A 121,255-nucleotide genomic window follows, 5' to 3' on the forward strand; every position below is an offset into this window, starting at 1 on the left:
TATCTATAGTCAAATTTTCTCAATCCAACATCCAATCATCTGGAAAATCTGATAATCTGGTTTAGTGATAACCTATGATCGCCTATTACAGGGGCATCGAGTATCTGCAAGCCCTGTGTCTGTGTTACTGGATATAGCTCATTATTGGATCCCATTGAGTTGAATAGATCCATAGGAGGTCCATCATTTCCATCTATGTTACAATACAATAATTTGTCATCAAATCCTAGAAGGAGACAGCGGTGACCCCCGTGTTTGCATTAGAATTGGGGGTAATACTGAAGGGTGTTGCCCATAGCCAATACACATGTGGTAAGGAGGGAGCCGGAACTATACGTATGGTAAAGGGGTTTCTGGTGTTTTATGTAAAAACCGGCTTCTATTCCAGCGGATCTGCTGCTCTCACTGATTTCTACTACACTATATATACTATATATAATCTTATAATCTAGTATCAGAATCCAACCTTCTTTTTATTTATGTTAATACCAGCAGGGGTCAGATTTTTCCATAGTTCTGCACATTACAACAAAGCAGAGATGGGGAACCTTTGGCGGAGTAGAAAGGCAGCGGGGAGCAAGGAAGGTAATTATAGGTTTATCTTAAAGGGGTAGTTCACAAAAAAATTCTTTCAGATCAGATCTTTCAGTACTTATTAGCTACTGTATGTCCTGCATGAAGCGGTGTATTCTTTCCAGTGTGACACAGTGCTCTCTGCTGCCACCTCTGTCCATGTCAGGAACTGTCCAGAGCAGGAACAAATCCCCATAGAAAACCTTCCCTGCATTCTGTTAGATAAGGATCTAGGTTTATGGACGATTATCTACCTAGTAACTAGATTTTTGTCTATTGTAATACTTTTCTTTCCTTCTGTTCGATTCGTATGTTGTACTGTTTAAAATTTTACAATTGTTATTAATTGAAAAACCTTGTTAAAACCCAACAAATATATTGAAACAGAAAACCTCCCCTGCTATCCAAACTGGAAAGAATACACCACTTTCTGCAGGACATACAGCAGCTGATAAGTACTGGAAGACTTGATATTTTTTAATAGAAGTAAATGATAAATCTCTGGCATCTCTTGGCACCAGTTGATTTGAAAGAAAAAAATTTTTGTGAACTACCCCTTTAACTGTTACCACCTACCTGAACTTAATTATTAAAAGCAATGGTCCCTGGAACACCCCTTTAGAGTCTGAAGGTACCTATACACCTTCCAGAATTGGTGTGCTGATAGTTGTGACTCTCACTTCAGCAGTGTTCCCTATGGGGAGGGGTAAGCTGCTACAGGATTGCTCTGTTGACGGCTTGTCCATCTGAGAACAAAAGGGTCGGGCAGTGAAAATCCATCGCGCTTGACCCATATCACCACCAGCATCATGTGTGGGTGAAGAGAAGGGAGGCCCCCATAACCTTATCCTGCCAGTGGTGGATCAGACTTTATTACAAAGTGTATGGGATCCTTTACTCCGCTCTTAGAACAACTTTATGGGTCCAGGAAGCTGAGATATAAGTGTCTGGTCTTACATTATCTGCCAGTACATGGAGTCCATAAGTAAGTAAGAGTCCATATCTTATGGTCACAGCAAATAGAAGACACTCAATTGAAAATGGCCGTGAATGAGTCGTCCCTGATTCACGTCATCATTCTAGGTGCAAATTAAGACGCCTCACTTCATCCAAGTAAACAATTGTCATTTGCACATGTATGACCCGGCCGAGGGCAGCATTAGCACTCCGGTGTGGTGACAACAAGCGCTGCTCACACACAATGGAGACCCGGGAAATCTCTTCCTACTGGGTTGTTGATACAACACGATATGATAAAGAACCAATGTCCCATAGCGGTCCCACCCGGCACAGGATACCTGCTAGGACTACAGCTCTCACTTTCCATTGTACTGTAAAATCCACTCTACACTTTGCCAATAAAATTGTAACCTGCAGCATTTTAACCGAAAAATTGACATCGTATTCAGTGGTCGACAAATTTGACAAGTGGGAGGAGTGATTGTGGAATTGAGACTATGTTGACACAGTTCATATTTTTTCATCTGACTAAAGCAGGGATGGGGAAACTGTGGCCCTCCAGCTGTTGCAAAACTACAATACCCATCATGTCTGGACAGCCAAAGGACTCCCTGTCCCTGGAGTCTGTGGGGCCACTGGTCTACACCAGTGGCAGGATGGAATTTCTGCAGCAGGAAACCCCTAGGTCACTACCCCTGGTTTGGTTATACAGCAGTGGTGGCTGAGGTGCAACAAGGACAGGAACAGGCAGTCAGGTGTGGGAAGATGGCGGGCAATGGGACAAGAGAAAGCGACAACTCTCAGTTAACCGGCAGGAATAATTAGACAACGCTATACAGCAGCCTAGGGGCACAAATAGAGTCAGCAAAGGGTTCGAGGAAGGGGCAGGCTTTATATGTGTGTGCTTGGCAGCTGTTACATATTAAAGGGGTTGTCCAGCAAAAATCTTTTTCTTTCAAATCAACTGGTGTCAGAAAGTTATATAGATTTGTAATTTACTTCTATTTAAAAATCTCAAGTCTTCCCATACTTATTAGCTGCTGTATGTCATGCAGGAAATGTTTTATTATCAGTCTGACACAGTGCTCTCTGCTGACATCTCTGGCCGAGACAGAAACTGCCCAGAGCAGGAGAGGTTTTCTATGGAGAGGTTTCTGTCTCGGCCAGAGATGTCAGCAGAGAGCACTGTGTCAGAGTGAAAATAAAACAACATTTCCTGCATGACATACAGCAGCTAATAAGTATGGGAAGACTTGAGATTTTTTAATAGAAGTAAATTACAAATCTATATAACTTTCTGATATCAGTTGATTTGAAAGAAAAAGATTTTCGCTGGACAACCCCTTGAAGGCGCACTGGCCCTTTAAATCTCACAGAGACTGTGCCAGTACATCATAGGAGGTGGTAGCACGTGTACCGGCGAAGAGGGCACCTATTAGGACAGGGGGCAGGTAATCTAGTCACTGTGCAGGCAGACCCATGCCCCGATGTGAGCCGTCGCCATGACAATGACTCAGGAAAATAATAACAAAATGCATCCGTAATCATGAGGTAAAAATACGGCCGTATAAATAATGAACATGCTCATTATTTACCACCTGCTTTCACGAAATACCGCCATTTTCTTCACATATTTGTTTTCTTTTTAGTCGTGCTTAGCTCGTATTTTACTGTGTGAGAACATAGCCTTATGCTGAACAATAACAGGCTCCATTATCACAGTCATACTGGATAGGCTTCCCAGAGTCCCGCAGGCCCTGATTCATCAATATGGAGAGATCTATGACTCCAGCCCCGGTGATCCTGAGTTCGGCTCCGGCCCATAGAGGAGTCACAGTTATAGTGTTGCTGTATTTATTACCTCTGTGTCGTGTTCCATCTTTGTTACCTGTTTAATATAACTGTAATCATATTCATATTACACATTGTAGTGTGGATTATAATTCCACTAAATGTCCTGTCTCTGTGCAGATCCGCTGTAAATGTCCTGTGGCTTTCCTGTCCTGTAGGTGGTATATAGCCCATCTCTTTATCTACCTCACTGGTGACACAGGTTATCTCTCATCCCTGCCACTAGGGGGAGCCTTTGTTTTTATACCATCCATGATTTATAGCCCTTAGGGCTCGTTCCCACTGAGGAAAGGTAGCGGAATTCCGCGACGGAATTGTCCGCCGCGGAATGCCGTTAGCCTCCCGCTCATAATGGGAGTCTATGGGAGGCGCGCGCTCCTGCCCTGTCCGCGCTGAAGAATGAACATGTTCATTCTTCAGCGCGGACAGGGCAGGAGCGCGCGCCTCCCATAGACTCCCATTATGAGCGGGAGGCTAACGGCATTCCGCGGCGGACAATTCCGTCGCGGAATTCCGCTACCTTTCCTCAGTGGGAACGAGCCCTTAGTGATTATTAGCAATGAATACTCAGAGGGTTAGGAGCTCTGTATGGGAGCTGAGGGCTTATGTATTAGCTGTTTATTGTTTCTCTGTTCTGCTGTATATTGTCCTGGTGCTGTATCATGCTGTAACTATGTACATTGTTCTTATACCTAACAGATACATAGATTCATGGCATAAAAAGAAGACCACATGGTCTATTCTAGTCCCTTAGCAATTTGTTAGATGGTGGTATTATGTTTATTACTAGAGATGAGCAAACCTGGAGCATGCTCGAGTCCATCTGAACCCAAGCGTTCGCCATGTGATTAGCGGTGGCTGCTGAACTTGGATAAAGCCCTAAGGCTATGTGGAAATCATGGATATAGTCATTGGCTGTATCCATGTTTTCCAGACAACCTTAGAGCTTTATCCAAGTTCAGCAGCCACCGCTAATCAAATGCCGAATGTTCGGGTTCAGATTACCCCTGCACTGTGATGTCATTATATGTATTACCCCTGAACTGTTATGTCATTGTGTGCAGTATATCAGTACTGTGATGTCACTGAGTTCATTATCCCTGCTCTGTGATGTCACTGTGTACATTATTCCTGCACTGTGATGTCATTATGTGTATTACCCCTGCACTGTGATGTCATTTTTTTGTATTACCCCTGCACTGTGATGTCACTGTGTACATTATCCCTGCACTGTGATGTCATTGTGTGCACTATATCAGTACTATGATGTTATCTCATTTTAATAGATGATGTCATTATGTGTATTATCCCTTTACCGTGATGTCATTATGTGCAGTATATCAGTACTATGATGTTGTGCACATTATCTCTGTAAAGTGATGTCACTGTGCATTGTCCCTGTACTATGACGTCATTGTATACATTATTCCTATATTATATCCCTACATTATAGAGTATTGTGATGTCATTGTATGCATTTTCCCTGTACTGTAATTATGCATTATCCCTGCACTGTGACATCATTATATGCAGTATATAGCTCTACTGTGACATCATTATGTGCAGTATATAGCTCTACTGTGACATCATTATGTGCAGTATATAGCTCTACTGTGATATTATTATGTGGAGGATCCCTGTATTATGATGTCCTTGTAAGCGATATCCCTGTATTGCAATGTCAATGTATTTTTCGTCCCTGTACTGTAAAGTTATTATATGTGTTATCCCTGCACTATGACATAATTATGTGCAGTATATAGCTCTACTGTGACATCATTATGTGCAGTATATAGCTCTACTGTGACATCATTATGTGCAGTATATAGCTCTACTGTGATATTATTATGTGCAGTATATAGCTCTACTGTGATATCATTATGTGCAGTATATAGCTCTATTGTGATATCATTATGTGCAGTATATAGCTCTACTGTGACACCATTATGTGCAGTATATAGCTCTACTGTGACATCATTATATGCAGTATATAGCTCTACTGTGACATCATTATGTGCAGTATATAGCTCTACTGTGACATCATTATATGCAGTATATATAGCTCTACTGTGACATCATTATGTGCAGTATATAGCTCTACTGTGACACCATTATGTGCAGTATATAGCTATACTGTGATATCATTATGTGCAGTATATAGCTCTACTGTGACATCATTATATGCAGTATATAGCTCTACTGTGACATCATTATATGCAGTATATAGCTCTACTGTGACATCATTATGGGGATTACCCCTGTACAGTAATGTCAGTGGATGTGACCTATAGATCAGAAGTGAAGCCTGAACATCAATAAAGATAAATAATAAAATAAAGCAGAAATCCCAGAGTTTTGGAGCTTTTCCCTCTAATAATCGCTCTGCCCCATCAATAACACATCAGCTGTAATAAAGCTGTAGAAAAGCTTTGTGTCTCTCCCTGTATCCCATAGGGAAAGTATTTGGCCAGGCGATGAGTTCAGACCATTACATGTGTACAGGTAGATTTTCGTTTTCCCATCACAAATAGGCGTCCCTCCTGACCATATTATTTGTTGTATGATTTATCTATCTGCTCAGTGTATACCAGTGACTATCACAGATACAGGGAAATAATAACCACAATCCATCACGCCTGTCTAGACCTCCAGCAGCTGTTACTATTAGTGGAGAATATATGGATGTATATATATATGTATATGTCCAGGAGGCAGCAGCCATCTAACACCTTCCTGGTCGAGCAGAGGACGTTTATCTTGTGTTTGTCCTCTTTGTCGGCTTTTTACCAGTTATACTCAGTCCTGGAGATTAACGTTTTATGTTTCTGATGGAAACCAAAGTGACCTCTAGCAGAGGACATATACTCTATGGATACAAGTATTGGAAGCCTAGACATTGTGCAGGAGCTTCTAGGACATCCCATACTACATCTATAGACAGTGATATGATATGGTATATAACAGCCGCCCCTTTTCTGGGAGACTTTCTGTAAGGTTTTGGAGGTGTCTCTGGGATTTTCACCCCTATGTGAGGTCAGACACTGATGTCAGGGAGAGCCTGGTCATGGTGGATGGGGTCAGAGCTCTATGCAATCATGTTCTTCCCCTCCATGTCTTTATGTAAAGGAGATTAATGCAAGATAAGCATACGGCACTACCAATTGGAGGGGACAACCGCACTGTGTGGCCACGTACTCAGACCCGGTTCAGCTGGTGGTGCTCAATTGACCCAACAGTCTTCCAAATATATAGTCCACAGAAACATGAATGTCAAGGCACTCACCACAGCTTCTTTTTCCAATACGCTTGCTTTATTCACATATATCACGGATACATAGATGCAGACAGGTGAACGGGCGACAGCCTGTTTCACGTGCTTAACTCGCACGCTTCCTCTCGGCCCTGACGTCACTACGTTACACAGTCCTTTTAAAGACGTACTAATTGCAACACAATACACACCTCTAAAAAATATACACAACTTATTTAAAAGAACATAGAACGTTACATAATTTACAGCAATGATACCCCTTAATAGTAACCATGTAGATCGGAGCGATCATTCAGACCAAGTGGTCCGAGTGCTTCCGTCTTTAAAATCAACTCAGTTTCCTTTTTAATCAACCTATTATCCCTACCACCCCCTGCTGGGGAGTTCTTAACCTGCAATAAGCCCATAAAGCGCAGTTCAGACGGGTTGCCCCCATGAACTGTGCGCATATGAGAGATTACTCTCGGGCAACCTCTACCTGTTTTCAGAGAGCGTACGTGTTCAGCAAATCGTTGATACAGTGGGCGGGTGGTCTTACCAATGTAATGTTGGTAAGACCACCCGCCCACTGTATCAACGATTTGCTGAACACGTACGCTCTCTGAAAACAGGTAGAGGTTGCCCGAGAGTAATCTCTCATATGCGCACAGTTCATGGGGGCAACCCGTCTGAACTGCGCTTTATGGGCTTATTGCAAGTTAAGAACTCCCCAGCAGGGGGTGGTAGGGATAATAGGTTGATTAAAAAGGAAACTGAGTTGATTTTAAAGACGGAAGCACTCGGACCACTTGGTCTGAATGATCGCTCCGATCTACATGGTTACTATTAAGGGGTATCATTGCTGTAAATTATGTAACGTTCTATGTTCTTTTAAATAAGTTGTGTATATTTTTTAGAGGTGTGTATTGTGTTGCAATTAGTACGTCTTTAAAAGGACTGTGTAACGTAGTGACGTCAGGGCCGAGAGGAAGCGTGCGAGTTAAGCACGTGAAACAGGCTGTCGCCCGTTCACCTGTCTGCATCTATGTATCCGTGATATATGTGAATAAAGCAAGCGTATTGGAAAAAGAAGCTGTGGTGAGTGCCTTGACATTCATGTTTCTGTGGACTATATCTTTATGTAAAGGACCAAACCCAAACGGTTCCCTCAAAGCTGGAAGTGATAATTATCCACGATGTCTTACAATGACAATGACATTTCCCTTCATTGGAACTAAAGGGCTAAGGCCAAGTCCTGACAGACGACCCCACTGTATTATCCCTCCTCCACCAGACATTGCAGCTGGCATAATGCAGTCAGGCCGGTAACGTTTTGGCATCCAATGGACTCATCCATCAGATGCGGATAAGAAAGTGTGATCCATCACTTCATAGAATGTTTCCTCTGCGCCGGAGTCCAGTGGTTAAAGGAGAACTCCGGACAAAAACAATTTTTAATATGTTATTTCATAAGTAAAGTTAGACAAATTCCTAATGTACATAAGGTTCTATTTCCCTCAATTTACTAGATCAGGCAGGCTTCAATTTGTCTAAAAAAAAAAAAAAAAAATGTGACGTCACGACTCCCGAGTCTATACCTGCAGGATCCAGCAGGGGGCACAGTATATGTAGAAATAGCCATTCCTGTGCTTTTCTGCTTAAAATTCAGCTACCTGGGCTGAAAAGCACAGGAATGCCCATATGTAATTTCTATATATACTGCGCCCCCTGCTGGATCCTGCAGGAATAGACTGGGGAGTAGTGATGTCACTTTTTTGTTGTTGTTGAGAAATTGAAGCCTGTCTGAGCTAGTAAATTGAGGGAAATAGCACTATATCTGCATTTCACATAATAAGTTTACATTAGGAATTTGTCTAACTTTCCTTATGAAAAAAAAAACACATATTAAAAAAATGTTTTGGCTGCTGGAGTTGTCCTTTAAGGCTTTACACCTGACTCTTGGCATTGGCATTGTGCTGGTGATGTAAGGTTGGCCTGCAGCTGCTAAGATATTGATATTGGATATTGAACTCCCAACTATAAAGTGACATTATAACCTAGTAATTATTATATTAAATGGGAATGTCCCTTTAAAAGCAACAGGACATACAGCAGCTGATAAGTACTGGAAAACCTGAGATTTTTAAACAGAAGTAAATTACAAATATGTATAACCTTCTGACACCAAAAATTATAACTTTTCTTCAGACTACTCCTTTAAGGTGACCGTCCAAGATATATGGGGCCCTACTGTCTCTCCACTGATGATGTTAGACTTGCACACTGAATGACCACATTATCCCCTAGGTGCTGAAATTGATCTGCAGGAATACTTGGTCCAGATGGAATCACTACAGGACAGAATCACTACTTGCATTTTCCGCACACTAGATGAAGGTCCTGACATGCTCAGTCATGCTGCAGAGTCTGTTCATCCTTGTCCCAGAGACGTCTATATGATTAAAGGTGTTGTCCAGTGAAGTTTTTTTTTTTTCAAATCAACTGGTGTCAGAAAGTTATATAGATTTGTAATTTACTTCTATTTAAAAATCTCAAGTATTCCCATACTTATTAGCTGCTGTATGTCCTGCAGGAAGTGTTGTTTTATTGACATTCAGACACAGTGCTCTCTGCTGACTTCGCTGGCCGAGACAGGAACTGTCCAGAGCAGGAAAGGTGTTCTATGGGGATTTGCTACTTCTCTGGACAGTTCCTGTCTCGGCTAGAGATGTCAGCAGAGAGCACTGTGTCTGACTGGAGAGAATACACCACTTCCTGCAGGACATACAGCGGCTAATAAGTATGGGAAGACTTGATATTTTTAAATAGAAGTAAATTACAAATCTGTATAACTTTCTGACTTCAGTTGTTTGAAAGAAAGACATTTCCACTGGACAACCCCTTTAAGCTTTAGAGACTGTGATGACCCGGTAGGCAACAAAAGTCACTGTTATGTTTCTTAATGCAGTCCATGACCATAAGACCCTTGTGGCTTGGTACATTATCCTGCTGAAAGTCCCATAGAGTAAATAGCTACTTGGTCAGCCACAATGCTTAGATAGGCCCAACTGTCCGAACATTCATCCATAGATATCAGATCTGATATTTGTGCTTTGTCCATTGGAGTCTAAGGGCCCTATTCCACGGGACGATTATCGTTCAGATTATCGTTAAATCGTTCGAATCTGAACGATAATCGTTCGGTTGAAATGCAGTTAACGATTAACGACCGAACGAGAAATCGTTGATCGTTTAATAAGACCTGGACCTATTTTTATCTTTGCTCGTTCGCAAATCGTTCGCATTGAATAAGACATCGTTCGGTTGTTCTCAATAGATACGAACGCAATAGCGAATAAATAGCGAAGAGAAACGATCGCAATTACGATCATAAGTAACGATTATCGTTCCATGGAAATGAGTGAACGTTTTCAGGTCTTTCGCAATAGCGGTCGTTTGAGATCGTTAATCGTTAACGATTATCCAAACGATAATCGTCCCGTGGAATAGGGCCCTAAGGGCCCCATTACACAGGACGATTATCGTGCAAAAAATCGTTAAATCGTTCGAATTTAAACGATAATCGTTTTGTGTAATTGCAGGCAACGATCGAAAAATCGTTTGTATGTCGTTGATCGTTGATTTAGATCTAAACCTAAAATTATCGTTAATCGTTCGCTAATCGTTCGCTGTAATTTCACATTCGTTCGCTTTAGTTCCGCATTTGTTCACTAATCGTTCAGTGTAATTGCACATTGTTCATTGTTTTTCTGGGATCAGAAGGAGTAACCGATCATAGTAACGATCGCAATAACGATTATCGTTCTGTGTAATATGGTGAACCATTTCAGGTAAACGATAAACAATCTCGTTTGCGACCGTTGATCGTTAATCGTTAAAAATTGCTACGACCCTAAGGGCCCTATTACATAGACAGATGAAGGCCCAGTCAATACTGTAAAGAAGTGCTACTCTGCTAAATTGGCGCCCGTTTACTGGGCCTATTACACGGGCCAATAATCGTTAGTGATGTTTCACTAAGAGATTGACAGTATATGAAATCCTGCCCCTGGCTGATCTAGGATCAGTGACACCAGGCCTGGTTCCAGGACGCTTAGATCACTCCCATCCAGTGTGCAGACCCATCCATAAGTTATATGCTGCATTCTGGGGGGATGGGTGTAATCTCCAGGGAGACATTATGGGAGGCCACAACTGTAGTCCTCTTAGCTTCTCATACACCGCACATCCTGCCCCTAGGAAATACAGCGCGGGTACTTGTGGCTTGTAGCCAATATCCCAGGAGGCCTTTGATTCAGAAATAGCCGATCAGTGTATAGAGAAGAGCCATTACTCAGCCCCTTATGTGTATAAATAGAGGCTGCCCCGGGACTCAGCAGAAGGAGCCATCACTTATACAGGATACAGGGCGGCTGAGGACTCTGAGGGGTCAGGATGTGAGGGAAGCAAGAAAATCTACCTATTTATCTATCGTCCGTCCATCCGTCCATCTATCTATCTCTTATCTATCTGTCTATCTTTATCTATCTCCTATCTATCTATCTATCTATCTATCTCCTATCTATCTATCTCCTATCTATCTCCTATCTATCTATCTATCTATCTATCTATCTATCTATCTATCTATCTATCTATCTATCTCCTATCCATCTATCTATCTCCTATCTATCTCCTATCTATCTATCTATCTATCTATCTATCTATCTCCTATCTATCTCCTATCTATCTATCTATCTATCTATCTCCTATCTATCTATCTATCTCCTATCTATCTATCTATCTATCTATCTATCTATCTATCTATCTATCTATCTCCTTTCTATCTCCTATCTATCTATCTCCTATCTATCTATCTATCTATCTATCTATCTATCTATCTATCTCCTATCTATCTATCTATCTATCTATCTATCTATCTATCTATCTATCTATCTCTCTATCATCTATCTATCTAATATCTATCTATCTATCTATCTCCTTTCTATCTCCTATCTATCTATCTCCTATCTATCTATCTATCTATCTATCTATCTATCTATCTATCTCCTATCTCCTATCTATCTATCTATCTATCTATCTATCTATCTATCTATCTATCTATCTATCTCCTGCCTCTCTCTCTCACAGCTGTCACTCTCTACCTCACATCTCTCTATGATAAGTATATAACAGCTGTGCACCAGGAATGGTCAAAATTAAAAAGCTAATAAAAAGTTTTTTTACCACCACCGCCCCTAGTCCCCCCACACTGACTCCCCCCCCCCCCCCCCCCCCCCCCCGATACAGTCACTAGCCCCCCTCCCTAGTATTAGATCAGTGTTCACATAGTCCAGGCTGAGTAGCCTATCTGCTGCACTGAACATCTACAGGAAATGCAGGGAGGGACCGGCAGAGAGACCGTCACTCAGTGTGTGACACACCATGTCATCCTGTGTGTGGCTGCAGGGCGGCATTGGTGACACTGTGTGCTCGGGTGTCACTAACGTTGGTAAATAATGCCGCACACACCGACTGAGGAGCAGGATGCGGAGGTACTGGGGTGTGTGTGTAGCCTGCAGGTCGCTCCTATGTCTGACAGGGCTCTGCACTTCTCACATTTCTATATAAGATCATGTCTGGTTGATAACTATATTTGGCTGTTTTGTTCCTAGTGAGTTTTTTATGTGAGTTTGTTACTTGGCGAGACTCGTCGTGATATCACAATGTGTTGTGTGTGGTTTTACATAGGACTGCAGCTTTTCTATTGTATTATGTTATGTTTTACCATTAAACTTTCCCTCTACAGCTTCTCTTCAAAAAGTCTAAAAAGTTTTCAGCCCCGTTGTCTACGTCATTCTGTATCAATGTCTTTAGTAAGTTACATCTGACCGTGACCGGCCATATGGAGTCCATTGCGTCACTCATCATTTTTTTATTACATTATTATTATTTAGAGGGAAAATAAGTGAACTTACGCCTAAGACGTATACAGATGTTTCCTAAGACAGTGACGTAGACCACCGGGATATCCCCAGCAAACGATGGGGGGGGTTGGGGGTCACTTAGTGTTTATATCACAATATCACTTCCTCTGTAGAGATGAACATCACCGGAAGCAGGACAGGTGGCTAGGGAGGGGTGACTGTGCCACCCAGGAGGTGTGTGCCGCCGCCGGTGAGATGCGCTGTATGTGCTTTGATGGGGTAGGTGTACTGACCCCTCGTTGGGTCATGTTGCAATGGTCTTGGGCAGGTGCAAGAGAGGAATTCCCGCAACATCGTCTAAGATCTTAGATCTTGGACAGGATCCAGAAGGGGTTAATGAAACAGCACTGCTGGTTAGGGTCAGGAAGTCAGCCATTACGGAAGTCAGGAGGTGCTAGACCAAATGCATTAACTATTCATGTCTATGTGACCTAAAGGATCTATAGGCTGTTCGATGCTGCCCTAAATGTTTTCAGTGACTACTTCTCTATCGTGTTACGAGATCCCCCCCATAAATATTGGAGGGGAGAGGGTTAAATGTACAGTAAGTGAGTCCATGCTCTTTTCTCTTTGCCGGTAGGTTTTGTCCCTATACAGTATAACATAGTGTGTTCTCCTTTGGGGTACGTTCACACATACAGTGTGTGCCGCAGCTTAATATGGTAGATTTGATGCTGTATAAGGGCCCTTGTACACGACACGGCACCGATGTGCTAACAACCGGCAATGCGCAGGATCGGGGCACGTCTGCACTTTACTCTATTCACACAATCGGGACAATTGACCTCTGTTCTCATGATGGGCGAGGGTGCCAGCAGTTGGATCCCCAGTGATCTGCTATATATCCCATCTCCTGTCTAGGCTATGTTCACATGACATATAACACCGGCCGTTCTGTGACCCGGCCGGGTCACAGAACGGCCGGTGTTTCTGAAGATCATCCCGGCCGGTACTGTAGTACCGGCCAGGGATCTTCATTTCGGGTGAATTTGGATGCGGACACACTCATGTGCGCCCGCATCCCAATTCACTGCTGCACACAATGGAATGTGCGGCCAGAGCCACACACTCTATTGTGTGAACGGACAGGTTCTGTGAAGCCACTATTCATTGAATAGCAGCCGCAGAAAACTGCCGTCAATTTTTTCATGTAGCAGGATGGAATTCAGGCCGGAGCGTATACTGTGTGTATACGCTCCTGCCAGGATACCATTCATTCCTATACAAATTACAACAATGGCTGTGATTTATGCTTAACATACGTTGTGTGAACATGGCCCTATAGGGCATAATTTTTAATCTTCGAGTAACCCCTTTAACAGGAGAACTTCTCTGTTACCTAATAATAATGGTGTAATAGGATGGGTTTTTTTTAACTGGAAGATTCATTGGTTAGGATGAGATAATGGGAGCTATATGGCTGGTTGTGTTGAAATAGGGTCACCCTGCAAAACTGCTCCTCTTAAAGGGACATTCCCATTTCATAAAATAATTACTAGGTTATGATGTCACTTAATAGTTGGGAGTTCAATATCCAAAACTCCTTCTGATCCTTGGGCTGGAAACACAGGGCCTCACACAGGGACTTACAAATCCAGTGCCTCTACACACATGCTTACTTAAAGGGGTACTCCAGCAATTTTTTTTCTTTTAAGTCAAGAAAGTGTCAGAAAGTTATACAGAATTGTAATTTACTCCTATTTAAAAATCCAGAGCCTTGCAACTCTTATCAGCTGCTGTATGTCCTGCAGGAAGAGGTGTATTCTTTCCAGTCTGACACAGCGCTCTCTGCTGCCACCTCTGTCCATGTCAGGAATGGTCCAGAGCAGAAGAGGTTTTCTATGGGGATTTGCTACTGTTTTGGACAGTTCCTGACATGGACAGAGGTGGCAGCAGAGAGCATTGTGTCAGACTGGAAAGAATACACCACTTTCTGCAGGACATACAGCAGCTTATAAATATTTGAAGACTTCATATTTTTAAATAGAACTAGATTACACATCTGTCCAACTTTCTGACACAAGTGGATTTGAAAGAAAAATGTTTTCACCAGAGTATCCCTTTAAAGATTACCACAGAGACAAGTAAAAAGTTTTTATTGGTCGAGGTCTAAGCGTTTAGACCGTTACTGATTAGTAGAGAGGGTGGGGAGTGGCCCCTCTCCCCGCTCTGTGTCTTTGAGACCTGGTGATTCCTATAGACTAAGGACCTTATTACACTAAGCGATAATCAGACGAATCAGGGCGACTTGGACCATTATCGCTATAGAGACAACTATCAGCTGATGAAACGATCATCGGCTAATTGTTGTTTTATGGTGCGTTTACACGAAACAATAATTGGCCCGATCATACAATTAACAATGTCGGAGTAACGATTTTTTTTCATAACGATCAGCGTTTATACAGTACGATATATCGTACGGAAAATTCGTTTTGCGATCGCTTAAGCCTATCTCACACATTGGTTAAATTGGCGAACGACTGTTCACACGGATCGATCTGCGATTTTTTTGCGAACAACGAACGACGATTTGATAACATGTTGAAAGATCAAAATGAACGATTTCTCGTTCGTCGTTTGATCGTTTGCTGCGTTTACACGTACGATTATCGTTCGAATTCGATCGTTATCGCGCAAATTTGCACGATAATCGTTACGTGTAAACGCACCTTTAGGTTTGGACCTAAAATCTATGTGTAATAGCAATGCGCGGCCGGTGGCTGACGATTGCCCAAACACCTGATACCTTACCTGTTTGGGTAAGGGTTGCATGGACTTCGCTTATGATGTCCATGCAGCCCTTTCTGCAAGATTATCGGGCCACCTAATAGGTCCAGTAAACGAGCGCACTTGTTTACTACATTGATTGTCGGCCTCTGTAATAGTACCCTAAGGGCCTGATATGTGGCCATGTACCATCCCAAAGGAGTACCGATCAGTGAGATTGGCGCTTGCTCGCAGTGTCTTTACACACCATGATTATCTAAAGACTTTTAATATGTCTCTATAACTGTTGTGCAGTATATATAGTGGTGCTGACATGGAGGTGAGGGTGGCCGGCAGACAGCAGACTTCCTGTCAGTAATCTAATTGAACAGTCATTGTATTTCACTTCTTAAGGGGACATGAAACCTAAAGCCATCTTATCTCCATGTGCTGAGATGATGAAAGGAATCTATTGTCTCTGCAATCAGCTACTTCTGGCTGAATCTTCCTTTTCCCCCTGGGCGCATTTTGCTTTTTTCACCCATATGCCTAAATACCCTGGGACAGGCTGGTTGCTATGGACATGGTGCCTGACAACTCCACATACCTTACTGTCACCATACACAGAGAGATTTATCTGACAGATTTATGAAGCCAAAGCCAGGAATAGATGGTTGTGCCCAGTGGTCCATCATGTCAGGGGTTGTAATGTCTTATGTGTGGCTTATACTGGGAGTGTTTTAAACATAGACCATAATAGAATTATATTATCGTCAGGTCCAGTGGTCGGTCAGGTGTGGGTTTTTATGTATAGAATATAACAAAATTGTATTATAACCATACCTAGTTGTCATGGTTATGTTGAGATTGTAGTTTTATTTTTTTAGATGGTTTTCTTTAATATAGCGATAATATAGAGAGTCTTTTTCTCTGGAGGACCTGTCATGTCCTGCATTACCAAGACAGTCCATTAATATTGACAAGAACAATGCAATTTCTTTTTTGTCCTGTGGGGGTGCTATAGGGAAACTGAATACTTGTTCCCCCAAAAGTTATACTGTGTCTGATTTCTAGGATTTTCAGCAGCAATAACACGTGCTTATCTTGGGATACAATACCCTTATGGTATACTGTATGTTGGCCAAATGATGAAACAGACCACAGCGTTCACCCACTGGATCTATTCATTTCAATAAACTGAACATAGCCTGAAAGTTTCTATGTTTGGGAGCCGATACAGTTTATGTGGGCCTAGCCTTAAAATAGTCTCTGATACTTTCTATAGTCTTTTATTGTTTTGTAGTCAGTATTAGTGATGTTTCTTATGCTGCGTTTACACGGAACCATTATCGTTCATATTTTCGCAATAAAGTTCGCATTTGAGCGATAATTGTTCCGTGTAAACACAGCAAACGATCAAGCGACGAGCAAGAAATCGTTATTTTGATTTTTCAGCATGTTCTCAAATCGGCGTTTGCTAAAAATTCGGAGATCTCTTTGTGTAAACTTTCAAAGATTCACCCTATGTGAAAGATGGGCTTAAGCGATCTTAAAAACAAATGCAATAACGATTTTTATTTTAAATTTTCTAATGATTTTTCTAATGATTTATTCATCTAAATGCTGATTGTTATAAAAACCAAATCGTTGCTTCAAAATCATTAAACGATTGATTGGGCGAATTATCGGTTCGTGTAAACGCAGCATTAGGTTAGGTGGTAACCCTATGCTTATGGTATATACATTAGCAAACACGATACCTCCCAACATAACTTCTTCTTGTTTTATAGGTTACATTAGTGATGTCAAAGTAAACATTTGCTATGTAGAATAAGCCGAATACAATAAAGAAAAATCCACACAAAGACTGTTTGCTTAGGCTGGGTTCACACTGCATTTTTGCAATCCGTTTAACGGATCAGTTTTTTTTAACGGACAAAAAAAATAGTGTCAGCAAAGTTTTTGTGTCCGTCAAAAAAAAAACTGATCTGTTTTGATCCGTTTTTTTTTTTTATAATGGAAGTCAATGGAAAAATGGATCAAAACGGATGCACACAACTGCATCCGTTTTTGCAATCCGTTTTTCATCCGTTTAAAAAAAAAAAAAAAAAAACGGATGAAAAAAAACGGATTGCAAAAACGCAGTGTGAACCAAGCCTTAGACGTGTAGGGCTGCAAACAGGATATAAAATATATAAGTATATTAGGACCTGTAACTACGGCTATCCTCCATAATCTCTCCTATCAGGGGTGTTTCCTCCTCTCATCTTCTACTTTCTTCCTATTAGCATAGGAAGCTGTGAGTGTGAGATACAATTATGTGGCATTATTCTCTGTAGATCATACACTTACTGAAATAACATTTCCAGTGTAGGGGTAACAATAGTCCTCGCAGCTGACATGGCTTCTTCTGCAACACAGGAAATCTTATTGTGTAAATTTATGAGACAGATTATAAACCCACCTAAACTGTGAAGGCGAGGAAGATTTTATTTAAAGGGGTATTCCTCTCATACAGAGAGTATACCACTAGGATATGTCATCTCTTTGGGTTCTTCTACACCAGCCGATTATCGTCAGGTAGGAACCTTCACTCCCGATAATTGATCTGTATGAAAGGGCCAACGATCAGCCCATAACTGAGAAATCTCTTGGTCATCAGCTGATCATATCGTCTTTGCAGGCGTTAAAATAATTGGTAGTCGCCCACACATCTACTCATGTAAATGGGAATGTGTCAGTGACCATCATGAAGTTAATAGGCCACATTGGTCCGTGATTATTTGTGGTGTTGTGTCAGCCCATGATCGCGAGTTGCCAACATTTAGGACCCCCCCCCCCATTGAGCAGCTCCTTCTGCCAGCTGTCTCTGCAGGGCCTTCATTTAAATGGGCCAACAATGCAGTTCCTTGCACTCTGATGCACGTTCAGAAGGACATGGACCCCTTTTTTCTGGCACTGTTCACCTAGGTTGTAACTGATACTGAAGCCAGCGCCATTAAAGGGCTCAGCTACAACATATCCGAGTGTGGTGCTGTTATTGTAAGAAAACCTCCCTGTTGTCTTCTGAGCAACTACTTAAAAGATTAGGTAGCCATTTGTATTGACCTTCCATGAACTTATACAGAGAGGGTTTCTTTAAAGAATACGCACCTTAGAAAGTCCTACAGACACGGGTAGATCTTGAGTATGCACCTTAAAAAGTCCTACGGATACTGGTAGATCTCGATTAGCCTGAATATACTGACCTCAATGGCCTACAAGTACAGGTGTTGACAGACGGACGGACGGATGTAGATGCCACCATCTGTCCTGGGGTCCATTCAGCAGGTGATGCAGTTATTGTCCTAAAAAACAACGTTTAAACTTGCAGCCCTGTGTCAGATTAGTGTGGCCTAGAATACCCATGCCTTAGGATTGCAACACCCCTCCGTCCCTCCTCCCCACCCTCCTCATCATTATTTTTTCTGTTCATCACTTGTCTAAACACTGCACATGGGCCTTACCGATTCAGCTCATGTGCAGTGTTCACACAGGGGATGAATAGCAGAAATTGTTCTAGGGGCATCCCTAATGATGAGGAGGGCGGGGAGGAGCCCATTTGCCGAACGGACCCCAGGATGGATCTTGGATTAAAAGCAGCTATCCGAAGGTACAAGTGGTTTGGGGGGGTCAGATTGTGGGTACAGAGTCGTTTTAACAGCAATAGAAGGAACCTTATAACATGAGGAACCCTATAATAGTCGTACACCTGCTTGCCTGGTATCTTACTTCTACATTTCTCCATAGTCTTGCTCCTACTGATCAGTGTTACAGACAATGGGGGAGATTTATCAAACATGGTGTAAAGTGAAACTGGCTCAGTTGCCCCTAGCAACCAATCAGATTCCACCTTTCATTCCTCACAGACTTTTGGAAAATAAAAGGTGGAATCTAATTGGTTGCTAGGAGCAACTGAGCCAGCCACCATGTTTAATAAATCTCCCCCAGTGACTATTCCCACAAGGTCGATGGTACAGTCTGTTTTTGGTTTCCAGTAGGGATTGGACAGCTGGTCTCTGGGTGACCATTGTGATTTTCTGGATTAAAACCGACCATACATATTAGATACATGTCGGCCTAACCCACCAATTTTGGCAGGATCAACCACCATTTGATGTGCATGGTGACCATATGACTCTTCTCCAACGTTGACTGGTAATAATCAGGCTGTTGAATTTACTTCATCTTCTCATTGTTTTAGAGAATCTCTGGAGCTTACAACTCCTCTATTGAGAATGATTTTTGATGCAGACATGTCTAACATTTTGATTGGTCAGGGTCTGGATGTTCAGACCCCCAATGATCATTGAAGAGAGTCAATAGAGCGGCTAAGCACTTCTCTCCCTGAGTCACTGCGTCTCCACAGGAGATGGTCTCTGCTGTAAGGGTCCTACTACACAGGCCGATGAAGGCCCAGTCAATATTTTAAACGAGTGCCGATCTGCTAGATTTACTGGGCCTATTACACGGCTCGATAATCGTTTAGCAAGGGCTGCACGGACATCATTGCAACAAGGGTTGCACGGACATTGTTAGAGATGTCCGTGCAGCCTCTGCCAAAACAGTTAATACTTTACCTATCTACGCTCCTGGACTTCCCCTGCACTCTGTATACGTCCTAACATTGCGCAGTCCTGGCCAGTGAGTGGCCGAGCGGCCTATCGGCTCAGACAGGCCGCCCTGAAGCTGCAGCGCATGGTGCCGGGACGCATACAGAGGGCAGGAGAAGACCGGGAGCGCTGACAGGTAAAGTATTAACTTTTTGGGCAACATGTATTACAATAAGGAGGGATGGCCAATGATTTTAGGTCTAGGCCTAAAGAAACGATCAGCTGATGATCGTTTCACCGGCTGATTGTTGTCTCTATTAGGGTCCATTTATGCTGCGTTTACACGGAACGATTATCGTGCGAATTTGCGCGATAACGGTTGAATTCGAACGATAATCGTAAGTGTAAACGCTGCGTACGATCGATAAATCGTTCATTTTGATCTTTGAACAAGTTCTCAAATCGTCGTTGATCGTTTGCAAAAAATTTGCAGATCTTTCCATGTAAACAGTCGTTCACCGATTTAACCAATGTGTCGGATAGGCTTAAGCGATCGCAAAACGAATTTTCCGTATGATATATCGTACCGTCTAAACGCCGATCGTTATGGAAAAAAAAAACCTTACTCCAAAATCGTTAATCGTACGATCGGGCGAATTATCGCTCCGTGTAAACGCAGCATTAGGGCCCTATTACACGGAGCGATAATTGGCCTAATTGGCCCGATTCGGCCATCATCGCTCCATCTAAGGGTCCATTTACACAGAAAGATTATCTGACAGATTATCTGCCAAAGATTTGAAGCCAAAGCCAGAAACAGACTATAAACAGAGATCAAGTCATGAAGGGAAGCCTGAGATTTCTCCTCTTTATATATCCATTCCTGGCTTTGGCTTTAAATCTTTGACAGATAATGTCAGATAATCTTTCTGTGTAAATGGACCCTTAGATGGAGCGATGATGGCCGAATCGGGCCAATTAGGCCAATTATCGCTCCGTGTAATAGGGCCCTAATGCTGCGTTTACACGGAGCGATAATTCGCCCGATCGTACGATTAACGATTTTGAAATAACGTTTTTTTTTAATAACGATCAGTGTTTAGACGGAACGATATATCGTACGGAAAAATCGTTTTGCGATCGCTTAAGCCTATCTCACACATAGGTTAAATCGGTGAACGACTGTTTACACAGAACGATTTGTGAACTTTTTGCGAACGATGAACGACGATTTAAGATCAAAATGAACGATTTCTCGTTCGTCGTTTGATCGTTCACTGAGTTTACACGTACGATAATCATTCGAATTCGATTGTTATTGTGCAAATTCGAACGATGATCGTTCCGTGTAAACGCAGCATTAGACCTTTAGTGAGATGGAGGTCACAGTCAGATGGAGAGTAAGGGGGTATAAAAACTTCTGTGTCAAAAGTTTTTTTTTTTAAATGACAGGAACGCTTTAAGTAGTCTCAGAGTTTGGGAATTACTGTGATAAACTGTGATATTCCTTTAATTCTTTGCCAAGGTGCTCATAGCAGTCATCAGTCATCCATGGATTCTCGAGTGTCCTCCACACTGAATATGGCCGTGCATTCCCTGTCCCTTATTCTTTAGTTAGGGGTCGCTGGCTGTTCAGTGAGTGAATGAGGCATGTCAGATATGCACAGAATGTTCATGTATGGTTATGTATAGAGTAGTCAGATTCTGGAATTCCAAGCTGATTAGGCTCAAAGCAAGACGTAAGAACAAAGAAAGAGGAAATAGGAAAATATTAGTTCATGTAATATTGATGGGGATATCAGGATATCTGACATCTAAATGACACCCGCCCCTTATACAATAGAATTCTCTCAGAACCCTGGAATGTGGATGCGGTTATATCGGGTGAGTTGAGGACAGAGATGTTAGAATTTCTCCCTCATGCCTTTACATAATCCTTTATCTTCACAGAAAAGTGTTCTTAAAGGAGAACTCTGGTCCTAATTTAAAAATCCAGGGAAGTTGGGGATGGTAAGAACATAAAAGAGAAGCTATACTTACCCATCCTGGTGCCTCCACATTGCACCGCCGTCGCCCATGGACCCCTGCCGCCCTTCTGTAGCTTCCAGTCCTGCGACATTGTGACCCAGTTTAGAAATGCCCGCTCAGCCCATCAGTGAGTGAGGCTGGGCACCTCTGCAGTCACTGACTGGCTGAGCCGAGAGATCCTGCATGGTCATAAGCCGGAAGAAAATAGAGACTAGCGAGGGTCCATGAGCGGTGGCGTTGCAGCTGCAGCGTCATCAGGATGGGTAAATATGGCATCTATTTTATGATCCCGCCACCCCATGCCAGTCCTGGATTTTTTATTTTCCTTAAAGGGGCGTTCACACGTAATGGATCCGCAGTGGATTTCTCGCTGCGAATTTGCAGCGAGATTCGCTGCGAATCCCTGCCCTGTACACTTATGGGCAGACAAACTCGCTGCGGGATGATCATCTAGCTGTGAGTATGTCCGCAGCTATATTCTGTAGTGATATTAAAGGGGTATTTCACTCAAACATAACGTTTCATATGTTGCTGCCCATGGTGAGACTATAATGAGAAAGAGAGAGACAGGGGGCACTTCCTCGTGTGATAAAAGATAACCAGGTAAATGGTAGCAGGGTCTTACAGGGATCCACTCACCTGGATAGGTTGTGCAAAATTTAGGCACAACTCTATATGCAGCATAAAGGGGTGTACTTCACAGCTGTTGCAATAAAGAGTATATGTTTACTATGCCATTTACCTCTGGATGATCCCTGGTTGCACCGCTGTGTGCAAATCTGAATACTCCTGCGCTTATTATACCTGGTGTGGATTCGACTCTTGGTCCTGTAATCGGCTGATTACACATCTGCATGGTGAGACTAACAATTCCTTCCAAACATGTTATTATCTATTCAGTCTCCTTCCCCCAGTTCTGAGCTGCTGCTTTTTAAAGACAAAAAATTGCGTGAGCTTTTCTCCCTGTCTGGCCCTCCCCCTCCTGATGTAAACAAGTCCCTATCTGCAATTTTGTAGCAACTTTGCAATGCCGGGAGGGATAATCACTATGAGGGAAATTTATCAAAGGGTGTAGAATATACACTGGTGTAAACTGCCCCCAGCAACCAATCACAGCTCAGCTTTCAGCTCTTATAAAATGAAATCTGAGCTGTGATTGGTTACTGTGGGCAGTTTACACCAGTGTATATCCTACTCTTTGATAAATCTGGGCCTATGAGTTCATCAGCAACCTAACCTTAGATTAACTCTCCCAGCATTACATAGAAGCTAGAAAGTTACAGATAAAGCCTGTCAGTTTACATTTGCCATCTCTGAAGGGAGGGGGAGACAGAAAGAAAAGCTTACACACAGTTTTTGTGTCTTTAGCAGACTCAGAACCGGGGGTAAGGAGACTGAATAGATAATACCATGTTTGGAAGGAATTGTTAGTCTCCCTTGGGCAGCAACATATGAAAAGGTATGTTTGTGTGGAATAACCCTTTAAGTAAATGTGATGATTCAGATTATTTGGTGTTTTTATACATATCATAAGATGTTATACAACCACAAGTTCACTTTCAAGGTCACTGTTTCGCTGCAGCTTCTAATGAATTTGTGTGACATATAGCTCGTTTTTTTTTTTGTGCATGAAAGGTCATGTGTAGGAGTACTGTAGCCATGCATTACTTGTACACTCTATGATATGAGACGGTCTTCTTCTGCACACACAGATTTTGACAAAAACCCACAGGTATAGTTATTTACAGCATCAGACAGAAGTTATGCAAAGTCGTGACCAAACGTTTTGGGACTGACTATAGATGAGCGAATCTTGAGCACGCTCGGCATTTGATTATCGGTGGCTGCAGAAGTTGGATGCAGCCCTAGGGAGCCCTGGAAAACATGGATACAGTCATAGGCCTATGGCTGTATCCATGTTTTCCAGACAGCCTTAGGGCAGCATCCAACTTCTTCAGCCACCGGTAATCAAATGCAGAGTATTCGGGTTCAGATGATCCCAAGCATTTTGTCGATTCGCTTATCTCTAGGACTGACAAATCTGACAAAGTTTGCTGCTTCACTTTCTATAGTGTTTGGGTGGGTTCACACTGAGCAATTCTCGAGGAATTGTAGAGGAATTGTAGAGGAAAGTTTTCTTTTTGAAATTCCTCGCCTATTCAGCTCTGGCAGAATAGGAGCAGAATTTGAGCGGAATTCAAGGGGAATGTAAGGGCCGGTTCACACTGAGCAAACACGGCGCAATTCCCGCCGTGCTCAGTGACCTGCTGTTAAGTGAATGGAGAGGGCGGGCGCTCGTCCGCTGCCACCGCTCTCCGCTCAAAGAATGGACATGTTCATTCTTTGAGCGGAGTGGAGAGGGAGCGGACAGGCGCGCGCTCTCCCATTTGCTCAAAGCAGCACACTGAGCACGGCGGGATTCCACGGCGGAGAGCTCCATCGCGGAATTGCGCCGTGTTTGCTCAGTGTGAACCGGCCCTAAGCTAAATTCGAGCAGAATTTCAAGCAGAATTAAAGCCCCATTGACTCCTATAGGATTCCTCTAGCAGAATCCGCCCAAAGAATTGACATGTCAATTCTTCAGACGGAAAGCGGATCCGCGGCGGAATTTTCAGCGCGGAAATTCTGCTGTGTGAACAAATAAGCGGAAAGCCCATTAAAGCCAATGTGCATTCGCAATGTTCATTCTTTACGGGCGGAATTCCGTGCGGATTCCACGCGCATTTTGACGCGGAATCCGCCTGAAAATCCACGAGAATTCCTCAGTGTGAACTTACCTTTACTGTGCATTACCTCTACATTGTGAGGGAGTGTTTCCACATATGCATCTGGATTGCGATCTGAACACTGTGGATATCACGGCCCCCATTCTCCCCCCAATAGCCATGCGATGTAGCTGGGATTTATAGGACCACAATCCATGCCTTCATAAGCACACCTTTATAATGTGTAAGCAGATGAGTTGCAATAAATTGCTAAGTCAATTGCTTGTCATGAAAATTACAAATGAGAGAATTTACAGTAATAATTAAGCAAATCGCTTTGTAAGCTCGGCAGTCGGCTCATCAGCCTCAGGGCTGCTTCTCCCTGAGTGTCGGTAAAACCTAGATCCAATCCTGGGAAACTTTTCCCAATTTCCCAGGACTGGATCCATCTTTTCCCGGCACCCAGAACGGAGCGGCACTGAGTTAAAAGCCAGCGGGCTGATGAGCCGACTGCTGAGCTTACAAAGCGATTTGCTTTGTTATTACTGTAAATTTGCTATTCTGTAATGAAAATAATGAGCGTCTAACATCATTTATGTGATCTTCTCAATAGCTCATTTCAGCTGATGGGACTCCTGCTGATTGAATTAGATTATAGCAGTAGACTGATTGCTTTCAGTGAAATCATTGCCTCTTCTGTTAACCAAGGAACACGAGCAGTCATCATTACTTCCATAGAGCTTTACAGGCAAGGGCATTGCTGCTTAGAAGATTGCCCCGAAATCACCCATCATCAGATCATTAAACACTCCTTCTCTCCAAGAAAAATTTCAAGGACAGACTAACACTCTGTAGGAAATACAGGAATTGGTGCCCTATGGCCCGATATTTAAGGAGAAGTACGACGAAAATTTTTATTAAATTATTGTATTGCCCTCAAAAGTTATTCAAATTTGCTGCAGGGGTCCGGGCGGCCCATTAAAGAGAGCGGCGGTCTCCTGCTGTCGCTTCTATTACACAAGGCGATGGGTAGCAGACCGTCACTATCAATATCGTTTTGATAGGTCATGTTTATGGTGCGTTTACACAGAGAGATTTATCTGACAGATCTTTAAAGCCAAAGCCAGGACCAGACTATGAGGCTATGTTCACACTAAGTATATTTCCGGCCGTAGTGCGAACCGCGAATATACGCCCGTAGTTTTGAGGTTGATGCGTACGCTTGAAAGTATACGATATATGGCCGCACACTGCACACTATGTATGAGCTTACGGCCGGATCGTATACGGCGCAGTGAAAAATGAACAAGACTATTGTTTGCGGCCGGAACTGTTCCAACTCACGGCCGTGGATTTCAATGCGGTCCCGTATGTTTTCACACGGCTGTAGTTTCAGCCGCACATGTCCGGCTGCGTACGAAATACGGCCGGACATATACGTAATGTAATGTGACCTGAACAGAGAACAGGTCATAAACAAATGACTTCTCCTCTTTTCAAACCAATTCCTGGCTTTGGCTTCAAAAATCTGTCAGATAAATCTCTCTGTGTAAACACACCATTAAAGACAACGACTAGCCAACATGGTGTATGTCTGCTGATTAAAATGACCTGTTACACCAAACGATTATTGGTCGAAATGCCCGATAATCGGCCAAATACGACTGATAATCGCTTGGTGTAATAGGACCCTTACAAAAGATGTCTGGCAGATTATTTTACAGATTTTTTCAGCCAAAGCCAGGAATGGATTTGAAAAGAGGAGAAATCTCTGTCTTATCTTACGACCTGTTCTCTGTTTATAGTGCGTTCCTGATAATCTGTCAGACATCTTTTGGTGTAATAGGGCCCTTAGACTGCAGAGGACTGGGGTAAAGTTATTTTCTATGATGAAGTTCCCTAAGGGCCCTAGACAATGGCCCTTTGGCTGAACGTTGTCTTTGATATACAGAGCGATATCGGCCTAATTCGGCTCTGTGTAATAAAGCCAATGTTCAGCTGAAAAGCCAATCATTGGCTGATCATTTTCTTTTGGCAAGTTAAAAAATTATCAGCCGCCGTTCGTGCATTGCTGTATGCAATAGGTAGCATGGCTGATGACTGTGTGTATAAAATAATAAAGCTATTACTTACCTGATCAGGTTCCCTGGTTTCCTCAGGCCTTGTCTGGGAGGCTCTCTGCAGCTGCAGCTCTCACTTCTGGTCCTGTCTCTGAAGTGACAGGCCGCTCAGCCAATCACTGGCCACGGTGCTATCCCCTCTCAGCTAATTGGCTAAGCGGCCATAAACTTTAGAATGGGGATCAGAAGTGAGAGCTGCCGCTGTGGAGAAAGGGGAATGCTATTTCCATGGCCAGGAGACTCCCCAGATGTCAGGCCCATTGAGAACCTCTGGTCAATACTCAAAAAGTGGGTGGACAAAGAAAAACACAGAAATTGTGATAAACTTGGCAGTGATTAGGCAAGAATTGGAAGCTATCAGTCAGGATTTGGCCTGGAAGTTGATATCCAGTATGAATTGCAGAAGTCTTGAAAAAGAAGAAGGGTCAACACTGTAAATATACCATAGAAACATCTGACAAAAAGATCTAAAAACACTGAAGCAGCAAACTCTGTTTGTGTCACTGTGAAAACTTTTGGCCACGACTGAAGCTTGTGAGTTAGATAGTGGACCCTTATGCAGTAACCCAGCTAGGGCAGATGTTGTGTACCACTTAAGCACTCGTCACAGTGGCCAGGAGTGGTATGTGCCCATACCTGGATATACCATCACATGCCCATCGATAGGTTGGTGTAGGCGCAAGTAACCATAGAGTCCCAGGTAGACATAAACAGGAATAATCTTTTACTGAACTTCTTCTTAAATGCACAGTACATGCTATAACAGGTCTCTTTGGCAAGACTGCAGATAATACACAAAATATATTACTAACTGAGATCCCTTGATGAGCTGGGGGCTTGAAGTACTTTGGATATACTTTTGGACAAAGCAAGTATACTGACTTAGGATATACTTGTGGACGTTAAAGTATCTGGTTATCTAAACCCTTGGGTTCCTAACTGGAGGGGCTCTGACTACCTTGTGTGAGTGGTGATGAAACAGTACCTGCATCCAAGGGTATGACCTTCTGCCTCTTGCTGTCTGTGGGAACTGAGTGACATGAGCTCAGGAACGCAGGCCCTACCTCTGGGTAAGCTAGCTGTCGGCATGACCCCTTAGTAGTCCTAGTGCTTTGCAGCAGAGTCCTTGGCTTGAATTGTGCTTATCTGACTGCTGACTGTATATTCCTGTGAAGTTTTCAGGGTATTCTTGCAGAACTGGAAAAAAGAATAGCCCCTCAGTGTGGATAGGTTTATACCCTATCTCTTGTAGCTGCACTGATTGTTTTCTAGCCAGACATGGATAGCTCTGGAAAGCTTTTAATATAGAAACTTTCTACCTCACTCTCTGGAACCTCACTGACCTACTCTACAACACTCTCAGTGAACTGATCACATGGCCTGCTTCCCCATTATATATGGGCCTCAGCGAGCTGGCAGATGATTGAAGGAAAGGGACACCAGGGACTGTCAGTCCATCTGATAGGTTAGCTGGATAAAGAAGGAAAATGGTACCCAGCTTCTTTGTCTTCTGTGCAGTCTAGCAGAGTCTCTTCACCTCTCTAGTCTCTATCTGCAGAACAACAGACTACTTACTGACTTTTCCTTTTATACTGTTTGCGAAAAAACTAGAACCTTCTAGAGGTGGGTGAAGTGGAGAAGCACAGCCTTAACAGATATAATGTTTCAACTTTAATCTGCTATAAACTTGTATTGAGTTCCATACAGGTCTATGGGAATGACACAACAGTTTCTTTCTAGACATAAACAACATTAAAAAAAGTCAACATGTATGTTTTTTTTCTCTCCAAAAACTCAGCTGCAATAATGGAAAACTACCAGCTTCTAAGCTTCTTGTGTCATAGCTTGGCTTTTTATTAACCCCCTCAGAGTATGGTGCAGATAGGGTCGGTTCACACTACGGAATTCTCGTGGATAAACCCCACGGAATTCCGCCGGCTGTATGCGCTCATGGACGCGGGCCTTTCCGACGGCTCCATAGACACCATTCTATGGGCCGGCTGATTCCGCATTCCGCCGAAAGAACTGACATGTCAATTCTTTCGGCGGAATGTGGAATCAGCCGGCCCATAGAATGGGGTCTATGGAGCTGGCAGAAAGGCCCACGTCCGTGAGCGCATACAGCCGGCGGAATTCCGCGGAGTTTATCCGTGAGAATTCCTCAATGTGAACCCACCCATACAGTGCAATTACAGTGAACATAACAAAAACACACATACCAAACAAAGTTCAATACTACAACACAGCAGAAGTGTGCACAACAGAACAACACAGTGCAAGTTAAACCTTGAAAGTACAATAAAGTGAGATAGTAATGGCCTTCCATTATAGCGAATACACTTACTCCTGGGCACTATACCAGTCAGACCTCTTTTTTATTAATTATGTGATGATAACTACTGGATCAGTGTGGCCTATCTATTTGGATGGAGTAGCGTCCAAGCTTATGTGCTACCGCTGCATTAATGTCTATGGGACTCACAAAGTAAGTTTTGACTCTTTCTATCGGTCCTTTAGACTTTGGAGCAGCTGTAGATATGCTTAACCACTGCCTAATGTAGACCAGGGACAAGGACCCCTGTTCTAGTGATTGAGTCCCCCGTGATCTATCGCCTATCCAGTGGATGCTGGACCAGAAAACCTTTTTAAAATAAAAAATAGATAGGCCATTGTGGTGCTTGACCGGTCAACTGCTAAGTTGTTCCTGGTGACGCCACTCCTGTGCTGGTTGGTCGGTGGTGTAGTACAGCCTAGCCAGTGATGGAACTGTCATGACACCAGTGCTCGTTGAGCACACAGGTGTGGTGGTATACCTGCTTTGTTGTAAGGGCTGGCTGTACTGTTCCTCAATGGTCAGTGACCTGCCAGGCTGTGATTGGTCCCTTGGGCTCCTATTACGGTGGTCCTGAGTGGAGACTGGCCCACCCAGACTATCAGTACCCACCCACAAGAAAGGGTAAAATGACCCAAGGTGTGTAGCAGAGGTGTATAGGTGCTGATGCAAGGATAACTGAGTCCCAGTAGAATAAATATAATGGCTTTACTGAACAGTCTCCTAGAATACAAGACACTTTGGCAGCAGAGGATTTGACTAGATACAGGCTTGTGTTCACTGGATCTGTGCTGGGAGATACTTGAAAGTGCTGATACAATAGAGGTAGATGTAGCAGTGCTGGTGTGACTTAGAGTTGAGCAGTGAAGAGAAGAGGAGAGGAGTTTGTCAAGAGAGTCCCAACCCAAGGTAGTTATGTGCTCTGGCGGAACTTTAAAGAGAATACTTGTGAAATACTTGAGAGTACATGTGCCTGTGTTTTGACTATGCTATCACAGCTGGACTGTCCTCGACAGGAGTCCTGGAAGAGCCAGGCTCTGGCTAACTTCAGCATGGTAGCCTACTCTGTGTGTCTTCCTCCCACGAGAATCAGAGGGAAACTTCTCCTACCTTTCCTCCAAACAAGTGACTACTTCCTACAAGGGTGTGTAAAAGCCCCTATGAGTGGTGGAGAAGAGTGTGCAGAGAGGGAGAAGAATAGGGATAGGCAGAAGAGAAGGAGGTATCTCCATTGGACAACAAATCAATACAGAAAGAGCAGTAACCCTTTGTTCACTACAGCTGTGCAACATATACAGGTTCACACACAAAATATTGACATCTGGTAGTAAAACCAGTAAATACCTTCATCACCACCTTACATTTGAGTGGAGGGCTTTTGTGAAAGGTATAGTACAAGAAACACCCGTGTTGGAACACCACACCATCGGTGCGTATGTGATCTCAGTCTGACCCCTAGGACCCTCAGTTACTTTGTTGTATGTACAGTTGTCCTGATACTACAGCTCAGTCCTATTCAGTGCCAATAGTAGGGAAAACAGTGCCCAGTGTACCATTATTAACTCATGGTATAGATGGTACAGGGTAATTTTCTTACATTGAATGGCATTGCAGTTATCTGCTGTATGTACGTATTCCTGTTCACCTAGACAGTTTTTTTTTCTGCAGCTTAATGTCTGTACTCCATGCAGTAACAATATGGAACAGGGGCCCCGAGACAGAAGTGGGATGCAAGCAGCGAGAGAAGGAAGGTCCAGTGTTGGAGATCAAAGTGAGGAACTCCAGGGTATAGATGGCACGGAGTGTGACAAAGGGGATCAGCAGGGGCTGGAGGATGAGAGAGAACGCCTGCGGAGGGAGATCTGCAGGGAGCTGAAGATTAAAGAAGGAGCAGAGAGGCTGCTGAGAGCCACCACAGAACGCAAGAACCTGGGACATGTAGAGACCATGCTTAGGACATGTGAGATACGACTGGATAGCTTGAAACAGGAACTGGAGGGCCTTGATGCCGTGCCTACATCCCCAAACCAGAAGTCAGGTAATGCCATCCTTTAAGCTGAGAAGATGGATATGCAGAGTATTGCTCTGGTGCCACATTTTGGTCCCAAGACACATGACTCTATGTACACTAGCCAGCACCCTGCTCTGTGCTGAAGAGGGGCAACAACCCCAAAACAGCTGTCTGCAGATGGGGGCTTTCCCTTCCTCATATTCTAAGGCTTTTTAAAAGAAACCCGTCACCATGAAAATGCTATGTAAGCTATTGGCATCATGTTATATAGCAGAAGGTGCTGAGTGGATTGATATATATCTTTATAGGAAAATATTCAGTATAACTTGTAATTTATTAATTGAAATCTCTGATGTTTCCATGCTAAGGAGTCTATTGAGTGACACCGCCCACTGGACTCCTTATCACAGAATGAGGAGGGATTTTAATCAACAAGTTACAAGTTATACTTAATCTTTTCCCATAAAGATATATATCAAACTGCTCAGCTCTTCCTGCTCTATAACATGATGGCAATAGATTAGATAGCATTGTCATGGTGACAGGTTCCCTTTTAAGATGCCAAGCATTGACTTAGGAAGCTATCTCCAAAAGTTGGCCCCAGAGAACTGCTTTTCATATCCGTTTCAGAATTCCCATTAAAGCACATATGGCCTGTAAGTATCCTCACACCTTTTGGTGCACCCCTCAAAGAGAAACATTACCCCTTTTATTCTTTAAGCTGGGTGCACATATAGTGTAATAAGTATATGAAAACATAAATAAAATAAGCCAGATTTACTAATGTGTTAGACTTTGTCGTAAAATGTGCCAAAATTTGGATCTAAGTATACACTTTTTAGTAAATCTGGTAATTCTGCCCAATGTGTCCTGTGTCCATTTTATTTTAAGAGAAGATAAATGGCCATCCAACCAATCTTGTGCTGCTTATCTCTTTGGAGAACCAATGAACAGATGGGTTATTCTCTGTCCTCTTTTCTTTCAGCTAACCCACTCTCTCCGGGGGTCCTCAGCCAGGCCCAGCAAATCCACGTATCCAAATTGGAGCGCAAGTTGGGTATTGAGATGCGAGTGAGACAAGGGGCAGAAAATATGATCCAGATGTACAGTAATGGCTCAGTCAAGGTAAGAGCAGAGTAGACCACTATGCGATTTCCAGGGACCACACTTGGCAACAGTTGTTGCTAGAGGGGTAATACTGTATTGGAGTGAATAGTGGAATAAGAGATTGTGCTCCCTGGCGATCTCCAGATCAGCCCTGGTGTCCTTTATTTTGAATAGAGATGTGGGTGGACACATGACCTGCGGTTCTATTGATTCTCTATGGAGTTGCCAGAGCCAGGGGCCAATCTGGCGATCACTGGGGGGCACAGAGGTTGGACACCCCCCACAATCTCTAACTTGTCCCCTATCCTTTGTTTTTTCCTCTTCATTAAAGGCCATAGTGCTTGCATTTTCTTTTACCTAAAAACCCATATGAGGTCTTATTTTTGCAACACCAATTGTACTTTGTAATGTCACACTACTTTTTTCCATAAAATATGCAGCAAAATCGGAAAAAAAAATGATTTGCAGGGTGAAATTCGAAAAAAAAAGGCTATTTTCTTAAAGCTTGAGGGGGTTTCGTCTTTACGCTGCTCACCACATGGTAATCTATGTTCGTCAAGTCGGTACGATAACAACGATATCCAATTGGGCAGGCTTTTGCGCTTACGCCATTTATCATGCAAGATAAGGAGATCAGGCAACGCTAAACATGTTTATTATTTGTTTATTTATGTATTTTATTTTAAAAAATGGGAAAAAGTGGGTGATTTAAACTTCTCATATTTAAAATAAATAACTTTTATATATTAAAAAGCTTTTTCTATACTTATTTGGGGACTTCTTTGAGCAATACTATGATTGCCTATAGAGATCAATGAAGGACAACAGTACTGCATTGATTGATCTTATCTTCACTTGTTTGCTGCAGGCCTGAAGCATCCCAAAGCCACGGCAGCCTGGGCAGACTAGCAGAGACCTGGGCTGTCTGTGGACCAGATCGATTTCCCGTGATCGCAGCATGGGAAGCGATTTCCCTTGTTGGATCACCAATAAAGGCCTTTACAGGTCATTTGTCAGTCTCGAATGGTTATATACCTGTCAGGGAGGAGACAGGTGTAGATTTCTCCATCCACCATGCGGCAGGTTTGGGTCAGGTCAATTTTACTAAGAAGTGTGCGCAGTAGCGGATTATAATAAGTCCGTTTTAGGTGTTGCTTTTTACCAAGTGTGAGAACCCCTGTTATTTACAATTTTGGTGTATAAGGGTAAAAAAGATTTTATTTGTGGCCCATAAGACCACTTCTTCTATTTATGTAAGTAAAGCTCCTAGGAGTTACATAGTTACACAAGGTTGAAAATATATGCAAGTCCATCAGTTTCAAACATATTGATAAAGAGAATGACAGCATGAAGTAGAAGCCAATTGTCCAATAAATAAGGGACTCTAAAGGGGTCATAAAGGGGTTCACCGTATGCCACACTGTAGCCAGCCATTATTGGCTGCCACATAGAGTTTCAATGGACACAGTAGTGGGCATGCTCAACCACTCCATCCAAACAGCAGCACTCAAGTCTGACCACTAGACCCCCACCGATCACACACTTGTGACTCATCCAGTGTAGAGGTAGTACATTGCCATCTTGGAACAGAATTCACAAAAATATTCTTCTCCGATGGTACACTGAGATTGTGACAAAATGAGGAAATGAAACAGAAAGCTTTTTCTAAAAAAATTACTTATATTTTTTGGAAAATTCCTTTAAAGTCATGCTGCGGTATTATACCCACAAGCAGTATTTAATGGTCACTTGATGTCAGGAAAGCCACTTAAATAAACCACGAGGGGAACATTTTTAGTATTGGTTCCAGTACACTTGTGTCTGATATGTGATATGGAAGCCTCTGGGGATGCCCCGTTGTTCAGTAGGCCACTTCTTACCCCTGTTGGGGGATTTAGACAGAACAGTACAGTTCTGGGCATGGGCTTCACTCCATTTTTGATTTGATTGTATCTGGAAATACAGCTGAAGAAATGGCTGCAGGGCCGCAGAGTGATTTGCAGGGCCGACGCACAATGCAGAATGGTGACCTATGGGCACATTACAGGATGAATAGCTCAATTCAGGCCGCACTGAGCTTTCATTTTTAGGCAGCATAAAAGGGAAGGTTATAGTGTGACATGAGGAAACAGACGGGAAATGCCTGTGATTGGGCAGGTTCAGGGCTCTAGAGAGATGGCTGGAGGGTGGGGGTGCAGCACACATTGCTGCAATACAGATGGAGGAAGTTGTGGCATTTTCGTTTACATCAGATGACTTTAGTATTGAGCGGTCAGGAAAATCTGAACATAATAAAAGACACGGAGAAGCAAATGAAACAACAAGAAATCATTAGCAGTCCCTGGAAACTTATATATATATATATATATATATATAGAGAGAGAGAGAGAGAGAGAGAGAGAGAGAGAGAGAGAGAGAGATAGGGGATAGATAGATAGATAGATAGATAGATAGATAGATAGATAGATAGGAGATAGATAGATAGATAGATAGATAGATAGGAGATAGATAGATAGATAGATAGATAGATAGGAGATAGATAGATAGATAGATAGATAGATAGATAGATAGATAGATAGGAGATAGATAGATAGATAGATAGATAGATAGATAGATAGGAGATAGGAGATAGATAGATAGAGAGATAGATAGATAGATAGATAGATAGATAGATAGGAGATAGATAGATAGATAGATAGATAGATAGATAGATAGATAGATAGGAGATAGATAGATAGATAGATAGATAGATAGATAGATAGATAGGAGATAGATAGGAGATAGATAGATAGATAGATAGATACTGTAGATAGATAGATAGATAGATAGATGGATAGGAGATAGATAGATAGATAGATAGATAGATAGATAGATAGATAGATAGATAGATAGATAGATACTGTAGATAGATAGATAGATAGATAGATAGATAGATAGATAGATAGATACTGTAGATAGATAGATAGATAGATAGATAGATAGATGGATAGGAGATAGATAGATAGATAGATAGATACTGTAGATAGATAGATAGATAGATAGATAGATAGATAGATAGATAGATAGATAGAGATAGAGAGAGAGATAGATAGATAGATAGATAGATAGATAGATAGGAGATAGATAGATAGGAGATAGATAGAGAGATAGATAGATAGATAGATAGATGATACAGGGTCGGCTCCAGGTTTGTGCAGGCCCTTGGGCGACAGAGCCTCAGTGGGCCCCTCATCCTTCCACACACTATGCACAATCACTTGAGACATCACTAACATTACACAAACACACATTGTTGACACAGACACTGACTGACTCACACTGACTGACACAGACACTGACTGTTTGACAGTGACACACTCAGACACTAATACACAGGACTTAAAGCTCAGTCTTCTCCCTCTTCCTCTCTGTCAGGCTGCTCTCCACACTGTATAGTTGAGGACCTTCAGGTCATGTGATCAGGTCCTTCACCCTGTTCTCTCTCTGTGCAGTTCCTGCTCCATCTCCTGTGTCTTCTGATGTTCAGGCTGCTCACCTTGCACTACAGTGAGTGGGCTGAACATTAGAACACCAAGCCCCTCTCCCTCTCTGGGCCCCCAGAGGCGCTGTGACCCCTGGCATATGGCCGGGTAAGCCCTGTACTGGTGCCAGCCCTAATCACAGTCAGGAGACCAGTGACAGGTGACGCCAGTATATAGATAACAGAATAGAGATAGGCTTTCTGTGCCCATCTATAGACCATTCCCTCCTTAGGAGTCTTATCAGTATCTGAGAAGGTGACAGCTAATATGGCTGCACTGTCTACTATCACATAAATCACTGCCCCATCTCAATAGAAAAACACTAATATCTCTAACAGAATATCATAATGACCTGCTGTAATCTCACTGTATTACAGGATAAGAAGCTGCTTTCCGCTGCCCAACAGATGTTATCCGAAAGTGACACCAAGATCCATATTCTACGCACTCAGATCCGAAGGGCGGCCCAGGAGACATCGGGGGGAGGGTCAGGTAAAGATTATTATATAGGCATCTATCCCTTTCTGCATGCCGACACAGTATCTATGGAAGGACGTTCCACAGCTTGATTACTCTTACAGTAGAGAATCCCTTCCTATATTAATATCTGTATCACCTTTCCTACACACATAAAAGAAATGTCATCTGGTTCTTGTAATGTTCTTTCAGTTAAAGGGGTATTCTGCTCAGAATGATCTTCTAATATGTCACTGCCTAGTTGCACAACATAACAAACAGACATGAACAAAACTGACTCATCTGGCAGTGACAGCATGCTCAGCCAATCACTCATTGAGACAGGCCAGTGCCGTGGTCAGTGATTGGCTGAGCAAGCTGTCACTGCCAGATGAGTCAGTCTCCCAATGGAGGTGTGATCGTTCAGCCAGGGACCGAGGATGACATAGGTCATGGGGGGATTGTGGAAAGGTAAGAATAGGCTGTTTGTTATGTTCTGCGCCTGGGCGGAATACCCCTTTAATAAATAGTAATAACTACACATACTGTATATAATATACCTCTCTTAAGTAACCTTAAAGGGAGGGGGAATTGGTTCTTTTTATATACACCATAAAATGAAATGCCCTTTTGCAGCTGCTGTCTGACATTGAGGCATTACTTGTACTTTATTTCATTTTATGTATATATAGAAGTGATAATCTAAAACTAGGACAGACAGGACAGGGTATGATGACATGTTGATTTGTCCAGTCTTGGGAAACATCACTGTACGAAATAAGAAGGATCATGGTTCTCATAGTCCTCTCGTTTTTCTATGCATTAAGAATGGCCTCATATACCATGAGTCAGACCCCCATGGGACAGGGTCCCCATCCTGTACTATAGTATATAGTAACATGCAGTAGCGATCTACGTTAAGAGGGTTGTTTTTCCAGACAAGACTGAGAAGGTAGAAAGTAAGTGAGAGGAAATCTGCTTCCCTGATAAGAAACCTATTTTGTAATGAGCGAACCTTCATGGTCGGCAGCGTCTTGAGTGTCTTGCTAAATTCTTAGTGTTCTTGTGAAGTTGAGCAACGTAATGAATATCTATTTTTAGATATTCTGGCTTCTTCCTTAGTCAGTTTTGCAAAAATTGTCATTTAAAGGGAATCTGTAAGCTGTAATTCATGTCCCAAACTGCTGACACTGTTGGATAGCTGTTAGGGCAAAGAGACACATGGTACCTTTTGTATATCTGTCTAGGAAGTGCTGTAAGACCTCCTTAGTCCCACTCCCATCACTCTCCCTGCATCGTCAGATGGAAGGCGATCCCTGCTTCCAAATCTTACACCAATTCAGATGCACAACAAAGGAACAAGATTTGGAGGCTGAGGCTCACCTGTCAATCAAACAAACAGGGATAGGGGGAGCGAGCTACAGCTACGACGTTACAGCCTTCAGCACTTTAGGGGTTTGGGAACACCTCCTTGACTCTCTTCACCAGGAAATATTTTTCTACATTTTGAAAGTACAGCTGGATATATGAAAGGTATCATGTGTCTCCTTGACCTAACAGTTATCTAACAATGTCAGGAGTTGAGAACATGAATTATAGCTGACAGATTCCCTTAAAGGAGAAGTCTATTAAAGTATTGTATTGCCCCCCAAAAGTTATACAAATCCCCAATATACACTTATTACAGGAAATGCTTATAAGGTGCTTTTTTCCCTGCACTTACTACTACATCAAGGCTTCACTTCCTGGATAACATGGTGATGTCACTTCCTGGATAACATGGTGATGTCACTTCCTGGATAACATGGTGATGTCACTTACTGGATAAACATGGTGATGTCACTTCCTGGATATCATGGTGATGTCACTTCCTGGATAACATGGTGATTTTACTTCCTGGATTACATGGTGATGTCACTTCCTGGATAACATGGTGATGTCACGACCTGACTCCCAGAGCTGTGCGGGCTGTGGCTGCTGGAGAGGATGATGGCAGGGGGATGCTCAGTGTCCTTCCAGTGCCCTGTGTCCCTCAGTGCAGTGCAGGGAAAAAAGCACTTTATAAGCATTTCCCGTAATAAGTGTATATTGGTGATTTGGGCAATACAATGCTTTAATAAAAAATTTTGCTGAACTTTTCCTTTAAGTATCTGAATCTAAAGATGTCTACACACCCTCAACAGCTGACAGACTATAGCTCATTTCACTGACAGGTGTCATGTCAGAGATTTGTGATAGATATGGCTATTTATCATTGGGCTCATGAATAACACTGGACGGTTGTCTGCTGTTCTTTCATGTAATATAAGCAACATAGGAGTTTTAAAGGGGAACCATCAGCAGGTTAGAGGAATGGAACCTGCCGATATTTGGGGTAAACTTCGCTCCGGAGCACCCTTAGGAGCACTGCCGCGTCATCCGGCCCGCCCCCTCCATTGATTATAATTAGAAGGGCTGGGCCTAGTGGTGCTCCGGAGCGGAGTTTACCCCGACTAACAGAGCGGGACCAAGGAGGAAGGTGAGACACAAACCTTTCTCCTCAGCCTCCCCGACGCTATAGGGGGCTATCAGCAGGCTAGATTAATCTAAACTGCTGATAGTTCCCCTTTAGGAGCCTGGAGGAGATGACTATATGTGCACCCTGTATAGCTATACCACTGATCTTGGGCCTTCGGAAGGTGTCACCAGACAAATATCTATGGTTTAAATCGGGTTTTTAGGGTAAACATATTTTTTTAAAGAATTTTTAATGATTTTTTTTTCTCTAAATTTCCATTCTGCAATTTATATTATACAATAATCCTGAAATCTTTCTATTTTTATTCTGAGCACTAAGCCTAAAACTAAGCTGAGACTTCCTGTTCTGTACAGATTAGTTTTGAGCAGTGCCTTCCTTATCATCACAGACAGTGAAAGGTGAAGCTAGTATATAGATAACACAATAGCTGAAGCTCACACCTCAGTCTTCCCCTCCCTCTCCAATGATCCGCTCCTCCAAGAGGAGGAGGTATACTTACCACGCTATGATCTCCTCCAAAAGGAAGAGTCACCAATTGGGAGTCTTGCCCCAGGATAATGGTTGGCCACAAAGATGCCATACATCTGCCCTACATGAGGGAGTGCTGATTCTTCCCATAGCCCGTATTATATACATTGTGTGTGAATTCTAATATATTGTCTTCCCAGGCACATCTGAACTATCACACACTGAAATGCACATCGAGGAGCTGAGACACCACTATCGGATAGAGCGGGCCGTGTCTGAGGGAGCTGAGAATGCCCTGAGGATGCTGGGAGGTGTCAAGGCCCAGGACAAGAGTGCGGTCAATGAGGTGGGTATAATAGACTTTTTATTGAAATGGTCCATGTGAGCAGCTGAATGGTTGACCACATAAGTAGTTTCCAGTGAGTTCAATGCGATTGCTGTGGCCCATGTTAATGAGCCATGATGGAGCAATTACCGCTCATGTGGTTTCTCCCTCCCAATCTCTGGTCTCTGCTGTTTCTGCCCTTTGCTGCCGTAATACGGTGAGAAAACCTCACATCTTCAGTCTACAAACCACATGGAATAGGGATGAAAGGAAATTATAGCCTCCCTAAAGTCATAGGCAGACACATTATAGACTTTACATGGTATCAGTGACTCCCTTACTAGAGGTTACTTCAAGTAAAGACAGCCCCCATGTATTGTACATCTCAAAAACTCTTTTAGGCCTCATTCACACTTTCTGTAAATTTCTCCATAATTGCGAATCCACAATTATGGACGCACATTGATTTCTACTGTGCTATTCGCACTGTCCGCAGTCCGTGCAGTAATAAAAATAGGACGTGTCCTAGTAAGGGCCATAATTGCGGATTCACCCATGGAAGTCTATGGTAGCGTCCATTATGTTTGCGAATCTGTAATTTATACGTAAAGTAACAGCCGTAAAATATACGGATCACCTTAATTTAACTATCACCCATTAATTTTCCTGATCCGCAATAAATATGGATTACTGATCCACTATGGACATATTTTTAGGAGATTGCGGAATTCGATTGTGGACATAATATACTGCCCTGAAAAACTACTGAACGTGTGAATGAGGCCTTAATGCAAAAAGAAGGCCTAAAGTTACGTCACTCTTATTGGGGGACATTTATTAAACATGGTGTAAAGTAAAAACTGTCTCAGTTGCCTCTAGCAACCAATCAGATTCCACCTTTCATTTTCCAAAGAGTCTGTGAGGAATGAAAGGTGGAATCTGATTGGTTGCTAGGGGCAACTGAGCCAGTTTCACTTTACACCATGTTTAATAAATCTCCCCCATTGTCCTATCCTTTTTTTTCCCCAAAAAATAGAGATGACAGGGCATCCTCCTGCTGAGAACCCGGCAATCATTTGTAATCTGCTGGAAAGCTTAGCAGCAAGTGTTTAATCCCCCTACAGCGCCACCACATAGGAGATTGAGCATTGCACAATTCTCATTAAAAACAATGAGCTGCCTGGACATTCTGGGTCCTCCAGGGCAAGAGACTCTCTTGGAGCCAGTTTCTTCTATGGTGTATTGATGAAGGTTCTAAATGGGGGGCCTCTTATATTAATATTATTTTTGTTTTAAATAAATTCTTTTATTTAGAAGGGGTGCAAAGCATTTCTAGAAAAGGGGTATAGGGAGGAGAACTGGAACTCCACCTTAAAAACTGAGTTATGGAACAGAACCCAGATAAAACCAAAAATTAGGAGGAACATCCTATATCAAGTTCCTCAATATTTTATTTGCAAATGTCCTATGGCCTCTATAGTGTCTTAGGCTATGTTCACACAATGTAAGTTCCACAGTGATTTCTGCGGTACTTACGTTGTGCTGCAGGCTGAGGAAATCCCGGCCAGAGTGTATACACATGATATACAGTCATGGCCAAAAGTTTTGAGAATGATACAAATATTAATTTTTACAAAGTCTACTGCTTCAGTTTTTTAAAATGGCAATTTGCATATACTCCAGAATGTTATAAAGAGTGATCAACTTAACAGCAATTACTTGCAAAGACAATATTTGCCTAGAAAAGGAACTTTATCCCTTAAAACACATTTAAACATCATTGCAGCCCTGCCTTAAAAGGACCAGCTAATATCGTTTCAGTGATTGTTCCATTAACACAGGTGTGGGTGTTGATGAGGACAGTGCTGGAGATCAATCTCCATGATTAAGTAAGAATGACACCACTGGACACTTTAAAAGGAGGCTGGTGCTTGGCATCATTGTTTCTCTTCTGTTAACCATGGTTATCTCTAAAGAAACACAAGCAGTCATCATTGCACTGCACAAAAATGGCCTAACAGGGAAGAGTATCGCAGCTAGAAAGATTGCACCTCAGTCAACAATGTATCGCATCATGAAGAACTTCAAGGAGAGAGGTTCCATTGTTGCTAAAAAGGTTCCAGGGCGCCCAAGAAAGACCACAAGCGCCAGGACCGTCTCTTAAAAGTGTTTCAGCTGCGGGATCGGGCTACCAGCAGTGCAGAGCTTGCTCAGGAATGGCAGCAGGCAGGTGTGAGTGCATCTGCACCCACTGTGAGGCGGAGACTCTTGGGGAAAGGCCTGGTCTCAAGGAGGGCAGCAAAGAAGCCACTTCTCTCCAGAAAAAACATCAGGGACAGACTGATATTCTGCAAAAGGTACAGGGAGTGGACTGCTGAGGACTGGGGTAAAGTCATTTTCTCTGATGAATCCCCTTTCCGATTGTTTGAGACATCTGGAAAACAGCTTATTGGAAGAAGACGAGGTGAGCGCTACCACCAGTCTTGTCTCATGCCAACTGTAAAGCAACCGGAAACCATTCATGTGTGGAGTTGCTTCTCAGCCAAGGGAATCGTCTCTCACAGTCTTGCCTAAAAACACAGCCATAAATAAAGAATGGTACCAGAATGTCCTCCAAGAGCAACTTCTCCCAACCGTCCAAGAGCAGTTTGGCGATCAACAATGCCTTTTCCAGCATGATGGAGCACCTTGCCATAAAGCAAAGGTGATAACTAAATGGCCCAGGAACAAAACATAGAGATTTTGGGTCCATTGCCTGGAAACTCCCCAGATCTTAATCCTATTGAGAACTTGTGGTCAATCATCAAGAGACGGGTGGACAAACAAAAAACAATAAATTCTGAGAAAATGCAAGCATTGATTGTGCAAGAATGGACTGATATCAGTCAGGATTTGGTCCAGAAGTTAATTGAGAGCAGCCAGGGAGAATTGCAGAGGTCCTGAAGAAGAAGGGTCAACACTACAAATATTGACTTGCTGCAGTAACTAATTCTAACTGTCTATATAAGCTTTTGTTACTCATAATATGATTGCAATTATATTTCTGTATGTGATAAAAACATCTGACAAAGACATAAAAACCAGAGGGCAGCAGATCATGTGAAAATATAATATTTGTGTCATTCTCAAAACTTTTGGCCATGACTGTACACTCTGGCCGGGATCCCTAGCGGCACCGCGAGAAACTGACATGTCAGTTTTCTGTACCCGCTATTCAGTGAACAGCGGCCGCAGAAAACCCTGTCAGTGCACATTATCGAGCGAGCGGCTCTGGCCGCACGCTCCATTGTGTGCAGTGGAGAGTTCTGATGCTCAGCGGTGCTAAAGATCATCTGGCCAGTACTGCAGTATCGGCCGGGATGATCTTTTCATAGACCAGACGTTCCGTGACCCGGCCATTCTCTTACTAAATGTGAACATAGCCTTATATTTTGAAGCGGCTTTCCTACTGCAGTATACGGCTGAATTCAGATGAACAGGACTTCGGAGACTGCAGTGCTTGTCCCTTCAATCAGCCAATAGGTTGGTACCAGGAGTCAGATTCAATTGATCTGATTTAGATGGACTAGCCTAAGGTAGAGCCATTAAAGCGACTTTGTACTCACAATCTGACCCTCCCAAACCACTTAGCTGCTTTTAATCCGAGATCTGTCCTGGGGTCCGTTCGGCAGGTGATGCAGTTATTGTCTTAAAAAACAACTTTTAAACTTGCAGCCCTGTGTCAAATTGGCGTGGCCTAGAGTACCCAATGCCCAACAGCCTCTCCGTCCCTCCTCCCTGCCCTTCTTATCATCAAGAATGCCCCAGGCAGGATTTTTCCTATTTATCAACTGCACAGGTGCCTTAACGATCTAGCACATGTGCAGTGTTAAGACAGATGGTGAATAGGAGAAATTGTTCTAGTGGCATTCCTAATGAAGAGGGCGGGGATGAGGGGCGGGGGGGGGGGGGTGTCGCAATCCTAGGGCACAGACACTGTAGGCCACACCAATTTGACACAGGGCTGCAAGTTTAAAAGTTGTTTTTTAGGACAATAACTGCATCACCTGCCGAACGGACCCCAGGACAGATCTTGGATTAAAAGCAGCTATCCGAACGAACAGGCGGTTTAGGGGGGGGCAAGATTGTGGGTACAGGGTCTTCAGGTTGTGTGTTCTATTATAATTCAGCTCCATTGACTTCAATGAAACTGAGCTGTAGTACCACAAACATACTGAGGACAGTAGTGGTGCTGTTTCTTGAAAAAACTATGCTACATCTTTCTAATCCAGATTAACCCTTTTAAGTCCCAGAAAAACCCTTTAAACATCAGTTTACTACAGTATTAAATTTCCATATAATATAGACAATTTTTATACTTTACAAGCATTAAAATAATTTTATGAATTATTTATGAATTAATTATGAAAGTTATGAATTATATCCATTTTCCTCAGTCATATTTACATTGAGATTTTCTCTGACTACTGTACAGTGACTGGAGTATACACTGCACCATACATAAAGCACTACAGCTGGGCATATTCCGTTTACAGACGGTGGCCCCCCTTCACACCTCCTTGGCCGTTTTTACGGTCATCGGGAAGCCTTTCAGGAGGCTTTCAGTGATCACCTCCAACCAAAAGAGTGATTGACAGGATCGGGAGCAAATTGCTCCCAGCCCTGTCAAACACAGCGCCACATTTGACTGTATGTGTTCCTAATTAGGTACGTGCCCAGGTGCTGGTGCTGGCAAGCCAAGAAGAAGGTTCTATGGGGCATCCGTGTTGGAATTCCGAACAATTATAGGACATGTTGTATCATTTCAGGGCCTCTTTTTCCGCACAGACGGCCTTCAGGAAAAATCCTGAAGGGTATCTGTGCCCAATAGAGCCCTATGGGTCAGGAAATCCTTCTTGATTTTCTGATAAGAAGGCTGGGTAGATTTTCTTGAAGTGTGAATGGGACTAAACCAGCAGGGGATGCGTAGTGATATAATGGGATTAAACCTGAGAATTTACAGGAAACCAGTCGGATATTACTGGCATATATATAAGTATAATGTATGATGTACTCATATCCAGAGCAGAGAAGTAAACTATTTGTACAAGTTCCCTACAGTATATACAGTATATGCGCTATGTATAGCATGTGTTTATCATTGACCATCATGTAGGGAATAGCTGGCATACAATGTTAAATGACTGTGTAAATTCATTGCTTTACTTGTCTTGCACTGATCCTGAGTTACAGCCTGTATTATAATCCAGAGCTGTATTCACAATCCTTCTGCTTACCACTGGAACCAATTGTATTTAGACAGACACATGCCTGGCAGCTTAGCTGAGCTCGTACAATGTAATGCGCTGTCCTGCATTCCCCCGGAGTTAGCTTTTATTCCCTTTTACATTACATTATTGTACAGTGTTTGATGTAAAAGGTTCGATCCTAAGAGAACAGATCACCAGAAAGGCTCGGTGCAGACACTGAACATGTAGGGGCTGCTGGGAGCAAGTTACCTTGCCTGACATTTAGTGTAATTATAAAATATTCTGGAAGCTTAAAGGGGTACTCCAGAATTTTTTTTTTTATTTAAATTTTTTTCAAATCGACTGGCGTCAGGAATTTATACAGATTTGTAATTTACTTCTATTTAAAAATCTCAAACCTTTCAGTACTTATCAGCTTCTGTGTGTCCTGCAGGAAGTGGTGTATTGTTTCCAGTCTGACACAGTGCTCTTTGCAGTCCATGAGAGAAGAAGCAAACCACCATGGAAAATCTCTGCTGTTCTGGACAGTTCCTGAGGTGGACAGAGGTGGCAGCAGAGAGCACTGTGTCAGACGAGAAAGAATATACAACTTCCTGAAGGACATACAGCAGCTGATAAGTACTGGAAGACTGTAGATTTTGTAGAATAAAAGTAAATTACAAATCTGTATAACTTTCAGACAACCAGCCAATTTGGAAGAAATTTTTTTTGCCGGAGTACCCCTTTTAAGTGCGTCTTATGAGAAGAGGGCGGCAAAGAGATTTCCAGTGTTGCAGAATCTTAAATGTACGGACCACATAACAACATGCGAAATTAATCTAACACTTAAAGGGACCCTGTCAGGTTTAACATTCTGCCTGAGCCACGTACCCGTCATTAAAAAAAAAAAATTTAAACTTTTGTTTTTTTTTAGAATAACCCCATCAGAGTTCTGGCAATGGGATTTTAATGCTGTCACTGCTGTTATTGAGCCCATGAGAGTCCACTGCATAGTGCACAACTCATTCTCTCCATTTCAGGGGTAGGAACAGAGCCGGGCTGCTTGCCAATACTACATACAGCTCCTTTGTGTCCCTTAGTTGTCTGGCCAGTTACAGTACAGCACATACTGTATACTGAACTAAACAGGTTGGCACTGTGCTGAGGGATCATTTACAGCACAGTACTATACATGGCATGTGGAAGTAGAAGGGGTTACTGAGGCACTGGTTTTGCAAGGTTGTATGGGTGGAAAAGTAAAGAAACAGCAGCATCACAGCAAATAAGGGGTTACAAGGCACTGAGCTGCTGCTGATGATAATGATACGGTAAAGGAGGCAGCACTGTGTTCATAGTAGGTGCACTGGCGTTTACACAGGGGGCAGCTTCTGTGCACATTATGAGTGGTCGGAGATAAGGAAGTAGCCTTCATTTACCTTTGTGGGACAGTGTGCATTCTCTAGAAAAGGAAGACATGTAACAGATTGCAGGAACGCAGCGCACGCTCTCTCCTTCACATAGCACTATCTAAGCCCCACCTCCACTTCTTGTGTTCTGTCCTGGTCTCTCTGTTACCAAATATGGGTTGAGCCTAGCAACAGGCAGTGGACAGAAGTGAGACACCTAGTGGCCACTAATGCATTCTTGACTTTCTTCCTTTGCTGACTAGGTGCAGGCTCGCCTTGTGGAGTCTCGGCAGAGGCTAGATCTCCTGACACTGTCCCTACAGAAGTGTCTCGAGGACTTACCTGATGACCACCCTAAGAGATGTCTCTTACGAGAGGAGATGGCCATGTGTGATTCTCCAACAAGAATGGGGGCGCCATCACCTGCTTCGCCTCACAGTACCCTCTCCAAATCTGCTCCCCTCACAGGTAACTTATTACTAGGGGACCACCTAGGATTTCCATCTGTTAACATGTAATAAAAAGGGGTTATGGTGAATGTTTTTCTAATCCTATACAATCCTTTTACATCACACACAAAATACTTGACAGTGATATACAGTGGTGCCTTGGATTATGAGCATAATTCGTTCCGGGACCGTGCTTGTAATCCAAATCCACTCTTAAACCAAAGTAAATTTTTCCATAGGAAATCATTGAAATGCAGACAATTGGTTCCACAACCCAAAAGTAATGATTTAATATTCTGAATAACATGTAAAAAAAATATAAACAAACAATGAAAAACAGCAGAATATGTGATATTATAAGTTACTGTGCAGTATAACAATCAGCATGTGATGTATAATGTATAGTAAGTGCATAAACCTGAAAAACAGCAGCAGTTTGTAAATACAGGATGAAACTGCAGATCCCTATAATGCAGTAGCGTAGTACAATAGGCTAGAATAGAGAAGCAGGGCTGCTGTCAGAGGTCTGTGTGGTCACATGACAGCAATGGGGAAGGGGTGTGTGTTCAGCATGGACCAATCAGGACTGACAGAGACTGCGGGGAGCATGAAGGAATGAGCAGGGCACATGTGGGCACATACATGCAGCACTCTCTGTCCGGTGAGAGAGGGGTTACAGTTATGGAGTGATTACCCCCACAGTCCTGTCCCCTGATGCAAGCCCCAGCCTGAAGTGGATCTGCTATGATTTGGAAGGTGAGGGAGACTTCCTGGGTCAGAGTACAGTGCTGTAGACCCCGCTATGCAGGCCTTGCCCCTCCCCCACTTCCGCTCCCACCCAGTACAGGGAGCTCTTAAACCAAAGCAATGCTCTTAAACCAAGTCACAATTTTGAAAAAATGTGAGCTCTTAAACCAAAACGCTCTTAAACCAAGTTACTCTTAAACCAAGGTACCACTGTATTTCATTGTAAAGAATGTCACGTGATATCTGGTCTTATTGCAGGGGTGCTCCAGGTTCGGCTCTTGGGTTGTACCGACCTGTTAGACTCCGTCCCAGGACGTACAAAGAGTTCACCTGTCTGGTTACCTGGAAGTAACCCCCTTGAAGGGAAGACACTGAGGACGAGAACGTCACGGAGCATGTATGCACGGGCCACCAGCCTGAGCCGAAGTGAGGAATCTTCAAGTAGGTATCAGCTGTATACATATACAGCTATATACATATACAGCTGTGTTTGGCATTGGCCCCTCTGTCACTGCATGCAACTTCTATCTTGAGTCGTTCCTAACATCTTAAAGATTTGGACATCCCTGACCTCTGCCACCACCAGTGTCGCTTCGGCCTTTTTTAAGGACCTTTCCCATTTGAGCCCGACCAATAAGTTGTTACCAGTTGTGGCAGTTTGCGAAGTTTGTTGTTACAGCTCCCATCCAGATTGTATCTTTGACCACTTCTGCCCCCCTTTCTGACCTCATCCTAAATGCTGTCTGCCTCGACCTATGTACTTTCTATACTTACCGCCTGCCACCTTGGCACCGCAGCCTGGTACCTGCTCTCAATCTACAGAGGCATGGAATTTTTAAACCCTCTGCAGAAACATGGGAGTTGTGTGGAAGCCACGTCTTTACAATTGCTGATCCTGTCCTGATTGTGTCCTCAGATGAGATCAGCGTTGTCTTACGGCTGGATAATGTGGTGGTCGGGCAGACTGCCTGGAAGACGGAGGGGCGAGACACGTGGGATCAGGTGTTCAAACTGCAACTTGAAAGGGTGAGAATAATAACTACATCATTATAGCAATACACTATGGATCCAAACTTTGAGAAGTATCTTTAGTATGAGCGAACCAAATCTTACGAACTGAGATCTTGTATAAACTTTGCAAAAAGTTTGGTTCAGTACCGAAGCAAACTTTTTAAAAAAGTTTGTAAAGATGGAGGCTGCAGAATTTAATACAAATAAAAAAAATTGTATGCTTACCTGTCTGCGCTCCCCCAGTGTCCTCCTTCTGGTCTTTTGTGTCTCCAGCCTCCTCCAGTCCACTCAGCCAATCACTGTCTCAGTCAGTGATTGGCTGAGCAGCTGGAGGTGACTGCGGGTGATACCAGAGGCCGGAGAAGGAGGGCACCGGGGAGGGCAGACAGGTAAGTATTGATATGCAAACTTAATGAACCAAATCTTACAAGCCGAGATCTGGTACAAACTTGCAAAAAATTTGGTTCAGTACCAAACCAAACTTTTTAAAAAGTTTATAATGAGTTCATATAGATGACTTCTGCAGAGTTTACTACACATAAAAAAAGAGTATGCTTACCTGTCCATGCTCCCCCAGTGTCCTCCTACTGGTCTTCGGTGTCTCCAGACGCCTCCAGCCCACGCAGCCAATTACTCAGTTAGGGGCCTATTTCACGGAGCAATAATCGGCTGAATCGGCCCAATTCGGCCGATTATTGCTCCGTGGAATAGAGAGAACGATCAGCCGATGATCGCACCTTTGGCTGATCGTTCATTTAGGTTCAGACTTAAAATCATCGTTCGCCACCAGCGCATCGCCACGGTGGAATATCGGTGTGCGGAGGCGAACGACGATTTTAGCAGCATCATACTTTACCTGTCCAGGCTTCAGGTCTTCTCCTTCTCTCCCGGGGTCCCGCGCACAGCAGCTTCGGAGCGGGGCTGTCTGAACTGACAGACCGCTCAGCCAATCACTGGCCAGAACCGCCGCGGCCAGTGATTGGCTGAAGAAGGGAAAAATGACCATCAGGCCCTCCTGCCCTCTGAGGGTCTGAGTTGATAAATACTTTAATTTCTTTAATGTAATTTGCTTTATGTATACTCCTGGTTACTGAACTCAGCGTAAGAAATGTATGGACGCACATGATAAGCTTCTAATATAGGTCTATAGACGTGACCTGGTGCGAGGAGCTTCATACCTTATCATCAGGGGTGTATTCCTAGATACCCATCTAACAGCGTGCACAGTATTGTACTCACCATTGCATATTGTATATTCTCTATACAGTCACGTGAGCTGCAGGTCTCTGTGTACAGGAGAGATTACCGATCACTTTGTGCTATTAAATATAAAAAACTAGAAGAATTTTTGGATGATCAAAGGAAAGAAACGTATCTGGAACTGGAACCCCAAGGAACGCTTCTATGTGAGGTAATGGCACATGGAAATATGCAAATCCACATAAAAGCAGGGGGTATAAAAATGTTACCCTGACAGAATAGGGTCCTTATACAGAAGATAAGAGGCCGTATACAGTACATAAGAGCTGTAAGTGCTGTTCACAATCTATATAGCTTTGTTCACAAAATGTTTTTAACTGCTGTTATTTGAGACAAAAACCACATTCATTATTTTGAGCAGCCTCTGGTACATTTTTAGGTCTATGTTCGCCACGGCCACCTTTTCAGGCTCTTTTGGGTGTGGTTATTTTAAAGTCCCATTCAATATAGTGGAAATTACAGTAAAAGGATGGTGAAAAAAATCAATGTGTGAACAACGTAAAATAATGGCCGCTGTTGACTAAACAATGGCCCTGAATTAATGACAAACATTAGGCTAAGGGACGTAGCAAACAGAGGCCGTTATTTTATACATTGTGTAAAAGAGCTGTTGTTTCCATAGACTTCAATGGAAATCATTGAAGACTGAAAAACAACGGCTGTTATTTAAAAGGAATCTGTCTCTAGGTTTATGCCACCTTAAATGGGGGGCGTAAACTAGTGACAGAAATGCTGAACAGATCGGTGTATTACTTACATCATTTTGTTCAGCTGTTCTCCTAATATGCAGGAGAATAGGATTCTTGCCACACCCCTCCTTCCGCCCTCCAGCTGCTGATTGACGGTTGACTGACTATGTGGTGTGCACCGGTTCTAACTCAGCACACAGGTATGATGACAGGTAAAAACAGGTACCTGCTTTTAGTTTCTGTGGCTGGCTATATTGTTCCACAATGGTCGGGGACCTGCCGGGTTGTGATGGGTCCCTTGGGCTCTTATCATTGTGGTCCAGAGTGGGTACCGCCACCCACAGAAAGGGGGAAAAGACCCAAGGATGGTGTAGCCTGTGTGTATAGGTGCTGGTGCAATTAGTCCCAGTAGAATAAATAATGTGATCTTTACTGAAAGTCTCTTACAATACAGGATAGTAGTGTAATGAGTGACTTCTGAGATACAGACTTGAGTTCACTGAATCTGTGCTGAGAGATGCTGAAGTGCTGAGACAGAGTAGCAGTACTGGTTCAGTTGAGTGTTGAGTAGAATAGAAGAGTTCAGAAGAGTGGAGAGAAGTTTGTCGGGAGAACCCCAACCCAGTGTAGTAATGTGCTCTGCCAGGAACTTGAAAGATACTTGAAGAATACTTGAGAAGTGAATACTTGTGCACGTGTTTTAACCTGAATGACGCTAAAACCACCTTCTGCCTTGCAGTGTCAGGTTACCCGTCCTACGAGGGTGACACAAGCCCCTACGTAAACCTTGGTTACGGTTGCTTTGCTCTATCTGGTCAGTTCCTCTGTCTTAGGATACCACCCTGCTCTGTTAAGAGAGATTCTCGGCATGGGTTGGGCTGATGTCTGACTTGTCCCCCCTTAGCTGCTTGACACTGCATAGTGTCTGTGGGTATAGCTTGGCAAAAGAAAGTCTTTGCGTTCTCCATACGTGTGTGTCTGTCCACTATCACAGCTGGTCTGTCCCGGACAGGGAACCTGACAGAGCCAGGCCCTGGCTAAGTTTAGCAGGGATGCCTGATCTGTGTGTGTCCTACTCCTCAGAGAATCAGAGGGAAACTAAGAGATGCTACACTTCCTCTCCCCAAGTGACTACCTACTACAGGGTGTGTAAAGGTAGAAGGAAAAGAGCATCTCTCATTGGTCTACAGAATCACTTAATACAGTAACCTTATAGTGACTACAGCTGTGCAATACATACAGAGTTATACGTAGTGACAACTGGTGGTGAAACTTACATACACCTTCATCACTACTTTACTTTACAGTAAAGTGGTGGAATTCTCCGCCACAGAATGCCACCAACCTCCCTGTCATATTAGCAGTCTATGGGAGGCTCACGCGGCTCCTCTCTCCTTGCTGAAGAATGAACATGTTCATTCTTTAGCACAGAGAGTGGAGGCGCGCAAGCCTTCCATAGACTGCCAATATGACAGGTAGGGGTGGCGGCATTCTGTGGCAGAGAATTCCACCACTTTGGCTCCGTGTGAATATAGCCTTAGAGTACAAGGCTTTTGCAACAGTTGTCAAGACTAGAAACACCCGTGGTGGGACACCACAACATCACACAGCATGGGTAGATAACTGTCAATCAGCAGCTGGTGGGCGGCGTTTTCTGCTTCTCATGAATATCCCGGACTACTGGGCTCACACACATTATTATTACCCATGTTACTCAGGAGGATATCTCTGGATGAGCTGCACAGAACAATGTAAGTGATACATCATTCTGTTCAGCTTCTCTGTCACTAGTTTATGTTACCCTGAGATAGGACAGCATCAGCCCACGGACAATTACAAATAAAATGAGGGCCATTATTTTACAGCGTGTGAACATATCCTGAACCTGTATGTGCTGTATTTCAGGTGACGTTTTATAATCCCGTGATTGAAAGGTTCTCCAAACTACGGCGACAGAAGAAGATTTTCTCCAAAGAACAAGGTCTTAGTACACTCAGTATATAAATAACAATGCTATACAGGGCTGCCGACACATACACTGCCATTATTATATGCTGTTCTTTTTCTAAGTAACACTGCCACATGATTTCTTAGTAAAAAAAAAAAAAAAAAAAAAGCTTTATAAGCTTTATATAGTGATGGTAAACTAGCAAAGTACCATGACCAAACATAGCTCCATGCAGAAGACTCACATGGCGACACATTAGTGGTCTCCAGGATTAGAAAAACATAGCTGCTTTCTTCTAAAAATGACACCACCCCTGTCCCCAGGTTGTGTGCAGTATTACATCTCTGCTCCATTCCCTTCAATTGAACTGAGCTGATAACCCCACACCTAACCTAAAGCTCAGGGTGGTATTGTTCCTGGAAAAAAAGCAGCTATGATTTTTAAAGCCGGGATAACCCCATTTTGGGTACATTCACACATACTGTATCCGCTTGCCTGACACCGGCAGCAGATACAGCATGTCTATGTGGACCCCTAACAGGGATAGATAATGCTGTCTGTAAAGCCATTTCTATGGTTGTCTCAGATACTGTGTTCTTTTGAAAATAAGACCTACCCTCAAGACCTAGTTTAATTTTGCAGGAGGTTTTTTTTTTTTTTTTTTTAGTAGGCTTCAAATATAAGCCCTACTCCAAATATAAGCCCTAGTTACAGTCAGCTAACCAGATCCTTGACACTGGGTGGCTGAGCATCAGCCAATCAGGGCCAGACTTGTTATACTCCGCCCCCACCTGCTCAACACAAGCTGCAGGGGAGGCAGGGGGGTAAGAAGATGCACAATAGGGGACACTTATTATGGGGGGGGGGGGGGGGGGGGCGCAGAGAGTACGTGGCTAACTACAGAGGTGGGAGGTATACAGTATGGGGACTACCTGCAGAGTGGGATGGGGGGGGTACATTATGGGGGAACAACTACAGCGGGGTGAGGAAAGTATGCAGTATAGGAGGACCTTATTGCAGGGGGGTGTATACAGTATGAAATAAGAACTACAGAGGGGGGGAGGGAGGTATACACTATTTAAGGGAACTTATAGTATAGGAGCCTACCAACAGTGGGACAAACAGGATGGCGGCTAACTACCGTATAGGGTGGGGCTTTAGTTTAGGGGTCTACTGTGTTTCTCCAAATATAAGACCTTCCCTGGAAATAAGCCCTAGAAGGAGATTTATCAAAGTGGTGTAAAGTAGAATTATCTAAGTTGCCCCTAGCAACCAATCAGATTCCACCTTTCATTCATCACAGGTCCTTTGGAAAATGAAAGGTGGAATCTGATTGGTTGCTAGGGACTAAGACAATTCTACTTTACCCCAGTTTGATAAATCCTGCCCCTAGTGCTTTTTTCAGAGAAAAAAAAAGAAGACCCTGTGTTATTTTTGGAGAATATCCTGTGTTCCCTCTGTCCTTAGATTGTAAGCTCTTATGGACTGAGCCCTATTTCTCCTAGGTTCACATACAGCCTGCGCACTATACAGAGCTTTGTATATAAAGGATTATGTAATGATTGTTTAAGCTTTTACATTTTATTTTATTACTAAATCCTGCCCTATATGACGTGATTGTTGTACACAGGAAAGGCCTTTCTCCGCGCACGACAGATGAACATCGATCCCTCCACCTGGCTCCGCCTCCTGCGCCGAGCAATCCCTGCCAGTACCGGGGGGTACAGTCCTTCGGAGCGCATAGAGTGAGTCACGTAACCTCATCCATGACAATTGTTCTGTAATCTATAGCAAGTCATCACTGTTGTATTTCCTTCCTTCGCCATAGCTGTCATCATTTCTTCTATATATACCACGGAGGCATGCCGTGTGGCTGCTACGGGATCCCAGTGGGGTCAGCTCTTCTTTATCCCATACCATTTGCCATACACCTCACTGGAGGAATTGTGGCATTGTTCAAGGGTTATAGAAATATATGTGATGGGAAAGGTTGTGGGGTCCATGACCTTCAGTCCTGATTCACAGAAACTTGGCGCCATAATCAAGATCCCGCTATGATCTCTGATACTGAACCCTTTCATTTCCATGTACGACACTTATCTTATATTCTGGTTATTATTGTAGAGAGCTGCAGCTGGATTCTATGACACTGGGGCCAAGTCACGAAACCAAGGATGAGGTGAGAGATGTCACCGTGATTCAGCCTAAAGACTTGGAAAGGGAAAGATCAATTGGCTGCCGTGGTCTTGATTTTCTTGTAGCACATTGATGGCCGATACTCCTTTTATCTGTCCTTTTATGTGTCCTCTGTGATATGTCTTAAAGGGGTTATCCAGCGCTACAAAAAAATTGGCCACTTTTCCCCCTCTTTTGTCTCCAGTTCAGATGTGGTTTGCAATTAAGCTACATTTATTTCAATGGAGCTGAGTTCCAAACCTCACCCAATCTGGAGACAAGAGAGAGGGAAAAGGGGCCATGTTTTTGTAGCTGGATAACCCCTTTAAGTTGTCAGGAAAAAGTGCTGTAATCTCACTAGAATTTAGCTTAATGTTAAGCAAACATGCCAAACTGTTTGGATTCGACAACATTCTCCGTACCTGAATGTTCGGCATTTGACTCCTGGCGGCTGGGGAAGTTGGCTACCAAAAAAACATGGATACAACCTATGGCCTATGGCTATGTACATGGTTTTCAGGACTACTTAAGGCAGCGTCCAGCGTTCCAGCCATCGGGAGTGAAATGCCAAGCATTTGGGTTTGGATAATGTTGTTGAACCTGAACAGTTTGGAAGGTTTGCTTAACACTACTCATGGGCCATCGTTTTCAGACCCCCATTAGAGGCTACATGATTTTCTTAAAAATACAATACAAATGTAATACAACCAGTTACCTCAAGGTGGAGCCATGCATAAAAGAAATTAGAATAAAAGTAGCGTTATGTAATGCTACCCATATATTCTATATTTGTATTATACAGAGTTATGATTACTATTATTAGCATTAGGATTGTTGTTGTTCTTTTTTTATATATACATTTTTGGCTCCTGGTGACAGCATTGATAGTGGTTCTCCGGAATGTGCGGGACTCTACAGTAAAATAGTTAGGGTGTATTCACACACAGCAGTTTTTTCTATGAGCGCAAATCAGTTCCAGTCATCTCAATGGGGTTGATTTGGCGGGAAGCAATGGATTTCTACAAGTCTCTCCAGATGAATGGGACAGTCATTTTTGGGATTTTTAGCAAGTTCTATTGATGGAATACCAATTTTCATTGCACTTATTCTTTTGCTATTTCCCCACCATCTGGTGGTCAAAATTATGAGAGTGCTAGTACATGGACCGATGGTAGCCCGATTAATGCTATAAACGAGTGCTGATCTGCTCGAATGGCGCTTGTTTACTGGACCTATTACACAGCTCGATAATCTTTTAGCAGGGGCTGTACGGACATCGTTGCTGATGTCCATGCAGCCCTTGCTCAAACAGTGTACATCATGTCTACATGTTTCCGGTCTGCTTCCTCCCTGGTCCCACGCACTGCAGTTTCAGATCAGCCTGTCCGAGCTGACAGGTCGCTCAGCCAATCACTGTCCAGGACCCCTGCGGCCAGTGATTGACTTAGTGGCCTATCAGCTCAGACAGGCTGCTCTGAAACTGCAGCGCGTTGGACCCCGGGAGGAAGCAGAGCGCAGGAGAAGACAGGGAGCGTGGAGAGGTAATATAAACTGTTTGTCAGCCACCGCCGCGCATCGCTATTACACGTCTGGGCCTAAAGAATTGATCATCTGATGATCGCTTCATCAGCTCATCGTCATCTCTATTACATGGAGCGATAATATCGATTTGGCCGATCATCGCTCTGTGTAATAGGGCCCTAAGAATTTTTCACCAGTTATTTTTTGGCCACACCTCCTAATGTTTTTATAGCCCAGTACACTGGACAGACTAGGGAAAAAAGAATCATTGGGGCCTGACTGCTGTGTCTACTACAGTAATGGAGGTCAGTAGATCAGTAGACCCCCAAGTGACTGGAGTGCAAGGGGGCATGGTCTACTGCTGCTCTATTCATTCTCTATGGGACTTATGAAGATTGCAGAACGCTGTACTTTGCTATGTTTGGAGGACGTTGCATTTGACTTCCATTCTCCCAGCATTCAAACCCCAACCAATCAGCTAATTTATCCCTATCTGGTAGTCAGGGGATAATCTTTAATCATGGAATATCCCCTTTAAAGAGAAACTATCAGCAGGTTCGTACATACAAACCTGCTGATATGTACCTGGAGCTGTCTGTCTTCTTATTTCCCTCTGTGGCACTGTTTCCCTTTTAAACTCTAGACCCGGGATGGGGAACCTTCGTCCCTCCAGCTGTTGCAAAACTACAATTCCCATCAGGCATGATTGGAATTCTAGTTTTGCAACAGCTGGAGGGCCGAAGGTTCCCCATCCTGGGTCTAGAGTAGACCAACAGAGAACTGAAAGCTAAAATCCTGTCCTGATCAAGTCCTGTTTGCACAATTGATCCACATCGAGTCCAAGAGTAGAAGAGAGCTCTATCATCAGCTGTATTTTTTAGAAAGAATTCACTATAAACCAGAACTAGGTCACATCTATTCACCACAGCAAACAGAAATCTGCAGAATAATGAGTAAATCACAAGCTGCAGATTTTGTCACTATGGGTGACCCCCTTTAACATCCCTGTAGGTATTGTAGTTTGTAGATTAGGTTACGTGAGGTGCCATGTATTCACAATGTATTCTTTACAGGTGGATGCTCCAGTCCTAAAGAGCCCACCATCAAGACGGGAGAGCCACAGACGGTCAGTACACATATTCCTCATGTATCCATGGCATCTGACCCTGAAAATTACCTTTTCCCCTTTCTGCTTATTTAGATGATGGGAGGGATGCATACCTCCCAACTTTTGCAAAGAGCAAAGAGGGACATGTGCGCCGCGGTCCCCATAGCCACGCCCCCATAGCCACGCCCCCATAGCAAACCTCCATAGCCACGCCCCCATAGCAACCCTCCATAGCCACTCCCCTACAGTCACCACATGCTGCTGACTGAATAGTGCCCTATACAGTATCCAATCCCCCATTATAGTGCCCCACATAGTATACAATCCCCCATTATAGTGCCCCACATAGTAGCCAATCCCCCCATATAATGCCCCACATAGTAGCCAATCCCCCCATATAGTGCCCCACATAGTAGCCAATCCCCCCATATAGTGCCCACATAGTAGCCAATCCCCATATAGTGCCCCACATAGTAGCCAATCCCCTCATATATGCCCCACATAGTAGCCAATGCCCCCATATAGTGCCCCACATAGTAGCCAATGCCCCCATATAGTGCCCCACATAGTAGCCAATGCCCCCATATAGTGCCCCACTTATTATCCAATCCCCCATATAGTGCCCCACATAGTAGCCAATGCCCCCATATAGTGCCCCACATAGTAGCCAATCCCCCATATATGCCCACATAGTAGCCAATCCCCCCATATATGCCCCACATAGTATCCAATCCCCCATATATTAGCCAATCCCCATATAGTGCCCCACATAGTAGCCAATCCCCATATAGTGCCCCACATAGTAGCCAATCCTCCATATATGCCCCACATAGTAGCCAATGCACCCATATAGTGCCCCACATAGTAGCCAATCCCCCATATATGCCCCACATAGTAGCCAATCCCCCCATATAGTGCCCCACATAGTAGCCAATCCCCCATATAGTGCCCCACATATTATCCAATCCCCCCATATAGTAGCCAATCCCCCATATATGCCCCACATAGTAGCCAATGCCCCCATATAGTGCCCCACATAGTAGCTAATGCCCCCATATAGTGCCCCACATAGTAGCCAATGCCCCCATATAGTGCCCCACATAGTAGCCAATGCCCCCATATAGTGCCCCACATAGTAGCCAATCCCCCATATAGTGCCCCACATAGTAGCCAATCCCCCATATAGTGCCCCACATAGTAGCCAATCCCCCATATAGTGCCCCACATAGTAGCCAATCCCCCATATAGTGCCCCACATAGTAGCCAATCCCCCCATATAGTGCCCCACATAGTAGCCAATCCCCCATATAGTGCCCCACATAGTAGCCAATCCCCCATATAGTGCCCCACATAGTAGCCAATCCCCCATATAGTGCCCCACATAGTAGCCAATCCCCCATATAGTGCCCCACATAGTAGCCAATCCCCCATATAGTGCCCCACATAGTAGCCAATCCCCCATATAGTGCCCCACATAGTAGCCAATCCCCCATATAGTGCCCCACATAGTAGCCAATCCCCCATATAGTGCCCCACATAGTAGCCAATCCCCCATATAGTGCCCCACAGAGTAGCAAATACCCCCCATTTGTGTGGCCCCAGCAGAAAAAACAATAAACCAGTAACTCACCTGTCCTCCGGTCCCAGCAGCTCCTCTCCCGGCAGAGCGCGCACTCCCGTCATCCTCCGGGGCGGGCAGCGGGGTATACAGACACTGACTGTGCCGGAAGTAATTCATGATGGAGGCTGCAGGTCACTTCCGGTACAGTCAGTGTCTCTGTACACCGCTGCCCGCCCCGGAGGATGACGGGAGTGCGCGCTCTGCCGGGAGAGGAGCTGCTGGGACCGGAGGACAGGTGAGTTACTGGTTTATTGTTTTTTTCGCTGGGGCCACATATAATGCGGGACACTGGGGGCCGTTCCGGGACCGCGGGACAGCACCCCGAAAACGGGACTGTCCCGCGAAATCCGGGACGGTTGGGAGGTATGGGGATGTATTAGTAAGGTTAGTGTTCCACTCATTAAGGGAATAGCTATGACCGGGTACTGATATATGTGTGTGTATATATATATATATATATATATATATATATATATATATATTCCTATTTTCTACTCTTCATTCTCTAATGGTAGATTTTGTTTTTTATTCCATTTGGGAAGCCATCTTGCCTGGGGTGCTTTTTACAGCGGTCAAAATATGCTTTACAGCAGCCACATGGCCATAGAAAGCAATAGACTGGAGGAATCCCTACTGATGTATGGGAGAGTAGTCTAGGCATGCTCTATGACCTGTGCAGAGTTCATTGTGCTGGGAGAGGGGGAGACAGTGATCTGAGATTATCATCTATTGTGAATGGCCTGATCCCATATTATCTTTATTCAAGTCACCTTTCACCCAAAGATCATGCAAGATCTCATTATAGTAAAAAATAAATAAATAAATAAAATAAAAAAGAGGCCCATCGCCTGAAGCCATCTCCATTGTCCCCTACCACTAGATGTAGCTCTACACATAGTCTGCCACTATCCCGTTGCCTGCCATCTTAACGTACGCTGTCCCTGCTGTGCTGTAAGAGTGTGCTGTGGTGAGCTCCCCCTGGTGGCCGGAAGCCGCCATACCGTACGCCCTGCCCCTGCTGTGCATGTGAATTCTTCTTCATGAAAAAAATAAGACATCCCCTGAAAATAAGACCTATCGCATCTTTGGGGTCACATTGCCCTTAAAAGACTTCACACTTGGTGGCTGATTGTGATTGGATCCCTGTTACCCCTAATATTTTAGCTCTTATGCAATGTAATGGTAAATTTTTCTACACCAGATTAATGTACAGTTGATTGACACTTCCATTAATACTTACAATACTGTAAGAGTTTAGTTCTTGATCTAGCAGAATTTTGAATGCAGCTCTAGAGTATAATGCTTCTTATAATTTAGGATCAGTACAAGATAAGCAATATATTTAGGCCGGGTTCACATTAGTGTGTGTTTTATATTCATTTTATGCCCATAAGTTCTGGCCGGTCTGCAGGTCTGATCACCGGAGCTGCCGCCATAGTACGCCCCAATCACTTCATCTCTAACCCATCCTACAGATCCACAGTTACATAACTTACCTCCTCCCAATGACTTTCATTACTATTTAATGACATCTTCTCATTTCTAACCATCTCAATAAGAACAATGCCTCTCAGTCTGCTAGATCAGACGTCCCCAGGGCAATCCGTCGCTAATATTTCCTCTATGGAAACCTCATAACAGGTACCTGGGTCCTTCCCAACTTCCTCTTATAAAGAGATATAAGCACAAGCGAAGCCTTCTCCGGTAACAATGATCACTAATAAATCTCTATAGCCCCATCAATTCCATTGTATATGAAGAGAGGCAAAGTCCTGGGACCGTTAATACGGTGATGTAGATCTCCAGCCGAAACCGTTCCACAAGTAGTCACTCCTTGCCTGAATTATTCATTGGATCTCTGTTTCCTCTGCCATTATAGATGGTGTGTTTACAGTCTCACAAGTAATTCATTAATTCTCATGAACTAAATCCCATTGTTATACGATAATATAACAATGATACAAGCGGAGGTGATATATGAATGTCCTACTTTTACAGAACCCAGAGCGTCTCTCATCTCTGTGTACAAGACTTCAGACTGTTGGCCGTCCTGGGGCGAGGGCACTTTGGAAAGGTGAGTGGTATATGCTAGTTCAGAGGTAAGGAACCTTGGCTGTCCAGCTGTTGCAAAACTACAACTCCCATCATGCCTGGACAGCCAAAGCTTTAGCTTTAGCTTTAGCTTTGGCTGTCCAGGCATGATGGGAGTTGTAGTTTTCCAACAACTGGACAGCCAAGGTTCCCTACCCCTGTATTAGTTAGTCAGTAAAGGTAGCCAGTTATGGCGCCATACACATTAGATGAAAGTCAAATTGACCAGTTATGACAGGAGAGATAAGCTGTCTACTAGCTGATGATTGTTTGCAGAGTCATAAAATCATGTTTTCCTTCTAAGCTCTGAACGTGATATAGAGCCGACAGATTCCCTTTAAGTTCTGAAGTGTCTTGTGACTTGAATGTCCACATTTTGGAGTTATCTCATGATCATAACCTGTGTATTAGGGTCATCCTGTCATTAAGCTCCTTCCTATCAACCAGTCTCTGTCTTTATTGCCCATCTTATATTTTTATTACATGTCTTATATTTTTATGACCTTATATTTAGGTCCTGTTGTCTGAGTACAAGGAAACTGGAGAATTATTTGCAATCAAAGCTCTTAAGAAAGGAGACATCATTGCCAGAGATGAGGTGGAGAGGTCTGTATACACGTCAAACCTATGTTACCAAGGTCCATGTTTCTAGTAGGGTTCACTTATTTTCTTCTACATAATCGGCTACAGACTGTCCGGATTTTTCTAGGAGAATCCCACAACCTGGGTCACAAAAGATTATAAATGTTGCCCAAAATTGGGGAGTTTATTTTAAGGTTTTTTTTGGGGGGGGTGGTTTAGGGTGGGACATAAATGTTAAAGGGAATCTGTCACTAGTTTAGGCTGCCCTCATTTAAGGCAGCATAAACCTAGAAATGCTGAACAGATCAGTGTATTACATTTTGTTTGGCCGTTCTCCTAATATGTAGGAGAGTTGCCACACCCCTCCTCTCACCCTCCAGCTGCTAAATGACAGTTGACTGCCTATACACAGCATGGATAGATAACTGCCAATCAGCAGCTGGTGGGCGGAGTTTTCTGCCTCTCATGAATATCCAGTACTACTGGGCTCATGCACATATTGGAGAGGACTACTTATTGTCCATGTTATTCAGGAGGATATCTCTGGATCAGCTGCACAGAGCAATGTAAGTGATACATCATTCTGTTCAGCTTCTCTGTCACTAGTTTATGGTACCCTGAGATAGGACACCATAAACCTACTGACTTAGTCTCTTCAAGATTTGGACTTTTATAAGATGGTGGCCATGTGGTTTCAATACTATCTTTTCCTATTTTTCTCCAGTCTCATGTGTGAAAAGCGGGTGTTTGTAGCAGTGAGCAGCGCCTCACACCCCTTCCTGCTCAGTCTGCTGGGATGCTTCCAGACTCCGGATCACGTCTGCTTTGTCATGGACTTTATGGCTGGAGGAGACCTCATGACTCATATACACACAGAGGTGTTCAGCCAGCAGCGAGCAATGTGAGTATATATATATATATATATATATATATATATATATATGTGTGTGACTGATGGCCGTGCTATAGACAAAGGTATCAAAGGATGGAAAAGGAATGATGTGACCTCATTTGTTTCTGAGAAATAATTCCCAGTGTCTTACCCTGCGTTACAGCTTAAGAATTTGTATATAGTACTGGGAGAAAATGTCTATTAAAATGTCCACTATTTCCTGTTGCAGGTTTTATGCAGCGTGTGTGTTACTCGGGCTTCAGTTTCTGCACAGTAAGAACATTGTCTACAGGTAAGAAGATGATAGGCAGCTGGCGGCTGTGAGGGACTAGAAGTCCATTGGTGTGACTGGTGTGTATGTGGTGGTGATGCAATGGATGGTGACAGGGCCTATAAGGATGAACATACAGTAGGTATATGTTGTAGTAGGGGAGGATACAAAACACATGACTCCAGTGTTATAAGTGGCACCATTTTGTCTAATACAGGGGTTAGGGAACCATGGCTCTCCAGCTGTTGCAAAACAACAACTCCTATCATGCATGGACAGCCAAAGTTAAAGCTTTGGCTGTCCAGGCATGATTGGAGTTGTAGTTTTGCAACAGCTGGAGAACCAAGGTTATGTCAGTAAAGGTAGCCAGTTATGGCGCCATACACATTACACGGTAGTCAAATTCACCAATTATGACAGAAGAGATGAACTGTCTGTTAGCTGATGATTGTTTGTAGAATTATAAAATCATGTTTTCCTTCTAAGTTCTGAGCATGATATAGAGCTAACAGATCGTCTTTAAGTTGTGAAGTGTTCTAAGTGGTGCCATTGGAATTGTCTAAACCAGGCGTGGGGAACCTTGGCTCTCCAGCTGTTGCAAAACTACAACTCCCATCATGCCTGGACAGCCAAAGCAAAACTGAACTGTATGCCGGCGATAGATGTAAAAAAATTAGATCATGATGGAGAATGCCAGAAACATTTCTGTCTATATAACTGGCAATACATAGTGTGATAGTTTGGCCCCTGTGGTAAGGTACGTATGGTCAGATATCAAGCAATGACAACCAGAAGATGAACAATTACCCTACATGTGCAGTCGTCCCTAAGCAGAAGATAAGAGAAGACTGCCGCCACCACTACTACTGGCACAATGGCGGATCTGTTCTTATATTCATTGTCGCAGCATCGAGCTGAAACCAGTTTAACCTTGTATGACCATGATTGTAGGTATTGGGGAGACATCTCAGGGCAGAGGGTTGAAGTGACATTGAGATATGAGTATAGAGAAGAAATAATACCACGGCTAGACCAGTTCCAACCTGACCCTACAATCCTGTTGTTGGCTTTGTGTAGGAGCTATGGTACTGTGAATGACCAAAGGTCAAATCGAGTTGAGCGATGCAAAGTTATGTGGTTCTAAAGTGTCTCTGTACCAACAATCTGACCCCCCCAAACCACTTGTACCGTCAGATAGCTGCTTTTAATCCAAGATCTGTCCTGGGGTCCGTTCGGCAGGTGATGCAGTTATTGTCCTAAAAAACAACTTTTCAACTTGCAGCCCGTGCCAAACGGGAGTATCTGTGCCCTAACTTTACACCACCCCTCTGTCCCTCCTCCCCACCCTCTTCATCATTAGGAATGCTCCAGGCAGATTGCCTCCTATTCCCCACCTGTGTCAGTCCGGCACATGGGCTGGATCGTTTAGGACCTGTGCAATGTTCAGCATGGAGAAAATGTTCCAGTGGCATTCCTAATGATAAAGAGGGTGGGGATGAGGGACGGAGGGGTGGTGTAAGGTTAGGGCACAGATACTCCCGTTTGGCACGGGCTGCAAGTTTAAAAGTTGTTTTTTAGGACAATAACTGCATCACCTGCCGAACGGACCCCAGGACAGATTTTGTATTAAAAGCAACTATCCGAAGGTACAAGTGGTTTTAGGGGGGGGGGGGGAGGGGTGTCAGATTGTGGGTGTAGAGTCGCTTTAAGGCCTTGTCCACACAGCTGTATCTGAGATGTAATACACAGACTGTGCACTTCTAATGGGATTAAAGTCTATGGAGCCCAGACCGCAAAACAGACCATATAAGTGCAGATCTTACTTTTTTATGGTCTAATCCCAAATCTGGTTTGAAAACAGATTTGTGGACGACCCGATAGAAATTAATGGGAATTTTTTTCAGGATCCTGAAAGAAAACTGATGTGTGGATAAGGTCTAAGGGGGAGATTTATCAAACTGGTGTAAGTAGAGCTGGCTCAGTTGCCCCTAGCAACCAATTAGATTCCACTTTTCATTCCTCACAGACTTTTTGAAAAATGAAATGTGGAATCTGATTGGTTGCTAGGGGCAACTGAGCCAGATCTACTTTACACCAGTTTGATAAATCTCCCCCTAAGAGTTCATGCGATTTAGTGACGAGAATAGGAGTTAACAACGGGTCGGTGTACAAATAGAAGTTGTAAGATTACAGGGATTTGACTGATCTTTCATCCCTTTGCAGAGACTTAAAACTGGATAATCTGCTGCTGGACTCGGAAGGATACGTGAAGCTGGCGGATTACGGCCTCTGTAAAGAGGGTTAGTACTAGGTCTATGCGCATTACATAACATACATACAACGATCAGCCGTAACATTACAACTACTGACGAGTGTGAATAACACTGATTATCAAGTGACAATGGTCGCTGTTTAGGGACGGGATATATAAGGCAGCAAGTGATCAGTGAGTTCTTGAAAATTAGGAAATGTGGGCAAGAGTACGGAACTGAGAGACTGTAACAATGGATAAACAGTCATGACTAGACGGCAGGGTTGGAGCGCCCCCCCCAAAACAACAGGTGATGTTGTGTAATCCTGAAATATAGAAGTTAGTACTTTTCGATAGTGGTTCAAGGAAGGAAACCAGTGGTCACCAATGATAGGGCTATGGGCAACCAAGGATCATTGATGCACATGGGAAGCACAGACCAGCCCATCTGGTATGATCTCATAATAGATGTACTGTAGCTAAAATGACTGAAAAAGTCACTGCAGGCCTTGATAGAGTTGTCATAAGCAGCACCTGAGAGGGGCGCAATAGGGGTGGGGGCATTATCACTGGGGAAGAGGGTATTATTAATGACTACAGGGGCAATTGTTACTGGGGAAAAGGGGAATTATTATTGGATACAGAAGCAATATTTTTGTGAAGGGGGAATTATTAATGGCTACAGGGGGCACAGTTTTAAGCTACAAAAGGTGCTATATCTGGATACTGGTGGTATTATGTTTTGACATTACTTGAGCATTATTACTGGAACCTTCTGAACAGTCACATTATTATGCAGGGATCTGATCTAGAAATCAACTGCTGACAGACACTTTATGCAGAGCCTATGGCAGCATTGTGAACCATTGTCGGCCTTATTTAGTCAATGTACGATTGTATCCTTGGGGGTACTTGGCTGGAACATTTGATCACATGGAGGTACTTGGCTTGAAAAGGTTGAGAACACTGCTGTAGGTAACATTCTGCTAGGAAACTATGGGTCTTGGCATTACATTGACAAATACCTTAATATTGTACAGATGAAGTACATGAATAGACCAGCGCAGGTGCGGGGATGCCAGTGCAGTCCTTTTTTTGAACCACGGCCTGATTCCCGCGAACAGTGCCATTTTATTCCTCGACACTGGCTTAGCTTGAAGCACTGGAGGCCTTCCCACCCCCAGTGTGATGAAAACCCCCCACCCCCCATTAGAATCAATAGAGCTGCATCACAGAGGGAAGATCATCACTCTGGGTTCCGAAGGGACTGCCCCCAGTGCTTCATGCCCGGGCGGTGCTTGGTAGTAGACAAGCGTAGTGCGCGGGAACTGGGCGGAGGTTCAAAAAAAGGACCGAAGCATCGGCATCCCCTCGTCGGGGCTGGCCTATTCATGTAAAAAACTTAAAGCGATGTACCTGTTAGTACATTTGATTTAAGGTGATGGCTCCACAGATCTTGGTCCAATCAAGCATCTGAGGGATATACTGCAATAACAAGTCTGATCCATAGAAGTCCTGCAACTTAGAGGACGTACTGGGAAACTATCAGTGTACTGTGTAGTTTACTCCTTATATAAATGAGACGGTTTGGTGCACTGGGGGCGGGATTACCACCCTTAGTGCACCGATCCTCCCCTTCTAATGAGTATTCATCAGGCACTCTTCAGTAATGTCACTCCACCACTCATCACTGCAGAGCACTGGATGAATATTCATCAGGAGGGGTGGGCCGGCTGGGACGGATTGGTGCACTGAGCTGAGGATGGTCTTCCCGCCCCCAGTGCACCAAACCGCCGCATTTGCATTGGGGAGTAAAACTGAAAACTGCGCTGAGGATCAAGGTAAGGAAACTACTGTCATCCACAGTGCCCTGTTTGCTGTCGGGACATGAAAGAATTTTAGATGCCTCTAACCTGCTAATAGTTCCCCTTTAAAGGATCTGCAAGTGACATCTTGGTGCAGACACCCTAGGACACCTTCAAAGGTCTTGTTGAGTTCAGAACTCAAAGGAAGTAGTTTTGGTGGCACATGGGACCTACACAATTTATTGTTGTGGCTGATCAGTATAATATTATTGTATATAAAATTCATATTGTTTGTGTTTTTAGACTCTGGGTCAAACCCTCACTAGAAAGCTTTACTTTCCATAGCAGCCCACATCTCACATGAATCTCTGACTGGAAACTTTCCGGTTTTCTTTTAACAATTTCCAGAATTGAGTGCAACATAAAGAAGCAAATCAATGATGGAAACTCACAATCTGCCATGAAAATCCCTGACACTACTGAATCCTCAAGTTAATAGATTCCAGTATTCATTCTATAATAACTACTTGTCATTGATGGCTTCAATAATTTATGAGTAGCATTGAGTGGATCTGTCAAAATGTTCGGGTTCGGCAATGAACACGCCATGGGACGGTAATGGGCACAACCCACATTGGATCCAAAAAGGCTCACTCCCATTAGTTGTAGCTATGGAGACCTGAACTTTCAGATTAACAGAAGAACTTGCTGCTGGTCCAGTGGCGGCCATCATGACAGTTATACTATAACACATCTATTGGCAAACATAGCGAGCCTCAATATCTGGAAGTAAGGTCATGATTAGAAATGAGCGAACCTTGAGCATGCTCGAGTCGATCCGAACCCGAACTTTCAGCATTCGATTAGCGGTGGCTGCTGAACTTGGATAAAGCCCTAAGGCTATGTGGAAAACATGGATATAGTCATTGGCTGTATCCATGTTTTCCAGACAACCTTAGAGCTTTATCCAAGTTCAGCAGCCCCCGCTAATCAAATACCGAACGTTCGGGTTCAGATCGACTTGAACCCGAACCCGGTTCGCTCATCTCTAGTCATGATGCCAAACCTTGCTAAGGTATTCTGCAAAAGGTAGATCTCCTTAAAGACTTTGTATAATGTTGCATGACCACTTAGCTCTCCTTCTTTTTCCATATATACATATCAGGAATGGGTCCATCAGATCGCACATCCACCTTTTGTGGAACACCGGAGTTTTTGGCTCCTGAAGTCCTTACAGATGCCTCTTACACTCGAGCTGTGGACTGGTGGGGTTTTGGAGTCCTTATATATGAGATGATGGTTGGAGAGGTAAGACTGACTTGTAATGAGTGATATTTGGTTCTGAGGTATGGGTTCTGTAGTAATCTATGACATACACTGTTGGGTTGGATTCGGGAAGTTGGCTCAAGGGGAAATAAGGATGTGACTAGTAGTAGTGTTCAGTATTTGGTCAATTTTGGTAGAAAAAATGAGGAGAGGGTCCAAAGCACAGAAATCTGTTGTGTTTTTTTTTACTTTTTATACTTGATATTACCTGGTGGCTGCACCATATCGCTGAGCACAACCTACCACCAGCTATTTATGGTGACTGCATACTCCTAGACTGAACTGCTGTACACTGGACTCTATTGGTGCCGTGCCTGGTGTACTTCCTCTTTTTTATTTGCATGACTTCTTTTTATTATAGCATTTGCATTTTACAGTTCTACTCACAGCTTTTGCCTAAAAATACAGATAACAATACTCCATATGTGCACAGCCCAAGAATGAATTCATATAGTATTGTGTATAGTCCAGCGCGTCTTAACATATTTTTACCAAAATCAGGAGTGGACCCATATTCCGATGAGATGTGCAATCATTTTAGCAAAAATTATAAAGTAACAGCTGTGTTAAAGAGGTTTTCCAGAAAGCAGGTCCTTCCTGGTCCACCTTCCTCTTCCTCTATTTGGCGTCTCAGCAGATACCTTCCAAGATGAGAGGGAGGCAGGTGCATTTTGCGGGTGATATTCAATAGCTGCCCAATGTTATCTATGTCGCAGCTATTGGACATTGCAATGCCTACAACAGGCACCTGCCCCTCCCTCGTCTCGGGAATGACTTTTGAGATGGTCAGGAAGAAAATAAAGCACCAGGGAGCAGTAATCATAGGACCTAATGTGACTCTGTGGTCACTAGACTAAAGGCTGGATTAGGTGACCCAACGCACATGGTAAGCGAGCACCTATGTGCTATTACACAGCTCGATAATCATGTGGGCAGTGTGCACAGACATCGCTAGTGATGTTCGTGCAGCCCTTGCTTTTATCCGCCGTCGACTGATTTTTAAACATGTTGAAAGCCAATGATCAGCGGCGGAGGTGATAGCTGTGGAGATGAAGACCTTATCACCTTATTACTCTCATCATCACAGATTACCCGTAAAGGGAACCAGTCACTGCCAAGATGCCCAGGAAGCTATACGTATGGTGTAATAAAGCCCCTTGAACTGTTTCCAAACGTGTAACTGACATCTATGAGTTTTGCACATACTCCCTGAAAATGAAGTTTGTAAATGTCCCGCACCATATGCAAATTACTCGTCATGTGGGCATTCCTCTGCACTGAACTGGAGACGGATGGTGTGCTTGAGTTGTCTGTAATCCCGCCTCTATGGGAGCGTTGGTGCTCAGGGGCGGTCCCTGAGCATCGACACTCTCATAGAGGCGGGATTACAGCTAACTCAAGCACACCATCCATGACCAGTTCGGTGCTGAGCAACGCCCACATGACTAGGTGAGAGTTATTTGCATACAACAAGGGACATTTACAAACTTCATTTTCAGGGGGTATGCGCAAAGCTCCTAGATGTCCATACACGTATGGAAACAATGCCGGGGGCTTCATTACGCTGTACGTATAGCTTCCTGGGCATTTTGGCAGTGATTGTTCCCCTTTAAACTCTGGGTTTTGAAGCAAGATAATAAAACAGAGGCCATTCAGTTTTAAGAGAACTTGTATGGTGAATAGCCCCTTTAAGAATTTGAAATATTGTCTCATAATGACCCTAAAACATGGGGTGGAAAAAACAGTAAATAGAGATTTCATGGGGAGAGGAATTTGGTATGAAGGGAGGAAACCTAAGACACATGGGAAAGTAGTAAATGGATGTAAAACAAGCGTTGACTAGATGGTCATCTGTATTTCATATAGTAACAGCATAAAAATAAAACATATATAGATGGGCGAAAAAGACCACATGGTCCGTCTAGTCTAGGGGTAGGGAACCTTGGCTTTCCAGCCGTTGCAAAACTACAACTCCCATCGTGCCTAACGCTTTGGCTGTCCAGGCATGATGGGAGTTGTAGTTTTGCAACAGCTGGAGAGCCAAGGTTCCCTATCCCTGGTCTAGTCTGTCGTTTATAGGGAGTACAAACATGAGGTCAGGGGAATGGAACCAAATCCATGGCTCTCCTGTTTTGTGGGTGCCAAAGCAGCAACCATCTTCCTCAGTGTGATTGAACAGAATGTCACTCCCCTTAGAATTTATACACATAAAGGTAATTTTTCTGCAGACACAAATGGTAGAAGTGGAAAAAACATCTCAGGAAGAGAACGAGATACATAGGTCCGGGCCTAGTAACATAATTTACTTACTAGTCCTTTCTCCTTGCTGCTACTGTAGTAAAGGAGATCTCCATAGAAAGGCTGCGGCATCAGAAATAAATACAATGGGGGAGATTGATCAAACACGGTGTAAAGTGAAACTGGCTCAGTTGCCCCTAGCAACCAATCAGATTCCACTTTTTATTTTCCAAAGAGTCTGTGAGGAATGAAAGGTGGAATCTGATTGGTTGCTAGGGGCAACTGAGCCAGTTTCACTTTACACCATGTTTGATAAATCTCCCCCAGTGTACGCACCTGGAAACACAGCTCCATACATTGTGTAGTGGTGGACCAGTGTTACTGCAGTGCAGTTCCCATTCAGAATTTTGCCCTCATCTGAGGTTTACCCGAGAGAGACCCCTGTGAGGGTTGATGGGAGGCAGGGGAGCTAGGTGGTGCAGTTCCTTTTCAAAAATGTGAAACTAATAAACTAAAATAAAGAGGAAAAGAAGAAGGAAAGGAGGATATTTTGGCCACCACCACGGGAGGATAGAGATGCAATGGTTGTCACATGTGCAGAATACCAAATCGACTCTGAGAAGTGTGTTATGACTTTATGTCAGATACATTGAGGAAAGATCTTCCTGGTGTTTTCCCACCGTGTGTCTGTATACAGCATAGTAGTAGCATTATTAACCCCCTCCTTCTCTGTCCCAGTCTCCGTTCCCAGGAGATGAAGAGGAGGAGGTATTTGACAGTATTGTTAACGATGAAGTCCGATATCCGCGATTCCTCTCAGCCGAAGCCATTGCAATCATGAGGAGGGTAAGAGCAATGTCTGTACAATAACTGCAATGTGTTATGAGTTATTAAAGAGTAAATGGGTTGTCCTGTTTGTCCTGTATGGTATTGCAGCCATGTTATTCCAATCCCGGACAACCCATTTAACATCATTGTATCAATGCAAGTCGTCTCATATCTGACTGCAACCTGCTAATGATATCCCACCACTTCATTCTTTTCACGTGTCTATATACAGCTGCTGCGCAGAAATCCAGAGAGACGTCTGGGCTCGGGAGAGCGCGATGCAGAAGATGTTAAAAAGCAGCCATTCTTTAAGGTGAGTGATGGACAGTACCAATACTGTCCGGCAGTTAGACAGGATAAGACTAGACTAGACAAGAAGGGCCAAAACAGTACCATACATATCATGGTGGTGTACACCATTAACACATCTGTCACATTATTCGATTTCTCTCGGCTTCTAGACCTTATTCAAGATCGAGGGTCATATCAAGGGTCTAAAGGACGTCATGAATTTGGAGGTGGTGCAAGAATTCTGGTGCATTTTGAACATTTTACTTGTATAGTTTGTAGTATATCTGACTATGATGGTGTTGGTACTCTAATAAGGCCCACCCGGTGCATTGCTTGTAGACCAGACATGTGTTCTTAATCGATGTTTGTTTTGGGGCACTACTGTTTCTTATTGAAGAGATCCAGCTATGTGTGAAGTCTCACAGGCAATGCTTTATGGGAAAAGTATGCAAATAAGCTCTTCTTCAAAAGAGGGTTCCAGAGCAAAGTCCTCCAACCTGTGGATCTCCAGCTGTTACCACAACACTCATCATACTCTACAAGCCTGTTTCTCTCAGGGCATGATGGGAGTTGTCATTTTACAGCTGGAGATGAAGAGCCACAGGTTCCTTCTTCAAGAGCTAAAGTCCAGACACCAAGACATTGGATCCTTTATCTGTTTTCTCTCCTAGGAGTTGGACTTTGAGGCGCTCCTTGCTCGCCGGCTGCCTCCTCCATTCACCCCATCTGTCAAAGGGCCACATGACATCAGCAACTTCGACCCCGAATTCACATGTGAAGGACCAGAGATGACGCCTCCAAAGGAACCCCGATTATTGACCGCCAATGAACAGAGCCTGTTTCAGGGCTTTGACTACGTAAGGGACGGCGCCTGAGAGAACGTCCACAGCTGGAGACCTTCTTCATTTCTTTTATCCCTGCAGTATTGTTTCAGATTTTAATTTCTTAAAAATACATTTCTGCCTGCTCCATCGCCATCGTCATCCTCTTCCTACCTCGGCAGATGTTGTAAATAAAGATCTTTATTAACTATGTCATGTTCACTGGTCGATTGTGGTGTAAGGGGGACATGAGCTAGACCATGTTTGTGATGGACTAAGAAATCGCTTATATCCAGTGCATAGTGACCTCATCTTGGAGGACCAGGCCGAGGGTCCCCTCTGCCACCTCCATCTTCTTCATAGACAATGACTGGAGTGGCGGTACCCATGCTATCTTATTAATAACCATAACCTGGGGCTGGCGCGATTTCCCATTGACTTACATTAAAGGGGTTTTTCACCTAAATTATTTTTCTTTCAAATCAACTAATGCCAGAAAGTGCCCGAGATTTGTAATTTACTTCTATTTAAAAAAATCTCGAGTCTTCCAGTACTTATCAGCGGCTGTATATCCTGCAGGAAGGGGGTGTAGAAAAATCCCCATAGAAAAGCTCTCCTGCTTTCCAGACTATAAATAACAGCACTTACTGCAGGACATACAGCAGCTAAGTACTGGAAGACTTGAGGTTTTTTTCCCAACAGTTTTTATTGGTTTTTCACGTATAATAAGTCACATAACAAAATCAGGACCCTGAGGTTTTTTTTTAAGTAGAAGTAAATTACAAATCTCTGGCACTTTCTGGTAACAGGTAATTAAAATTAAAAAAAAAAAAAAAAAATATATATATATATATATATATATATAAAAATTTGGTGAACTACCCCTTTAAAGGGGGTATCCAGTTAGGTAATAGATGTGTTAAATAATCCCCCCTCCTGCAGACTAATCCGTTCCATACTTGTTATTACTTTATCAGTCTCCTTTCCAAGTTCTAAGTCTGCTGCCTTCTGCTTAAAATACAGAAATCTGTGTCTGAGCCTTTTTCTCAGTCCCAATCTGAACTTCCTCCTCCCCCCTCCCTTCGGGGACACCCATGTAAACAATGTCCCAGGCCGGCTGTCTCTGCACTTTCTGTTGCTGTCGACCTCACTGTGATTAACCCTCCCGGCATCACAGAGTGCAGAGACTACTATGCTATTTTATACAGCAAAGAAAATAATATCATAATAGAAACCAGTGAAATGTAAAACAAGATACGGCCAACCTTAGCTGGATTGTGCATCATGAGTTATTCATGGTTAAGTTCCCATGGTCTCTTCACATCAGCGTCATGGCCCCCATTTATAACAGAAGCCATGAAGCTTAGACAGGTCTGTCATTCATAAGGTCCTAAGCTATCACCAATAGAACCAATTGGCTTATAATAGAGCTTAATATTCCATTAAAATCCTCTATGAACAGAGTGACTCATAGTAACGTAACATCTGGAGATCCTTACACGGCCACAGGACACGTTCTAAGACCTTCATTTAGCTGATATAGGTCGTGAAACCAGCTGGTGAGACAACAGAAGCTACTGTGTGTTCTGTCTGATATGTTATTCTTTATGACACAGGCCCTGTATGTGTGTGTGTGGGGGGGGGGGGGGGGGGGGGGGTTACAATTTGTCGGGTCAAATATTATGTTTGCAACCAGCACAGAAAATCTACCGTGAAAATATCTAGATTTAAGAATTCTTAAAGGGGTACTCCAGAGAAAAAATAATAATGTTTTCAGATCAACTGGTGTCAAAGAGTTATACAGGTGTGTAAATTATTTCTATTTAATAAAGTGTCACTGTCGTTTATTTTTTTTGGCAGAAATCAATAGTTCCGGCGATTTTAAGAAAAATGCATTTTTATTATGAAAAAGCAGTTTGAAGCTCTCCCCCCTATCCTCATGGTTCTCTATGGAGAGGGGAGGGGTGGAGGGAGATGAGGCACCAAAACAGGATAACAAACAGTTTTTTTGCAGCTACATCACCGGGCTATCTCCTCTGAAGTCAGCATTGACCTATGAATACCGACTTTCACACAGCTCCCACTGTGTAATCCTCTGTTCTCTGGTCTCTGCTGGCGACTAATCTCCCTCCTCCCCTCTCCCCTCTCCATAGATTAGACAGCATCCGACTGATGTAAAACAGTCGAGATTTCCTGATAATGAGCAGTGGATGAGAGAGAGGAGGGGGAAAGTCTTTTTGAATGCAGATACTGGCATATTTGCCTAATAAACCCAATTACAAAGTTTCTTAAAATCGCCTGGACTATTGATTTCTGCAATAATAATAATAATAATAATATGACATTGACACTTTAAAGGGAACCGGAGCCGGACTTGGCGAGATGGGGTAAGTATCAGGGGCTCTAGCGGGGGTTGGGCCGCCTTCACCCCGACACGAGGGGTGAAAGGTTCCCTTTAAAGATCTCCAGTCTTCCAGTATTTATTAGCTGCTGTATGTCCTGCAGGAAGGGGTGTATTCTTTCCAGTCTGACACAATGCTTTCTAGAACAGTAGCAAATCCTCTCCTGCTCTGGACAGAGGTGGCAGCATAGAGCACTGTGTCAGATTGGAAAGACTACACCTCTTCCTGCAGGACATACAGCAGCTAATAAGTACTGAAACATTTGAGATTTTAAATAGAGGTAAATTACAAATCTATACAACTTTATGACACCGTTTGATTCTAAAACTCTTTTTTTCTTCACTGGAGAACCCTTTAAAGTCAAGTCTTAACCTGTGAAAAGACATCTAAGCCTTCTGGGACCAGACAATGTGTACGTGTAGGGGGGTAGGGGCAAATGTGAGAGATGTCAGCAGAGAGCACTGTGTCAGACTGGAAAGAATACACCACCTCCTGCAGGACATACAGCAGCTGATAAGTATGGGAAGACTTGAGATTTTTAAATAGAAGTAAATTACAAATCTATATCCCCTTTAAATAGGACCTGCCATCTCTCCTGATACCTCTATTTATTTCCTCCTGGAAATCTATCACTAAATTGACAACTGGGTGTTACCCTTCCCCCTTGTCACTAGGGCGTGTCTTTACACAGTCTGACTCTAATCAATGCTGTCCAATCACAGTATGAAGGAGCATACCCTATCAACAAGGGGATTATTAACACCCAGTTGTCAATTTATTGATACATAATTTAATAACAGGGGAACGACACACTACACAGACAGGACCACTGTAAGGAAAGACAATAGGGTGGTCCCTCTTGATGGTCACTATGATTCAGCCAAGTAAACCAGGATTGAACCTCCATTTTTATTACCATTAGAAAAGAACATAGTGAGGTTAAACAGTCACGGTGATCTCTTTGTGAGGTTCCATCGATGGAGTCCCTGTCCGTATAAAGGAATCGTGCAGAGCTGTTACCTGCCAGCATCTGTGTGTACAGGAGTATATCTACTACAGTGACCTTCTCAGTATTACCCACGCTCACCAATACAGCAATAATACCATGTTATTTTGTCAGTCACTCACATAAGTCTCCATATTATATACATGTTCACAGGCGACCTATGTAGTCCACCTTCTCGGACTCCTCTGTATCAACCATGCAAGCACAAGGTCCATTGTCATATGTAGCGGTCCATACGTTTTCCAATTATTTGCATGCACAGAACCTATAGGCGGCTGATTTCACTGTGTTCCGAGCTTTGAAAGTCCCTTGGATCCCATCGAATGGGTTTCCCACCTCGCACGCGTGACAACCTCACGAAGATGCTGCAGAGTCGGTTCAGTACAGAACGTCTTAGGAGGATGTAAACCCAAGGATCCAAGATCTGGTTACATGACGCTAAGCGTACCGTGAACAGCAGCCAATTGGGGCGAGGGAGCGGTGCACCGGCCTGTAGCATCACCACAGAGACCTAGGGGTGAGAAATTAGATTTTATCACATAGGGTATATAAAGAATAGAACATTTTAGTTTAATTACCCACAAGCCAAAAACTTTCTCGTGTAGTTGATCCACCGCTGATCACCACCTACTGATCCTGTCTCGACACACAGGAAATGCCAACTCGCCCGATCACTAGTCGCAGTGGTGAATCACCTCAGCCCATCATATGACTAAGCATTTCCCTGAGTCTAGACCGAACCGGGAGTGATGATCAACAGGGACCTGATAAAGGTCAGAAAACGACAGTGGGGCAGAGGGCAGATAATATATATGGATTACCCCTTTAATTCTCTTTATGGTAGACATCACTTGCCGATTGTATGATTATATATATGAGGGAGGAGGCAGGTTGAGACAATTCACTTTAGGAGTGCTTAGCTCCATATACATTTCTTTCTAGATCATCAGGAGAGAGAGAATGGAATAAAGAGAGGCACAGATGTCCCCTTTGCCAACGTATGACCCAATGATGATTATGGCCTGGACTTAAAGCCTATATTTCTTGAAAGGACATTATGGACAAAAAGGGCCCTTTTTTTTTTCTTTCTGTTCTTTTGTCTGGAATTGTTGTTGTCTTATGTAAGTTGGACGCTGTTACCGTCCCTGTTTGTATGGGGGGGGAATTATTTTTGGAAAACCAATAAAAATATATTTAAAAAAAAAGAGCACAGAGATAAAAAGGACGTGCAACAAGGTGAAAAAGAAAAACCAGGAGGGAGTACAAAGGGAAATCTAGAAGAGGATCGGGACATGAAGACCAAGTAAGTGGTAGATGTGTGGGAAGTGACACCATGGGGATGAGAACACATTGTAGAGAAGATGATAGTGAAGACAGTGTTGGGCAAATAACATTTATGGATGAAGAAAAAAATAAAAGTCTGATTATTTCTAGCGCGTTCCTTCAACTTTTTATGGACAGACAAATACCAGAAGCCAAAGCAACCAGAATCCGAAGCTGGGGCTTCATTTGCTGATGCCTATGAAGTCTATCATGGCCTGACACAAAAAAAATAAAACTCACAAAGTCTACACCAATTTATCAAACCTTGAGTTTTATTTTACTCCTTAGGGTCCATTTACACAGAAAGATTATCTGATAGATTATCTGCCAAAGATTTGAAGCCAAAGCCAGAAGCAGACTATAAACAGAGATCAGGTCTTAAAGGAAAGCCGGAGATTTCTCCTCTTTTCAAATCCATTCCTGGCTTTGACTTCAAATCTTTGGCAGATAATCTGTCAGATAATCTTTCTGTGTAAATGGACCCTAGACATGAGTCTCAGGAGAACCCCATACACTTTATACCCACAAGCAGCAGGTTTCGCTAACATAAGTATTAAGTGTATGATGTCCTTAAGAGTCAGACCCGAGCCGATCATCTTTGATGAGGCAACAAAGAGTAAACAATACATTACATTGTCTATCTTGACCGAGTCTCAGAACAATGAGGCAAATACTAAGAATCAAAATGAAGTACAAATACCAAGTACAAATGAAAAAAAAAAGTCTCAAAATGGCACCCGACGTCACCAATATGGATACAGTCTTCTAGTCACCATCTGTCCCTAATTTCTGAGAGTCGACCATCTGCACAGTGTTATTGTTCTTTTTCCTTATGTTATATTCAAACCTCATCAGCAATTCATTGTTCCGGGAGAATTAGGTCAGCATTTTTTGAACATGTCTACAAATATAGTCAGCGACCAAGACAGTTTCCTGATGGTTCCCCATGCGGGTAGGCTTCCATGTGGTGGGTCATCAGCAAAATACTATTGACTATAACAGTGTAAGACAAAAGAGTATGTAGAGTAGTCTCAGATCTAAACTCACCCCAAGTCCAAGAGGACCTAGAACAGGGGTGTCAAACTCAAATACACAGTGGGCCAAAATTAAAAAAATAGACAAAGTCGCGGGCCAACCTTGATAACTATTGAAGCGTGGTTCTGGCACTGTCAGAGTAGCATACGGTGTTCCTGACACTGTCAGTGGTGTGAGTCTCCCACAGCTGTGCACTATGATAAATAACATGATAAATTGCTATGTTATTAATCAACCCAAACCCATGTAATAGCCAACCTCCCAATATTGCCCCATGTTGTAGCCAAATCAACCAAAATTGCCCCACATATTAACCAGCCCTCCCAATAGTGCCTTAATAGTTGCTAGCCGCCAAGTGTCCCATATAGTAGCCTGCCCTCCCCCATAGTCTCTTATATAGTAGCCAGCCCTCTTCCATAGTCTCATATAGTATCCAGCCCTCCCCAGTAGTCTCATAGTAACCAGCCCTCCCCTGTAGTCTCATATAGTAACCAGCCCTCCCCAGTGGTCTCTTTTATAGTAGCCAGCCTTCGCAATATTGCCCAAATAGTAGCCAGCCCCCCAAGTGTTCCATATAGTAGCCAGCCCTCCCAATAACCTCATATAATAACCAGCCTTTCCCAATAGTCTCATATAGTAGCCAGCCCTCCCCAATAGTCTCATATAGTAGCCAGCCCTCCCCAATAGTCTCATATAGTAGCCAGCCCTGCCCTATAGTCTCATATAGTAGCCAGCCCTCCTCAATAACCTCATTTAGTAACGAGCCCTCCCCAATAGTCTCATATAGTAGCCAGCCCTCCCCAATAGTCTCATATAGTAGCCAGCCCTCCCCAATAGCCTCATATAGTAGCCAGACCCCAAGTGTTCCATATAGTAGCCAGCCCTCTCCAATAGTCTCTTTTATAGTAGCCAGTCCTCCTTTGTAGTCTCTTATATAGTAGGCAGCCTTCCTTAGTAGTCTCATATAGTAGCCAGCCCTCCCCAATAGTCTCATATAGTAGCCAGCCCTCCCCAATAGTCTCATATAGTAGCCAGCTCTTCCTCATAGTCTCATATAGTAGCCAGCCCTCCCTAGTAGTCTCATGTAGTTGACAGCCCTCCCAAGTAGTCTCTTATATAGTAGCCAGCCCTGCCCCATAGCCTCTTATATATTAGCCAGCTCTCCCCATAGTCTCTTATATATTAGCCAGCCCTCCCCCATAGTCTCTTATATAGTAGCCAGCCCTCCCCCATAGTCTCATATAGTAGCTAGCCCCCCCCCCATAGTCTCATATAGTAGCCAGCCCTCCCTCATAGTCTCTTATATAGCAGCTAGCCCCCCCCATAGTCTCATATAGTAACCAGCCCTCCCTCATAGTCTCTTATATAGCAGCTAGCCCCCCCATAGTCTCATATAGTAGCCAGCCCTCCCTCATAGTCTCTTATATAGCAGCTAGCCCCCCCCCATAGTCTCATATAGTAGCCAGCCCTCCCTCATAGTCTCTTATATAGCAGCTAGCCCCCCCATAGTCTCATATAGTAGCCAGCCCTCCCTCATAGTCTCTTATATAGAAACTAGCCCCCCCCCCCCCATAGTCTCATATAGTAGCCAGCCCTCCCTCATAGTCTCTTATATAGCAGCTAGCCCTCCTCCATAGTCTCTTATATAGTAGCCATGGCGGGCCAGATGTAATTCAAACTCAGATTTGGTCCACGGGCCAGAGTTTGACATGACCTCATTCCATCCCTTGTCGGAGAGAAAGTTACCATAAAGAGATGGCTATTTCTATCTCATGTTTTTTAAGACTTTGACTCAAATCTCCCTTGTCTGTGTGGAAATCCCTGTGTTCTTCTCTTTGCCACGGTTGGCAAAAAACATACAGCAAACAGTGCAGCATGATCCACTAGATCAGTCATGTCAAACTCTGGCCCGCGGCACAATTATTTTTGGCCCGCCTAGGAAATCAATTGATTTCCTAGAGCTGGCCTGCCCCGCCAATAGGACATCGCAACCAGTATTGCCTTTAAAGAGGATGTACCATCAGTTACATCCACTTTAATCTGACCCACGGATAGAACGGCGACGTCACGGGGAAGCCGGTGCTGCAGTCCGTTTTTGAACCGCGGCACCGTTCCCGTGTACGGCGCCATTCTATCCACGAGTACCAGGCTGGGGCTGCAGCCTCCTATTCTTCAGTCCCGGCCTGGTACCCGTGGACAGAACAGCGCCGTACACGGGAATCGGGCCGCAGTTCAAAAAACGGGCCTCGGGACCGGCTTCCCTGTGACTGCGCCGCTCTACCTGTGGGTCATCCGTGGAATGGTACATCCTCTTTAAGCCTGTCTCACTGCTACCTGCTGTACTGTACAGAAGCAGGAAATGTCCCAGCTCCTGTACCTAGATTTCATAGCGTACTACGTAATGTACATATAGACGCAGGGACTCCCTGCTCCTGTACACAAGAGCGCCACACGTCTTCTTCTCTGGGCAATGCGTGATGACGAAACCCAGTCACGCACCCCACACGAGTGACCACACACATGACTACTGGGGAAGAAATGGGAGCGTGGTTTCGGCCACATGCACTTCTCTACATGTAGAAACATTGTCTGAATGGTTTTTCATGGTTTTTAACAGCTTAAAACATAAACAAATTTCCACAGTGAATCAATGATTAGAGCCGTCTGCATATTGTCTAAGGGAATTCTCACCACAGGATAGGTAGATAATAGCTCCAGGCATCACATTTACCACCGTCACACCAGACCTGAACAACACTGCCATACTGTGACTGGATAACACTGCCAAACCAGACCTGACCATTACCGCCATACTGTCACTGGATAACACTGCCACACCACACCAGACCTGACCAATACCACCATACTGTGACTGGATAACACCGCCATACCAGACCTGACCAATTGCACCATACTGTGACTGGATAACACCGCCACACCAGACCTGACCAATACCACCATAATGTGACTGGATAACACCGCCACACCAGAACTGGAAAATACCGCCATACTGTGACTGGATAACACCACCATAACTGACCAATACTGCGATACTGTGGCTGGATAACACCATCATACCAGACCTGACCAATACTGCCATACTGTAACTGGATAACTCTGCCATATCAGACCTGACCAATACCACCATACTGTGACTGGATAACACCGCCCCATCAGACCTGACCAATACCACTATACTGTGACTGGATAACATCGCCATACCAGATCTGACCAATACCGCCATACTGTGACTGGATAACACTGCCATACCAGATCTTACCAATACAACCATACTGTGACTGGATAACATCGCCACACCAGATCTGACCAATACAACCATACTGTGACTGGATAACACTGCCACACCAGACCTGACCAATACAACCATACTGTGACTGGATAACATCGCCACACCAGACCTGACCAATACAACCATACTGTGACTGGATAACATTGCCATACCAGATCTGGACAATACCACCATACTGTGACTGGATAACACTGCCATGCCAGATCTGGACAACACCACCATACCAGACCTGACCAATATCACTATACTGTGACTGGATAACACCACCATACCAGACCTGACCAATACCACGATACTGTGACTGGATAACACAGACATACCAGACCTGACCAATACTGTCACTGGATAAAAAATACGCTGTGACTGGATAAGTAAAACACAAACACACACACCCCTCAAAAAGACAGATTTACTGGCAAGTCTGAACTGTGATCTGCTAGTTTAGTCTGGAATGTTTATGTCCCATGTTTATGTCCCACTCCTTGAGAAAGATTTGGCGAAACGCGTTGGAGGGTGAGGTGGAGGGGCTTGTGTGTAACAGTGGGCATTCATGTGCTGTATGTTAGTGATTTACTGACCACGTTTGTATAGGCAATGTAGCCTTTGATTGACAAATCAGGACATAATGTCCCTCCACCTTTTTATTGTGTACGTGTTGATTTTATGGGATACTTTGAGAATCATGGATAAAATAAAGTTTTTGGATTATTAATCTAGTGAATTTTGTGTGATATCATTACAAACAAGGGGTATTTTTGGTTGATTATGCTATGAGTAACCCTTTGATGCAGTTTATAAAGATTTAGGAATCTTATTAATTGGTTTTGTACCACCATACTGTGACTGGATGACACCATCATACCAGACCTGACCAATACCGCCATACTGTAACTGGATAACTCCGCCATATCAGATCTGAGCAATACCGCCATACTGTGACTGGATAAAACCACCACACCAGACCTGAACAACACCAATATACTGTGACTGGATAACACGGCCATAAGAGACCTGACCAATACTGCCCTACCAGACCTGACCAATACCGCCATACTGTGACTGGATAACACCGCCACACCAGACCTGACTAATACTACAATACTGTGACTGGATAACACCGCCATACCAGACCTGGACAATATCGCCATACTGTGACTGGATAACACTAACATACCAGACCTGACCAATAGCGCCATACGGTAACTGGATAACTCTGCCATATCGGATCTAAGCAATACCGCCATACTGTGACTGAATATCACCGCCACACCAGGCCTGAACAACACCGCTATACTGTGACTGGATAACACGGCCATAAGAGACCTGACCAATACCACCATACTGTGACTGAATAAAAAATTCACTGTGACTGGATAAGTAAAACACAAACACACACACCCCTCGAAAAGACAGATTTACTGGCAAGTCTGAACAGTGATCTGCTAGTTTAGTCTGGCATGTTTATGTCCCAATTGTTCGTACCCATTCACACGAGAGATCCCATAGGACTTTGATCGGCCATGCTGTGTCAAAGTCTCAGGTGTACGGCTAGTCTTAAAGAGGTGTATGTACGTTGTAAGGAGGTCACTGCTCGGGATCTACATGGAGCCAGAAGAGAGACCTGCTCTGTCAGAGTGATACATTGATGGTCGTTCATGTAAATGTGTGTGACGGGTACACATCGGCATATGGGCAGAAGGGTTTGCTGCCGTGCACCCAAGCCTTGTCAATTCAGTTTTGTAGTCAACTAGTGAAATGAATAGGTATGGCTCATGTATGTTACGCTATACATTGATATAGTGGTTAGGCAAAGTATTAAAATATAGGTAGATATATATGGAGGTCACACACATAGAGGGAGATTTATCAAACATGGTGTAAAGTTGCCCCTAGCAACCAATCAGATTCCACTTTTCATCCCTCCCAGACTCTTTGGAAAATGAAAGGTGGAATCTGATTGGTTGCTAGGGGCAACTTACACCATGTTTGATAAATCTCCCCATAGAGTGACTACTAGTGATGAGCGAACATGTTCATAAATGTTCGTATGTTCATTGTTAGATGATCGGACTGGTTATAACGATCATTTTTGAACCTATTTGAACTTACGAATGTACGCAAAATTTACGCTTTGCACCTGATAATCTGTGCGCATTTGCATGGACCAAAATGTGCGCTTCTACTATACGTTCATTATTTGTGAATGTTCGGCGAACACGGACCGATCGCAATCTTTTTTTTTTTTTTTTTATGTTCGTGTTCAGGATCAGAACCGAACATCGGGATATTTGCTCATCACTAGTGACTTCAATGGAGGTGTTTCTTAACCAGGGTCTCCTGAGATCCTGAGATCCTTCTGAATCCAATCAGGGGTTTCTTTGAAGATCCAACTCGGGTATGCTTGAGTCACACTCATCTCTATTGGCTGCAATGATGATCGGCTTTCTGTCCATGCCATCTTTGCCAATGACAGGAACTGTCCAGAGCAGGAGCAAATCCCCATAGAAAACCTCTCCTGCTCCAAACAGTGCCTGCCATGGACAGAGGTGGCAGCAGAGAGCACTGTGTCAGACTGGAAAGAATACACCACTTCCTGCAGAACATACAGCAGCTTATAACTACAGGAAGGATTGAGATTTTTTAATAGAAGTAAATTATAAATCTCTATAACTTTCTGATACCAGTTGATTTGAAAACTATATTTTTCTCTTAATTTATATAAGAAGGAACATTAGTCTAACATAGAAATGATGTCCTATATAGGGTTAAAGTGGATGTTCAGCCGAAAAATGTATAGTGATGGATTTTTCCTCGTCCACATTCCTGTCAACATAGAACATGGATTCTTAGAATAAATGGCTGAACTTGAGTCTTATTCACCTCATTTACCATGTGATCTGTGCAGGAATGTGGAAACCCAGATGGACGAAGCGCAGAGACAGGAGGGAAGGGAACATATATGGGGTGAGGATAATCAGAAGGGTGACGGTGGAGAGACTGTGACAGTGCAGGGGGTGAATGGAGAGGCAACCAAACAACATAGACAGTATAATAACAGCCGACACCTAATAATGCTGGCACCGGTCACCCAACAGACAAGACGCTACATATATTTTATGCCCGTAGTATTGCCAAGGCTGCGTCTACAGACACGGCGGTGCCAGGTTCACTGCTTGTTACACTTTCCTTGACAGTTGTGCCAGTCTTGGCCTGTGCTGCTATGCCAACAGCAGCGGTGTCCTTCTTTACTATATGTGCCGCTTCCTTCCATGCCGATCTCTGTATACAGCATCCTATATTTGTAACAGTGCCAGCTCATTTATAGTCATATATATATGTATATGTATATGTATTCCTGCCACATTAACACTACCAGTCTCTTACTAAATAGCCTTGTCCATTCACCAGTGCCAGTCTTATAGATATAATTGTCTGTACCAGCCTCTTTATATAAAACCTAGTCTATTATCAGTGCCAGTCTCTTTACATACAACCTAGTCTATTATCGGTGCCAGTCTCTTTATATACAACCTAGTCTATTATCAGTGCCAGTCTCTTTACATACAACCTAGTCTATTATCGGTGCCAGCTCTTTATATACAGCCTAGTCTATTATCAGTGCCAGTCTCTTTACATACAACCTAGTCTATTATCGGTGCCAGTCTCTTTATATACAGCCTAGTCTATTATCAGTGCCAGTCTCTTTATATACAATCTAATCTATTATCAGTGCCAGTCTCTTTATATATAATCTAGTCTATTATCAGTGTCAGTCTCTTTATATACAACCTAGTTTATTATCAGTGCCAGTCTCTTTATATACAATCTAGTCTATTATCAGTGCAAGCATCTTTATATACAACCTAGTTTATTATCAGTGCCAGTCTCTTTATATACAATCTAGTCTATTATCAGTGCCAGCATCTTTATATACAACCTAGTTTATTATCAGTGCCAGTCTCTTTATATACAATCTAGTCTATTATCAGTGCCAGTCTCTTTATATACAATCTAGTCTATTATCAGTGCCAGTCTCTTTATATACAATCTAATCTATTATCAGTGCCAGTCTCTTTATATACAATCTAGTCTATTATCAGTGCCAGTCTCTTTATATACAATCTAGTCTATTATCAGTGCCAGTCTCTTTATATACAATCTAGTCTATTATCAGTGCCAACCTCTTTGAACTTAGAGATTTATCAAAGGATGTATAGTATTAACTGGTGTAAACTGCCCATAGCACGAAATCACAGTTTCTCTTTAATTTTACCAGAGCTGAAAGCTGAGCTGTGATTGGTTGCTCTGGGCAGTTTAAACAAGTGTATATTTTACACCCTTTGATAAATCTCCCCCAGAATGATCCAAGCAATCTTTATATACAGCATACCTGCACAACAGGACCAGTCTCTTTATATACAGCATATCTGCACAGCAGTACCAGTCTCTTTATATTCAGCATATCTGCACAACAGTACCAGTCTCTTTATATACAGCATATCTGCACAACAGTACCAGTCTCTTTATATATAATATAGTCTGTACAACAGGGCCCTAGCCTTTATGTATAATCCATGCAGCAGCACTAGTCTCATTATTTATAACCAGTGTCAGATATATATATATATATATATATATATATATATATATATATATACACATACATTCTTGCTCATGCATCAGTCCCAGTCTTTACTTATAACAGTCCACACAACAGTGCCAGTCTCTTTATATATAACCTATTCTATGCAGCAATACCAGTCTCTTATATACTGTACATTCTTGCCCGTGTACATATAACATATTCTGCACAATAGTGCCAGCCTTTGTATATATACTGTAACTCGGTCCATGCAGCAGCACCAGTCTCTGTAGATATAACCTTGTCCATGCAGCAGCACCAGTCTCTGTAGATATAACCTTGTCCATGCAGCAGCACCAGTCTCTGTATATATAACCTTGTCCATGCAGCAGCACCAGTCTCTGTATATATAACCTTGTCCATGCAGCAGCACCATTCCTTTATATGTATATATATATATATATATATATATATATATATATATATATATATATATATATATATAACCTTCTCCTTGCAGCAGCACCATATTCTTTATAGATAGAAAGATAGATAGATAGATAGATAGATAGATAGATAGATAGATAGATAACCTTGTCCATGCTGCAGCACCATTCTCTGTATATATATATATATATATATATATATAACCTTGACCATGCAGCAGCACCAGTGTCTTCCTCCTTACATACTTTTATAAGGTTTGCAAAATGGCTAATAATTATACAGCTCCTATGCAGACCTATGCATCGCCATGTCACGTAATTTAGTTTCCTCCTCTATCCACTCTATGCATCCACTAGCCGTCTTCATTAAGCTACCCCCCCCCACCCCCCGTTCTTCCTGATATGCAGGGACCCCTATCACACATCACACTATGAATGAACCCCTTTAGCTTTCTGTAAATGCCATTCTTGTCTTGTGTAATTCTTATCTTAGTTCTTACAAGTTCACTTTATCCTCTTCAATATCATCTGTGCCCATATAGACTTACAGACCCCTTACAATCTCAATCCCACCGAGGTGCTGCATTGTTATAGCGTTTGCCGTCTGTTGTGTTCTGCAGTGACGCACGTCTGTTTAGAATATTGCTCAATGAATTTCGCCAATGACATTGTATACAGAGATGTAGCAGAGCCAAAGCTGTCACAGAGGAACTATTTATACTGTGCACTATAGTAACTCATAGTTAACATGATTTAGTAGGATTACTTGTAGTCCAATGGGTAGGACATTGTATTACCATGAAAAGAACTCAGTCCTCGTACATCTGGATGTATTTTATTCCTATGGTCATATAGCTCCTTCTTTTCTTAGCAGTTACACTCTGGAAAGCAGCTCTTAATATAAGGCCATAGGTATAATACATAAAGAGTCTTACCAGTAGTGGGCTCCAGCAAACACAAGAAACAATGGTAATTGCCAACAATTGCACCATCATTTCCAGGTCATGGGAACGGGCACCTCGGCGCCTCCTCCTGCGATCCTCCCCCATAGCTCTTAATAGTCGAGCTCGAAGCAAGGTAACCCCAACGACCAAGTTGCATATCAATGCGGCCCCCAGTGATCCAAGACCAAGACATGAGAACAGTAGGCAAAATCCTGGAGGCTCCTGTAGAAAACACCAGGTTCCTGAAGGTTGCAGTCCATATGTACCATAACCAAGCAGCGGCAGAGTAGATACCAGAAGAGCTACAGTCCAAGCTAAACCAAGGCCAATCCAAGCCTTAGCCTGGGTAACAACAGTTGAATGCCAAAGCGGTCTTGTAAGGCCAATGCAACGTTCACATGCCATAAGAAGTCCAAGCAGCAGTGGCGAAAGTCCAAAAAAGACCATGCAACCACCAAGAAATTGACATCCAGCCATCGGTAGTGCTCCATTAGAATAGAGCCACAGGACAAAGGATCCAGTTATAAGATGTCCAGCTAAGTCCGTCAAAAGGAGCCCCGAAGCCAAGAGGAGAAATTGTGCCCTCGAACGTCGTAGTCTTCGGGAGTGGGAGTAGGCTCGGGCCAGGATCCAGAGGCCCAGGGCATTTGATAATGCCCCTATAGCCATTGAGAGCGATGGAAGAAGTGGGGTAGATGTAGGAGGACGAGATGATGGTGGAGTAGAATAGAAGGAAGAGGTTGGGGGGAATGGGGAGAACACAGTGGAAAGGGAGGAGTTGGGGTGTAATGGTGGATACATCGGGGGAGAAGACAGCTGTAGAAGGATAGGAAATGTTAAATATAATAGACTGTCACATTATAGCGCAACAGTGAGAAACAAGAGGAAGAAAAGCGAGGAACGAAAGACAGAAGGTGGGATGAGAAAAATAAAGGGAAAGTAAAGTTAGTACGGGTATTAATAGTTAAATCCCAACCTGCCCCTAATATAAGATTACCCATAATCACAATGAATTACAGAAATCTATATACCCAGCTTTGCTACACCTGCCCAAACTAACACCGGTAACCCCCTCCCTACACTTGTGGCACTTACCCCTGTGTAGGGTTTCTTGGTGTCCCTCGTGTGACAATCCCGGGGTGTGTCTTGGTTTACCCACAGTCCATGATGTCTTATTGTCTCACTTTGCACAGCCTAATAATAGCAATAATAATACAATCATGTAAAGCAGTCTCCTCCTGGGCTGAAGTCGTGTCCCTCTCTGGTCAATGTCTTCTTAACATCAACACATCCCTTACTTCTGGTGTCTTCTTCTCCCCGTGAACTTGATCTGCCTGTCTCAGAGCTCGGTCTGCCGTCTGTCCCTCTACCTCCCTATCTCACTTGCTTCCCTCATCCTCCCCTGGATGGTGCCTCCTCCTCCTTCCGAAAGGACCAGAAGAAGAGAACGTGAGAGAATTAAGTCACAAATCAGCGAGAAGAACATTAGGAAAATAGGGAAAGTTATAAGACATGAATTGAGGGACGAAAAACTTAGTCAAGGTCTAGAGACCGACGTCATCTACTCTTCTCCATGAAGAGTCAATTATTATATGACGCTTAGGGATATGATATAGATCTTATGTGTTCACCTAGGACCTTCTTAAAACAGGTCCTAGTGCTGGTATCTCCCCAACTTCTCCACAGCCACTCATCCATAGTATACAACCAATCACCACCGATAAGTATATGGAGTAATCCAAATCCATCAACGAATATCCCACTAGATCCTCACGTCCGTCCCTATCTGCGCTGTTCTCGCTTCTGTCTTTTCCTGGCGCGTTTTTCTGTTTATCAAGGCTTCTGGCCTTTTGTATGATATCAAATATAACCCCCACCCCTCAGACAGACACACACTCTTCTGCAGAGAGGGTGTCGCTCCTAATAAGGCAGCAAATCCCTGGAGATTCCCCAATTCCGAGACCCTGGAAAACTTCATTCTTTGCAGCACTAGCAGAAGAGAGGCAGCAGGGACAGAGGTGTCAACCTCATATAGAAGATATTAGGATAAGACCAGCAAAGGGATAGGAGATCTGAAGGAAGCTTTATTGGAAATTATTAGGAGGATCACTAGAATATAGATGTGAACTGGGTTTACTGGTAGAGGGATAAGTATACAGATTATAGGCCTCTTAGAGGAAAATGAGTATTACGGCTACTCTCATTGCTGAAAATGTCATGATGCACTTAAAGGGTTAAAGGGTAACTATCATGTTCACAAATGTGACGTGAGAAGTTTTGATCATTGGAGGCTCCGGGTGCCCCCCCTGATCGCAAAGGTGGGGGTCTTAGCATTTGGACATGCAAAGGTTAAAACTTTAACTAAAATGTTAGTATGACATGTTAAAACAATAGGAACCCTTTAAATACCTTGAATAAATGAAGACACAATGCCAGGATAACAGGAAAAAACACTGGCCGTGAACTTCTCTATTAAAATGAATGAACATATGTGTGACTCTAGATCACTTCTAACAAAGAGTTTGTTTCTTCTTAAAGGGGTACTCCGGGTACTCTTTTTCTTTTAAATCGACTGGTTTAAAATTTGAAATTTACTTCTGTTCAAAAATCTCAAGTCTTCCCATAGTTATCAGTTGCTGTATGTCCTGCAGGAAGTGGTGTATTCTTTCCAGTCTGACACAGTGCTCTCTGCTGCCACCTCTGTCCATGTCAGGAACTGGGCAGATGAGCAGCAAATCCCCAGAGAAAACCTCTCTTGCTCTGGACAGTTCCTGTCACGGACAGAGGTGGCAGCAGAGAGCACTGTGTCAGACTGAAAAGAAAACACCATTTTCTGCAGGACATACAGCAGCTGAGAGTCCTTGAGATTTTTAATTAGAAGACGTAAATTACAAATTTATATAACTTTCTGAAACCAGTTGATTTAAAAGAAAAAGAATTTCTCAGGAGCCTTTTTGAAAGGCTGACAGAAGACAGACAACTGTGGCGTCCACTACAAAAGTTTTGTTTGACGTGCCTTTGTCCCCAATGGTGTTTTTACATGTGTTGTTTTTATGTTTATATGTTTTGCATCAGACCCTGTGAAAAGTTTACCAAACTTTAAAACTGTAGGAACCTTCTGGATGGAATTCAGAGCTTAGTTCTAGCCCAGCCTTGTTTCAGGGAGGAGTCTAAGGTTAGGTGCAGGAGGAAGAGGTTTGGATGGTGAGGAGAAGTTGTACAAGGGCCTCTTAGCGCAAAACTAGCCTCAGGTTTCCAACCAGGCCTGGTGCACTCATCTCTATCAAATCACCTATCTGTTTAGGATCAGCGCCCTACAGATCTGGGGATTGTCAGAAACATGTTTGTGCACCGCTGTACACAGAGGCGGACCTATCACTTGTGCAGCCTGTTCAGCTGCACAGGGGCCCAGGCCAATAGAGGGGCCCACCCGGCTCAGACTCTAAAGTGTCTGCTCAGCATGGCACATGTCTGTAGTGGGCCCCCCAGGCGGCATCAGCACCCGGGAAGTGCGGGCCCCCTGCTCCTGTGGGGCCTCTTTAGTGGCCGGATGCTGTGCCCGGTCAGGGCTCCTTCTCCTCTTTCCTCCTGCTCACTGCTGCTGACACCCCCCTTTTGTACTCCACTGTCCGGCATACCTTGTATGAGGAGGAGAGGAGAGAGATAATGTGGTGACTGGCTGGAGGTATCCTGTAGGGTTATGGCTGCCAGGGACAGGACTGTGAAGAGGAGCAACAGCAGCATCTCTGACAGTGAGTGATTATTGTCAGTGTGTCTGTCAGGCTGCTGGAAGTTGTAAGAGGGTGGACTGTAAGAGAAAGCACAGAGCCCCCACACTCTCTGATGCTGTAAGTTTATGCCTTTTAGCCAATATCTGTGCCCCTCTCCCCCCTGCAGCATGGTTGTTTTTCTCTTTCATCTCCCCCTTAGCAGCCACATACAGAACATGTGTCCCACCGATACAGCCACTTACAGTACATGTATCCCACCAGTACAGCCACTTACAGTACATGTATCCAACCTGTGCAGCCACATACAGTACATGTATCCCACCTGTGCAGCCACATACAGTACATGTATCCCACCAGTACAGCCACTTACAGTACATGTATCCCATGTATCTGCAAACACTACAACTCCCAGCATGTACTGCAGTCTGAAGTCCTCAGGATGTGCTGGGATTTGAAGTACAAATGAGCAGACAACTCAAGATGTTGTCCCATCGGAAACTACAACTCCCAGCATTCTCTGAGAGCTTCATAAGTGTAAGGCATTCTGAGAGTTGTAGTTGTATTCAGGCAGCTGTGGTCACAGATACATCAGTACAGGATGGGACCAGGTCAGCATGTTGCTTCTGAGGGGTTCTTTATTTGGGTGCCCCCCATGGTCAGTTCTATTGGTGGTCACAGATACCCCAGTCCCACACTGGGGCCTGCACAGACTACAGTACAGCCCTTTAATGGGCCCTTGCATCTGCGCTGTAGCGTCCTCCTGAGAAACCAGGACACATGTACCGGATACCCGGGTGTACATAGGTGTGCGCCTTCAAGGCCGAAAGGTGGAAAAACAAATGGGTTATGGGGGCTCAAACACATTTTTTGCAAAGGGGCCCTCTGCAGTCTGTCTCTGCCCCTGGCTGTACATGTATACAGGAAGAGGAGGAAGGAAGAGGTATAAGGAGACAAGTTTAGAGGGTGAGGAGAAGTTGTACAAGGGCCTCTTAGCTCAAAACTAGCCCTAGGTTTCCAACCAGGCCTGGTGCAGTCATCTCTATCAAATCACCTATTTGATCTGGGGATCGTCATATACATGTTTGCATACCTCCCAACATTTGCTGGGAGGAAAGAGGGACAGTCACGGCAATGCACCACACCGCCTATAGCCACACCCTCCCCATAACCACGCCCCCCATAGCCACACCCTCATATCCACGTCACCTATTTGATCTGAGGATCATCATATACATGTGTACCGCTGTAGGGAATTGTATTCCAGAAAGGAAAATCTGACTACTGATAGGCAAGAGAAAAAGCTAAAGAGAAGAAACAGAGCTGGATCTGCACAAAGCCTGCCTGAGAGTTGTTATAGACTGTGCAGCAATTTCCACCTGACTCATGGTAGATGGATGGACTATTGTAAAGATGGATCAATGTGTGTTCCTAGGAAGAACCTTAGGATGTAAAAGGAAAAGACTGTGCATTTCTATGGCGCAAAGAGACAGAAGGAGAGTAATAAGTTAAGTAATAGCGAGAAGTTTACTATATGGCGCTATCATAGCTACTTCCATTGCCCAATAATAAAGGGAATATAACAGAGAAAACCCTGCAAATTACAGAACAGAAAGAGTTCCAGCTAAATTCTGGACATCCAAATAAATAGGGCTGAGCTGCAATATCAAACACAGACACGGACAAGAGTGGCGCTGTTTCTAGAAAATGAGCCTTTTTTCTAACACAGCATAACTCCCTTAAAGGGATTATCAAGGACTGCAAAAACATAGCTGATTTCTTCTTCTGATAAAAAACAACAAACAAAAACACAACAGCAACTTCCCGAAGCATGGACTCCAAATATTCTTTGACAGTGTCTTATGGTATCGGATATTAAAACATAAGTTGTGAGGTGCGACCTTCATGGATCAGACTTGATTTTCCAGCCGATCCCACAGATCTGGAGAATTTGGAGGCCAAGTCAACACCTCGCATCCTTGATCATGGCCCAGACCAGTATCTGCAGTGTGGCCCACAGGGCATTATCCTGGTGAAAGAGGCTGCTGATATAAGGGGATTCCACTGCCATTAAGAGGGAGGCCATAGGCCAAAGTTTGTATCCATGCTTTTCAGGACTCTCTAGGGCTGCATCTAACTTCGTCAGCCACCGGTTATCAAATGCTGCACTCAAGGTTTACTCATCTCTAGTCTTCATTTATCATTTCCTACCATTCAGCTGCTATTCAGAGAAAGTTATAGTAAATATATCACATGGACTTTCTGCTCTCTCTTTGTTACAGAAAGCAACAAGGAAGGAAAGCTCAGACTGTGGACAGGGGGTAAAGAATGCTTGGAGGACAGCTCACATAGGAGAGCAGATACAAGGCAGTCTACTGGAGACAATCACACTATAGAGGCTGTAGAAGAGAAAATAAGCTACATTTTTAATAAACACCTATAGAGAAAAATGTTTTGGTTTTTTTTGCATCACAATAAGCACATAGCAAGAATACAAAAAGCTTGAAGAGTTTTAAATTGCACAACTGGGTGTCATTTAGATTTCGTAGAAGACTAGAAACATTGCTTCGTTCACATATAGCATCAAGGCGTATAGCGCGGCAGAATAGCGTGATGGCGGATCCAATGATGAATGTGTTCTGTCTACAGGAACAGCCGATCCAGCTGGGAGCATTTGGAGATACAATAACAGCCTTTGATGATTCAAGGCCTCTCACTTGGTGACGTGCTGCGCCTCTGAGAGGAGCGCTATGTCATTGACACACAAGGTGACCCCAAGTCTTTATAGTCACTCTCCATTCCCAAAAGCGCTGATACAGTGCAGGCGACCGATGCAAGTTGTTGGCGGGGGAAGGGTTAATGGAGCGATGTTCTGTGGGTCTTTGGGGAATTATGGGCTCTCAGTGTTTAGGGAACTGCTAATCTTCTCACAGGCAGCTGACAAATTCCCACACACAACACATCTCCAAGCACAACACATAGACTACATACATACAGAAACACGCAGACATAAACCAGAAGCCAGGGGCGCTCCATGCGGAGATCGCATCAATCCTGGGACAAGTCGTCCTCTACTATATACTCTCTCTCTATATATATATATATATATATATATATATATATATATATATATATATCTCTGCAGGCAGGACGCATCACTATTATAGTCACCGCAGGCTAGGCATCCATACATCAATGTACATCGCTCCGCCGTCTCCTTCCTGTAAACACGGGTGATAATAGCTCTGCGGTGATTACACAGCCGCTCCGGAGGGACATGAATTAGTAATGAAAGTGAGATATTCGTGCAACAATCCTGCTTCTTATATAAATGGAGATGGGAGGGGGTGACATTGCACTTAAAGGGATTATTCATGGTTAGAAAAAACATAAAAACATTGAAATGAGTAAAGCTGACTTGCAATACTACACACAACCTGAGGACAGGGGTGGTGCTTTGCTGTTTTTTTTTAAAGCAGCTATGTTTTTGTAATCCTGCAGATCCAGCTCTCCTGACATTAATGTTTTATAAAACACATGCATGCCCCATAGAATAACTCTTCTGGAACATGTTCTGTATTGTGTTGATCCTCAGTTACTCCCCCTGGAAAAGTATGAAGAAACTGACAACTGGGCGTTACCATTTCCTAGTGATTGGACTGCTCAGGCTGTGTAGGGACACGCCCAATTGATAGAGGGGAATGGCAACACCCAGTTGTCAATTTGTTTGTACTTTTCTAGGAGGGATAAAAGAAGGACAGCACAATGGGGGCCCCTAGCAACCAATCAGATTCCACCTTTTATTTCCCAAAGAGTCTGTGAGGAATGAAAGGTGGAATCTAATTGGTTGCTAGGGGCAACTGAGCCAGTAGGGGATAAATCTCCCCTACTGTTGTCTCCTTCTCACAAAGTATTGTCTATCCTCTCATGGCCTTCCAAAAGAATGGCCCAGTTTACTATTGTTCTCTACCTGTAAGTAGACTCTGCACAAGTCTGTCTTCCATTCGCTGGTAGTGGATCTAGTGTTGCGGCACAAGGTCATTTTGGCGTTAACATGTAGCTTGTCTAGATCTTCTGTATATTACATTCAGAGTGGTAGATTTTAGGCCACAGCTTTATGAGTCACAATCTGGTACTTTTAAAGTGGAACTCCGGATAAGAAAAACTTGTTTTCTTTTAAAAGTACATTAAAAGTTATATAGATGTGTCTATACATTGTATTACTGTATCTGTACGGTTCTGCCACACTGGTAGCTGATAGAAATCAAGGAAGTAAAAAAAAAATGGCCTCTGTGCCATTTCACATTGTCTCCTGCTCCCTCTGCTCTCCCCCCCTAGGAGACAAATCTACCATGCCTCATGTTTCACATTGTGGGTGTTTGCTGAGCGCAGGCTGATGATGCAGACAGGGGGCGGGGCGTGATGTCACAGGAGGCTTGGCTGGATCCTCCAATCCCCTGACTGATTCACCATCTCTGTCCGGCCAGAAGCAGCTGCTGCACTAATTTTACTGATTGTGATGGGGGGGCGGGGCTGTGATAACATGAGGGAAAGCATTGCATTCTGGGAAATGCTAAACCAGGAAGGAGAGAAACACAATACAGAGCAAAACAAATGGATTCTTGGTAGATCTGATAAAATGTAAAACATTGATCCCTATAAGCAATAAAGCAGATGCTCCTAGAAGTAGACTAACAAAAAAAATTTACTAAATGTTTTTTTTAATGTATATAAAATTCCCTAAATATTAAATTATTTTTCAATGCATATTTGTTACAGCCACATTCATAACTATCTGAACTAGTAAAATATAACATTATTGATCCTGTATGGCAGGGATGGGGAACCTTCAGCCCTCCAGCTGTTGCAAAACTACAAATACCATCATGCCTGGACAACCAAAGTTAAGTTTTTTGGTCACATTATAGAGAAAAAAAATGATATGTGCCCCAACACAGTTCTCAATACAGTGAATGGTGTAAATTAATAAATAAAGACAACCTCCTCCAATACATATATATTATGGAAAAACGAAGAGCAGCATTAAAAAGGACAATGGTCCAGCAAAAAACGAGCCATCACTTGGCTCACTTCCTAGGCTGGATTGGTGCACTGGGGCAGTGGTCCTGCCCCCAGTACACAAACACCTAATTAGTATAATGATTAAACTGCTAGCTACACGTAGAAGAAACTTACCTTCATCCTCAGCACTCCAAGCACTATAGGGAGATCTCAGCAGGTTAGATACTTCTTCCCTTAATGGATAAGTTGCCCCTTTTTCAATACAAAAATAAAAATAAAAATTGGGCCATGTGTTTTTAAGTACATCATGCCATAAAATAACACAGTGGAGCTGATTTATTAACGACTTCTTATCAGAAAGTTGTCTTGTTTTTGCCCATTTTCCCTGTCGGTTTAGTGTTCCAACATGGTTGATAAAGGTCTGTTACACAACCTGACAAACCTGACATTTTTGTCCAAAAACCCGCAAAGTGGGCGTGTTGTGGGTGTGTCTTTTAAAACCCGCCACAACCGTATAGATTTATTGAGCAAATCGGCATTTTTTTGGTGGGTTTTCTATTCTAAAAAACAGCCACTTCTAGTGTGCCATGATGGTCGGGTTTTAGTTCGTCCTGTGAAAAACTTTCCAGACTTACATAGGGCGTGCGACACATTAACACATTTGATGGGGGGGGGGGGGGGGGGATTCTAATCTGTTTCTGTTTTATGATTTTTTTTTTCTATTTCGTTTTTTACCTTGTTATGTGGGCTGCCACATTGCCTGAGCTGTTTTTAACAGCATTTAGTGACATGCTTTACAGCAAGACTTATGGACATAGACAATAGACAGACTCTGTCCCCTTAAGATGAATGTGAAACATTGATGAGCGTGCTCTGTGACCTGTGAAGAGGTCATTCCACAGGGAGCTGCTATTGTCTCCTCTATCTACTGGTTTCACATGACGCTGCAATGCTGTACAGATCACCTTACAACAGCCTCCTCTTATCACCACAGACACAAGTCTCAAGTGTTAGCCCCCAGTGGCGAGAATGAAAACTGCAAGATATCAGGATTATTTTAGAATATAGATAGAAAAATTTAAAATAAGAATAAACGTCATCAAAAGTTCTTAAATTTTTTTTAATATAAAAATATTATTTATACAAATAAGTCATTTTCTGATGACATATACCCTTTAAATAAATTTTGCTTTACAACTGTTTGGCATCTCCATGTTCTGACCTCTACAACTTTTTTATTTTACAATCTACAGAGCTGTGTGAGGGCTTGTTTTTTGCAGGATGGGTGGTGCTTTTTATTAATATAATTTTGGAGTAGATGAGACTTAATTTTTTAAGCCATGCTTTGTGGGAGGCAAAGGGATATAAAATGGATATTCCGGTACTTCTTGTATCCTGGTATCAAATTGAACGTAAGTGTTGACACAAATTATGTTTTTGTTTTGTTTAGGTTTTTGTACACCACTAGGCTGTGCCAACAAGGGCTGTTGTCCATACGTTGTGTAAACATAGCCTAAAACTGTTAAATTCCTCCTATAGGCCAATAGGTTATGTAGTTTGTTGCACTCTTCACCTCTTGCATTGCACGCCTAGAATTCTATGCAGATCTTTTCCATTACATGCTGACTGAGATTAAAATAACACCACTCACTTGTATTGTAATTCATTGTGGATTATGCACTTGAATCTGTGACGAATCTGCCTTGTGTCAATGTGGCCTCATAGCTTCTTCTCCACACTGCAGCTTCAGGGGACATGATCACGTGAACAGGCCCGAACAAGACCCAACCCATAGACATGAATTACACTGCTTCTGAAAGAAAGCAGACGTGTTTCTCGAACCCTTTAACGCCTTCTTCTCCCCCAAGTCAACAAGGTCTCCTAATAACCCCAAAGAAGAGACGGGAAAACTCTTATGTATAAAATCTTTTAATAAATTCTGTTTTTTCCTTTCTCTTACAGCCATATCAGGGAACACAGAAAATAAAGTTGTGAGTTGACAACATAAATTATCTAGGTCAGTGATCCCTCCGATCCAACAAGAAGCGCTGTAACCATTATTGCAATTCCGCCACCCAGCCACTGGGTGGCACTAGTAACCAGCATGTTGTGAACAAGGAGGGTCTGTAACATACGACTCTTTTAGCAGTTATAGACTTTGTTAGAAAAAAACGTGTCCTGTACGAGTGGAAACGTCATCTGTATGCATTTCCGTGCTGAGATGTCCTCTATAAGAGGAGGGGGTAGGGGGGCTTCCATCTATCCCATTAGCTTAGTTAAATCTTATTTTACTAGATATTCTCGGACTCTGTAAGACGGATTCAAGTTCGGGTCTGGTGCCCGTCCAGGGAATGTAGTGGAGAGTTAGAGTAGAGGTTGTAGTGTTCAGTATGGTCCTCGCCCCCCCCGCCATCTCCGGTCTCGCATAGTATATCCTGCAATGGGTTTGCATTAGAAAACGTGAATTAATGTTCATGCCCATTTGTAACAGTCACCCAGGGGATTCATCAGTGCCAGGCTCCTCCCGACAGTCTCCGAGGAGAAGCATTTCCGGATGGTGATGTAATAGCAGGAATGTATACGGGTGACATATTATAGCGACGACCCTGACAGCAGTGGTTTAGCCCTTAGAAGATCCCCCTCACCAGTAAGCTGATCCTACTGGGGCTGCACGATGGAGATGTGGACGGGAAGCAGCAGATATCACCCCCGTTTTATGGGGGAAGGAGGAGGTGCAGGGTTAATTCAGTAGCGTCCAGCCTTGGCATCGCCTATTGCACCCCAGACATCAAACACAAACTCATCCGGGAAAGCAAAGTCCCCTAGCGTGCGGTCCAAGGCCTGGGAGAAGTCGTCCGGGTTCTGTTTATCCATGCCCAGCTCCACCATGGTGCCAGCTGCAGGAGAGGGCAGAGAGAGGTCAGGTTAGTGCACAATATCTGGCACCGATTTCACAGTCACTAATTCGATTAGACAAAATTAAATAATTGAAGGAAAAGGAAACGTGCGGCAGTAATAATATACAGCCGATCTGCGCAGCTGCCCTGTGGCGCCAACTGCTTAAAGGGGTATTCCCATCACAGCTGATATAGTCAGCTTAAATATTCTTCCAAATATATTATCTCCTTCTCCTGATATGCTGCCCTTTCCCTCCCATTGTTGGCAGCTTGTTGATTAGGTTACCAACCACCGCTCTGCTCTAAAAGCAGTTGTCTGGCTGGTGAAATTTATAAAGTATATTATATTATATATATATATATATATTTTTTTTTTTTACATACACAACAAACAGCTATAATGTAGATGTTTAAAAAATATAGGCCCAGAGTTATCAAAAGGTGTAAAATTTAGACAGGTTTAATCTGCCCCCAGCAGCCAATCACAGCTCAGCTTTCAATTCTGGTAAAGTGAGAGAGGAGCAGTGATTGGTTGCTGTGGGCATAATCTCCCTCAAAGTGTATATGTACTGTATAATTATAGACAGATAGAGAGAGATTTATCAAACATGGTGTAAAGTGAAACTGGCTCAGTTGCCCCTAGCAACCAATCAGATTCCACCTTTCATTCCTCACAGACTCTTTGGAAAATGAAAGATGGAATCTGATTGGTTGCTAGGGGCAACTGAGCCAGTTTCACTTTACACCATGTTTGATAAATCTCCCTCTTAGTATCTAAGACCCTGATAGCGCATAGTTGGAGACCGTCCTCCCCTCCTTCTTCCTTATAGTTGGTTACCATAATGAAGAAGACGACATCCCCGGACTATCTTATTGCCGCCATAAATAACATATTAGATGCCTCTGACGCAGTGCGGTCCCCCTGGGACTTATATTGCACACAGGAAGGATAGACCTGATTCAGACCCCTCGTTTTCCATCTCCCCTGCCTCTTTACATGTACCTCCCTTTGTCTTGTGTGTTTAATGCATTTGGTTATAGATGCAGTAGCTCTGGTTAGTCAGACACTGCTGTTACTGGGATGGGACCAGTCCATTGTATAGTATCTTGTAGCTGGATATTCCCCTCACTGTGCCCAGAGCCGCCAGTACTATGTAATAAACTTACCCAGGTCGCTGTCTCTGATGCCCATATAACTCTCCAGGAGGTCGTCCACCTTCTGTATGGCTTTCTCCTCAATGACAGAAACCTGGGTGCAGGGGAAGCAATATACATCACAGTGATTGATCCCCATCACCCGCTTATACAGAACAAACATTGCAAAACTGGGGTCAGATATATTTTTGTAAATTACTTCTATTTAAAAATCTTGTTTTCCAGTACTTATCAGCTGCTGTATGTCCTGCTGCCCCCTCTGTCCATGACAGGAACTGTCAAAATCAGTAACAAATCCCCATAGAAAACCTCTCCTGCCCTGGACAGAGGTGGCAGCAGAGAGCACCTTGGTAGACTGGAAAGAATACACCACTTCCTGCAGGACATACAGTAGCTGATTAGTACTGAAAAACGAAATTTTTAAATACAAGTAATTTACAAATATATATATATTATATATATATATATATATATATATATATATATATATATATATATATATATATATATATATATATAATCCCTGACACCAGCTAATTTGAAAACATTTTAAACGTCCATGTTCATGCACAGAGTATACTGCTCCCCTCCACTGACACCCAGCTAATATTCCAGATCACAGACCACACCTCTCTCACCAGCTCCTCCACGGTCGGTGCCCCCTTGGCTCTGAGACGTAACGTTCCTCTCCCCGATGAGATCCCAGCACTGTTGGCGGACGAGCCTGTGCGCTGGCCGATCATATCTGCAAAACAAATACATAGAGGAAACATTCAAGCGAATCCACAGACATAGCAGCCATCATCTGTGCTTGATACGCCCCTTTACTGCTGCTGTGCTACCCAGTCTAATATCACTGACTGTTATACCACACTGCAGACACTAGGGGCACACTACTTGTATACAATTTTGCAGTTGCTATCTCCAGCAGTGTCCAACAGTAGACCTGCAACGATTTACCCTCTTACCCCTTTCTACCTCAATTCCCAAGCGGTGACAAATAATTCCGGCTGCCATATAGTAGTGCCCATACCATATAATCACATGGCATTGCCCAATGGGTAGTGCCCATCACGCCCATACCCCCAGTGCCATGTTCATGCAGAGAGACTCTCCGTTTATCAAGCTCCATTACTATTGTACGTCACGTATTCACATTATACACCATTCAAGGAAAGTCATGGAAAGCTTTGGCAGTGTCTGTGATAGTTGTAAGCTGAGCTGCATGTAATATTCTGACCGAAACCTGCGCCAGAATTGAGCAAACAGACACACCCGCTCCCTGAGCTGCTACAGGCGGTGGTGCATTATACTGGGAGATATGGCCGCCACTCCACACGACACAGACAACAACGCCGCCCACACAGGAGATCAGGGCCCATGTGTATAGTGGTCTCCTCACACTCCCTAATGGCGGATAGGACACAAGGAGCGGACGTGCTGCCCAATCCATTGGCCTTAGGAAGATAAGCCACCAGAGGTCGAATATGGCAGTAAAAACTGCAATATTGTGCAAGCAGCTTTCGGTGTGACTAGAGTATAAGGGTGATTCACTCTGACACTAACTGGATCATTAGTGTGGCCTTGGATTGTTCAGGATTAGAAAAAACATGGCTGCTGTTCTCTAGCACCACTCCTGTCCTCAGTTTGGGTGTGGGGGGGTTTGAAGCTCAGTCCCACTGAAGTGAATAGAGGTTTATTGTAATACCACACACAACCTGAGGACAGGGGTGGCGCTGTATATGCAAGAAAGTAGCTGTGTTTCTTCAAGTTTAGGTTAACACCTTTAAATTGTTGTTGGCCGCATATCCCCTGCTTACATGGGCTCCTGTGGCCTATGCTCATTTAAAGGCTCCTTAGGCCACATGAGGACAAAACTACGCCCCGCTGTGGTTACATCTGGTTGTCAAAGAATGAAGCTATTCACTTACCAAAGGCTTTCCTGGGCTCGCACAGCTTCATAGTGAAGGCTCTCCCTCGGGGCAGCTCTTTCAGGGTTCGGGCCACCTCAAAGTGGCGGCTGCCCACCAGATTCTTCCCGTTGATGGTTTCAATCATGTCCCCGACATTGATGAGCTGCATTCGGTGTATAATGCTGCCTTCCTTAATACGCTGGAAATAGAGCAGAAGTCACGGATTAGAGGCGGCCAGACACACGAGGGGGGGTCAAGGAGGCCAGACACACGAGGGGGGGTCAAGGAGGCCAGACACACGAGGGGGGGGGTCAAGGAGGCCAGACACACGAGGGGGGGGGTCAAGGAGGCCAGACACACGAGGGGGGGGGTCAAGGAGGCCAGACACACGAGGGGGGGGGTCAAGGAGGCCAGACACACGAGGGGGGGGGGTCAAGGAGGCCAGACACACGAGGGGGGGGGGTCAAGGAGGCCAGACACACGAGGGGGGGGGGGGTCAAGGAGGCCAGACACACGAGGGGGGGGGGTCAAGGAGGCCAGACACACGAGGGGGGGGGGGTCAAGGAGGCCAGACACACGAGGGGGGGGGTCAAGGAGGCCAGACACACGAGGGGGGTCAAGGAGGCCAGACACACGAGGGGGGTCAAGGAGGCCAGACACACGAGGGGGGTCAAGGAGGCCAGACACACGAGGGGGGTCAAGGAGGCCAGACAGAATAGACGAAAGTCAGCCAAAACTCTCGTCACCTGACAACTACCTAATGTGAATGGTGGTGTCCCACTCTCCCATGACAGATGTCGGAGAAAGAGGGATCACGTCGCACAAGGGATCAGCTGCTATCCGAGTCTGACAATGGCTCACACTTATAAAATGTGCACGTTCAGCTGAACTGAGCGTGCATGTGTATGTGGAGGACAGTAGTCGGCCTAAGGAGCTTTCCGCCATGGAAGATGTAGAATATTATACCTTGATGAAGGCGTAACCGGCTCCGTTATCTGTGATGGTAAGGCCCAGAGATTCCTCGGACTTATACACCTCAAGCTCCTTTTTCTGGCCTCGGATGTGAGCAAAGATGAAGTCCTCCAGGCCGATCTGACCTCCCAGCAGCTTGTCCATGTCCAGGCGGTGCGTGTTCAGCGTGCAGAACATTACCTGAAACCCAGTAGGAGACATATTGTAAGAATCGGCTGATAATGCAGGAGAGACACCGATCCAGGAGCCATGGTGACACCGCACAGTCACTGTCCTGTCAGGATACGGGAGGACGCACAATGACTGTGTACACCATAAACACGTCGTATTTACTGTATATATCATAAGGCAGGATGACACATCTCCCCTACCAGTAATACTCTATGTAGTGTACGGACTCACATCACTGGTGGGTATATTGAACGCCTCCGCTATCTTCGCATACAGCTCCTTCACATTACTGAACCCCTCGATCCTCCCCGTGGGGCTCCCGTGTGCAAGCTGGGCGTGGAAGACCAGGCGGGGGCGCAGGGCAGGGGCAGGAGGGGGGAGGCCCGGGATCTGCGGTAAGATAGAGCTGCCGGAGCCCCCGCCAGCATGGGATACCCCCAAAGCGGTGCGCTCGCCCACATCGTCTTCCTCCATCAGCGGAGAAGCCTTCTTCCTTCGACCAAGGCCCAGCGGCATTGGGACGCCTTTGTGTTGGACAATCCGTAAGAATAGACTGTGAGGGGAGAAAGAAAGACAAAGTCAAGTCATGGCCGCCCAGTGATAAAGATGGAGGCAGAGTCCAATATTTTTAGCTTATATAAGGAATTTTTGGGATTTGGAGTCAAAACTGAGCTAAATGTTATCACATAGGGGGAGATTTATCAAACATGGTGTAAAGTGAAACTGGCTCAGTTGCCCAAGCAACCAATCAGATTCCACCTTTCATTTTCCAAAGCGTCTGTGAGGAATGAAAGGTGGAATCTGATTGGTTGCTAGGGGCAACTGAGCCAGTTTCACTTTACACCATGTTTGATAAATCTCCCCCATAGTGATGATTATAGGCCCGGAGACCTCCCATAGACCAAACTAACAGCCAAAAGTACAAATTCCCATCATGCCTGGACTGCGAAAGCTTCACTGAGACCTATCTGTAGTAGAGATGAGCGAACCGGGTTCGGGTTTTAGTCGATCCGAACCCGAACGTTTGGCATTTGATTAGCGGTGGCTGCTGAACTTGGATAAAGCTCTAAGGTTGTCTGGAATACATGGATACAGCCAATGACTATATCCATGTTTTCCACATAGCCTTAGGGCTTTATCCAACTTCAGCAGCCACCGCTAATCAAATGCTGAAAGTTCGGGTTCGGATCGACTCGAGCATGCTCCAGGTTCGCTCATCTCTAATCTGTAGCTATCCGCCTTGATACATGAATTACAGGGTAGGTACCGAGAGGGGGCACTATGGAGAGAGTTGTCTTCCTCATAGACACCTATGATACCCAGCTTTTCCTAAAGTCAGCGATGGACGGCCAGATCACCAGAGAGAAGACTTGAATAGTCAGCGACAGGACAGGAAAGCTTTATATGTGTGTGTAATGCTGTAATATCCTGAGCGTCACCTTATTACTGATACATCCCTGAACCTTGCTGACAGGTGACGGCTACAGGCCGAGCATTACACATGGATTTATGGCAGGCGGGAACACTCGCCCAACGTGTGTCAGCAGAAAGAACATGGAAAATGGAAGATGTCTGACCGGAGTGTATACAGGACTGTTTGGTGGATGGAGATAGATAGTACTTATCCTCCTTCCACTTCCAGATAATCCCTTTAATTTATAGACTTATGCTACGTTTACACGTAACGATTATCGTGCGAATTTGCGCGATAACGATCGAATTCGAACAATAATCGTACGTGTAAACGCAGCGAACAATCAAACGACGAGCGAAAAATCGTTCTTTTTGATCTTTGAACAAGTTCTCAAATCATTGTTGGTCGTTCGCTAAAATTTCGCTGATCGCTTTGTGTAAATGGTCGTCGCGAAAGTCCGCCCGCAGCCCGGCCCCCGCATCCTACAGCCCCCTGCGCGTCTCGATCGCCACCCCCGCCGGCCCGGCCACGAGCATACCTTACCTGCTCGGCGTAGCGGGTGTTTGAAATTCCTGGCTCCCCTCTTCAGTGCATTGATTGGCTAAAGAGGAGAGCCGGGAATTTCAAACAGCTTCTCTTCAGCCAATCAGTGCTGCCGTGCATTGATTGAAATTCCCAGCTCCACTCTTTAGCCAATCAATGCATGGCAGCACTGATTGGCTGAAGAGGAGCTGTTTGAAATTCCCGGCTCCCCTCTTCAGCCAATCAATGCACTGAAGAGGGGAGCAAGGAATTTCGTACACCCGCTACGCCGAGCAGGTACGGTATTCTCGTGGCCGCGGGGGGCGATCGGGGCGGCGGGGGTGGCGATCAGGACGGCAGGGGTGCTGATCGGCCAGCGAGGGGGGGGGGGGGACAATCGAGCCGGCGCAGGGGGCTGTAGGATGCGGGGCCGGGCTGCAGGACACTCAGACGCTGCAGCCGTCGGGATCGGGAAACTGCGGAGCACAGGAGAGAAGACCGGGAGCGGGGAGAGGTAAGGTGTCAGGTGTTTGGCCAATCGTTAGCCGTTGTCCGGGCATCGCTATTGCGCGTAGCGATGCACGGTCGATGCCCGTCGGTTTTAGGTCCAAACCTAAATCAACAATCAACCTATGATTGTTGTCATCAGCTGACCGTTGTCTCTAGTACAGGGAGCGATAATCATCCGAATCAGCCCGATTATCACTCTGTGTAAGGGCGGGTTCACACTACGGAATTCTCGGGGACAATGTCCACGGAATTCCGTCAGCTGTCCGCCCGCACGGGCACGCGCTTTTCCGCCGGCTCCATAGACACCATTCTATGGGCCGGCGTATTCCGCGATCCGCTAAAAGAAGTGATATGACACTTCTTTCAGCGTATAGCGGAATACGCCGGCCCATAGAACGGTGTCTATGGGGCCGGCGGAAAGGCGCCCAGATGTGCGGGCGGACATCTGACGGAATTCCGCGGACATTGTCCGCGAGAATTCCGTAGTGTGAACCCGCCCTTAATAGGGCCCATATATCAGGTATTCTGGTAAAATACCTTTTTTAATGTTATGCTGATACAAAAAAGTGATACTCACCTACCCTGGTCCCCTGCAGAAAGTGTTCCTGATCCTTCCAGTCCCAGTCGCCACCACTTTTTCCTGCTTCTAAGATGAATGGTCTCTGCAGGACCTGCCTGATCAGCCAATCACTGGCTGTGGCTTTACACAGGGAACAAGTGATGGTGAGCCAGGGGCAGGAAAGTGCTGGAACAGGAGCTGGGGGGTATCCAGGGTAGTTGAGTATCACTTATGTTTTACCATGCCCTCAGCAAAAAAAAAAAAAAAAGATTACGATAATGGAATACTTCTTTAGAGAACATTGTGGAACTCCATAAATAGTACATTACTATATCTGATAGCGCGGGGAGTCTGACCCATGGGCCCACCTCTCATCTGGGCAACGGGGAGCTGAGTTTCCCTTGAGAAAGGAGCAGAGGGTTGTGCACACACTCTGAGAGGCGCGGAGACAGCTGAACGCTATACTTTGCTACCTTCAGGATATGTAGGAAGTAGATAGACAGACACATAGAAGATAGGGAGATAGATATATTATATACCACACTAGCTGCTACCCTATGAGACTACTGACCTGTATAAAAGTCACAGCAACACAGCTCTGGATCCATCACACACCAGATACCCAACACCCCCCCCCTATGGGCAGCTCAGGGGCTCACCATCGGCATTGTTAAAGGGGTTATCCAGTGCTACAAAAACATGGCCACTTTTCCCCCTACTGTTGTCTCCTGTCTCCAGGTAACCTGTCACCATGAAAATTTCCTCTCATCTACCAGCACCATGTTATAGAGCAGGAGGAGAGCTTATGGATATATATCTTTACTGATAAAGATTCAGTATAACTTGTCAGTCACTAATTTAAAATTCTGACCTTTTTACAATTAGGAGTCGAGTGGGCGGTCCTACCACTGAGTGACACCACCCACTGGACTCCTAAAGCTGGAAACATCAGAGATTTTATTTAATAAGTTACAAGTTATACTGAATCTTTTTCCACATAGTTATATATCAATCTGCTCAGCTCTTCCTGCTCTATAACATGGCGGTGATAGATTATATAGCTGACAGGTTCCCTTAAAAAAAAAAAAAATTATACATACATACATATATATATATATATACACACATACACACACACACTGTCTGCTCTCCTCTCACTTTCCCATCACACTGACACTCAGAATGTGAGGCCTGATGTGCTCATCGACAACCTCTGTACTGCACTGCAGTATATGTTGGTGCTATAACACTACAGAAGCTATTAAATGAGGTCCATCAGGTTCTCCCAGGGTGGATGATAAGAATAGCGCTGTATATTTTACATCAGATGTGATGAAATCTGCAGCAGAGGTGTGAACAGCGCCTAACCCTGCTAACTACATACAGCTCTGCCGCCGTACAGCTGGAATTACAATGTAACACAAAGCCCGGGGGGACACAGATTCATAGGGGGGGTGACGGAAAAACTCATAGTGTGAACAACGCCTTAGTAAAGCTGCGTGTCACTCTGCTCTCCCAGAGCCCTGAGAGGCCCCAATGTATAAAGAGTAAGGGTATATACCTGAGAGGCTGAGATACAGTCCTATACTGGGTCAGATGGCTGTATACAGATACAGAGGCAGGGACAGAGTATATACCTGGGTCAGATGGCTGTATACAGAGGCAGGGACAGGGTATATAGCTGGGTCAGATGGCTGTATACAGAGGCAGGGACAGGGGTATATAGCTGGGTCAGATGGCTGTATACAGAGGCAGGGACAGGGGTATATAGCTGGGTCAGATGGCTGTATACAGAGGCAGGGACAGGGGTATATAGCTGGGTCAGATGGCTGTATACAGAGGCAGGGACAGGGGTATATAGCTGGGTCAGATGGCTGTATACAGAGGCAGGGACAGGGGTATATAGCTGGGTCAGATGGCTGTATACAGAGGCAGGGACAGGGGTATATAGCTGTATACAGAGGCAGGGACAGGGGTATATAGCTGGGTCAGATGGCTGTATGCAGAGGCAGGGACAGGGGTATATACCTGGGTCAGATGGCTGTATACAGAGGCAAGGACAGGGTATATACCTGGGTCAGATGGCTGTATGCAGAGGCAGGGACAGGGTATATACCTGGGTCAGATGGCTGTATACAGAGACAGGGTATATACCTGGGTCAGATGGCTGTATAGAGAGGCAGGGACAGGGTATATAGCTGGGTCAGATGGCTGTATACAGAGGCAGGGACAGGGGTATATAGCTGGGTCAGATGGCTGTATACAGAGGCAGGGACAGGGTATATAGCTGGGTCAGATGGCTGTATACAGAGGCAGGGACAGGGGTATATACCTGGGTCAGATGGCTGTATACAGAGGCAGGGACAGGGTATATAGCTGGGTCAGATGGCTGTATACAGAGGCAGGGACAGGGGTATATACCTGGGTCAGATGGCTGTATACAGAGGCAGGGACAGGGGTATATAGCTGGGTCAGATGGCTGTATACAGAGGCAGGGGTATATACCTGGGTCAGATGGCTGTATACAGAGGCAGGGACAGGGTATATACCTGGGTCAGACGGCTGTATACAGAGGCAGGGGCAGGGGTATATAGCTGGGTCAGATGGCTGTATACAGAGGCAGGGACAGGGGTATATAGCTGGGTCAGATGGCTGTATACAGAGGCAGGGACAGGGTATATAGCTGGGTCAGATGGCTGTATACAGAGGCAGGGACAGGGGTATATAGCTGGGTCAGATGGCTGTATACAGAGGCAGGGTATATACCTGGGTCAGATGGCTGTATACAGAGGCAGGGACAGGGGTATATAGCTGGGTCAGATGGCTGTATACAGAGGCAGGGTATATACCTGGGTCAGATGGCTGTATACAGAGGCAGGGACAGGGTATATACCTGGGTCAGATGGCTGTATACAGAGGCAGGGACAGGGTATATACCTGGGTCAGATGGCTGTATACAGAGGCAGGGACAGGGGTATATACCTGGGTCAGATGGCTGTATACAGAGGCAGGGACAGGGTATATACCTGGGTCAGATGGCTGTATACAGAGGCAGGGACAGGGTATATAGCTGGGTCAGATGGCTGTATACAGAGGCAGGGACGGGGTATATAGCTGGGTCAGATGGCTGTATACAGAGGCAGGGACAGGGTATATACCTGGGTCAGATGGCTGTATACAGAGGCAGGGACAGGGTATATACCTGGGTCAGATGGCTGTATACAGAGGCAGGGACAGGGTATATAGCTGGGTCAGATGGCTGTATACAGAGGCAGGGACAGGGGTATATACCTGGGTCAGATGGCTGTATACAGAGGCAGGGACAGGGGTATATAGCTGGGTCAGATGGCTGTATACAGAGGCAGGGTATATACCTGGGTCAGATGGCTGTATACAGAGGCAGGGACAGGGTATATACCTGGGTCAGATGGCTGTATACAGAGGCAGGGACAGAGTATATAGCTGGGTCAGATGGCTGTATACAGAGGCAGGGACAGGGTATATAGCTGGGTCAGATGGCTGTATACAGAGGCAGAGGTATATACCTGGGAGGCTGAGTGACACCCCCACTATCACGTCACCCAGCTCTCCTGGAACCCTGAAGGGCAGATGTGCAGAAAATAGAGTGTAAACACAATACATAATATATCTAACGCACAATGTAAACAAGCCCAATGAATGGATGTCTATAACCCAGCACACCAGTGTAACCCCCTCCCACACTGACCTCTCTCGCTCCCCTTCCTCCTGTCACCGGTCGGTATCCCGGTCCTTCCGTCCGTCTCTGTCGCTTCCCGGTACCGCTTCCGGTTTCGGTGACTCTCCCCACATTAGTCAGAGTGGGCGTGGCCACGGAGGAAACTGTGTTTAGCGACGGCCAATCAAAACCCGAGGTGGGCGTGGTGGCCTGAGACGTTTTGTTCGGTACAAGCGGATGTTAATAAAGCTTGTTTGGGAGACATTGGTTAGATTTAGACCGTGCTGGTTTATCGGTTACCATGGTGATTATGAAGGAGATGGAGACTGGGCGGCTGTTGCCGCCATCTTGTTGCATACAGCAGACATGGCTTCTGTGTGAAGCTAATGACAACCTCTGTCAATAAATATTCCTCACTTATGTGGTGAAAATAGTTTCATTTGGGATCGTGGGACTTCATTTTGCTATAATAATAATAATAATATTTTTATACATACAGTAACAGATATATTATAACACATGGACTTGTGCATGACTACTATCACTAGTCGCCGTGCTGCACTGTGTGATCCTATGTCGTGCGACCACCACCCACCATTTAGCACAGTCATCCATTGGTTTTATGGCTTAAAGATTAGAAAAAAGGGTAAAAATTAAAAACAGCGCCACGCCTGTCTTCAGGTTATGTGCCTGCATTTACTTCAATGGAACTGAGCTGGCATACTGTAGGAGTATACAACAGGAGTGGCGCTGTTTGTTGAAGACAGCAGCTATGTATTTTCTAGTTCTGGATGACCCCTTTACTTTAGGGGGTTAAGGGGTTATCCAGCGCTACAAAAACATGGCCACTTTCCCCCCTCTCTTGTCTCCAGGTCAGGTGGGTTTTGCAATTAAGCTCCATTTACTTCAATGGAACTGAGTTTGAAACCCCACCCAATTTGGAGACAAAAGTGGCCATGTTTTTGTAGCGCGGGATAACCCCTTTAAAGCGAATGTACCACCTTGTGTTTTTTACATTAACAGACTGGCGGTGGCGCAGTCCTTTTTTTTGAACTGACACGCGGTTCCCATGCGTGGCACCAGTCTAGAGCACTGGCCGAAGGACCCTGATCTCTCCAACAGGCCAATGGTGGTCTATTGCGACCGTCTTTGATGATGGTGCTTGGTATGAGCATAACCTAAATGACTATTAGTCATATATAGATAATACTGCACCCTATGGGGGCGGATTGAGAAGTGTTCATATCTGACTGGAATTGCTCTTAAAGTGGTTATCCAGTGCTACAAAAACATGGCCACTTTCTTCCCTGATTTAGGGTACAAACCCACTTGCCAGATCTGCAGCGAGTCCCCTAGCTGCTTTTTTCCAGCAACACTCGCTGCAGATCCCGGCTCTATACTTTTAATAGCAAAGAAACTCTGCGATTTTGTCTGCAGCCCGTCCCATTAACCCCCCAGCCGCGGGAGATTATACATTACCAGGTCCCCGCTCCTGCTTGCTTCACATCCTCAGCAGCACTGATCGCCCCCCCGCCGCACGATATCCCCCAGCCCCGGCCGCACGATCCCCGCAGCCCCCGGCCGCACGTTATACAACCCCCTCCCCCTCCCCGCAGCACTGATCGCTCCCCTCCCCTGCAGCTCCGATCGTGCAGCCGGGGCTGCGGGGGATCGTGCGGCCGGGGGCTGCGGGGGATATCGTGCGGCCGGGGGCTGTGGGGGATATCGTGCGGCGGGGGGCGATCAGTGCTGCTGAGGATGTGATCGGGGCAGCAGGCGGGCGGCCAGGCTATACATTACCGGGTCCCTGCTCCTGCCCCGAAGCAAGGAGGAGCGGGGACCCGGTAATGTATAATCTCCGGCAGCTGGGGGGTTAATGGGGCGGGCTGCAGACGAAATCGCAGCAGGGATGTACATCCCTGCTGCGAGTTTCTCTGCTCTTGAAAGTATAGAGCCGGGGTCTGCAGCGAGTCTCGTTACAAAAACGCAGCGAGGGGACTCGCTGCAGATCCGGCAAGTGGGTTTGTACCATTAGAATGGATTTTTTTCACCATGATATTAAAGGGGTAGTGCGGCGCTAAGAAATTATTCACAAAATAACATACATTACAAAGTTATACAACTTTGTAATCTATGTTATGTCTGTGAATCGCCTCCTTCCCCGTGTCCCACCACCCCCGCACGTGGACCCGGAAGTGTGGTGCATTATACATGCATAATTATACATTATACATACCTGATCCGTGTCACGTCCGTCCGCCATCTTTGTGCCAATGATATCATCTTCGGACGGACAGCCGAATCGCTCCGACTGTCCCTAGTGCCAGCCGCCCTCTGCAGCGTCATCAGATGCTCAGCCGCAATTGGCTGAGCATAACTGTGCTCAGCCAATGGAGGCTGAGCATCTAATGACGCTGCAGAGGGCGGCCGGCACTAGGGACGGTCGGAGCGATTCAGCTGTCCGTCCGAAGATGACATCATTGGCACAAGATGGCGGACGAGCGCGACACGGATCAGGTATGTATAATGCACCACACTTCCGGGTCCACGTGCGGGGGTGGTGGGACACGGGGAAGGAGGGGATTCACAGACATAACATACATTACAAAGTTGTATAACTTTGTAATGTGTGTTATTTTGTGAATAATTTCTTAGCGCCGCACTACCCCTTTAAGGCAGGGATGGGGAACCTTCGGCCCTCCAGCTGTTGCAAAAATACAATTCCCATCATGCCTGGACAGCGGAAGCTTTAGCTTTGACTGTCCAGGCATGATGGGAATTGTAGTTTTGCAACAGCTGGAGGGCCAAAGGTTCCCCATCCCTGTATTAAGGTCACTGTGTGGTTACAGATGTTTTGGTGCTGTGTGACAGGTGAGCTGACCATACATGGACAAAGGTGGCAGCAGAGACTGGAAAGAATACACAATGTAAGACTGGAGATTTTTAAATAAAAGTTACAAATCTATATAACTTTCTGACATCAGTTGTTTTGAACCACTGACGGAGTGCCCCTTTAAGTGATTTCTTCTCTTTATGCTTTATTGTAGCTACCATGGAGTTGCCCGTCGTCTTCTAAAAACAGCTTCTTGATCTTAATAGCTGGCGTCCATTAGATCCCAAAGGCCATGGAGTGGAGCCACATATTGCGTAGTCAGCACATAGCTGTGAAATCCAGGTCATACATCCAGGACGTGACCTACTACTCCACCCCACCTGTATTCTCCTTAGACTGAATTAGGAAACGTATGATTATTGTTTTAAGAGTGTGATGACAAATCTGGAACATGTCAAGGAGAAGCGTCACTGTCTTACGGTATGTATGACCAGGCATTTATCAGCTTGGGTTATATAATAACGTGTTCAGCTGATTGTTCTATAATAAATGTTGTGTGCCATTTAGGGCCTGTTCACACTGAGCAAATTCTGCAGAATACAGCCTGACCCAGTGTCAAACTGTGTGTCTATGGGAGGGCTCGCACGCCTCCCTCTCGGATCAAATAATTTACAGGTCAATTCATACTCATAGACTCCGCTCCCCCAGAGGCTGGGCTGCCCTGCTCCGTGGTGATTCTGTCTATAAGATGGCTGACATGAAGGAACATGACTATGCCCTGCCCCCAATGTCCACCACTGAGCCTGTATATGTCTATGGAGGACAGTGTTTAAGATAGTTTTCAGATATGCTGCATGACCACCCTCGCATTTAAAAAAAAACTTGCCCTTGATCCAAGTTGGCAACTTTGAAGATGGTGGCCATAGCCTAACTGATAGGCCACCCCTTTGCCCATTACTGGTTCGGGTATTCCAATATATTTCAGAACCAAAAGGGAAAAATAACATAAGCCCGTCCTAAGATCGTTCACGAACACTGTATATACTAGGGTTCCAAGACTAGTCACTAGAGTCATCGCCATGAAGTGTATCGCAGAGGACAACATGGTGGTAAGTCAGTATCCTGCCTGAATACATACAGAGGGCCGGAAATGCCGGAGAGTGCTCTCTGGAGCCATCCTGCTGGGTGTGAGGCTTGTGTTGGGGGGTGGACTGACCCTTCATTAGATTCCATGTGACAGGATACATGGACGCTTCCATCTCCATGGGGTGCACATACGGTAACATGACAATGCTTCCTGCCCATGGTGGGGAACGTGCTGGAAGAGCTCCAAGAACACCACAGGTGAATCGGCCACACGTCACCTCCCCATGGAACAAGCCAATCTGGAGAACAAGGAGCCTATGCAGACTGATAACAGGGGTGTCATACTTCAGGCCCTCAGCTGTTGGAAAACTGCACTTCCCATCATTCCTGGACACCCAAAGCTTTAGCTGTCCAGGCATGATGGGAATTGTAGTTGTGCAACAGCTGGAGGGCTAAAGGTTCCCCATCCCTGCTTTAGGTGGAGGGCCTGAGTGTGACACCTGTGTATTAGAACATTCAGCTGATCTGGATATTGACCAAATGATCACTAGAGAGAACTGCCCAGCTGAGGGCTTCTCTCCACAACTTTCTGAGGGTGCCTTCACACCTACCGACTCGCAGCGTAAGGGTACAAACACAGGGCCGGCCTTTGGGGTGTGCGACCTGTGCACTTGCACAGGGCGCCTCACTCCCGGCCAGCTAGGGGGCGCTCTGGCAGATAGAGAGCTGCACTGCACATCTATGGACGTTAGATGTGCTGCCTGTGTGCTGGAGCGCCCTTCCAGCTGGCCGCCCGCCCTCTTTTATGCCTGGTGGGCTTGCTGAGGGCCCCTGCTGGATTGAGAAGGCTCCAGCAGCTGCCAGACATAGGGAAGAGACCGGCTCCATCCCCCCTCCCCCTCCTGCACTCTCCGTGGATGCCCCCCCTCCCTCTCAGCAGCTCCCAGGCTGGACATACCACAGAAGATCCAGTGAAGAGCTGTGGCCCCCTCTTCTCTGTCCTGGTCCCCCTCCCCCTGCAGTGATGTCTGCCCCCTCCTTTATACAGCTCTGCAGTCGGTGCAGAAGGTAATGGGGAAGGCCTGCAGGCTGCAAAGTCATGAGAGGAAGATGGAGATAAGTGCACTGGCGTGTGTGTGTGTGTGTGTGTGTGTGTGTGTGTGTGTACATAGCTCTGTCATGTATCTGTGTGTGTGTGTACATAGCTCTGTCATGTGTGTGTGTGTGTGTACATAGCTCTGTCATGTGTGTGTGTACATAGCTCTGTCATGTGTGTGTGTGTGTGTGTACATAGCTCTGTCATGTGTGTGTGTGTACATAGCTCTGTCATGTGTCTGTGTGTGTCTGTGTGTGTACATAGCTCTGTCATGTGTCTGTGTGTGTGTGTACATAGCTCTGTCATGTGTGTGTGTGTACATAGCTCTGGCGTGTGTGTGTGTGTGTACATAGTTCTGTCATGTGTGTGTGTGTGTGTGTGTGTGTGTACATAGCTCTGTCATGTGTGTGTGTGTACATAGCTCTGTCATGTGTCTGTGTGTGTCTGTGTGTGTACATAGCTCTGTCATGTGTCTGTGTGTGTGTGTGTACATAGCTCTGTCATGTGTGTGTGTGTACATAGCTCTGGCGTGTGTGTGTACATAGTTCTGTCATGTGTGTGTGTGTGTGTGTGTGTACATTGCTCTGTCGTGTGTGTCTGTGTGTATATAGCTCTGTCATGTGTCTGTGTGTGTGTGTACATAGCTCTGGCGTGTGTGTGTGTGTACATAGTTCTGTCATGTGTCTGTGTGTGTGTGTGTGTACATAGCTCTGTCGTGTGTGTCTGTGTGTATATAGCTCTGTCATGTGTGTGTGTGTACATAGCTCCGGCGTGTCTGTGTGTGTGTGTATACATAGCTCTGTCGTGTGTGTCTCTGTGTGTGTATATAGCTCTGTCATGTGTGTGTGTACATAGCTCTGTCATGTGTGTGTGTATACATAGCTCTGTCGTGTCTGTGTGTGTGTATACATAGCTCTGTCATGTGTGTGTGTGTGTGTACATAGCTCTATCATGTGTGTGTGTGTGTGTACATAGCTCTATCATGTGTGTGTGTGTGTGTACATAGCTCTGTCATGTGTGTGTGTACATAGCTCTGGCGTGTGTGTGTACATAGCTCTGGCGTGTGTGTGTACATAGCTCTGGCGTGTGTGTGTACATAGCTCTGGCGTGTGTGTGTGTGTATACATAGCTCTGTCGTGTGTGTGTACATAGCTCTGGCGTGTGTGTGTGTGTACATAGTTCTGTCATGTCTGTGTGTGTGTGTGTGTGTACATAGCTCTGTCATGTGTGTGTGTGTGTACATAGCTCTGTCGTGTGTGTGTGTGTGTACATAGCTCTGTCATGTGTGTCTGTGTGTATATAGCTCTGTCATGTGTGTGTGTGTACATAGCTCCGGCGTGTCTGTGTGTGTGTATACATAGCTCTGTCGTGTGTGTCTCTGTGTGTGTATATAGCTCTGTCATGTGTGTGTGTACATAGCTCTGTCATGTGTGTGTGTGTATACATAGCTCTGTCGTGTCTGTGTGTGTGTATACATAGCTCTGTCATGTGTGTGTGTACATAGCTCTGTCATGTGTGTGTGTGTGTGTGTACATAGCTCTGGCGTGTGTGTGTGTGTATACATAGCTCTGTCATGTGTGTGTGTACATAGCTCTGGCGTGTGTGTGTACATAGCTCTGGCGTGTGTGTGTACATAGCTCTGGCGTGTGTGTGTGTGTGTGTGTACATAGCTCTGGCGTGTGTGTGTGTGTGTGTATACATAGCTCTGTCATGTGTGTGTGTGTGTGTGTACATAGCTCTGGCGTGTATGTGTGTGTATACATAGCTCTGTCGTGTGTGTGTACATAGCTCTGGCGTGTGTGTGTGTGTACATAGCTCTGTCATGTGTCTGTGTGTGTACATAGCTCTGGCGTGTGTGTGTGTGTGTGTGTGTACATAGCTCCGGCGTGTCTGTGTGTGTGTATACATAGCTCTGTCATGTGTGTATGTACATAGCTCTGTCATGTGTGTGTGTGTGTACATAGCTCTGGCGTGTATGTGTGTGTGTACATAGCTCTGTCATGTGTGTGTGTGTGTACATAGCTCTGGCGTGTATGTGTGTGTGTACATAGCTCTGTCATGTGTGTGTGTGTACATAGCTCTGGTGTGTATGTGTGTGTGTACATAGCTCTGTCATGTGTGTGTGTGTGTACATAGCTCTGTCATGTGTGTGTGTGTACATAGCTCTGTCATGTGTGTGTGTACATAGCTCTGGCGTGTGTGTGTACATAGCTCTGGTGTGTGTGTGTACATAGCTCTGGCGTGTGTGTGTGTGTGTATACATAGCTCTGTCATGTGTGTGTGTGTGTGTGTGTGTACATAGCTCTGGCGTGTATGTGTGTGTATACATAGCTCTGTCGTGTGTGTGTACATAGCTCTGGCGTGTGTGTGTGTGTATACATAGCTCTGTCATGTGTGTGTGTGTGTACATAGCTCTGTCATGTGTGTGTGTGTGTACATAGCTCTGTCGTGTGTGTGTACATAGCTCTGGCGTGTGTGTGTGTGTACATAGCTCCGGCGTGTGTGTGTGTGTGTATACATAGCTCTGTCATGTGTGTGTGTGTGTGTACATAGCTCTGTCATGTGTGTGTGTGTGTACATAGCTCTGGTGTGTATGTGTGTGTGTACATAGCTCTGGTGTGTATGTGTGTGTGTGTGTACATAGCTCTGTCATATGTGTGTGTGTGTGTACATAGCTCTGTCATGTGTGTGTGTGTGTGTGTACATAGCTCTGGCGTGTATGTGTGTGTGTACATAGCTCTGTCGTGTGTGTGTACATAGCTCTGTCATGTGTGTGTGTACATAGCTCTGTCATGTGTGTGTGTACATAGCTCTGGCGTGTATGTGTGTGTGTACATAGCTCTGTCATGTGTGTGTGTACATAGCTCTGTCATGTGTGTGTGTCTGTGTGTGTACATAGCTCTGTCATGTGTCTGTGTGTGTGTACATAGCTCTCATGTGTCTGTGTGTGTGTACATAGCTCTGTCATGTGTGTGTGTGTGTGTGTGTGTACATTTCTCTGTCATGTGTCTGTGTGTGTGTGTGTACATTTCTCTGTCATGTGTCTGTGTGTGTGTGTGTACATTTCTCTGTCATGTGTCTGTGTGTACATAGAAAAAGACATTTAAAGGGAACCAATCAGCCCAATTGAGCTGATATGGTTCCCAGGAGCGCTGTATGAAGCTCCTGCAGCAGCCGCAGGACATACCGGCCGCAGTTGCTGCAATATATTTATACTGGAGAAAAATGAGTTCTATTCCCCAGGCGCACAACAGGCAGAAGCGGGAAGGTAGTCATCTGGGCGGAGGCTGGAGAGGCCAGTAACGTACCTCTCTTCCTGTCAATCATCCCTCCGAGCGTGCTGACAGGCAGAGAGTGGTGACTAGACACAGACGGTGAGCCACCCAGATGACTACCCCCCTGCCTCTGCCTGTCACGCACCAAGAGAATAAAACGTGTTTTTCTCTGGTATAAAGCTTTTGCAGCAGCCGCGGCTGGTACGTGCCGCGGCTGCTGCAGGAGCTTTATACAGCGCTCTTGGGAACCATATCAGCCCAATTGGGCTGATTGTTTCCCTTTAGTTTCATTTCCACTTTGCTGATAGACTGCAGATTTTCTGCACTCAAACCTGCAGAAAATCCTTAGTGTACCTGCCCTTGTATGAATAGACCCTTGGCGTGGAGGCTTATGTGTGTGTCTGCATGTACTGTGTGTGTCTGTGTGTATTTGTGGGTAGCTGTGTGGGGGCTGGGGTGGTAGTTTGGGGAGCTGAGGGTGGTAGTTGTTTGGGGGCTGGGGGTGGTGATTGTGTATATGGCTGGAGGGGGTAGATGTGTGAATGGCGGAGGGGTAGTTGCATTTATGGCTGGGGGGCAGAGTAGTTGTGTGTATGGCTGAGGGGTAAGGTAGTTGTGTGTTTGGCGTGGGTAGTTGTGTGCATGGCAGGGGGGTCGGGTGATGGGTGTTGTCTGGAGGGCAGGAAGCTTTATGTTACTTTAAAGGTGTCGGGGGGGGGGGGGGCGCCGAAAGAAAGGTTTCGCACAGGGCGCCATTTACCCTAAGGCCGGCCCTGTACAAACACACACACACCATATACGCTGCATATTTACTACTGCGATACGCAGCAGATTAGATCTATATAACTGAACACAGCATCAAATCTGCTGCACATACGGTGTGTGTGTGTTTGTACCCTTATGCTGCGTTTACACAGACAGATTTATCTGACAGATTTTGGAAGCCAAAGCCAGGAATGGATTTGAAAAGAGGATAGATCCCAGTCTTTCCTTTATGACCTGTTCCCTGTTTATAGTCTGTTCCTGGTTTGGGCTTCAAAGATCTGTCAGATAAATCTGTCTGTGTAAACGCACCATTAATCTCAGATTTATCTGACAGATTTCTGAATCCAAAGCCAGGAATGGATTTCAAAAGAGAAATCTCAGTCTTTCGTTTATGATCTGTTTTCTGTATATTGTCTGTACCTGGCTTTGGCTTCAAAAAATTTTCAGATAAATCTCTCTGTGTAAAGACACTAAGGGTCCATTAACACAGAAAGATTATCTGCCAAAGATTTGAAGCCAAAACCAGGAATGGATTTGAAAAGAGGAAAAATCTCAGGTTTTCCTTTATTACCTGATCTCTGTTTATAGTCTGTTTCTGGCTTTGGCTTCAAATCTTTGGCAGATAATCTTTCTGTGTAAATGTACCCTAATGCTAAGTTTACACAAGGCGATTATTGGCCCGAACGCACGATTAACGATTTCGAAGTAACGATTTTTTTTTATAACGATCAGCGTTTAGACGGTATGATATATCGTACGGAAAAATCGTTTTGCGATCGCGCGCCCGCAGGGGGGGGGGCGATGGGAGCGGCGGCGGCAATCGAGCCGGCGCAGGGGGCTGCGGATGAGCGGGGGGCCGGACTATTGCGCGAGGACTGTTTACACGGAACGATCGGCAAATTTTTTTGCGAACTAGGAACGATGATTTATGAACATGAAAATTTGCCTGATAATCGCTCTGTGTAAACTTAGCATTAGTCTATGGAGCCTATTTCCCACAGCATGACGTGGTCAAGCTCTTCTCCTGACTTGTTCTAGCAAACCCGATAAAACTGTGGTCTGGGGGGGATGCCAGATCACACAGCAGGGCACTAGGTAAGTATGTACTGCTGTGTGATCTAGAAATGGACAGCAGATATAGGCTATTGTCCCACATAACCCTTTTTACACAGGAAGATGTGGGGTAAAGATGATTGCTGTAAGTTTTAACCCCTTAAGGACCGGGACAATTTAGTTTTTTCCTCCTTGTGTTTAAAAGGCCATAGCACTTGCCTTTTTCCACCTAGAAACACACATAAGCCCTTATTTTTTGCGCCACTAATTGTACTTTGCAATGACAGGCTGAATTTATGCATTAAGTACACTGCGAAACCAGGATAAAAATTCAATGTGTGGTGAAATTGAAAAAAAAAAAAAAAAAGCATTTTGTTTATTTGGTTTTTTTTTTGTTTTATCACCATTCGCCCTGGGGTAAAACTGTCTTGTTATGCATGTTCCTCAAGTCGTTACGATTAAAATGATATATAACATGTATAACTTTCATTGTATCTGATGGCCTGTAAAAAATTCAAACCATTGTTAACAAATATACGTTCCTTAAAATCGCTCCCTTCCCAGGCTTATAGCGCTTTTATCCTTTGGTCTATGGGGCTGTGTGAGGTGTAATTTTTTGCGCAAAGATGCGTTCTTTCTATCGGTACCTTGATTGCGCATATGCGACTTTTTGATCGCTTTTTATTACAATTTTTCTGGATTTGATGCGAACGAAAATGCGTGGGATTTTTTTGCACTTACGCCGTTTACCGTGCGAGATCAGGAATGTGATTAGTTAATAGTTTGGGCGATAACAAACATGTTTATTTATAACATGGGAAAAGGGGGGTGATTTAAACTTTTATTGGGGAGGGGATTTTTATTAACACTTTTTTTTTTTAACACTTATACTAGAAGTCCCCCTGGGGTTAGGGTTATTCCCCCCCTGGGGTTAGGGTTCTCTGCCACTAGACACCAGGAAACGGCTGCATCAGGTAATCGGATGCAGCTGTCATCTTTGACAGCTGCATCTGATTACCTTATTAGCGGGCACGGCGATCGGACCGTGCTCGCTAATAGCTGCGGTCCCAGGCTACATGCGGCACCCGGGACTGCAGTGGTTCAGAGCGAGGTCACTGCCTGGCCCCGCTCTGAACACCCTTAACGACCACAGGACGTATATATACGCCCGCGGTCGTTAAGGGGTTAAAACAGTCCATAATATGCGATCAGCCGGGGATCGGGCCTTTTCCCACTTCTCAACTGATCACTCTCACTTTTACACAGACAGATTATCGATTACCCCTTTAAAGCCCAGTGTAATCTTAACTTTTGACATGGCTAAGGTTAATACAAGTGACAGTAAAGTTACAAATTGTGACTCTACTGACTTGGAGAGATACTACATGAGGATACCAGGATAACCCTATACACTCCAGGGACAGGCATGCTGCTGTGCAACCCCAGCTGGGATCAGTAACTTGTAACACG

At 44.4% G+C, this 121,255-nt stretch overlaps 3 protein-coding genes across 9 annotated transcripts; 1 reads left to right on the forward strand and 2 right to left on the reverse strand.

Moving 5' to 3' along the window:
* Positions 1–2,986: 2,986 nt before the first annotated feature.
* On the forward strand, positions 2,987–72,260 carry LOC138767973 (serine/threonine-protein kinase N1-like). 5 transcript variants are annotated; one of them, XM_069945938.1, is made up of 22 exons: positions 2,987–3,084; positions 30,773–31,142; positions 32,101–32,240; positions 36,121–36,235; positions 39,386–39,531; positions 46,408–46,612; positions 47,599–47,781; positions 48,257–48,366; positions 49,619–49,762; positions 52,206–52,281; positions 53,879–53,993; positions 54,373–54,427; positions 57,018–57,070; positions 60,672–60,747; positions 61,279–61,370; positions 62,071–62,247; positions 62,468–62,530; positions 64,733–64,809; positions 67,731–67,873; positions 70,868–70,975; positions 71,190–71,270; positions 71,920–72,260. In XM_069945938.1, exons 2-22 carry the CDS (start codon positions 30,803–30,805, stop codon positions 72,121–72,123), a joined length of 2,703 nt encoding a protein of 900 aa, XP_069802039.1. In that variant the 5' UTR covers positions 2,987–3,084; positions 30,773–30,802; the 3' UTR covers positions 72,124–72,260. The 5 variants fall into 5 exon arrangements, with proteins under 5 accessions (XP_069802039.1, XP_069802015.1, XP_069802026.1 ...); XM_069945914.1 differs by lacking the exon at positions 2,987–3,084 and adding an exon at positions 12,054–12,186; XM_069945925.1 differs by lacking the exon at positions 2,987–3,084 and adding an exon at positions 19,319–19,524.
* A 3,137-nt stretch (positions 72,261–75,397) lies between these two features.
* PTGER1 (prostaglandin E receptor 1) lies at positions 75,398–88,952 on the reverse strand. Of its 2 annotated transcripts, none has more exons than XM_069971314.1 (3): positions 88,213–88,952; positions 87,109–87,933; positions 75,398–75,988 (listed from the first exon to the last, which is right to left on the reverse strand). In XM_069971314.1, the coding sequence occupies exons 2-3, from the start codon at positions 87,916–87,918 to the stop codon at positions 75,743–75,745; spliced, it is 1,056 nt and encodes a 351-aa protein (XP_069827415.1). In that variant the 5' UTR covers positions 87,919–87,933; positions 88,213–88,952; the 3' UTR covers positions 75,398–75,742. The 2 variants fall into 2 exon arrangements, with proteins under 2 accessions (XP_069827415.1, XP_069827323.1); XM_069971222.1 differs by having other exon boundaries at positions 87,109–87,967.
* An 8,828-nt stretch (positions 88,953–97,780) lies between these two features.
* On the reverse strand, positions 97,781–109,826 carry GIPC1 (GIPC PDZ domain containing family member 1). 2 transcript variants are annotated; one of them, XM_069971520.1, is made up of 7 exons: positions 109,708–109,826; positions 103,207–103,528; positions 102,799–102,984; positions 101,851–102,031; positions 100,558–100,664; positions 99,932–100,013; positions 97,781–98,764 (listed from the first exon to the last, which is right to left on the reverse strand). In XM_069971520.1, the coding sequence occupies exons 2-7, from the start codon at positions 103,489–103,491 to the stop codon at positions 98,613–98,615; spliced, it is 993 nt and encodes a 330-aa protein (XP_069827621.1). In that variant the 5' UTR covers positions 103,492–103,528; positions 109,708–109,826; the 3' UTR covers positions 97,781–98,612. The 2 variants fall into 2 exon arrangements, with proteins under 2 accessions (XP_069827621.1, XP_069827542.1); XM_069971441.1 differs by having other exon boundaries at positions 100,549–100,664.
* Positions 109,827–121,255: the final 11,429 nt, after the last annotated feature.

This window comes from Dendropsophus ebraccatus, chromosome 1 (assembly GCF_027789765.1).
Source record: "Dendropsophus ebraccatus isolate aDenEbr1 chromosome 1, aDenEbr1.pat, whole genome shotgun sequence".
Lineage (NCBI taxonomy): Eukaryota > Metazoa > Chordata > Amphibia > Anura > Hylidae > Dendropsophus > Dendropsophus ebraccatus.

Bases quoted from the DNA above. Each gene is read 5' to 3' on its own strand.
- LOC138767973 (XM_069945914.1), top strand. From the start codon at position 12,151: ATGCCGCACACACCGACTGAGGAGCAGGATGCGGAG. The intron at 53,994-54,372 runs GTGAGTCACGTA...TTATTATTGTAG, and splicing joins AGTCCTTCGGAGCGCATAGA to AGAGCTGCAGCTGGATTCTA. The intron at 71,271-71,919 runs GTGAGTGATGGA...TTTCTCTCCTAG, and splicing joins AAAAGCAGCCATTCTTTAAG to GAGTTGGACTTTGAGGCGCT.
- PTGER1 (XM_069971314.1), bottom strand. From the start codon at position 87,918: ATGTATCCACCATTACACCCCAACTCCTCCCTTTCCACTGTGTTCTCC. The intron at 75,989-87,108 runs GTAAGACTCTTT...TCTCACCCCTAG, and splicing joins TTTGCTGGAGCCCACTACTG to GTCTCTGTGGTGATGCTACA.
- GIPC1 (XM_069971441.1), bottom strand. From the start codon at position 103,491: ATGCCGCTGGGCCTTGGTCGAAGGAAGAAGGCTTCTCCGCTGATGGAG. The intron at 102,985-103,206 runs GTGAGTCCGTAC...ACTGGGTTTCAG, and splicing joins TCAATATACCCACCAGTGAT to GTAATGTTCTGCACGCTGAA. The intron at 100,665-101,850 runs GTAAGTGAATAG...TTTGTTTTGCAG, and splicing joins CGAGCCCAGGAAAGCCTTTG to ATATGATCGGCCAGCGCACA.